General features: G+C 38.4%; 1 protein-coding gene across 2 annotated transcripts; it reads left to right on the top strand.

Moving 5' to 3' along the window:
• Positions 1-38,907: 38,907 nt before the first annotated feature.
• On the top strand, positions 38,908-84,227 carry NDFIP2 (Nedd4 family interacting protein 2). Of its 2 annotated transcripts, XM_058850988.1 has the most exons (9): positions 38,908-39,093; positions 57,341-57,497; positions 58,902-59,029; positions 62,780-62,839; positions 65,603-65,690; positions 74,130-74,254; positions 77,238-77,304; positions 80,658-80,763; positions 82,682-84,227. In XM_058850988.1, the coding sequence occupies exons 1-8, from the start codon at positions 39,061-39,063 to the stop codon at positions 80,759-80,761; spliced, it is 762 nt and encodes a 253-aa protein (XP_058706971.1). In that variant the 5' UTR covers positions 38,908-39,060; the 3' UTR covers positions 80,762-80,763; positions 82,682-84,227. The 2 variants fall into 2 exon arrangements, with proteins under 2 accessions (XP_058706971.1, XP_058706979.1); XM_058850996.1 differs by lacking the exon at positions 62,780-62,839.
• Positions 84,228-132,312: the final 48,085 nt, after the last annotated feature.

Genomic DNA, 132,312 nt, shown 5'->3' with positions numbered 1-132,312 from the left:
AGGAAGTTCTTCCTCATAATCAAGTGGAACTTTCTGTGCATCAGTTTCTGCCCATTTCTTCTTGTCCTGTGAGCACCATTGAGCAGAAGTTGGCTCCGTGCTCTTGATGCTTTCTCTTAAGATATTGATGAGATCCTCTATCAGTTGTCTCTTCTTGAGACTGCACAGGCCCAGCTCCCTCAACCTTCCCTTGTAAGACAAGTACTCCAGCCCCTTAATCATCTCCATAGCACCTGGACTTGCTCCAGGAGCTCCATGTTTCTCTTGTGCTGAGGAGCCCAGAAATAGACACAGCACTTCAGACACACTCAGGGCTGAGCAGAGGGGCAAAATCATCTCCCACAACCTACTGGCAATGCTTTTCCTGATGCACCCCAAAATACCATTGGCCTTCTTGGCCACCAGGGCACACTGCTGGCTCATGGAGAGTTTGTTGTCCACCAGGACCTCCAGGTCCTCCTCAGCAGAGCTGCTTTCCAGCAGGTCACCCTCAATGTGTACTGGTGCTCAGGGTTATTCATTGTAATAAGCCCACAACCTGACACAGTTGCCTCGTGTCCCCGGCCTCCCACCAGCGGAGAGCAGCCCCGCAATTTCCTGGGAAGCTGGGAGTTGCTGCAATAAGGAGCCGCACTCTGGACAATCAGGGAGGCACAGCTGGTACTCCCTTGGCTCCCCACACACAAACTGCCATAAATGTTTGCAACTGGCAGGGAAAGGAAAAGCATCAGAATTTTATTATTTTTTTTTTAAAGAAGAGGTGGAACCAAAAGAAATGTGTTTGAAAACATGGGAGTTGGCAGCAAAGTTCCATGAGGGAAACCAGCTTCTCAGGGTGCTGCTGGCAGGGGAGCCCAGCCCACGCTGCTGCTTGGACATCCCCATGGACAGCGGTGGTGGGAGCACATAGGACTGCCCCCTGCACACCTGTGCCCACCGGTGTGGCACCTTCCCATGAAGAGTTACATATGTGCTGCTTTCTCTGGTACCTGGGGTTAAGCAAGCATTGGAAGAAAATGTCCCCACTCAATGTCCCTCAGTCAGCTTGATCTGTGCTTCTGGAAGATCTGCACCCCACCTGAGCTCCTTAGCTAGGCATTCTGCACAGGCAGTGCACAAAGGCAGGTGTTTCATGGAAATCATTCACTCTGCCTTTCTCAAGCTGGTTCCTGAGCTGCCTGCCTGGTGTTCTCAGAGGGAGAGGAACTTCAGGTTATTCACTGTCACTGAGATAGCTAAATGCGAGCTGGAGGAGGCTAGGGCTGCCTATACACAATTATTTGTGACTTGATTATCAGCCTTGAAAGTTTGTTGAAGACTGGAGAAACATGGAGACATGGCAAGTGTGGCAAACCAGCCAAATAAGCTGTCAGTTTAGTAGGTACTTTGGTGAGGACTTCCCAATTACAAGATACACTTCAGTTTCCCTGCATAGTTGAGAATGAACGGTGCATCCTGTCAGTAAACAGAAAATCACCAGAGCCTGAAATTTTCTGGAGACTGTTCTGTAAACATGTAAAAAGTCCTCAATTCACAGTTACCAACTTGTAGGTTAACTCTCTGTGAACATGTGAAAAAGGTCACTAACCCTGGGATTCTGATAGGTCTCTGGAGGGACAGGCATATAGAGATTAAACATTGTGACAAGAATCTTAATTTGATTTTGGATCCGTCCCTCAATCCTTTGCAAAAGCCAGTGTCCAGTGAAAATAATTTAGGCAAGCACTGCATTCAGATAAGCACTGCAACTACCTTTGATCCTTGGATATAACACAGCCTCTAAGGCTTCCCCACATAAATGTATGGATATAATCACAGTAGCAACTTTACTGATATTTCATTTTCTAAACTGCTTTTTAAGCCATTTGGAAGCACAATACTGTAAGTAAATTAAATTAGTGATCACCAAAAGGTTTTCACAAATACATTCTATGCACTGGATAAGACTTGCATGTGGCAATTTCTGAACATTTCTGTGTTTATAGAAGAGTGCTGTTATTACACTTCTGTGGTGATATTCAGAAAAATTGTAATAAATAAATAAATAAATGATGACATTCCTTGTTCTAGAGTTTGCAGACTTGAAATATTAAAAGCTTTATAAATATTTCCATCCCGCATCTTCAAAAGTGACTGCAATGTTTTGTAGCACCTTTTGGGCAATGTTAATTTCATTTCACAGCTGGAATTACAGGAGTGCAAAATAAAATTATTAATTAGATCTCGGAAATAATTTCCTCTGAAATATAAAGTGTCTTCTATATATAAGATGGTTTCTATTTAAGATGCAATACCTTTAGGTTCTTAATAGAAATTTTTAAAACACACACACAAAAAAGGAATAGTTTTTACTTAACTCAAACTTCATTCACATGTGAAATCAGTACTTTAACCAAAACTAAAATCATAAAGATCATGTTTCATTTAAGGCAACATAAGAACCTGTACAAAGGGTCAAAGTAATAATTAACTTCTACAATGTCATAATTCTGTAAGACAAATAAGTTTTAATTTCTCCTGTAGCTGTTCAATATAAAATTCGCAAACTGTTAAAGGGATAAAACTGCATAAATTTCATACCTATATGTGCAAAAAAAGCCTTGAAGGGGATAACAAGGAAAAAAGAACACATTGAACAGCTGTCCTTAGGTTTCAACAATTTAACATTTTCATTTAAGAAATCATTTACATCTGATACATGATAGTGATAGTCCATATCATGTATATGACCTTTGGGTACCAAATATTTAATAGGAACTGACAAAATAATAATTTCAAAACTTTGAAAATTGACATATCTATTGTGTGGATTAATATAAATGTTGCATTTTAACATTAATAAACTCAAAATATAAATAAACTGTTATGAAAATTAAGTAATAGAAATCTAATTCTCTTACTTATTCTTGCATCACAGACTCCTAACAGCCCTTTTGGCCTATGAAACTTTTGTTAAGTTCTTTAGAGTAGTTATGTTTTCATGTATAATAACTTCCAAAGTTCATAAGTTTGGTGTGCACTTAGTTTGCAGTAGTCTTATCTAACACAATGTAGTGACCTTTGATGTCTAAAAACAATGGGTTGCATTTACTCACCTTTTTATTGGATCACCTGCTAACGTGAGAGCTGAATGTGGGCAGTGAAGTTGAGAGATCAATCCTTCCTGACATTTCTTGAGATTTTGTTTTCACTCACTCCTCTCCAAAGCCATTGAACTTGTGCTCATAAGCAATCTTTGTCAATGCGTAAAGCTGCAATTTTTAAGTGTTAATGATTTTTCTTTGAAAGCTGACATTTTCTTAACTGTCCATAGATGTCTTTTAAAGTCAGATTTGTCCCCCCTTTTTTTTTTTTTTTAAATACAAAAAGTCACTGTAGAAGAGAATAGCTTTTAGGCACATCATCCATCTTTTTGCCAAACCTATACTACCTTCATTAGTCTCTGTTTCTGTCATACGGGAAGAAAAAAAAAACAAAAACAACCTAAGTCTTCTTTTTTATTTGCTTGTCTGTGGTTTGGTTGTTTTGGTTTGGCTTGGGTTTTTTTTTTTTTTGTTTTTTTAATTGAGTTTAATTTTATTTTGAAGACAAGCCAGTCTGGTCTATGTCATTAAAAAATTATCCAGTCTATGCTTCTAACACTTCACCTTTTTATTTAGGAAAATGCAAGGGCATTTGCAATTGTATTTAAACATTCATCTGTGACTGGAAGTTTTCTTCTAGTATTAAATATGATTCTGGTTTTGCATAGCGGGTATAACACACCAGGCTCCTAGTGTCTCCCAGAAAAAGCATTTCAGCATTATAGACCTCAGGTATATCATCAGACTGGGTGACCTAGAGATCAAGCGTTCCATGTCCTGCAGTTTATCGCAGCTTTGGCCTCAACACACAGGCTAAAAAAGCAGGGCTGCTGAAACTGGATGGCATCAAGATGGATTGATGGAACTAAACCATGTTGTATGTTGTTTAGTTTAGTTTGTACTGTCATTGAGTTCTGGGGTTTGCCTTTACTCTGAGTAAAAGGGTCAAATGATATTCCTCCTGATGCTCCTTGTCTATGGCGAGTTTCATCTCAGGAGGCATCAATATGAGTTTTGAGAATCATATCACAGAATTGATCCAGACCTGAATACTGCCCCTTCCATCCTTCACAAGTAGGAAATGTTTATCAGTTCTTGAGCATCTGAAAGCTGAGGCACTTTTGCCTTTCCCTGTGAGTACACCTAGTAGGGTTTCCACAGGTATAACAAAGCAGGTCAGCTTTGCAATACTCTTATTTGATTGGTCCAAAAAGATCAATGTTTATAGGAATGTTTTGTCCTTTACTTTTTTTACTGTTGACTCCTGCATAGTGAATTTAACCAAACAGAGCCATTGCTACTTAAAAAGCAGGGCCTGTAGAAGCTCTCAGAGCAGATGGTCTGTAATATGTAAATGTCTTCCTCTAACCTTGAAATCAAAAATTTAATTATTAGATAAGCTCTGGACATTAGACAACTTCCTTGCCCATAGTCTTTCCATACAACAGCCCTAAATTTTGGGATTAAATATCTGTCCCACTTTCTCTTGCTGCAGGAAGCAGATTAGGTGACATAGCTGGAGAAAAGGGATCTACATGGCCCTATTGAGCAGGGGAAGACTCCAGAAGTGCCTTCCAACCTAAACCACCCTACAATGCTATGAAAAGCCTTTGTGCAGAGGGTCCTAAAGCCACTCTTCTTTGAAGTATTTGTAGCCGGTGCATGTATCATTTAGCTTGAGATTGCAAGTTTTAGAATAGAGTGTTGCTTTTTTTTTTGAACTAACTGTTGTGCAACAGGTTTTCTTGAAAGCCAAGTTTGCAACAAATTGCTATAGTCAGAAGCCAAACCTACAAATTCTATGGGTTTAATTATTGTTCAAATACAGAGACCAGAAGTGGGATATTTGGTTGATATTTAGCAGAATACATCACACTTCCAAGGTCACACTATGCTAAGTGTGTACATCTATCTCTAAATGGCCTTGTGTTTTGCAAAGTAGGAAGTGTTGGTTTTGTAAGTCAAGACGCTGGTGTTTTGGAATCTCATTAGTTTGTACTGACGCAGGGACAGCTTGTTGTGGACTTGCTTGTTAACTGGTAACAGCACAGATGCAGGATTGCTCCGCTTTGCCAGTGGCAGCAAAATTAAGTTTAGCAGCTGCTTGTGCCTATGGGAAGGATAACTGAAAAAGAGGGTGGGATGTAATACCTCCTTCCTTTTCTTACCAAGCTGCAGAGTAGCAGGAAAGGAAATACATAGCTCATAACTCTGCCCCTATGACACCAACCAGTAGAACTTCTTCTTCCAGAAATCTTAATGGATTCTCAAGCTACTGTGTCACTCTGGTTTGCACAAGCAGGCAGAGCCACACCTGAATTTATGCCTGTGTGTGGGGTAAGACACTGCCCACATTCCCCAGTTCCCTCGGGCAAACTGCTGTGAAGGAGGGGTTGAGGCTGGAGGGAACTGTGATGCTGCTGATGGTGCTGCGGTCTCTTCACGTCATGAAGAGCATATGCTGTGGTTGAGATTTACTGGTAGAGAGGCTGCCTCCCTAGTAATTAACTTGGTCCATCCCGGATGTTATTTTCAAAGTCCTGTCTACAGTGTGTCTTAGACACCACTTAATGTTGTGCCCCAGTTTTGAGTGACACTACACAGTATGTGGACAGTTGATTCCTGGAGTGGCAGATCTTTGCTTAGAGCTATCTAGTGTACTTTGCTTTGTAATTTTGGGGGGAAAATAGTACAAAAAATGTAGGAGGAAGCAAGCAGGATCATTTTTTTTGTACTTCCTGCTACTCCTCATGCCCAGCTCACCTTCCTATTAAATTGAACAAGAGTAGAGGAAAATAATTGTTCTGAGTTTTTGTGTAGGGTACACCATGCTGGAGAGAAGGCATTCCTGAGTCACAGTATGAACCTCATTGCCTCTGAGATGGCTCACCTATCTAAGATCATAATAAAAGTGGAATAAATGAAAAAGTAATTTCAAGTGCCACAATGTACTTTATCCATTTATTGTGAAACCACTAATTTATTTTTAATTATAAATAAATATATTTTCTTAGTTAAGACTGAAATAAGCAGCCATTATTAAAGACTGCTGAGAAGCCACATGACTAATCCAGCAAGGATGGCTTCATTTTACAGATGTAAGAGTTCTGTGTTGAATGTAGTAGAACCACTGCAAAGAATTTAAAAGGATACCTCCTGTCATATTTGAGGTGGAAGTTGTATTGTTCACGCCACCTGTTCTTCTTCATAGTAGACTATACATAATCATGTATGGTGATAAAATAAAGTCTTGGTTCTGAGTTATTCCTATAGAAATATACAAATTAATTGCTCCTGAGAGGATGAAGCTGTTTACTTTTTATTTCTGGTACTGTTTGGTTTTGGGGAGCTACTGGGCTTACAATTACACAATTGAAAAGGATTTAATTTTAGCATTTAAAAGGTTATTTAAATCTTCTTAATGAATAATTTATTCGTTAAACTATTATTTTATTTTTATCTTTAATATTTTATTTTAATATTTTATTTTATTTTGATTTTTAAAATTTCAGATTGCCCACCATGGAGATCAGGATGTCTGTAACTAACTATTCTTTAAAATTACCATCAGTATTACAAATATTGAGAAAACTACTGTTGTCCCTTGTGCAAGGCATTTTAATATTTTTTAACTCTCAGATCTTGGAAAAAACTTTCAAAAAGCTTGGAAATAAAATATTTTTTAAATCATTTTCATTTTCATTTGAATCAACTTTTAGTTTTTCTCACTGAGGAAGCTGAAACAATGCTTCACATTTTTGTTCTTTCTGTTGAGGACAAGCTTCAGCCCTGATGTTATCCTGGTTAGGATTTGCCCAGGTCAATGTTGCTGCAGAGCCAGAAGAGGGAGCACAGACATTGCCGCTTCTTGATCATGCTTTTAGAGGCAACTTGAAATATTTCCAGAGGAAAAATCACTAAACTTGTTTTAAGAGTAAGCATTGTGGAATCCTCTTTTTCTGATATTTTTTTTTCTCCCAAGTTTTTGAATAATATTTAATTAGGGGAAATTAATTCTGGATTTTTTCATCCTAGAAAGAAAAAAAAGTCTGTAAAGGAAAAAAACAAAACAAAACAAAAAGAAACGGAAAAAAAACCCCAAAACAAACAAACAAAAAAAAGACCCCTGCATTTTTATGAATGGCTGGTATAACATTTTAACATTTTAGAAACTTATAAGAAGTATTTTTGCATTTTCTTCTGCATAAACTGAGGAAGGTGAAGTTTACCAGAATCCAAATATAGGAGAAAAACTTGATTCACTGCATTCTAATATTAGAAAGTGTCTTTCAGTATGTTTTCATAGTTTTAGTCCAAGTTCAGGTCATATGTTTACTCAGTAATTTTCAGGTATTAAAAACATTATTTTAAAGATACAAAGGGTACATAAATTCTCTCCAACTTTTTAATAGAAATTGTTAGAACTTCCCATATCTCACTTCTGTCATAATTCTCTTGATTTCTCAGTTATAGTTTCTCATACCTCTTAGATATTCTTGACTTTAGAGAGAAAACCATCTGAAAGTGCCTTGTTTCACCCTGATAATAATTTCTACTATTTAATCAATTGATATAGGAGAGTTGCACTGCTTTCCTGTATCAGGACTTGGGTGAAGCTTTCATAAGAATTCCCCAAATAAGATAAAAATATATGATCTGTGAGATGGCTTTGTAGTACTGAAAAAATATTCACTCATGTCTTTGTTTTGAGATCTGTGTCCAAAGAGCGTTGACAGCATTACAAGGATGGCATCTTACAAGTCAGGCAATGTCCGAGTGAAGGCTACCGGTTGTCCTGATGGCCAGCTCTGTCATTCGGGGCCACAGACTCTCTATCCCAGGTGCTCAGGGAATAGGAGGCTGGCTTCTCACTCAGACGGCATGAGGCAACATGTCAGGTCATTTCATAGCTCTTTGTGTCTCCAAATGGCTCCTTATATACTCAACAGATAAGACCTTATCACCTCTCATCTGTGTGTAGAGGACTCAGGAGAAATTATGGTACGTGTAGTAATACAAATGATAATCACCTGGCCACACTGATCACTAAATGGTGGAGTTTAAAATTTGCAGTTAATGAGAAAAAAGGTCAGTGAGGTCACTACCCTGGACTAGAAGAGAGCAAGCCTTTAGTTGCTGAGGGAGCCAGTTTACAGTGCCTTGCCTTTTGAGGATTTAGGGCTTTCTGTGAGAGCAGGCCGGTTCTGAAGAACCACCTTCTGCAAGCCCAGAAGCAGCCAATGCCATGGGATTGTAACTAAATCAAGTGGGACAGTAGACAATTGTAGCTGAACTGGGAACTCCTTTTGCCACTTGGATGGAAGAAGAAATTGTATGTTCTCTGGAAGCAAGGTCAGGTTTTGTAGGAAAGATTGTAAAGCTGTAGTTCTCATGTGTAGGGAGAAAACACAAAAGATGAAGAGTTGAAACTGGTCAGTGTTGTGTAAGGACAACAAAATGTGCTTTTTAAAGTATGTTCATAGAAGAGGTTTAAGAAAAATACTGAACCAATACCTGATGAAGCTGGCCACCTGACAAATGGTGATGAAGAAAAGGCAGAGGCATTGAATGCTTTTTTTCAGTCAGTCTTTAGTAGTACTGGTAAGCCTTGGGGTGCCAAGTCACTGAGTCACAAGGCTGCAGGAACAGTGATCCTGCATTTGTGGACATCAGAATTTTGAGGGACCATCTGTAACAGCAGAGTGTTCACAAGTCTGTGGGGCTTGATGGGATTCATCCCAGAGTTCTGAAGGTTCTGGCAGATGTTATGGCAGGACCTCTCTTGACCATCTGCTAAAGGTCTTGGATGTCTGGGGAGGTCCCAATTGATTGGAAATTGGCCAGTGTTATTTCTATCCACAAAAAGAACAAGGGAAAACACAGGAAATAAAAGACTAATTGTATTAGTATAAATAAGAGAATAATTTTATTCTAGCCTCAGTTTCTGTAAAAAAAACACTGTAGAAGATTATGCTGGGTACTACTGAAAGGCATTTGAAGAGTAATGTAATCATCAGTCACAATCTACATGGGCTCACAAAGAGAATTTAACTATAATTTGATATTGTTCTATGACAAGGTCATCCACCTCATGTATGAAGAGAATGCAGTGGATGTAGAGTTCTAGATTTTAGTACGGCTTTGGGTAGTTCCCTCACAGAATCCTTCCGAGCAAGTTGTGCAATTGTGGGATGAGCAGTACATGGTACACTGGGTGAAGGATTGGCTGAATGACAGGGCTCAAAACGTTATAGTGAATGCATGGTGTAGCAATACAAAGTAAATGAAGGTTTCCCATTTTTAACACTTTTTCCAGAGTATGTTTACATTTTCTTCTGCAGCCTCTGAGGAAAGTAAAGCTTATCAAAACGGATGCTTATCAGAAGTGACAAATCATAGTGGATGAAGGGCAGACAGTTATGTTAAATGCTGATATGACAAGAACACAGGATTTTCTCAGGAGCGAATCTGAAACTGGACTACGTCCTAGAATAATCATATATAATATAGCCAAAGTATACAAGGATTTTCTACCTGTTGTTTATGCAAAGTTCTGAAGGATTTTCAGATATATTTTTATATGAAAGATGCAGCACTTCTGATATAAGAAATCTAGTTTTGTATGGATTTTTTTGTTGGTTTTGTTTGGGTTTTTTTTTCCTTTTAGGAGAAGCAGAAGATAACAATCGCTATTTATGCAGTTCCGTAGCACTCTGACCTGGTCCACAATGGTTTTTTTCCTGCATCTAACTTCTGATTCTTAGCTAAATCCCTTTTTTTCTTACCTTTCCCCATATTGTAGCATCGACCCATCGTGTGTATCTGTGGTGTGTGGTGTGACAGAAAAACACCTCTTCCAAAAACTCTGCTCTTTTCCCGCTAGAGGGAGGGCTCTCCCAAAATACTCATAGGAGACTGTTCCCCTGACTGAGACTCTTCAACTCTAAACAAACCTTTCTGGGAATGTTTTCATCTAATGGCAAGGACTATTCTGCAATGAAATTATATGTAATGAAAAGTAATGAAATTAAATTTCTGTCAGGTTTTGAAAAAAAGTAAGAACTGGATGTTGGTATTTGCTCTTCTTTTTTTTCTTTCTTTTTTTTTTTTTTTTTTTTTTTTAAGGTAGGTATGTTATATAGGTATGTATTTGCTGGGGTTTAATTTAAAAAAGCCAACCAATCCTATGCACATTCTGAGGAGTGAAGCTTACAGAATTTTAAATATATAATTCTTGGAAATGTAAGAATAAACAGAATTTGTACACAGGTATTTTTATCTTCATTATCAGCCATATTAATATGTCCACAAAATTTTTGGCTCAATAAACCTTGAAGCCAAGCACTTGCACCAGCTCATAGTAAATATGTTGTTCAACTAAAAATAGTAATTACTGTCACCAGCAAAGGGTATTCATGTGGGAATGATATATACTATAAATATACTAAGATACATGTGGATTAGTTTAATCTAATGAAGTATATGTAAACAAAACAATGGACAGAGCTTTGAATGGAGAAAGTAGGATGAAAAGAAAAAGAAGTTCAAGGGAAACTGCTAGTTAAACTCCATAATATTATGCCTTGAGTAAAAATAAAAAAGCAACAAAAACTTTGTTTGTTGACCAACTATTACATTAAGAGCTTGTACACTACTGTCCCTACATAAGTCAATCAGTTTCAGGAAGAATTTGAACAGTAACGGGATTTCTTCTATATTTATCTTACATCTAAACAAATCAAATATCGGCCTGTGGTTTCAAATTTTTAAATTTTCCATCTGTGATACTTGAAAGAGGACAGATATTCAGAGTGTGATTGCTTAGTTTTCTAAATGTGGCATTTTATCTAAACCAGGCCCATTTATAATTCAGGTGAGGTTCCCAAAAACCCATTCAAAATAACTGATGGAATTTTAGACCATAGAGATATGAGAACATTTTATAAAGAATAATTTATTTGTTTTCTATATTCTTTTTATGTTTCCATGTTGATCTGTAAACAGGAAATCGTGGTTAGAAGTCACTTTGATATTCATGGTGAGGAAATCATTCAGTGCTGGTAGGTCACGGTGCAGCTGCAGTTTGAGGTGCAGGTTGAGCTCTGGGTGTTGGAGCCCCAGCCAAGGCTGTGAGCTGCTGACCCTTTGCAGAACAGAGGGCACAGGGGCCTGTGGCCCAGCCAGGTGACCGGGCACTCAGGGACACGGCAGGAGCTGAGAACTCAGCTGGAGGACCCCAGACTTTACCATGCACAGACTGAGGGTTTGAAAGCCCAGGGAGTTCTTTGTTCAGGGTCTATCCTCAGAGGCACCAGTTTGGTCTGTTACTCTGTGACTGCACCATGATTAAATTATTTTAGGGATCTAGATGTCTGTGATTCTGCTATGGAAATCCAAGGGTTGAGTCAGTATGGAAATCTAGTCTGGCTGTGTGAGAATGGGGTGTACAGGGTGCCAAGATGGGCAGCTGTCATCTCTTTGAAACTGCCCTCTGTGAAGGGACTTTGGTCCCAGTCAGGTGGTGGGAGTGTGACTGCCAGAGTGTGGATGGTCAGACAGGGAAGTTTCCTTAATATTCAAATAGACAAAATTCACACATAAAATGATATCAGAAGTTTTAAAAATATTGAAAATAATGCAATCACAGATTACAACAGAACTTCTACAGAAATAATTACCTCAAATTTATTTGCAATGAAACATAGACACAGACACACAGAAGGATATCTTTCAGCTCCAGAATCTGACTCCTGTCAACATTTATTACAATCTTGTTGGTCTAAAAAACAGTGCTCCTCACTATTTGTTCAGGAGGCTGTTGAAAGTCTGTGGATAGATACCATGTCAAATTAGGAGAAAGTAAGAGGAAGACCCAGCTCTGCTGACTGAGGAGGTCTCAGCTAAGCCATGCAAGGAAAATACCAGCTGGCTTTGAAGTCCAGCCGGATTTAAGTGGGTTAAATTAATTCATGTATGACCCCATTAAAATCAGTTTTTCTATGGAGTCAGAGGGCAGTTTCAGCTAAGTGCATGAAATGACTTTGAAAGAGATAATCTAATTTTACTTTGGCAAAAGTTATAAACTTAATAAACTATAACTTAAGTGGAGTATAGTTAATCTCCCCACACATACACACACACAAAAACTATTTTAATAAGTGAAATTAAAGAAGTAAAGTCTTAGCATTAAAAAAAAACCCTGCAGATATTTCCTATTTATTTTCTCAAGGTTATAGCCCAAGATTATTTGGGCTATATATAGCCCAATGTCTATGTAACCAAAATAATCCAATATATACTGGATAATTGTTCTACTACAGGATAATGAACAGGAAGGAAAGACAAAGTTTCCAAAAGTTTCATATAGTTAGACAATAAAAAAGTTGTTGCCCAGATACTCTGTCTACACTTGGCCTTTTTACGCTAAGATTCTGGCATCTTCTAGTTGGTAGAGATCATATTTCTCTGTTATTTATTGATTCTCAAATGCATGTTTGTGTTTGTGCAAATACATAGAAAGTAGCTGTGTCAATGCCTAAACATTATCCACAACATTAGCTACTAATACTTTGAGGAATACACAAAGCAGTAAAGTACAAGGCCATCGTGGGGGAAGAGAGACTGAGTGCTATAAGGAGAGAGTTGGATGAGGAAGAAGGGTTATTTTGTTCATAACATTGCAAGCATTTCTATGAATATCAGTAGTACAACCTGTAATAAAATTATCCGTCTGCATCTCCTGGTGCTCAATATACGGCTGTGTCTGCTGCCTGCTTTACAGCTAGGCTCTGTCAGGAAGCAGCAAGGCTGGCATACAAGGCCAGTGGGGCTGGCAGTTGGGAGGGAGGGAGGGATGGAGTGGCTGGCAGGACAGCAATTTCCATCACCCAAACAAGAGGAAAAGGGAAGAGGAGTTGATGGGAACCAGGTCGGCCAGCAATCCGGGCAACTAGACATGTCCATGGGGATGAGGCAGGTCTGGGGTCAAGGGAAATCAGATCAGTGTGTGGGGATTGTGTCTGTGATAAGCTATCAAGGTCAGCCACCATCCAGTAATGTCCAGGCAAGTCTGTAGAGGTGAGGCAAATCTAAGGTCATGGTTCTGGTATAATGGACAAGTATAATGAACTGATATACTGCTTGGTTGTTTTTTTTTTTGCTTTAGTCAGCATGTCATCTCGAATATTGAAACACTGTTGTTGCCAGCAACATGGCCAAATGCTACGTTGCTGTTTTGTACTTGACTGTTTCTGTATTTTGAAATACCTACAAATTACAGTTGATGCTGAGAAGTCAGAATGTCAATGCTTAGCAAAAGATTGCAGTAGAAAAGTTTAAAAGCTGAACAGAAAATAGCAATATTAGCTCCATTTTCTAAGTGAGAAGGAGCAATTGGCCAAAGTTACACAAGAAGACCTAAACTGTAACCCTAAACTGTTTCACAATTTCTGTGCAAGACAAGTCTTCTCTCCGTCATTTGGCTGATGAGTGGTCCAGGTTCCCTGGTTATGACTAGCAGTTGTGTATTCCTAGCTGGAAGTGGCCATGACACAGAAATGGAGTCAGTACTAGGGGATTTCTCCTCTCTGACCAAACTGGATGAACCATTTTCACTACCTGAGCAGTGTGTGAACACAACACTAATGTTTGCATTATCAAACCCAGGAATATTCTAAAGTTTCTCAGGGAAGATGCACAGCCAGCTTCAAGGCACAGGCAGATCGTGGCATCAATTTATAATTCACTTATGAGGGCAAGAAAGAGGTACTGAGACTAGACAAAAAGCAGACACCCACAGTGCCTCCGTGTCTGTTCTGTCTGGGACTCAAGGCTGCACATGACCTCAGCAGGTCAGGCTAGACATAGACACAGAAAATTACATGGCTGCTTGGGTCTTATCCTAAGCAGAAACACGTTTTGATTTGAGGCTTTTTGTGCCACCATTTAATCCATGTTTTTCCCTATGTTTAGCCCCTTCTTGCTGCACACACTGATTGGTGGGCTACACAGAGAATTTTTGATGCCAAATTCCCAGAAAAGTTCGAAGCCAGGCTTGATGGGGCTTTGAGCAACATGATCAGTGAAAGGTGTCCCTGCCCACAGCAGGGGGAGTTGATCCAGATGGTCTTTGAAGGTCCCTTCCAGCTCAAAACTTCTATGGTTGTGTAAATACTGCATTTAGTTTTAGACTCCTTAGTACAGGAAATTGAGGTGAGTTTAATGTAAAACCATCAGAGTGGCTGGGGCCTGTGAGAAGATACTACAGGCAAGAGCTTTTTGAGCCTGAAGAAGTCATGGATTTCAGGACACCTAACAGAAACCCTCACCTAACAGTGCCTGTGGGGAGGTGAGCAAAGCAATGAAGCCTTGCTCTTTCCAGTGGTGCATGGTGAGGTGAGATGACAAGCATAGAGTGAGACAGACTGGACATAAGAAATAGTTTTTTCCACATGAGGGCAGTCAGACAGGGAAGCAGGCTGGCCAGGGAGGTTTTGCCGTCTTTGAAGGTTGTCATGACTTGACTGGACACAACACTGAGCAACCTGGTCTGACTTCAGTGAGCAGGAGGTTGGACTGGAGACTTCCTGAGGTCCTTTGCAGACTGGATTATGCTATGTGTTTATGATCTGTGTCTCCGTTAGTCACCTTAGTCTCCCTTTATAATTAACAACATTTCCAAGAAATGATTACTTGGAACTATTTACTATGAGTATTTATTTTAACTGAGAGGAATGGTACCATACAACTGTTTCTTCACTATGAAGACAGTTCAGACAGCTAACTCAGATCTAATTGTCAAGATGTTAAGTGTCCAAAGCTAGGCCAGGTGGATCCCATCTGGGTGTGTATGCTCCCTGAAGGGCCCAGTTAGATTCCAGGGAGGGAAGGAAGGAGTTATTTATGTGCAGCATTACAGCAGTTAAAACACTTTCTCCAAAAGAAAGATATCTGAAATCTGGACTGCATTCCTCAAATCCTTATATTTTGATCCAACACCTCTTTGCTACCAAACTAATAAATGTGTAGAGCATGGAATTTTCTATCTCTCTGTTAATTCTGTCTGATTTTTTTTTCTTTTCCATCTCTGGCCCCTTACACCTTGTACAAAGCTGTGCTTTTAGCTCCTCTCTTCTGTGGATGCATGGCTTCTTCCTGAACCAACCACAGGGCCGGCTCTGTTCCTCAGGGAATGGTATGGCTGATGCTAAACCTAGCTTCTGCTGGCACCAGAAAAATTATAAATAGCTTATTTAGGTGCTTCTGCTGGGACTTTGATTTATAACAAAGGGACATAGTCTGATTTTTAAATTGAATTATTTAAAATTATCTTTCTTCATGTAATTTGTCAATGGGCTAAAGAAATTACATTCATGCTACCACAGTATCTTGTCCTTTTTACCAGTGTAATACTAACTCAGCATGAACACTTTAATACATTTTGTAGGTTTATATATAGACATAAGAAACAGTGGAATGTTTATTTATGTTGCTAGTAATGTGTTGGCAACAAATGATACAATTAAGAACATCAACAAATTATCAGAGGGATAAAACTGTTGATTTTTCCCCCGAAAACTCTATTCAGGTTATTTGTATGACAAAGGTCAGTAGTTTTCCATCCATTTCAATGTATGGATCTACTATACAGAAGAAAAATATCCTAAAGTTTAGCTTGCTAGAAGTACCCTTGCCATTCTTGCCTATTTTTATAACAAAGAGTCCCATGAAGTGTCAATACCACTCTGATTTCCAGGCTTGCCTTCTTAATGTTCTGTGCTTTATGACCTCTGATTTTTCATGTATATTCATTATACCAAGGCACTTTATTTACCAAGGCACTTGCTTTTCTTCTATCACTTTGCATGTTATTACCGTTTTCCTTTATGATCCAAGCAACATCATCTTTGCTGGTAATAATTCAAAGCAAGACTGTGATACTGCATTTGAAAATGTACATCTTCCTGACACACCTCCTCCTTCTACGTGGTATATTTTGTCTTCAAACATTAGCACCCTGAGGCACATGTGTGGCTGAACCTTGGGAATGTGTACTTCCTTTTGAAGTTTGTTTGCATTGCTAATTCACAACAGGGTGCAAGTCAGGATTCCAGAGCACAGAAATAAGGACTGGCTACCATTCTTTTATTTTGGCATCTCACTCACAGACATGTACATTTTGTTTCCATAATTATTGCAAACTCTAGACTTCACACATCTGAATAGATTTATTTTGTACTAGTCTATTATAGAAAACTCTAACTTAACATAATCTTCTCTATTATTGTTACTTGACAACATTAATGCTGTTGAAAGGTGTTCGTTGGAACATCTGCTGTACACAGGAATCTTTCTTTGCTAACATGCTTCAGTTATTTGCCTGAAGGCAACTGCAGAAAGGTCACATTTGCTCTTTAGGAGCTGTAGTTATCACTCGGTAAAATTTGTTACCATTATGTCACCACAATTTTTCTTTCAAATATTGGCTCTTGACCATGAGTGGCCTAGGACAGATCTAGCCTAGGTTTACTTTTTTCATGCTGGTGTTGTTATGATTATCCATAATGTTGTTATGATATCCATATTTAGGATTAAAAGACTTCTCTTCCTCCTTTGTATTTTTCTTATAACTGTGGTAGGTTAAATGACTGAATGTATTTCCAGACATTTGCAGAAAAAAAAGTCAAGACTTACAGGTTATCATTGTGTTGTCTTTATTCATGATTTTTACTGAACTCAGTCCAATTATTTTTTTTGAACAGTCTCTAGATGTGGAACTCTGCAGTTTCTCTTTCCGTAAAATTGAACCAGTCAGTATATTTTTGTGAATTTATGCTGAACAGTCACCTACTTGAATGGCAGAAATTAAAATAAATGTTATTAAATTGTGCTTTCATGCAAGCCTTCTACGTTTTTTATTAAAGGCCTGATATGCCTATGCCTCACATGTAAAAAATATTATATATTAAAATAGAAAGTGACCTTTGATTGAGACACTGTCACTTAAATGCCTGTGACTATTTCAGAGAGAGAAGATGTTTAGAAACACAGTTTTTAGACTTGTTAAAAACTTGATAAACAGTAAGCTGGAGTAATTAGCTTGTTTTTTTGTGTGTCCATGAAGAATAAAAAAAACCCCATGCTAGATTCTTGCTTGTTTCATTTTTTAGAAAAACAAATGCTAGTGACTGTGTTTGCCACTTACTATTGCATTTTGTGTTTTGATGAGTAAATAAAAAAAAAAAAGTATTATGACTATATGAGAATATGTAACCACTTTACACCCTATTCCTAATGCCTTTCTACTTTGCTAGGTAATTTTTCTGTAATTATGTTCCTGCTGTCAGTAACAGTAATATGCATTTTAAGTATTACATACTTTTTCAAATGGAATTTGAAGTCTCAAAATCCATATACAGTCCTTTGCACAGCCTGAACATAAAGATGAAAAAGTGAGAATAAAGGTTTCTGTAGCTATTATTGCATGAAATATCTTTAGTCAGATTGACAACAGTATCATCTATAAAGAAGTTTTCAGTATAATAAATATAATTTATATCACATATATAAATTACATATTTATATGCTTTGGGAGAAATAATTTCTGGTTCAATTCTGCTTGTTTCTCTGGCATAATGAAAGGATGAATTTTATCACCTGAATTATTACCTGAATGTCATCTCAGGGCAAAAAGGCAAAAAAAAAAAGAGAAAAGAGAATAAAGGAAAAGAAAGGAAAAGAAAGGAAGAGACAAGAAGAGAAAGGAAGAGAAGGGAAGAGGAGGGAAGAGGAGGGAAAAGACGGAAAGGAAAGGAAAAAGGAAAGGAAAAAGGAAAAAGGAAAGGAAAAAGGAAAGGAAAAAGGAAAGGAAAAAGGGAAAAAGGAAAGGGAAAAAGGAAAGGGAAAAAGGAAAGGGAAAACGGAAAGGGAAAACGGAAAGGGAAAACGGAAAGGGAAAACGGAAAGGGAAAACGGAAAGGGAAAACGGAAAGGGAAGGGAAGGGAAGGAAAGGAAAGGAAAGGAAAGGAAAGGAAAGGAAAGGAAAGGAAAGGAAAGGAAAGGAAAGGAAAGGAAAGGAAAGGAAAGGAAAGGAAAGGAAAGGAAAGGAAAGGAAAGGAAAGGAAAGGAAAGGAAAGGAAAGGAAAGGAAAGGAAAGGAAAGGAAAGGAAAGGAAAGGAAAGGAAAGGAAAGGAAAGGAAAGGAAAGGAAAGGAAAGGAAAGGAAAGGAAAGGAAAGGAAAACCAAAATCCTCTCTGAAGAATGGAGAAAAAATATAGTAAATATTTTCCAGCTCCTTTTCTATCTGTGTTTGTACAGCTAATATATTGAGGCAACTCAACTGGAGATGTTAGCACAATAGACAGCCACTCTAATAATTGTGCCAGATGCTTAAAAGCTTCTCCTCAAAGTTTTGTTAAGATTTTTTTTTTCCTTTCTCTGAGAGATCCTAAGGCTTTCTCAATAGGAAGTAGTGCCTTTTTACTTACTTATGGAGGAAATTGATGCCTTAATTTTAGCATTTGTTACTATTTAGCTACACTCTTTTACAGTAGAACCCCAAAACAGTTTCAGCATCTCATGTGTAGATAATTCTCTCTTCAAATCGTACCAGAAGTAGACATTTTAGACAAAATACATTTTTTTAATATCAAACCAGGAGGAATAACAGCTCATTTTATGAATCCTTGTAGTTTTCATTCAAATAGAAGATAAGAAATATCCTTAATTAAATTTTGATTCAAAATTATTTAATTCAGTTTGAATCAGCTTTCAGACTGTAGTTTTCAGCTATGACATAATTAGTCATGTCCTCATTGCCACTTTATGCAATTAAACAATCAGAGCTCTGAAAGAATATTGCTTTCTTAAAACATGTGATTAGACTCTGAAACAACACTTTAATGCCCATTGGATAATGGAACTCCTGTCTGTAAATTTCCTTTCATATAATTCCAATGGCAGTTGTCTTCTGGTTAGTCCTTCTGTCCTTCCATGGCACAACCCCCATCAGTACCTTTCATGCCACCCACTCATGCTGGGCAGTGCCTGGAGATATTTGAGGAACTAAGCAAATATTTCTACTTTACAGTGAAACAGAGCAATTCACTAAGGTAACTTTGTAAGACTTCTCTTTGAAAAGTTCATGATGTTTTGCCTTTCAAACCAAATAACTACTTTTTTTTTTTTCTTCCTAGGAAGCTGAAACAAGCACGAAGAGATGCAAATACTTGTCTAATCTTTCTTCCTTTTTAAATACCTTTGGTTTTACAATGAGCATCTTCAATTTTTTTACTTTTAAACCAGCATCACAATTTGTTTTTCCTTTTCTTTATTGACTTACTATCTTGTGAAAGCTCCAAGTCTCAACTGCTCTGTGTGACAGAGATCAGAAAAAAATCACAAACCCATGGAAAATAAGGTGGGAACTGACTCCTAAGAACGACACATACCAGTGGTTTTTACCATTCTTATTTATTTCCAGAAGAGGTAATCACACTGATGCCAGTGGACTACTCAGAGTAAGATATTTTTTAATACAATCAAGAGGATCATAGTCTGCCTGCCTAAAAAATACAGTGCAAGGAACGAGAAATCCACAAAGGACTGCGCATCAAAGTCTAACTTTCACAGGTTGATGTGTTATCACCATATCTGAGAGAGTGAGGTGCTGAGAAACTGTAAAGAATATCCTAGTCTAGTGGGAAAGATATTGTGGGAAGGATATAATGGGAAGGTCTTTTCTCACTCACATTAGTATAAATGAACAAAGTGGATTAGGCTTATCTTTAGCAAACAGGAACAGTGAAATGGTAAAAAAACTGAGCCAAATGAGAGGCTCTGTTTCCAGAAATCCTGAGCATCTAGGAGTGCTTACTAGCCATGACTGTGCTAGTAATTTCAAAATACTGGAGAGAATCCTCATGTTCTTTACTGCTTTGTATCATTAAACTGCAAGTGTGATCCCTAGGAGAAGTCTGGGCTTTTCCAGCTTTCTAACAGTTCCTAGGCATGGTTTAGGTAACAGCATGGGTGAGGGACCTTTCCCAACAGGCAATTCAGGCCACCCTGTTCAAGACAGCCTACTCACATAGCTGTGGGGGTGAGGGCTGCTCCATGCCAATTGCCTTTAGTGCCAGCAAACAGTCCTTGGTACATTTGATTTCTTAATATAGCCCTGCTAGCAGATGTGGAAATTTCCAGGTGCCCGATAATTTAGGAAGTTCAATTGCTTAAGTTGAATGTATGAATTTAGGGCCTAATTATAGACCTATTTTGAAAAATACATTGGCCTGAATAACTGAATGAGTACAGGGCAAAGAGTTCTTCCTTAATGTGGGAGGAAACTTGATGGCTAGGAGACATGCCAGATGCCACTTGCCAGCTGGATCACTCCTTCTGAGCACTGTATTGGCTTTCCCCTCTGGCTGCTCAGTAAATGCCCAGAAATGCTTGTTCCATTGCCCATTTATTATAATTTAGGCACACAAAAAGTCTTAGGTTATCATCAGCAAATAGCTGTGAATAAAACAGCAATACTAATGACTTGACTTGGTTTGCTTATATTCCTTTACCTTCTTTACTACAGCAATGCATCTTCCAAGAAGTCATGTCTAAAAACTAATTGATAAACTAACGTCCCTCTGGCTGCAAATATGTAAAATATATCCACATGTCAAACGCTCCAAGTTGGAAAAAAAAATACACTGCACAGACACTTCACTCTTTGAAGTGCACAGCTTCTTTTGGCTTCAATGAACCATGAAAATATCAAAGAGATAACTTAAAACTCAGTATTTTGATGTTCATCAGTCCTCAGATTGCTTTACTAAGAAAAACAGTGGCATCAGTATTGTACAGCAATGCATTACACACTTCAACTTTCTTCTTTCTCTTGTTATGACTGACACAAATAATTAGTTCTGTTAAAAAACAGAATCTTCAGTAGTCCTTCAGAGGTGATAATCCTTTAAAACTCAAAGTAGAAAAATTTTCAGGGGAAAGTGAAAAAATCAACTTATTTGATATGAAAATGTCACTTGAGTGTATCCTTCCTTTTGAACTTATTTATTCTTTCAAGGTATTCTCAAAGAAGGGGTGGAAAATGTAATGGAAAATTATGTTCTGTAAATTTATGAAAAATGAAATTCACTGATCCAAATATAAATTGTTACTTAATTTTATAATATATTGAATTGCCTTTCTTACTCAAATATTCCATCTGTAAAAACAAAACAAAACAAAACAAAAACAACTTATAAAAATCTTTTATATGAGAAAGTATTTCACAATGAATTTTTGGAACTGAAATTATCTGAAGAAAAATTATAAGCATTCCATATTTGCCCCCAGACCTTAATTTACTCTGTCCCCAAATAATTCTCAGTTAATGCTTTTAGTAATTTCAAGTGTTTTAACTTACTAATATTTATGTTTACAGGCTGGTGGCTAATATAATTTATCAGCTTACAATAATAAGTTTAATTTTGTTGCGGTTGTTGATCTCAAATTCTATTGTCCAAATCCAATAACACCTTTTTTCCCCCACAACCTACATAACTAATTTCGTAACCAAATTGTTAGCATATCTAAAGAGATGGCAGAACTCTTCTGTAGCTGTGATATTCTGAAAATTTTGTCTTCTTATGAAACCATTTTTTCAGTAGTGATTTTGAAGACGCTACTATATATCCTGGAACACTCCTAAACTGATATACTGAAGAGATTTCCTTCTTTATCTATATAGTACCTTTTTCAGTTTCCAGTACCTAATTTTATCATTCAAGTATTTTGAGATTCCTAATTTTTCATCAAAATTCAAGGCTATTTTACAGAATGTCACAATATGCCTTCCCCCCCTCAATTTTATAAAATCAATATATTTAACAGTATTTTTCTTTTTTTTCTTGAGTAGCTGACAAATATAAAACATTTGATCCCCTAGGAGTAGCTGTATTTTAAATCTCCTATTGATGTTGCTTCTCATTTTCTTTGATTTTGGGATTGTGTAATGAAGATGGCATTAATAACAGAGATGCCAAGATAGTCTTTCAAATTAATCTAATCATACTTTCTCCAAAGTTGTTATGTCTAACTGTTCATCTGTTCCACTGAGAAATCTTCCAGCTACTAAACCTAGCTTGTTAAGTCTTTTTGTTATGTTTTACATTTTATAATTAATCAAGAGATTTACCAGTATTCATTTTGCAGTTCCCAAGTAGCATGATTTCCTCTTGTTCATTTAAAAAAAAATATTTCTGCCATATTTGTTTCCAGAAAAAGCTGCATGCTTAAGAGATAATTAAGAAGCTGATTCAAACATTCTCTCAATTTTTCTGTAACTATATTCTTTGAAATAAAAAGACATGCATTTTCATTCTCCATCAGATCTTCTCCACCTCATTGGTAGTATCTTTCATATTTCCCTCTGCCCCATTCCATCTCCTTCAGAGCTATACATCCAGTGCTTCTACCACCAGCTCCTCACTAACCTGGAGGTCCAAAAAAGAGAAGGAAGCAGTCTACATAAACAGGGTGAAGTGTATGGATCAACTGCTAATTATCTTTTAGAAAAAAAAAAATAAAAAAATTAGGGGCATAAAATAAAATTGATGAGGGTCAGATTAAAAAAAGGAAAAAAAACAAACAGAAGAGGAAATACTTCTTCACACAATGTAGAAGCTTTGGCTATGTGGCACTGGAATATTAAAATGTCACGAGAGATTGAAAAGCAATGAACAAATATATTGAAGGAAATTCTGTGGGGACTGTTAGATACAAAGACAGTGCATACACTTTGCAGACGACAGGCTGGGCAATTATTCTGTGATGTGACATTATGTGCTTGTCTTGTTCTTACTCCTGTCTCTGAGCATCTGGCAGATCTTGGGAGCCAGATCGAGGCAGTCAACTTCTCTTATTAGTATTCTGACAGACAGAAGCTAAGTGGCCACCAGCTAACATCATAATTTTTTTAAGCATCTTATGAACTCATAATTTTGAATATGTAAAGCATATCTATAAATTCTACATATCTGATACAGAAAAAAAATATGAGTAATGCAAGCTACAGATATCCCGCAAATATTAAATGCTTGCGAGGTAGCGGCTATTAGGCTAGTGTAATTACTATCCATGGTTTTTACTTCTTATCAATACTTAATTGCAATGCAGTCAGATTCCAGGAAGGAATATTATAGAACCAAATGCAAGATTATTATACATCAAGCGCAAGGTGCTGCACCTGGCGCTGGGGCAATCCCTGGTATCAGCCCAGGCTGGGGATGAACTGGTGAAGAGCAGCTCTGCGGAGAAGGGCTTGGGGGTGCTGTGCTGAGAGGCTGGACATGACCCAGCCGTGGGCACTCCCAGCCCAGAGAGCCAAAGGTGTCCTGGGCTGCATCCAGAGCAGCGTGGGCAGCAGGGACAGGGAGGGGATTCTGCCCCTCTGCTCTGCTCTGCTGAGACCCCACCTGGAACCCTGCATCCAGCTCTGGGGTGCCAGCACAGGAACGACATGGATCTGTTGGAGCAAGTCCAGAGGAGAGACACTAAAATGATCAGAGGGCTGAATGAAGCAGCTCTCCTGTGAGGAAAGGCTGAGAGAGTTTGGATTGTTCAGCCTGGAGAAGAGAAGGCCCCAGTGAGCCCTTAAGGCAGCCTTACAGTGCCTACAGCGGGCCTAAAAGAAGGCTGGAGAGAGTCTTTTTAAAAGGACATGCAGTGACAGGATAAGGGAGAATGGCTTCAAAATTAAAGAGGAAAGGTTTAGGTTAGGTATTATTTAGGTTAGGTATTTATAAACCATATCTTCCATTGGGAAGAAATGGTTTAGTGTGAGGGTGGAGAGACACTGGAACATGTTTGCAGAGAAGCTGCGGGCACCCCATCTGTGGAAGTGTTCAAGGCCAAGTTGGATGGAGCTCTGAGCAAGTTGGTCTTGTGGAAGGTGTCCCTGCCTAGGGCAGATGGGTTGGAACCATGTTATCTTTAAGGTCCCTTCAACCAAAACCATTCTATGTTTCTATGGTATTTTATTACCAAAAAAAAAAAAAAAATCCAGGAAAAACCTATTTTCCAACAAAGTCAGATAATGGCTGGAAAAGAAACTGATAGGTCAAGTCCTGGCTATTCTCTGTATTCTTGATCTCTTGTTCTGCCTTCTCTAGAGTTTACTGTTTATTTCATTTGTAAAATATGTGTGGAAATGGTATTAAGATTTTCATGACAGTCCATCCAAGAACAGAAATGAGGCAAGACCTATGGGAGAATGATGTTAATAACTAACTGCTAGATCTGAGTAAAAGGCAGGCATAATTGGTTTTTTTTTCAGGATATTCTTTCTCTCTACACACTTTCCATGCTTTATCTAATAGCTGCATAATTTAAAATCCCTGTTATTTTTCTGGGCATTTTTCTTATAATAATAGCACATTGTTAATTGACATAGTGGATCTATACAGTATTTTACTCATCTGCTGTGCCTTTGTTGTCAGCATGTTTCTGTTTCACTTACTAATGATTTGTTTCTCTGAAAATTTAAACCACTCTGTTTTTAAACTTTGAGAAGTTAAAAAATTTATTTCAGAAAGATAATGTTATCAATTAAAATAATAAATTAATTGCTACTGTGAAAATCTTCATTTCTTATGAGGCTGCTGTGTGGGTTTAATGAGCAGAGTGGGAAGAAAGAAAATAATCAGACAGAAAAAGTACTGAAATGTTGGTTCAGTTGCTTCAACTTTCAGCTGCTATTTCAAAGGCCATCTGGTTTCTGAGGTAGATGCCTTCAGACAGACACCTCAAAAAGCTGAGGTATCTCCTAGGTTTCAGCCAGGCCTGTATGGATGTCTTGATTATCCCAGGGAATTTCAGATGAACCTCAGCTAGAGCCTCAAATGATGGGAAAAGGGTGGGAGTCCTTGTTTGCTTGTTTGTTTGTCTGTTTTTAATCTAGCATTTCCAGTTGATTTGGTAACTTGTGTAGCACAACTAAGCACAGGCAGACAATGAAGGGAAATAATTGCTGTCATCCAGCCTTACTTTCCCAGGAACTGGGGCAAATCTAATCACTGCCACAAGTTATTTCACGGCATTGCTTTTTTAAAATCCAGTAGTCTGTGTTCTGTTCCATGGGAAAGCAACTCTATTCCAGAAAATAATATTTTTTTAAAAAAAGTTTTGGAGCAATGTAACAGTTTGATGACACCTGAGTTTGTTTCATTGGGATTCATGAATCCTGTTTTTAAAGCTACTTCCTTACTTTGAGCATATGAAAGCAGTTAAGGACATGGAAAGTATCTGGCCCTCACAGTTCAAAGATGTTTAGTTTAGGCTTGCTTATTTTAAACATAGGAAGTTCTACTATTGTGGTACTGTTAGTGCAAAAGGCAGTATTATTTTATTCTAGACTTATTTTAAAATAAATTGTAATGACTCACTGAATCAATTATTCATACTTTGCTGAAGTGACAACATGTTATTGTACTAATATACAGGAAAATATAAAACTGTATTTGTTCCTTAGCTTTGGACACAATGGCATTTTTAAAAGATCAAATACTAATGTGTACTTTGGCACAACATCTTCAGCATTTGTGCCTCCCTCTGATAAAGTGAAATGCAAGACCTTTCATCCAACCTCTGTACAGAAAAGGACACTGCTTCAGGGGAATGCCAGACAATGTAGTAGTTCTCTGAGGTGGCCAGGGAAAACATAATTTCCCTTACAGTTAGCTGCTAGAGTAACCTTGTTTATCATCTTTCCTTTAAAAGTAACCAGTTTTGCTCTCATTCAGGCAAATGAGTGTTTTTTCAGGAAAACTGCTTTTGTTCCATAGAAATTTACAGGAAGGAAGTGGTCCTTCAGCAAGAGTTCATTCCTGTGCATTTATGAATCTACAGCAAGGTTTACAGCAACAACAATTTCACTACATTTACCTGCAATTCAAATAACCTTAAACTCTCGTTACTGTCAACTACATGTGTTTGTCTTTAAATCATGACAGACATTTAAGATCCTCCTGTGGCCTCAGTAAACTAACTCTATGTGTTTTCATAAAACACCAAGCAAATTTATGTATTTTCGTATCCATTGCCATCCTCTTGAGGAGATAACTAGTGCTGAGGGCTGCAGCATGGTGCTTGTTTTGCTCTCATAATGGGAAATCAGTTAGTTTGTATCATTGACTATGACTTTGAAAGAAAATTAGATTGCACCTTGAAGTAGAAAGAAGAGGAAATTGTGGCAGATTTTAGCCTTTACAAGAGATACTAAACCATAAAGAAACTATTCAAAAGTCACAACTGCAGCTTTTCCTGGTTATTGTGGGCATAAATACATCATTTGTTTGGAGGCAGGTACTCCAAATCTTGAACTCTGCATGACATTCAATACGAAGTCAACATATTTATCCTTCTGAAGAACCAAGTTGGAGCACTTGTCTATGAGTATTCCAGCTGTAGTGTACATAGTGCACCTATTTAAGACATATTCTAGTTAGCAATGTCATGGGGACTGTGTTTGTGTCCTAAGCATTGACAGACTTCTGTACTGAAAATGCAAAGAATGAAGGAAGCCTAATCACCACACAGTGGTTTGGTTTTTCCCCTACTCATGCTGTTGGGAAGTAAGCCAGTCACTAACTGCTAGGGCCATCCATGGACTGACTCATTGCCGTTTTTGTCTGAGTCATCTGTTTCTGTACAAACAGTATTTTTTTCCTGATAGTGGTATTTCATCTAAGTTTTTCAGATTTATGAGCTCTTACAGCCAGGCTGTGAGATGATGATCACATAAACCAATTCTAATGGGGTTTGCAAATAGAGGCACTAAATATAATTATGCACTTTTAATGGCAACAATACTACTAGTGAAATGAATTAGCAACTTGATCTGTTTGATATATTAATTTGCCAGCCAGATCTGGACAAAATAGCCTCTTTATCTTGAAAAATAGAGGATACTGGCACTGATTTCCTGAATTGCTTCACTATTATTCTGTCTGACATATGAATCACTATACTCTTTCAGTAACATACGTCAGGTATAATGTTTACATACAGCAGAATAACAAGTTACAACAAAGATCCATACTTACATACATACATACATACCAAGGACAAAAAGATATGTCCTTTTTTAAATCTGAACCCTGGTGATAAGCAGTCTTCTCAGAACTAATAGAGGTTAATTATGTGACAGATCCCTAAAGTCTCAAGAAAAAAAAAAAAAAAAATCCTATTTAAGCAGTACCTTTCTTTCTGGAGGGAAAAAAAAGTAGAAAAAATCCTGAAAAGCAGTATTTTTTTCCCTCTTAGCTCTGGTCTTATGGACATCTGCTTCAGATGGAATTAAGGGTCTTCTAGCTCATTCAGACATCTGGTGCTAAAAATATTCATGCCTTGGTATGATTCCAAATTTCTTTGTGTCTTTTGGCTTCTTTTGCTAAAAATATATGAGGAGTTTATATGAGAGGAACTTTCCTCCGAGTGCTTGCTCAGAGTAATGACTGTGTCTCCAAAAATTGCTGAAGAAGGAAGAAAATTGAGGTGGTATAAAAACATTATAACTAGACTGAGTCAGACCAAAAAAAAAAACCAAAACCAAACCGCAAAATTTAGGCCAGCATCCTCTCCGTGACACCAATCCACAATTATACATTTGACTGTAATTTTACATTGAGTTCCTTAGTGTTTCATTAATACTTATCTAAAGTTAGCAGAGAAGCCCTTCTTATAGCCAAATGAGAAAACAGAATTAACATTTTACAGCTGAAAGAGATTCTCCATCCTGGGAGATAGCCAAAATTTGGATATCAGGTTGCTAGGTGAGGCCTGAGCAACCTAGCCTTACTGGGCCTGCTTTGTGCAGAATTGGCCTAGCTGACCTTCATATGTCCCATATAAGCTACATGACTCTGTGACTGTTGTATTTAGCCTCCATGAATTGACTGCTAGCACCTGGCATCTCTTCAGTTGTACAATGAGAATGTTAAAACACACAGGCAGTATCTTTTTGAAGGCACATGGGATATAGCTAGATGCCTATATATCAGCTTGACAACCCACCTCCCATTACAGTCTGTGGAAATCAAATCAACAGAGTTGGTAGCTACATCAAGTTTTAAGAATCTAGGCCCACAAATTAGGTTCTCCACAAACTTCTTACTGATTTGTTGCATTTAAATTACAGCTTAGGTCACCCCTGCCAATTTGGTGCAATATAACTTACGCAGTTTATGTGGGTCACTTACATTTTATGCAGAACTGGGAATTTACTGCTAGTCTAATTCATGTCTTGATAGTCTAATCAAAGAATTTTTATTAGTCTGAACCTAATGATACTATCAATTTTAATTCCAATTATCCAAACATTACGCCTCATCCCTATAATCACAGGGTAAAAATCAAAATACTCAAACTTTATAGTAATTGTCTCTTTCTCTGGTATTAAGCTCACCCTTCCAGTGTCACTCTGGTGACACAGAGATCATGTCCTAAAGTTGATAGCTTCTGTCTGGGAGGTCTGGGTGTCATGGCAAGACATCCATGGAAGATATGTGATGTGGAGGGTTTCTTATTTCTCTTTACTGAAAATATGATGTTGGTATTGATGGTTTCCTCCTCCTCACTCTTGGGTCTTCTTAGTGTCATTATTATATACTTCTAACACAATTTGCTTGCTCCTTACTCAATGGTTCACAATTCCATATTACAGCAAAATCTACTATGTACAGCCTGTTTTAACATATATCAGATACCTGTTTTTTCCTCTCTTTGTCACCCATAAATTGTTTTACCCATCTGCCAAAGCAGTATTCCTTTGGCAGCCAATAACTGGCTGGTCCCAAGTTGTTTACTACCAGAGGTCTCTGTTACCAACCTGTGTCTCCACTGTTAAGGCTCCAGTTATCATCCGATGCCTGTACATTTCTACCCTAATTTTTATTGTAGCATCATCATAGCTCACTAGAGAAAGAAAAATTACATGTTGTATTTACTACTTATAAAAATATATACTGCAATAAGCCTGATACCATTCAGCTGTACAAAGTTAAACAAGGGCTGAAACAAATCAAGTTACTGTCAGCTGGTTATCAGTCAACAGCTGTTACAACTAAACAAACTAACCTCAACCTTCAGGCAGGTCAAGGTGAGTCCAGTTGAATCCTGGTATGTCTTAGTAATTGTGTAATCAACTTAAAACATACAGAGCCCACAGCCTGCTACTCATAATGGTACTGTATGAGCTGGGCTGTAAGGCTGAAGAATCTGGACAGACAGCTCACTCTGTAGCAGATGACTCCATTTGAAACACCCAGTCCTGCCTACAATGTCCCGAAAAGGTGTTGAATCCTGGTGACACATTCCTTGATCTTCAAGGAGAGTGAATTATTAACATGTACTTTATCTAATTCTAACAGTGCTAAGATAAAATAGTTTCTCAAAGTCATCCTGAAAGGCACATGCTTGGCAAAACTTTTGATATGCAAATACCATGGTCTTATCTCAGATGCTTTACCTCAGCAAGAGCTGACATCAGAACAACTAGTATATGCCACATTTGGAACCAAGTTTTCTATCACTCATAAGTCTGATATCCCAATGAGCCAAACAAATGCCACACTTCCTTCATGACTGGGATATCTGTAGTAGAGTGAAAGTAGTTGAGACCAGCACATCCTGCCAACTGGATGTTTGTGTGCTGAGTTGAACAACATTCTGTGTTAATTGTTGATACCTGAGTTGAAGCCCTCTTCCTGTAACACTTCCCGAGTTCTAACTACAGCTGCTACATGCAGAATCACTATTGCTGGGATTCTGGCACAAGTCCAGTTGGAAATACCAGAAAAAGATGCTGTAAAACATTGTCAGTCCCATTCAGCTCACTGAATGTCCTGGCTTTATTTCTATTGAAACATCGTATGTCAAATAACAAAGGCTAGGGAATTTGGTATAATGCATGCCTGAGTATGTCCCTCAGATGGAGCTGGGATATGGTCAAGAGAAACCGGACCTAGGAAAGCAGTCCTAGATCTCTAAGTATTGGGAGCAAAAGACTATTTCTTAGTCCTAGCCAAACTCTCTCAAAGTATCAGCCAGCATCTTAGGCAATATGGTTTCTCCCATTTGCTGGTTTCCAAGTTTTCAAAGGTTTTTGAAAACAATTTTTCACCTGTTTCTCCTTGTCTGGTGCCTGCTCTTTTTTCTGAGACTTAATATTGCCTGCGGATTTTACAGAGGCTTCCATTTTCAGTTCCCACCATCTTAATAGCAGTATTGTCAGCACATGACCCAGCACTTCTGGAAGATCTCACTGAAGAGCTTTCCAAATCACATGGAAATAAGCTCACTTAATTGTTACTCAGTGTACTTATAGACTTATGGCTGGAACATGCCATGGTCCTGATCTGCAGTGACTCATTCTCTTTTCTGTGATATGTACCTGGTTTGGGGTTGTTTTTTTGTTTGTGTTTTTTTAATTTCTGCTTTGGCCACATTTCAGAACTAGCATGGTGGTTGATGCCCACAAGGTTTTCACCTCCAAGAGAATATGGCTGGCATGTGAACACATTTCCAGAAGCACAGGAGACTTATCTCCTGTTCAAATTCTTGAATATCCTTTCCCTCTTTCATCTTTCCTTCCTTATTTTGTGGTGAAAAAATTAGCCCTTAAATATCCTTTCCCTCAACTTTCCAGGTAGAAAGGGCTAATCAAATGAGACATTTGAATGATATGAGAAAATAACGTAAAATAAAATAAAATAAAATAGCTCCAACAATGAGATAAAGTACCTTCTGCTATATTTTTCAGAAACATACCCTTATTAAAGATACATTATGCACACTTCGTGGGTAACCTTTCATTTCCCTCATCTCATGCACTTCTTTTTTATATCTGAATTAGTTTAGGAGCTTCATGTTCATCCATGTAGGATTCCTGCTGCCTTTGTTTGATCTCTTGCTAGTTGGGATGGAGCTGTCTTAAGCTTGAAGGAGGTGATATTGGAATATAAACCAACTCTCCTGGAAACTTCTTGTATCTAGGGTCAACAGTCATATCCTATGGGACTATTCTAAGAAGTTCTCTGAAGAAGTTGGAGTCTGAGCTCCCAAAATGTAGGCTTGTGGTCCTCACTTTTGCCCTGCTTCCTCCTATCTGGATATTCTTCCCCCTGTATCCTTCTGGATACTGTTATCCCAGTGGTCACATGGCCAATGCAGCCAAGGCTGCTCCAACTTTCATATCCCTGACCAACTATTCCTTGTTTGTAACTATCAAGCCCAGGAAAGCACCTCTCATTGTTGGCTGAGAGACTTGGGCATGTGGAAGAAATGGCTGAGGGGAATCCCATCCATGTGTATAAATACCTTCAGGGAGGGAATGAAGAAAAGGTGGCCATACATTTCTCAGAGGTGCCCAGTGAGAAGACCAGGAGCATGTATCTTAGAATGAGATCAATTGCATCATGAAAGTGCCTTTTTTCTCCACTCACTATAAAAAATACACAGATATCTGGATCCAGTGCAGACATCTGTGACAGAAACGTCTAAATTTAGGTGAGCTAACTGCTCTGTAGTAAAAAAAATTGGGGCAACTCAGCTGACAAATATTTCAAGATAAGTGTTCTTCCTTTCAAATAGCTGAACTCACATTTGAGCTTGTGAAGCTCAAACTCTTACTGAACTACTTGGTTTAGAGCCCTTCTGCATACTACCAACAACATTTAAGACTTTCAAGCATAGTGCTGCTTTCTTTGCCTCCAAACTGACAGGAATGCTGAAATATCAGGCCTGACACTACCTACACATACCACACAATGGAACAAAAGCTAGCTTCAGTGGGAATCTCCACTGAAGATTATTTCTCAACATTTATTTTTCCTTCCTACCACTGCAGCCCTGGGTCAGATCAGATGTTGATGGACACTTCCACTCAGATTCACCGAAGGAGGCATTTTTTCCAGAGAGCTACATACTTTTCAAAACATGAGGATGCAACAGACCTGAGAAACTTTCATGTGTTTGCATATTACTAGCTCCTGAGCAGTGACTGGATAAAATTTAGGCAACTGCCTCTATCTGAAATAGCAGAGTGTATTCTAACAATGGGACACAATGTTATTTGACTGTTAGCATGCTGGACCAGTGAAAAAGAACATTTTTCTCCATGTTTAAGAAATCATCTGTTGAGGTAAGAGATCATATTCACATGCTACCTAATCTTACATGGCTAGCTAATAGATAAAATCTGTGAACATCAGAAATCCTCTGGAAGTCAATTGAAGAGTCATTCGAACCAAGAAACAGAATGCTTACTCAGCAGGAAACTCGAGGCATGGGGCCTTAGCCAGAATTTAGGCTGAGTTAGCTCTGCAGCTGGCTAGGTCATGTTGACAATCTGGTGGTTAACAACATTTCTGTTATATTCTGCTCTATTTCTGTTTGTATTCTGCCTTATGTTCAAGGGAGACTAAGCTGGCATTACAAGGAGCCACTTTAACAGCTCAACAGCTCTGTAACCACTATGTGGTTTTTAATGCAGTTGCATTACAAACACAGGATAAAAGGGGAGGTTCGTAATAAAAGAGGCTTATAATTTATGCAGAGCTTTGTTTTATGTAGAAATAAATCAATTTGGGCATAAAGCCTGTTCAAGAGCTGTATATATGGGGAACATATACAATGATGAACAGACTGAAAGTTATTTAGAAAAAACCCACTAACAGTACTGTGCAGGGCAGTGTCACAGCACATCTGATTTGAATGATCAACATCATTTGGATAACTGAAAAGACAATTTTCATTTTATTGCTTTTTCAAATAGATTTTTATATTGCATTATAAGTATTAGGAGAAATTCCAGCACTTCAGACTTACTGATCTAGCAGTAAATTATTGTGAATATATATCCAGCTTCCTTCTGTTCCTTTAGGACAGAGACTGTGCTTTGCAGTTAATACTTACAGCAACATTGGCACTACAAGAACATGGAGTTACTTGTGTATCTATTGTTTGCTCTTTCCTCTTCTAGTTGAATAAGAAAATCATTTTCAGATAACATCAAGGCCTGAACTGATTAGATTTTGTTTTGCATACAGCCAATTTAATATCGAAGTAGCTTTCAAATAAATGGATTAACAAATATTTGAATAATTTTTTCCTAAGGAATATATGCTAAAACTGTTTTCTACTTAATCATGCCTTATTGATATTACAAAAATGACAAATATTGCCAAGATCAGAATAGAAATATCTGGTCCAAATAAGACTTCATAACAGCATTAGATTTCTTCTTGTAGCATGCATCTTTATTGACTTCTGATGCACTAAGCCTACAGATGTCTGTATTTTCTACCATTTCCTCCATTTTTTCTCCCAAAAGATTTCAAAGGTTTGAGGATTGTTTTGCTCTTCATTGTTTTTCAGCTGAAGGTATTTTCTCACATATTTCCCACATTCCTTCACAGTTTGGTGTGCATTTACATTCTTTATTCTGTATTTCAAATTTACTGTCTCTGATTTTATTGACTCTGACTTTTGCACATTCCATTCAATCTCAATTGTTAAATGAAAACTTCAAAGCCAGAGGGGCATTTTTTTTTATTTGTTAAACATTGTGCATTTACATAACAGCACATGTTTGCAACTGTCAACATCAGGTTTTTAACATCAGATCTGTAGCTGAAAACACACTGAAAAGCTAGGCCATATGAATTGTAGAAAATTTTGTTTGTTTCTCGGATTTTGACATTTATGGTGTGTTCAGGTAGTGTCCACCATCAGTGTTCATAACACAAAAGTATTTAAAGTATTATATTTTATTACCAGGGATTAAAAAAAATAGTTACAAACTCACAGATTTTTAAGAAATAATCTAATTTTAAAATTAACAACTTTGAACTGGTACACACGTGTCTATTCCTGTGATTCTTCTTTAAACTAACTTCTCTCAAGTACACATACATGTACCAAAGAGGTGGGACTTGGCAGATCCTTTTTACTCAAGTGTTAGACCCTCCTCTGTTACCTGTGTGAAACACCAGCAGCCTTTGCATTCATTCTTCATTCTCAATGCATCACATCATATGGAAATGAGACTTTTAAGAAGAATCTACTCGGAGAGACAAGCACACACTGCCTCAGCCTTTATTTATGGACTCTGTACCATTTGCTCTAGGCTCAGAGCTTACTGCACAGAAGTGGCTAAGCAATCACCTCACAGTGGCAGCTCATTATGCTCTTTTTTCTCCTTGCAAAGCCATTGAGCTGTACTGAAGAAGCTGTACTACTGCTAATGTGAGCATTGGCTCCTTGAACTTGTCTGAAGCCTTTTTGAAAGATGATGTTCCTTCACTTCTGTGGTGTCCTGCTTTAACTGTGCTTGTAGTCAGCAAAGGTAATTAATGTAGGTTATAAGGGAGACAACAGAGATGTAGGGATCTAACCCTGCTATGAGCTTAGACAAAGTACAACTGTGCCATGCACAACTGTGAGGAGCTTTTCAGAATATATCTGAGCTAGTTCAGAACTGTCTTCATGACTTAGCAGGAAATAGCTGCAGCAGAAAAGAGATCCTTGCAGGCTGCAAAATCTGTCCTAGACCAAGACAAATATTTGAGATATTTCCCAGTCTGAGTTCTATGTCGCAGTAGTGACTTTTAAACCTGGTTCAGACACACCTGCATGGTATTTGGACATATCCAAAGGCCAGGTTTGCAAAACTGTACACGTGTATATGCACACTGAACCCAGATGATGACAGTGTAATTGAAAATCTACATTTGGCTACAAAATCTTAAAAGTAGCCCCGTGTTCCTACTAATGATGGCTGTGGCATTGCCTGTGTTGCCTAAAAAAAGAAGAAAAGATGAAGAAAACCAAGCCAAAGTTCTGCTGTTTCCTTCTAAGAAATTCAGTCCCCGTGATTTGTTTAAGGCAACTTACTGCTTAAAGTAACTATCTAAGCCCATACAGAGATTGGAAATTTTGTGCAGTTTACATAAAAAGGAATACAGAATTAAAACCAAATAGTTTATAAAAGGAGTTTTAAAATACAGAGGAAAATAGATACAGTCAATAAATTCACAGCCTGCTTTAGGATTGGTCCATGAGTAAATTAAGTACTTTAATTTAATTAGATTTACATTTGGAAAAAAAAAATATTTCTCACTGACATTATCTATATTAGACATTTAATAACACATGCTTAAGGTGTAAAACAAAGCTATAAAACCTGAAATTTTACTTTGTTTCCCAGGTTTTGATAGGAATGTACAGCTTTTAATTTTTAAATTCTTTATATGGTATAGCAAGTAAAATAGTAACTGCTATATTTACTTAAAATAGTACAAAATTATGTACTATAAATGTAATATAAATATTTGTATTTTAACCAATATAAGAATTTGGTTTATTACGATAAAATTAACTTAGTTCTGAAATCTACCTACTCTGTAAGTTCCATAAGAAACCTTAAAAATTTGAATAGGTTTATACTGGTGAAGAAATGTAAAGATAAATGCTGTGCTTTCTTATTTGCTGGCCATTGACTGAATAATGCATGAAAAACAATATTAAAATTGCTAACAGTCCTGGACTGCTTGCCTTCATGCAATTAAGTTCAGACTTGTCTGAACTCAAATGCCATCCTTCAAGACAACTTTTCACAGAACTGGGCTTGCAAGAGCTGTTGTTACCAAGAAAAATATTTTCTTGGCCTATTTTCATGGTGGAATAAAGTTTAAACTGTTGTAAGTTTGCTGACTAACAGCAATTAAGTTTCTTTTTTCCTAAAAAAGGTCTGAAGCAATACTTCCTTTTAAGTGTAAATTTGAAAATATTTTGATTACATGCCATTTAGAGCACTATTTCTGTCTCTTTAAATACATTTCTTTGACAAAATAATATTCTGCAGGATCCAGAAAATAGTCCTAACCATTACTCTTGTTCTAGGCCCTTAAGGTTTAAGAATGTCAAAATGAAAAAGTAAATCTTAAAACTAGCATTCAAGTGTTTTAGTCTACAGGACAGTCCACGCAATTTGTTCACCTAAGTAATAAAGCCCTAGCATTTCTGAAAGACACATTTCCTACATTCAGTATATATTCTGTACAAGAGAGTACAGGAGAAATATGAACTCATGGGAGGGAGTCCAGCAGAGACCCATCAGGGCGACAAAGAGACTGGAGCATCTTTTCTGTGAAGAAAGCCTTCGAGATCTGGGGCCCTTCTCTGAGCCTGCATCAGAAATGGCTCAGAGGGGATCCCATCAATGTATATAAATACCTGAAGAGCAGGTGCATAGCGGATGGAGCCAGGTTCTTCTCAGTAGTGCTCAGTGACAAATCTATGGGCCCACACAGAAACACTGGAGGCTCCCTCTGGACATTGGAATTTTTATTTTTTTTTTACTGTGAGAGTGACCAAGAACTGACTTAAGTTTCCCCAAGAACTTGTGGAGACTCCATTCTCGGAGATATTCAAAAACTCTCTGATCCTGGACAGCCTGCTCTAGGTATCCCTGCTTGAGCAGGGGGTGGGCCAGATGGCCTCCAGTGGTCCCTTCCAACCTTAACCATTCTGTGGTTCTGTGATTTTAAGGAACCTTAGTGCTTGCAAATTGCTTTGCATTATAGGTTAATATTATGTCATGGTCAAAACATCTGGAATCAGACAGTTAAATTAAAATATACAGATAATACTATTTTGAAAATACAAAGATCTGAAAGAAATGTGTGATCTCCCTTTTTTTTAATATTTTGATGTTCCAGAAAGAATAAGAATCAAAAGAAGGGCATATTTAAAGCCTAAATTAGTCACATGGCCTGCTTTGGTATAAGTCCCATAACTACACTTGTATTCCCAAAGTAAGTTTGGTCTCTGTATGTAAGCTAAACCATCCATCCAAAATTTATCCCTAAATATGAAGCTCCCTCTCCACACACAACTCTATTATCTCTACTGAATCTGCTCTTGCCTCTACTGAGTCTTTTCCCAAGCACTGCAGAATATTTTCCAATTTTCCTATTAAATACACTTTGGTTCTTGCTTATTGTCTTTTCTTCCTTTAAAAGACATGAATTGCATGAGTTCAAAACTGAACATTACATCTTAATAAATGCTTACTCAATTGTATTCCAACGCTTGCAGTCTCAAATTCCATTCGGCAGCTCTTAACTAGTTGGAGTTTCTAGGACAGTGTACTGCAGAGCTGAGACACAACACTTAAAAAGCCATGGAGATCAGGTGACAACTTCCTGAGCTGAGATGTCACATGCAACACTTCAGAAAAAGTTTACTTTGGAGATAATTGTTGCTAAGGATACAGAAGATGTCAAACTGATTCCACGAATGGTCCAATTTCCATGTCCCGTGAAATCTGGAAATATAATTAAGAGGTTTTGGAAACTGAGACACACTGCAATACTCTACAAACTTTCTTAAACTCAAGATGACCTTTATTAATAACCGCTCCTTTTAGGACAGAATAATTAAATATTCAATATGTATAGTGAAGAAAAAGGAGAAAATTCTGTTAGGAAAATAGTATTAATCTGTTCCTAGCCTATATTTCTCTGCCAACTTTGTTTCCTAACTGCCGAGGCTTTTGATGTGCAAGAGTTGTACAAGAAACAAAACAAATGCAACGAAGAGAACACGCCGGAACTTTCCAAACATGTTTTTCTTTTCATTTGGATAGCTTTAGTATCTGCTACATGAGCCAGGTAAGGGCTGCAAGCAAGGTCCCAGACACACAGGCACTAAGTCTGACGCTTCCACCTCCTCCTCCCTTATAATCCTGCCTATCTTCATTCCCACCCCCATCAAGAAACCTAACTCAAATAATGGAGCTGGCTCTCCACTTCTCTGCCCGCCCACGCGCGCGTACTGCCGCTTCACCCCACTGCCGCAGGTCCTCACCCAGCTCACCAGTGATCACCGCCTGCACAAAAACACTGCCCCTGCTGCTCAGGTCAGCCAGCAGCTACGGAAAGGCGATGGCCTCAGCTGCAGGAAAAAGTTCTGCGTGCCGGCCATTAGTGATAGCGGGAAGCCACTTTTGTGAGAGCACTTGCCTTGCAGATCAGCTACACGCGAACACTCCTCTCCACTGCAGCCAAGAGATGCATCTACGGCTGTTTGAAATTGTTGCGTGCCACAGCTACACATCTGGCACTTTGGGAACCTAGAAATGAGTCAGCCTCGTCCGATACACCTTTATGGGCGCAGGCGTTTTTAACCGGTCTTACGCCAGGAGGTCATAAACATCTGAACATTTAGTTGTAGGAGGAAGAGAGAAGAGGAAAATCTCATTTCCTTGCCATGGAACGGTGCTTTGCCTTCCCAGGAACAGCAGGCAAACGGGCTCAGGATTCTTAATCACTTTAGGTAGATGCCTATTCAAAATCGCTCTCCGGGTCCCCAAGATGTCTTCTGTGCCATACTGTATTTCTCACTGCCCCAGGGTGATCAATAGTGATAAATATCTAGGCAAGGCCTGGGCTTGGGACGTAACAGCCCCACAGAACAGCGCTGCCGAGAGGAGAGGGGAAGGACGAAGCAGCCCCGATCCCGGCAGAGCGGCCCCGAGCTGAGAGCGGCCCCGAGCTGAGAGCGGCCCCGAGCTGAGAGCGGCCCCGAGCTGAGAGCGGCCCCGAGCTGAGAGCGGCCCCGAGCTGAGAGCGGCCCCGAGCTGAGAGCGGCCAGGCCCGGAGGCCGCTCACGCCCAGCCCCGGCAGAGCCAACGCGGCTCCCGGCGGGGCGGGGCCTGTCCCGGCTCCGCCGCCGCGGGGGCGGGCGGGGGGCGGCCTCAGCGGGGCAGGGCAGGGCCGGGCCGGGCGGCGGCGGCGCCGGGCGAACGGGCAAGGGGGAGGAAGGAAGGAAGAAGGAAAGAAGGAAAGGAAGGACGGACCGAGCGACGCGGCGCCAGGTCGGAGGAGCTGCGGCCGCGCCCGTGCGTGTCGGCGGGTGGCCAGGATGGACCACCAGCCCGTCAGCCGCTACCAAGTGGTGAGTGCGGCGTCCCCGGCGAGGCCCCGCTCGCCTCCCCCCGCCCCTCGGGCCGGCGCGGCGGGGCACGGTGCGACCGGGGCGCCCTGCCCCCGCCTCTACGTGCGGGGGTCTGGCAAGGACCGGGACCGGGGCTAAGCGCGGCCCGTCCCACGGAGGGGCTCCTACAGCCGGGCCTTGGTCGGGCGGCGGGGGCTGCCCCCCTCGGCCCCCCGGCTGCCCCGGCCTCGGAGGGGGCTGTTTGTCGGCCGGTTCGGAAAGCCACCTTTGTCCGTCCCACTCTCTGCTCCCGCGACGGCCGGTCCCGGGCCGGGCTCGGCGGGTTTTCCCGGGCGCCTCCCCCTGCCGGGAGTGCGGCCGAGGAGGAGAGCGGGGCGCGCCGCGGCAGTGCGGAGCAGCCGGGGGAGGAAGGGGCAGGGGTCCTTGGCTCCGCTAAGAACGTGCCGCTTTCAGAGCCAACCTCTGAAAGCTTGGGATTTCTAGAAGCTAGTAGCTGTCTGGCACAGGGATAGAGTGCAAGGCCTGTGTGAAGATTAGAGGGAGGGAAGTGTGAAATGCAGGGAGGAGACTGACCTTCAGTGTGTGTGTATGTGTGTATGCATATGCACCGGCACACTTCTCAAGAGCGGTCTGCAGCTTTGTGGGTCACTGAGACCAATTTTTCTTTGGTTCCTGAACTTAAGCACAGAAGCAATCACTTAGGATACAAAGATTTTCATCCTGCCCGAATTGATTGTCCTGTTTGTTTCTCGCAGTCATGAGTTTAATGTCAGTTACATAAATCTTTCAGTCACTAGCTTAAGGTCAATTATACTCAAAATATATAAGCTTTTCTGATTATTGGGTGTAAAAATGACTTGGGTGCAGTCAGTCACCTCAAAAGTTTAAATTTTATCCCTAAGTTCCTTGTACTTTATATCTTTGCTATGAATGTAAAGATAAGAAAGTCTGAAATCTTTTTTACTCTCTGTGATTCAAATTTCTACTGCAATCTTCTAGCTAAGTCCTGAATTATTTATCTTAGTGTTTGTGTTTTACAGAGTAGTGAAAAAAATGTCCACAGAAGTAATCACACTTAATGTCTGTGCATATGTAAATACTGGTATTTATATTCAGATTGTTCCCAGGTTATGTTTTAAGAAAAAATAATAGGAAACACTTTTATTGTATTTGGAATATTTATTGTGATAGTCTTAGAGGATTTAAATTTCTGTCTGCTTTTGGGCACTTAGGTACGGGGATTGTCATAGGGGTGATGAACACACCATGCACCCTGTGACATATGCCTTTTAGGATGGTAGTTGGTCACCAACTGCTTTATGGGTCAGTGATTTCTAGCACACTTCTTTTCTGGCACTGTGCTTCCATGACTTGAAATCAGTAGAAGTCCTAAAGTCATTCCTTCTTCTCTGCGACAGAGAAGGAAAATGCTGGGAGAGCATTTTCTTGAGAGCCTACAAACACTGTCTTCCTTGAGGCCTGAGGTGACCTGGGCATGTTTTAAAAGGCCTTGAATACATGTTCTTAGAGGTCAGGCAGGTAGAAGGGAGACTTTAATTTAGTTACTCAAAGGAGTACAAAAAAACCACATGAAGAACTAATTTGTCTCTGTAATGTTTTTATCTTATGCTTATTAAGAACTTCCAGTGATGCTGCTGATGCCCATCTTTGGATAAACATTCTTTGGTGTGGCCTCCCAAAAGTGCTTATCTTAATGTTTGACTCCATGAGTTGGCCTCCTCAGTTTGTTATGTATATTAAATTGTGTAGTCATTTTTTGTAAATCAGTCTGCTGTGCTCCAGAGTTTAAAATACAGCCTTACTGATTACTGCCCCACAGGAAGGAGTGTATTGTTTTAGTTTCTTTGTTATATCTGACTGCTGAAGACTGAGATTTTTGTAATGTTGTTTACTTACTGTTTTGGGTCAGAGAAAGGAAGGAACAAGGCAATTGCAGATATACTTAATTAGCAGCTGATTATTCAAGCATGTGATCTTAAGTGTTGTGATGTATTTGCTTACATAATGGCTGTGATAGGTACTGAGCAATAGATCATCGCAGATTTTATGGTAGTGTCCTAGCTTTTGAAGACAAAATGTAGGAAAAAAATTACTTAATATGGCTAATACCACATTTTATAAATGTTTTATGAATTTAGTTTATGAAATCTGGCCAGTTCTGCTGTGTTCACTGTATTGGTTTGTTTTTTTTTTCTTTCTCCCATGATTAATAATAAATACCTTTTGGCCCTGTTTGTACCCATTCTGCCTTTACTTCTGGCTGATCTGTTGGACTCTATTCAGGTCAAGTTCTCTTGTAAATAGAAAGATTTCTAGGTGTGTATTATTATCGAAATAATTACTGACTTGTGTTTCTGTTCCTGGCAGTAGCACTTCAGTGAAGTTGAAGGAGCTTTCTCTTTTTATTTGTGGTTTCTTCTAAGTAAGTTAAACTAAAAGGCTTTAGACTGGCAGGCAATTTAGTTTAGAGTTTTAGCAAAAAAAGCCAGTTCTATGACTTCTTATGAAAAAGAAAATGTCTCATCATAAAGCTAATCCTCAGCGTTTCTTATTTTTATCTCTGTTGGAAATATCTCTTAAGCTTCATTCTGTATCTTGTTCTTCTTTGTGTGTCTGCATTTTATTTACAAAGCAGTTTAAAAGTGTTCAAAACCGGGCAGCTGTTAAAAGCTTGTACTTGGAATTGCAGCAAAGTAAGTGTTGTGAGCAAAGAGCAGGCAGTACGTCAGCATTACGTAACTATCTGCCGCGGGCATGTGTCATTTGTATTGCTTTCTGGCACTCCTGTTTTGTCTCTCTTCGTAGGGCAAAAAGACAAATAATTGATGGGTAAGAATTTGTCATGCTTCCCTGCAGGAGTATGACATTAGAAGAAAATTAGCCAACCTTTGTTGTCTTGCTTTACTTCCTTTTGTCTTTTCCTTAGTCACTTGAATGACTGCATTCCTGTTGGTAAATGTGTCTTAATGTGTACATTTGATAATTCTTGCAGTTATAAGTCAGTTCAGCTGTATCATTTACTTATTGCTGTATTTTTTCTTTCTTCCCCTATTCTGCTCTTTGTTGGATAAGGCATCAAGTTTAGGAAAATTATAATAAATATTCTTCAGTAATCATTCTTCTGATTGTTTTTACCTTCTAGTTCTTTGTCATCTGACCTTAATAGCATTACTATCTTGTCTGAAATGTCTGCTTCTAGTCCAGCTTGTTTGCAGAAAAAGTGATTGCTTTGTGAGTCTGTACTGAAACAAAGAGGAGGAAATGCAGCTGTTTTCTGCAGCACATAAAACTGAGAAAGCAACTAAGCATTAAAGCTCGAGATTGCCTTTTTTTACTTGGAAGCGTCGCTTTCCAGATAACTGAGTCATGAGGGAAGACTTCACGTGCATCTGAGTGATTTAGGCACAGAAATTGTACTGAAGGCTGTAGGACTTACAAGCTGTACTGCTCATGAATTATAATAACCAGTCTTTCTTGATTAAAGTTTTGGGTAAGCAGTTTGAGGTCAGGTCGTCTTGAGTCTTTGACTTAGGGTTTGGTCAGAGCTAAATTGGTAAATGGTAAAATGGGAAGGTAACAAACCAATCTGGGTGGAGCCAAAGGCAGCTCTCCACAGGGATTTCAGTTCAGCTGTTACTGAACTTGCCATGCCACTATAGCACTTGGTTTTGGTGGGGTTTGTCAGTGATGGTTGAGGCAGGACTGATGGCAGCCTACTGTTGTACAGCACTATCAATGAATCGTCTTTTTTAAAGGGATGTTAGTCTTGTATAAGTGTAAGTTGTGTGTGCTTATAGAAATGGGGCTAAGGGATGAAAATTCTACACTATAGCAAAACACAAACTCGGATAAGGCTTTATTTTCTGTATCTGTTACCTCCATTGTTGCTGACTCTTTACTCTCCCAATGTTACTTGGCTAAAAACCTTGATCAAAGTCAAGTTGTCTTTGTAACTCTCATGAAAGTCAACCTACACAGGAAATGAGAACAAAGAAAAATCTCCTCCTCCTTTCTTTTCTGGGGACTGAGCCTAATAGTGATTGGCAAATAAACTCTCAAATGTAGGTAATTCTATGGCTTTGATGTAAGACTGCTAGCTTATATCTATATATCTACTGTATTTTCTATGGTATTTATTGTCTTATGAAAACTCTTATGTAATTGGTGTTACTGAGCAGCTCAAGCTAGCTTAGGGAAATTCTGTTGCTTTCCACAAATATGGGGTGATGTTGTAACTGGAAGATAAAATTCTGCATCTGGAGGACTAAGTTTATAATACTGAAAAGTACTGAGAAAAGGTGCATTACCTAATAAGTGTTACAGTTGTTTGCCTGTGACAGTTGCACAGATATTTTCAGTGGAAAGAACCTCAATCATAAGAAGACACAATTTTTTATTACACTGACTTTTTACACATGAAACACCCAGTTTAGACTTTTAATGGCTTAGAAAAGCAAATGAGGATCTCCTGAAATTGGGTAAAAAATGCTTTCAGACAATGATCTGTCATTGCATCTTAGTTGTTTTTTGGACTTAGTTGTTGTTTTTAATATTAGCCATTTAAAATTTCTGTTTTTGTAGCACTTAACCTGTTGCAATTTTCTCTATTAAACAGTAGTTTCTCTCTTGAAGGAATAGCTTTAATATTTTTGTAAACATTTTTTTTGCTATTTTTAATGAAGAATCCTGCGACAAACAAGAAAATTTTTAAATGAGACATTTGCAGATATGGTAGGGATGCAGTTAATACTTAAAGGACTACATTTTACGTTTTTTTTTTTTTGTTTCTTTTTTCTTACCTTTTGGTTAAATATATAAGTACTTTCTCATTTTATACAAACAAGAAAATAAACTTCAAATCTCACTGGATGTTGCTTCTACGTAAAGGTGCTGAGGTACAAGACATGTACAATATTTTTTGTATAAATTTAAAGCAAGGTTGTTTAACTGTGTATTACCATTACTCCTTGATTTTTGAATCTCTTGGAGGGCCACAGGCGTAACACCCTGTTCTGCAGCTGATTCAATGGAGGAAACCCTGGCTTACTGCTACACCAGGAATATCAGTGGTTACAGTAACTTTCTGGGTTTTTATATAGGCAGTTTCCTTTCTTTTTGGTGTGGGCACAGAATGACCTAAGCAGTTTTGCATGTGAATTTGCATAGTTTCATAAGCTTTACCATATTGAGGGAGGGGGGGAAAAAAAAAAAAGTAAAACCAGCAAAATGTACCTGGGTTGCTCCACTCAGGTTTTTCACCAAAGGTGAAGATTCTGGTAGGCCAGAATCTAAGGTTTGATCTGTGCAAAGGTAGTGCAGGAGGAGAGGTTGGCAACAGGACTGACCTTTCTAGTGGCAGCGAGATCTTGGTGTGGCTGAGCCCCCCTCAACTGTGAAACTGGGGGATTTTTAAAAGATGTTTGAAGCCCGAAGAAAGAGGTACCTGATCTGTGCAGTGACGTGAAGTCACGTAATATAAAAAGGCAGCTTCAGGCTGTGGCATGCATGTCACATGTAGTAAGTGTTCTAATCCTATTAGGAAAGTTCAGTAACATGAATTAAATGACTTCAAATAGCAGAGTTCTGAGCAGGATTCAGCTGTGTTATGGCCAAACTAGATGTTCTTTCCTTGGTACTTAAAAAAAGAGAAATTAAGCCTTCTCTCAGCTCATTTGTGTCTAAAAAATGTGGTAGGGACTACATCAAAATCTCAGAAATCAAGCACTGCATTAATACAAAATGCGAGTAGTGGTCTTCCAGATGGGGAAAACGAGTTACTTTTGACAAATGGCTAATTACAGGCATATTTTGAAACTTTCCTCCCTGTGAGAGTGTTGACAAAACATGGAAGATGTGGCAACTGGTAATGTCGTCACACCTAACTTTGTGAGAACTCGGTTTCAGAGGTTTCAGTATTTTCTAAATAGCCTCAAATCTCCTAGATTTCTAGCTGTTTTGAAAAGGGGAATGAACATATACCAGTACACTCAAATCAGGGAAGCCATTTTCAAATGAAGAAGAAAAGAAATCTGAAGAGATTGAGTTAAAAAAGAATGAAAAAATTGGCAACTTGTTAAGTTGGAGAGGCACTGCCAACTTTTCCTACTGAAACTGAACTAATGCAGAGCCAAGACTGTGGGTTTGAGCTGCCTCAGGCTTAGGTCTCCCACTTCCTGGGCAAGTACTGTCACAAGTAACTGATTTTAGTAAATTGGGCACCCCCTTCACCAGCTGTGTTTTTAAATGAGAATGACTAACTTTTTCTGGTTTGTGCTTAAGTCTTGTCAGGCACAGCCTGCACTCAGAGCATGTCTGATTTACAGTGAAAGTGAAAAATATATTTCCATTTTAACATTTAACTGTTTATTCCACTTAAGTATTGTTTCCATTATCATAGGCTAAGATTAGCCTAAAACTGAGATAGTCTAATTTATTCCTTAACCACTCCATAGCTAAAACATTGGATATTATGTCCCCCAACCTCATCCATGGTTGTGCCTCTAGCTGTGTTTGGAATACACAGAACAATTAAAAAAAAATCCACCAGACTCTGAGTGGTGTAGACACAATAATATCTGCAATAAGCTGCATATTGGTTTATTTTTCTTTGTAAACCCATCTTTCTTTTTCTTTTGTTGCTAGATGCTTGGCGAAGATTTGTCACCTTCTTACTTGTAAAATGTGGGCTTCCTGTAAAAAAATGGAGAAAAAGTTGGTGTCCCTACTATTGCAGGGTAACTCAACATATTCACAAACGTGGTTTGTCCATTTTAGCTTTGAACACTATTTGAACACTGTTGAAAGTAATCCTATAAATGTTTACTGATTGATCTTGTAGGGGAGGTCAGAATCATGTCCTTGGTAAAGATGTATACGTAGCTTGAGATATTGAACATGCTTTTGCTTTTCCCTGGTTGATCTGAAAAGGTTATGTAGAGCAGCCTTGAGGAAAGGTTATTGAAAAGAGGATACTTATAGTAGCAGTTGTTTCCTTCCTGCAGGAAAGAAGTTTAGGGTTATTTTGAAGTGGTGCAAACTCGTGGTTAAACATTGCTTTGGTAATGGTTAGTGTAATTAACATATATTTTTGAGGAATAAGTGATACCTTTGGTAAAACATGAAACAATTGGGATAGGGGTCTTGGGTGATACTGAGGCAAATTGTCCATTTTGATCATGGTATTTATGAATCAATTGTCATATCTTGAAATTTAACAGTCCTTAAGGTATTTTTAAAGGAATGTACTGAAGCATTAAGGCTCTTAACTGAATCTCCAGAGTTGTGGTCATAAAATTGACTTGCATCAAATACATGGAATAAATGGTTAGGAAAAGGACTTGCACAAGCTGTTTGCTCTTTAAAATCTGTTCCAGGTTATAGAATGAGTGCATAAGTCAAATAGAGGAGCTGGCCACTAAAACCCTGCAGGGCTAGGCCACAGCTGATGTTGAGCAGTGTAGTTATCTTGCTTTCTTGTGTGCCTCAATATTTACTTTTATTTATTGTTTTGTTTGTTTTGTTTTTTTTTCCTTTCCTCCTGAAAATACTTTCTATGGTTTAGAAAGCACTGATCTTGTCATGTTCTGATGTCTTCCAAAGAGGTGAACTTCTTGGACTGCTGCTTTTTGATTTTGTTTAGCTGCCTTACAATTACCCAACCTGCTGGAAAGTGCCTGCTTTCAGCTGTGTACATCATCTTGCTGGCAATTGAGATGTCCAGAGCATTGTCCCTTGTGCCACATACTTCGTAGGATTGCTTTAAAATGCTCAGTCAGGACTCTAAGAGTAGTGCTGAAAAAATTCCCAATTACCTGTTGAGAGCTAAACATGCTTTTTTTTTAAAGGCAGGACCTTGAATGTTTGTAAGGGTTGTACAAGTTGCAAATCAAAATGGAAATCTTTTCAGTAGGGCCTGTTCTTGCAATTCACAAGTAGGTGTGTTCAGCTGGTGTTGTGTGTTTTTTTTAAGCTGTTGAAATTTGTCTGTATTATCTCTGTAAGTTGAGGAGCTCAACTACTCTGTTTCCAGTTACTAAGAAGATGGGTTATACTGGAAAAGTCAAGCATAACTGACCTGCTAATAAGAATAGAGTTTGCTCTTATTGATTAATAGTATCCTCTGAATTAAATTTTATTTAATTAATGATTTCATTCTGGGCTACTGAGTCATATTTTTGAGTCGGAAACTGTTCTGCTGAGCTGACTTTATTTAAGTACACATGCAATAAAATTCCTGGGTTGTCAATAGACTTAAGAGTTTTAAAGCTTTTCATATTTTTTTCAGAAGAATTTTCAATGACGCTTATGCATGATACGGAGACACAAACAGGTCCTTTTTTTCTTACTTCTTTCAAATCAGGGGCTTGAGGTGAAACTATGCTGCTTCTGCAGTTCAATTTCCATAATACATTTCCAGGAAGAAGCTCTTCTTCATCTTTGTTACTTGCTTGTAAAGTTTATCATGTCAGCGTTCTCCTGCATTGTATTCGAGAAGTTTTTGTGCTTGGGCTTTCCCATTGCACTTTAACTGAATGAAACTGAATGAAACTATAACATTTAGAGTAATATTCAGCTTTTTCAGTCAACATTGAATTTTGCAGCCCAAGTGAATGGCTGCAATGCATAGGCTAAAATAGAAACTGGAACTAATTGTTGAATATCGAGTCTGCTCTTGGTCACGTTTCCTAATTTTACAGGCTTTCCTCTTCCCTCTACTTTTACAGTTTATGTGTTGTGTATTTTCTGTGTGACTTAAGAACGACCAGGATCTACTTTCTGTACTGACTCTATAAAGCTGCTGCTGAGTAAAAACGTATAACCACCTGAGACTGGTGGTTTGTGCTGGTTTGGTTAGTGGCAGCTGCAAACAAATCCTGATGCAATGCTGTCCATCTTTAGGGAATATAGGGAGAATGAACAGCAAGTATCATTGTATGAAACACAGGACCTGCCTGTATGTTGGATGCTGTCTGCAGTTTTGGGTGGTACAAGGGGAGCTACAGAAAGGAAGGGGAAGCGGACTTCTTAAAAGTGGTATGAAATAGATGGTGGGAATTGGAAGTGACCGGCACTTACAGAGTCACCAAGGCAGTGGGTAAAGCAGTTGTGGAGCTGTTATTCACCAAATTGTGTAATATTAAGATTGCAGAGTGCTCACAGAGTTTTGATTTAGAAAAGAAAGTCCACAAGGAGAAGCAAACATGCAGTTTGTTGATACACAGGATTACACAGGCAGATTATATACAGCAGATTCAAGAAAACAAACTCACGTGCACCAAATCCCTAACAGATGCAAGTGGAATAGGCAGAGATGTGCACTTTACCAGCTGTAATGGAACTGCTGTGCATATTGAGGAGTCTGAGGAAAATGGATGTCAAAGAAGTGATTAACGCTTCTGTGCTGATGATTGTGTTGAGACAGAACGTGCCCTTAGACTCACCTCTGGTCTCGGCAACATGCCTCTGTTTTGTTACTGAGTTTCTTCTATCTAGAAAGTGTTCAGGGAGGAAAATCTCATATTATACTTTGTTTATAGAATTTAAACCAGTTCCTCAAGCAGTTCTCAAGTTACTATTTGACAAACAGAAGGCTACATGGTAGGTGATAATGTTTTTAGTAACTTCTACGTTCTGGGGTAGATCAGAGTTGCAATACCTCATCGTGTTCAAGCTTTAGAGTAAGCTTTTATCAATTCTTTTCTTCTAGAATTTTTTTTTCTACATTTTTTTATACACATATATTATACTATATATATGTGTGTGTGTGTGAAGATTTGAAAATCCCAGCCATTGTTGTTATCACTATATAGAGACATCAAGTTTTTGATGGCAAATTTCTCTATTCCTATAACTATGCAATAGGAAGAATCCTAGGAAACTTCCCAATTTATAATTTTACAATAAATATGAAGCATGTATCTGTTTGAATCATAACATAATTCCAGTGTTCAAAATTATTGTGGAATAATTCTCTTGTAGAATTTTTTTTCAAAAAGTGGAGACAAATGGATATATTTTAAACAATAAGACCATATTTGTAGTATAGTTAGTCTTAGAACATTTACTTTTCCAGAAGACTTCACACATTTACACCAAGTATGATCTCATATTCACTAATGGCTCTACTTTTACTGTTAATGGGAGGGATTGAAAGGAATATATCTCAATAGAAGCCACAGGGAATGAATGCAGATGTGTATGTCATGCTATTAAATGTGTAATTAATTGGTTAAATCTAAATCGCAATCCGTGTAAAATGAACGAGCATGTAAAATATTATATGTGAGGTACTCATTGGGATGGACAGAGAAACACATCTATATAGATCTATCTACACACACATTATAATGTTTTTCATTTCCTTCACAAAGTCCTGATTGCCGTTGTTTTACTTGGTTTGTGGGGGTTTTTTTTAAGCAGATTTATAACATTCTTTTAAAAAACCTTGAAAAAATTAATAGCCAAAAGATCCCTAGTTAAAAGAGAGCTAAAATAATTTAAAACTGAAAAGAAAGTGTGGAACACTTTCACTTGCTACAGATTATTTTTGTGCAAAGAAATTCGCTGTGGTAGAAAAGCCATTCTTTTGGCACTCATTTTTCAACAACATTCAGTATAAATCTCTAGATTCCTTTCAGTCAAAGTTTGCCTCCAGAGGTTCTGGGTTTCCATGGTATCTAATCCCTGTTTAACAGACACACTTGGTATTTCTATCCAGCTGTGGAATGGCAGAAGTGGACTTCAGTTAGTTTTTTTTCTTCTAGTGCTGATTTTACACCTTTGACCTTCTGACATATTAACTACTCTTGGAAACTTTCTGCAGAGATGTCTCATGAAAAAAAAAAAACAAACAAAAAACCAAACCAACCCACTTCATTATCATGAAGGGATATTGCTAGATCTGGGTGTTAGAGAGTTGATGCTTGCCAAGTGATGGGATGGTGAGGAAAAGAAAATTATGTGCATCTGTTCTGTGCAGTCAGGAATTCTAGTCAGATTTGATCACTTAGTTTTGAATACATAAAAGCAAAAAGTAGCTAAAATTTTCTACACTGCTGCATTTTACTGAAGTGCCTTATAAGCTTAATTGCTTAGTAGTGCAGTGTTTATTAATCTGAAGTTTCACCAGTCATTAGAGGATGGTGTTTCTCTGGAGTGCTGTGGCCAGGATTATATTGCAGCAGAACACGCATTTGGTAGAGAACTGGAAATAGTTACTTTCCTGCTAGTTGGTCTGCATGGGTTCATGGGAGATTGCTGTTAAAATACACATTTGAAGAAAAAGACATGTTGTAAACTACCTTATTTGTGCAGGATAAAAAACTGATATTGAGGAGAAAGCTAGCAAGTTAAAATATGAGGTGGTTTGTTTGGCGTATTTTCTCAAGAATCCTTGTATTCTAGAAAATTGTGAAATATTTCTTTCAAAAAGCTGTTGTGGATATGTTTTTTTCCAAATGAGCAATAAAATGAAAACACTTATTTTGAAGAAAGATTTATTTAGCTCTTCTGCTCTTAAAATTATTCTCTAAGTGTAATTACAGATTATTGGTTTTAGTTTCGATTTTTCAGTGGCTGCTAGTGACCTAAATCAGAGCTGATTGATCTTAGCACTTGCCCTCAGCAAGTTTGCAGATGACACCAAGCTGTGTGGTGTGGCTGACATGCTGGAGGGAAGGGACGCCACCCAGAAGGACCTTGACAGGCTTGAGAGGTGGGTGTATGCAAACATCATGAATTTCAACAAGGTCCAGTGTATAAGGTCCTGAGCCTGGGCTGGGGCAATCCCAAGCACAAAATTCTCAGCCATGGGCACTCCCAGCCCAGAGAGCCAAAGGTGTCCTGGGCTGCATCCAGAGCAGCGTGGGCAGCAGGGCCAGGGAGGGGATTCTGTCCCTCTGCTCTGCTCTGCTGAGACCCCACCTGGAACCCTGCATCCAGCTCTGGGGTGCCAGCACAGGGAGGACATGGACCTGTTGGAGTGAGTCCAGAGGAGAGACACCAAAATGATCAGAGGGCTGAATGAAGCAGCTCTCCTGTGAGGAAAGGCTGAGAGAGTTTGGATTGCTCAGCCTGAAGAAGAGAATGCCTCAAGTGAGCCCTTATGGCAGCCTTACAGTGCCTAAAGGGGCTGTGCAAGAAAGCCAGAGAGGGCCTTCTTACAAGGATGTGCAGTGATAGGACATGGGAGAATGGCTTCAAACTGTAGGGAGGGTAAGTTTGTATTATATATTATCTTGTATTATATATAGGAAGAAATTGTTTCCTGTGAAGGGTATGAGGCACTGGAACATGTTGTGCAGAGAAGTTGTGAGCCCCCCATCTGAGGAAGTGTTCAAGGCTAGGCTGGAGGGAGCTTTGAGCAACCTGGTCTAGTGGAAGGTGTCTTTGTCCATGATAGGGGGATTGGTACCCTGTTGTCTTAGGGCTCCCTTCTAACACAGACCATTCTATGATTCTATTCATGGTGATTGTGGTTTAATGAGATAGGTTTTATGTGTTTTTCTAAAAATAATAGCAGATGATAGTATGACCTGTTGATACTATTAGGTGGCATTCTGAAGAAAGAAACATGATGTTTTTCTAATGGGTTCAGAATCAAATTTTAAGATCTTTTTTTTTTCTTTGAAAATCCCAAGATTAAGGTTTTGCTCTTTACAGATAAATAAATCTTACTAGATTTAGACTAGTAAAGCTGAAAAATGCAGTATTTGGTTACAGAACAAGCATTAAATTTGCAGCTTGTATTTGTTGAAGTGGTGTGAGCTTTATGCAGCAAGAGATCTCTGCTTTCATGCCTCATTTGTAGAGAGGAGTTCATTGCAGGCTTACAAATCACTACCAGTAGGCAAGTATAGAAGGACTTGAATTTTTCAGCAAATTAAAGCATCAGGTGAAACACAGATGTGAAAAGCTCCCAGTTAGCTTTTGAAAGAGGATAGCGCTTTTTTTAACACACTGTTTGTTGCACCTATCATATTTATAATCTTATGATTTCTGTGGAGTAAATACATGTGTACCAGTAGTCATTAATCTAATGCAGAAATTTCCGAGTTTTTTGTACACTGCTCTGGCAATCTTGAGTCTGTCATGCCTTTCCCTCCAATGCTAGAAGCTGCAAGTGGATATTTTTGATTGACCTTTTGTCATGATCTGAAAAATTGATAATAGAGGACCAAAGTAACTTCTACCAAGTGAAGAAGATAAATCTCAGTTGCTGAGAGTGTTGCTCTGGGTGAAGGAATCAATGTATCAATGGACTGTTTTGCATACAAAGGTTGAACTTGCATGATTTACTTGGTTGTCTCCACAGTTTTACTTGAAGCAAAGTATTAGGCCCAACAATGTGTATTGTATTAGTTTTAATACAGTTTGGAGGAACCTATGAACTCGTCAGTGTAAGCTCAAAGCTTCTTCAAAAATGTAACTTCATTTGAAAGGTAGAAAGAAGGACATGTTAAAAGTGCTTTGTAATTTATGATTGCTAATGAGAATTTTGGGTAGCTCTCTGGTGCCCCAGACAGAGCCATCACAGCTAAAATTTACCCTAAAGTCACGTTTTGACAAGATGAGCTGGTAATAAAGGTATTAAAAGAAGTAGGAAAAGAAAGCTGGCTAGTTCTTTGGGGTTTTGTTATTTTTTTAATTTGTATGGCAGTATCCCCTGCATAATTTTGTGCTACACTCAAGAAATTATGTAAGCAGCATGAAAAAAACATGTTTATAAAAAAAGGATTTTTAAAATGTGAGCAATATGCTGTTAATATGCTGAAGTTAATTGTGTTGCAATAATTTTATAATGTACTGGTTTCCATGAATCATATTTTATGAAAGGAGTAAAGAGCAGCTTTTGAAATGTGAAATCAGGTAACAGAAATTGAGTGGTGTTTGTACACTATGACTAGAATTAGCATGCGATACTTCAATACACTATCAGAAAGCATCATTCTAATCTTGTGTATTTTTGGTACCAGTGATAACAGACATCTTATTATATCCTTCTCCCCTGATTTTTTTTTTTTTAAATGGCATAATTGAATACCTTGCTTATATTGCCACTCTTTTACACTCAGTTCATCAGAAATGAAGCAAACTGTTTAGCCCAGAAAGCAAACATCTGTAGGTGAGAGACAGTTTACTATCTGCAGATAGATAAAAAGTGTTAAGTAGGGAATGAGTTCTTCCACTTTTAGTTTTTATTTTGATAAGCCTAAACATTTAAAGTGTCTGCATCTGTCCCCTCAGTAAAAGCTTCTGTTCTAAGCACTTTCTCGTGGGTCATGTTTCTTTGTAAGCTGTCAGCTGATTTCAGACACTGCATCTGATTACTTTGGAAATAATTATACAAAATAACAGACTCAAGTAAATAAATTGTAGAAGGAATAACTGTGTACATTGTATAAAAATAATTTATTTTTAAAAGAAATTATTAATGTAGAAGTAGTAAATAAAGCTAGCTGTATTTTTTACGGTATTTTGGTGCTGAAAGGTCTGGCATTGATTTTAGCTTCTTCTGAAATGAAATAGTGAATCACTGTTTTTTAGATCTTTTCTGGGAAGGAAACTAAAGATAATATAGGGTAAAAATCATATGAAGGAAACTGTTATATTTTCCTGTGCTCTTCACCCTTTTGTAGGTACCATGAGACTGAGTCATTGTCGGCAGAACAGGCATTGCTGCTCAATTGATCTTTGAATTTTACATGTTCTATCATAGATAGTTTTTGAGAATATGAGCCTGTAATGTACTGTCGTTTGAGGGCTGCAAAAGCAGGGATTGGAATACTGGCATTAACAGTTTAAGAGTAATGTGTTTAATAGCAAAGTACTCACTTTTTATAGTGAAGCTCCATATAGTCAGCCAGATACCCCAAGTACAGAGTAAAACATGAAGGTAAAAAATTTCAGTGTCACCCACTTTTAAAGTGTGAGAGAGGGAATAGGGGAAGGTACTAATTTACAGCTGTCTGTTGGTAGTTGTTTTGACCATAATCTTGACAAAAGCAGCTATGTTGCCTGCTACCAAATAATTGTTCATTGGAGGCTTGGGATGATGAACTGTGACTTTTCCTTAGTCCTTCAATTAAAAATTAGGTGAAAGATTCTTAATATTGGACAAAGAAGATCTTGGATACTATTTATATACTTTCAATGTTAAATGCCGCTTCAGGTGACATTTAAGTGCATAGCATAAGTAAGGCCTTGAAACAGACATTTTCTGTTCCTTTCTGGGTGTTTTTAGCTTGGTTTCTATGGCAATGAAGCCTATGAAGGGTGTCAGGCCTCTTCTTCCCTTGTCTCCAAAAATAACTTCTAAATTTACCGCCAGTAGAAGCCAAAATTAAACGTGAAGGGGGAGGCTCAAAGATAGTCGGATTCCTACTGGTTTCAAGCAAGCTGGTGACTCCAGAGAGGAGAGTCAGTGTTCTGTGAAGACAAGGCAGAGTTGCTAAAAGACAAAATGATATAACCACTGCTGTCTACCCTGCTGGTGCAGGCAAAATTTCCACTTCACTGGGGCTAGGTTCTGCTGCAGCTGGGGGGTTTTGTTTTGGTGTTTTTTAACCCAGCAAAGTAGTGCTCTGAAAGGAGCTGAAGGTACTGCCTTGAGGAGAGAGTAGGATACACAGGACACTTGAGCAAGAACTAACAAAAGCTAATTTGTGTTCATGGAACTACTTGTGTTTATTATTCTAGCTGTAAACACTCAAGCTACTTAATCAAATTATTGTGGGCGATTTTTGGTGTTGCTTTTTTTTTTGTTTTTTTTTAAATAAAAGGGGTGAAGATTTTTCTTTAAGTCCTGCATTAGGATAACCTTGGTGCTTTTCAGAATTTCTGAGAGTCTTCTGTAATAGAAGAGAAGATAAATAGAAATACTTAGTTCCTAAATATAAGCCTTACAAAATGAAGGCACTTTGAGTGGCACTGAAGGGTTTAACAGGTCTCTATTGTAAGGAAACCTTAGGATGGAATTTTTCCATTTCCAAATTGCAGTTGCTGTAACCATTGAATGACTCATTAACTTTGTCTTTGAAGGCAAGAAGTCTCATGTACATGTTCTTCTCTGATCTTCATGTTAACTCCATCATCTACTAAATTACTTTGCTATTAGTATATTAGAGATAATTTGGAATAAAACAAGTTTCAAGAAAGCATGTAGAAGGTGTAAAATTAAACTTCTGGGGAATGGCTAAGTTTTTAGGCATAATATACTCTGACCAATGATGTATTTGTGGATCTCTCTATCTTCAGAATAGTGACAGCATTTACTGTGGTGTGGTAGGGGAAAATTGCAGTGATGGAAGAAGACGAGGGCAGGAGAGGAAGAATAGAAGTAACAGAGGTCCATTTAAGTTCGCTTTATTTTTTCTCCTGCTCAAAGACCAGATTGTTTTAGTGGGGTACTCAGAACTCTACACACATGCCCAGTGAGGGTCAGTGTACCAGCCATTAGTTTAAGAACTATGCCAGTAGTATTTTTGTTCTTTTTACCTTACTTAATCAAATTATTTTTAAGAATGGGCTTATTTTTTCTGTATCCATTACAGTACTAGATTTTTCTTGTGAACTATTGTATTTCATTTAGAGCCATAACATTTTTAGCTCTCAGCTTGCTTTACTGATCTGATTGACCTTTTTAGAGTTGAGTGGTTTGTATTCTCACTTGCTTTCTGTATTCCAGAACATATTAGATTATTTTGAAGTGCTTTTGTTTTCTTTGGCTTTAACTACTCAAAATGGCTAAAAATATTTCTCATATTACTGCTACTTCTGGATCACTGATTAGGCGTTAACTGACCTGATTGCACAGGGCCCAGAAACCCTCAAAAATACCTATCATTTATATTGAAGGTGACCTCTGAGCATCAGGAAACATTTTTTTATTTTTTTCTTTTCCTTATTTTTAGTAATATGAAGGTGACTGAGAACTGAAACAGGTTTTCCGCATAGCCTGTGTAGTCTCTATCCTTGAAGGTATTCAAAAGGTGTTTGGATGTGGTCTCATACATCCAGTTTCATACATGGCACTTCTCCTTGAGCAGGATTTGAGAGGTTGAAGTAGATGGGCTCAGAGGTCCCTTTCAACCTCGACCATTCTGTGGATTTTGATATAATCTGCATATTAAAACAATTTTGATGTGTTATACTGCTTAATAAGAAATACAGCGTTCTTCTCAGAAGGCACTTTTCCCGATAATCTGATTATACTTTACCTAATAGGAAATAATTGTAGTTATATTATTAACATTTGTTACTGAAATAATATTTTGCTCTAGGGTGTTTGTAAAAAAAGTACCAATTTGAGGTTATACAGTTCCTCTTTTAGATATGTTTAACTTAATCTTGTTTTTTGGTCCGGGTTTTACATGTGCTTCAGTTCTTGCCTTCTAGGCATCTTATCTTGTAATTCACACTGCTGGGAACTGGCACTTTTTAAATTCTAGTACTCTTTCTTTTTAAAAGCTTGATACATTCTAAGAACTATCAAGTTAGCTAAAATAATCAAAAATGTCTTCTCTAAAAAAAGATGCTGGATCTGAATTCCACAGTTCTTATCAATATTCTTCCTTATCTGAATTCTTATTTCTGTATATGCTTTACTGTACATGTGTTTTAAAAACTGCATCTTAATCAAGAAAGAAAAAACAAACCAGCAACTTGAAGTTTTATAGGGAAAGGATTGTTTCCGTAGTGTTAAGAAAAGCAGAATATTTTGAGAAGTCTTAGAATTTGCATGGGGAAGCTCTTTGACAAGATGCAAGAGAACGAAAGTCCCAGTTACAGAAGTATAAATGTTTTAGTTGTTTTTCTTCTAGATAAATACAATAAACAGTATTTCTCATCTGATGGGTTTTAAAATAGGTTAATACATTTTATGACTGTACATAGGAACAAAAATATAATAGTATTAAAATATTCATATAATAGTATTTTTCCATGTAGTAAACATGGAAAACTCCAGATTTTTAAGACTCCCTGAAAATCACTGAGAAGAAAACCATTCGTAGGAAGAAAAAAAGGCATGGCAGTTAAGATAATATTTAGCTGATTGCTTAAAAGACTTTAGCTGGTCTACTTGAAGTGGTCATGTGCTGTTTTGTAAATAATTTGTTTTGTTGATGAGAGTAATCCTGTCTCTCTTTGAACATGTCTCTGCAAGTATTAGGTTGTCATGGGAAGTATTCCCTGAATGCCTCTGAAATGTGTGTGTTTTTCTCCTAAGCTCCACAATGAGGATGACCCCCCAGAGTCTTCAGCAGCTGAGCAGCCTTCGACGTCTGCAGAGACTCCGCAGCCTCCGCAGACAGCAGCCTTACCTGAGGCAGATACTTCCCCTCCTCCTTACTGTAGCATAGCTGTGGAAGCAGCTGCAACCTCAGGTATTTTTTTCTCAGCAGCTTGTCAGGGATGAGCCTGTGTGAATCAGCCCTTGGTTCAAACTGGTCTGATGCTGCCATGTATTTTTTTCTCCACACACACAATTGCAGTAAAAAACTGTCCTCTGATGTGCTGCCCTTTGGTTTGTTCAAAAGAAACACTCTTGTAAATTACTCTGATTATTCCAAATTGCTACACTAAATGGATGTTCATTAATTAGTTTAATAGGTTGTCTGCTTATAGTTAATTTCCATTCTTAATCTACATCTTTGAGTAGTGCTCCATTATTAGACCTCATTAGCAATTTTCATTGCCTCTTTATAGAAAACTCTTCAGACTTCTTTAGTGTTTGATGTGGTTTGGTGAAAATATTGCCATGAAAAGGTTAATTTTGCTTTAAAGGTTCTTGATAAAACTTCTCATGAAAAGTGAGTAATGGGTCTCTTTATCCATTTATTCACTGCTCCCTTTCTTAGGAGATTTTGACTTTTCTTGTGGATATGGGAGTTTCTGTTTAAATAAAGTTGCATGAATTTATCTCCCATATGCCAAGTAAATATTTTAGGAGTAACTGCCAACCTAATTTTTTTAAAGGTTTGTTAAAAGAACAGTTTCCTGTTCCTGATCTTTGAGACAGTGTTTGCAAGTGTAATACATAGCTGTGTGGAATTATCCCTATATATAACATCCTTGTGTTGGTGTGCTGACAAATCTGTTGACCATGTGACCTGTGCTGACAAGTCTTTACCACGTAAACAGCCTTCTAACAAGCTACTGCTTGCTGTAGGAGGAAACTCAAGGAATATTTTAAGTACTTTTAGTTAATATTGTTAATCATTCTATTCTGTATGTGATGTCTTAGTGTTACAACACAGAAGAATGAAGTCTGTGATCCATTTTGACGGAATGAACAATTTTTAAAAGAATGTGTTGAAATTGAAATCTTGGAAAAACTGATTTTTAGAGAGCAACTGGAATTGGCAACAAAGCCACACTAATAACAATACAGCATGACTACTACCAGACTGAAGTAACAGACTGATACTAATATTTAAAAGCTTTTTTTCTTTGAAAGATTACTGTGTATATATATCTTTTGTATGACTGGATAAAAAGCATTTGCTGGGAATGCCTAGGGATATAACTAACCAAATATGATTCTTTTCTTCATAAATCTATTGACTCCTTGCCAGCATCTATGTTAAGGTTTCTGCCTTGGGTAGCAGCTCAAAGTACCATCAAGCTGTTAAAAGTTTTTCTTTCAAAAATATTTTTAAGAACTTAAAATCCAAATATCCTCTGTAAAAAGAAATATACTTTAAAGGTAAATAATTATGTGCATGTGAAAGCTAATATTCTTGACATCTTTCTGGTTTAAAAATAAATAACTTCTTTATTTTGAACAGACTCACACAATGAGTTTTATCCTGTACCACCTCCATACAGTGTAGCTACCTCTCTTCCTACATACGATGAAGCAGAGAAGGCCAAAGCTGCAGCCATGGCAGCTGCTGCAGCTGAAGTTGCCCAGCGAGTAAGTGATATAGTTCTGCCATATTTCAGTTTTGTGAAATGTGTTAGGTTAATTATTTACAACAATTGGGCCCATGTTATGATTCATTACTATAATAATGGTGCACTGATGATTTAAGTATTTTGGATGTTTCGGTTTATCTAGATAGTTTAAGCTGTGAATACTATAAAAAGCATGTCATGTTCAGTCTTTTAAAAGACATAGCTGTCAAAACAGCTTTAAAAGCCAATTTTTGCCCTGCTTTAATAGTTTAACCAGTATTTTGTCAATTTTTAATTACATATCCCTTACTAATGTTATTTTGTGGAGATATCACTAAAGTGTATTGTTTTGATGGTAAAACCAAAAAAATTTCTAAAGACCTTTAGAAAGGAAGGGAGAATTTCAACAGTCTGGAAGGGTCATCATCCCAAATCATGTAGACAGTTTTTAAAAGGAAAAGTTCCCATTTGATCTATGGAAACTTAAATACTGAATTTCAAAGAAGTGTTGAACTGAAAATGAAGTTCAAAGAATTTAAGTTAGTACTTAAAAAAGCCCCTACATGAGTTGCGGTAAACAATTAATAGGCCTATATTCACTGTGTCTGATTTTGTAAGAATTAACCTTATGAAGTATAGAGTCTTCAAAACAGATGATTGGTATCTGCAGTTAGTGGTAAATGTTAGTTTTGTAAGCAAGTTTCTTCTTTTCTCTGAAGGTTTGGAATGTGGAAATTCTCCTACCTGGTAGTATTGACCATAATATACTATACCCAAAAAAGGCTTCCAGTGCTTTCACTAAAAATCTCCTCCTTGAGATCAAATAGATTTTGAATCATATAGATTTAAAATCTTGCTGGCTGCAGTCTGCTTGTGACTGGAAAAAAACCCTTTACTCACCCAGCAGGAAGCAGGTCCTTCCTTGACTGCTGCAGAGTGCTCACAGCGCACAAATGCATAGCTAATGTTAAAATGGGTTTGTGTCACATCACCAGTGACGGTGTCACACAAATCTGTTTGACTGAATTCGGTAGGAAACTATGGAGATTTGACTTGCCAAATTTCAGCAGTGAGGGGATGATCTTCATTGTCACATTTTATCTGCCCTAACAGGAGCATGGATTCTTTGTAGTCTGTCCTTACTGCTTGTCACATAAGTAAAACTTTCGCTGAAATACTGGTCTGAGTGAAACCCTTATTCTGAAATTACAAATTTGGAGCATTAGCCACCTGAACCCTAACTTGTGGAGTACCTGTGACACTGCAGACAGGATGTGCAGCTCTTGCAAGATTCATGTTCTTACATCTAGAACCCTATGAAATGCAAATTTCAGCAATTTCAATCAGTCTCCTTTGACAGCTCAGACTGAGGTTCGGCCAATTTCCAGAATAAAGCTAAGTGAAACAAACAAACAAAACTCCAAAACATAACAAGTATTTTTTTTGTCTTGTCATATTAAACTTTTATTTACTCTTTCTTACAAGTTCAGGTCACTGTGACAGAAACCTATTTTTCCCTTCCTTCAAAGTCTACTTGGTTTTGGTCAAACCACAACTTTTTGAAAAATGAGTTTGCTCAGTTGATACATACAGTGTTTAAATTTTTTAAATGCGTGGAGAGATGGTCTTGTATGAAAATATTTAGGCTGGCTATAGTTCTGAAGGGGATGGCACTTCAGATGTTCTGCTCCCAGAGAACATTCGCAAATGTTCTGTATCAGAGTAGAATTACAGAATTAAAAGTAGAATGCAACCTTATGGCTGCTCTTGACTGCTTTTGGTGAAAACCTTGGACCTGAGAAAGAGCAATTTCTGGTGTGCCCTGAGGAGTTTTATTCTTAGCCTTCAGTTAGAAGGGAAGGGGAAGGCCACTGGATTCAGCTCTCTTCAGTGGTGGGGGGAGGAAAGAAGGACAATGGCTGAGCCTCTGAACCTTACATATTGTGGGAAGAGAAGTCTGGTTTTGATTGAGCAGAGAGGTAACTGCCTCTAGCTGGGATCAGAGAGGATGTGTCTAAGTCAAAATAAGAAAAGGCAAAGATGAATGGAGGGCAATTGTATGGGCAGAGTAGAAAGACTTAAATGAGAAATGGAAGGGAAAAGGATTAACTGAGATTGGTGGAAAAGGGAACCCAAGTGGGAACAAAATGTAGTAGTGGGAAAGGGACTGAAGCTGGTGTGTGAGAAAAGAAGACCAGAGAGGGAAAAGGAATATGGAGGTAAGAGGCAAGAGAATTGGATACAGTGATTGAGTGATAAACTCTTTCACAGTCTGCTTCGCTAGAACATACAGGAGAGCTTGAAATTCAAGAACTACATGCTGACACCACAAGAATTTCACTTATGAAAAATCGTTTAGGAGTGTGCTATCATTCCCCCAAAGCAGAGATTGACTGAAAGATTCTAGACTTATGGCAGTACTAAGTTAGTATCAGAAGCGTATCTGAAAGTCACATGCTTGCTGAATGCTGAAGAGCTCAAGTTTGACAGTAATTCTGGTCAGTTTGCTTCTGTTTTTAGTTTTTATTTTTATTTTTTTTTAAACAAATGTGTGCACACACACAAGCCATGTTAGAGAAACAGCATTAAGGTTGCAAAGTTGGGCTTTGGGGCAAAAGTAAGAAATGCTGAAGCTGAGTTTCAGTTTTGTAGATGATATTAAAATTACGTGCCAGTGCAGTTGTAATTACTGCTGTTTTAATTATCTTACCACGTGATGCTGCCACAAAATCCCTACCTTATTTAATACCTCTGGTCTTACACTGAGATAGACTAAGACTGTGTAGTAAGACTGTCTTAATGTGGCAGGTGGCTGGAATAAGAAAGAAAGCTTTTGTTACAGTTTGAGTGGTGGTTTGCCATCTTTAGGGGGAGGGTTTAGCTTTGAATACACATGGAAGAACAGATAAGTAACTTAATTATGTAACAGTAGTGCAAAGTTCAATTGTTTTTCACTTTCACGAGTGACAGCTGCAGATATTATCTGACCTGCATGTTACACACTTTGCAAAGCATAGACAAATGATGTAGACATGTAGATTTTTTGCTTTTTATTTTCAGCCTTATGGAGTCAGTGCTCTGACAAATGTGAACTCTGCTGTGTTCTAAGCTTCTGGTTTCTTCCTTATAAACAAGGATATATTGCCTCTACTGCGATGATGTGAACAGTTGGAAGAAGTTAAATGTCCTTATGGTACCTTGAGCGATGTATGAAGCTGATAATTTTCATGGTGTACTCCAAAGTGTGCAGTGAAGGTTCAAATCTACTCATTAAGCAAAAGAGAGGAAAATGACATGGAAGGGCAGCACACTTATTATGCGGCTTTCATTTTTTTCCCCCAAATCATGTACATCACTAAAAAAGATCCTTAATGTGATCATATTAAATACTTCATCATAGGCCCTGTCTTAACAGATAATATGAACAATCTAAACTTAACATTTAATGAAGCTTTCAATAATTTTATAATTCTTTGTGTAGCTCATCTTACAGGAATAGATTGTATATGAACATGTATTCCTTTCAAATGCTCCCAGATATCTCATTTATCGAAGAAATTGTACTAGCCCTGTGTCATCAGTACTGATAGCATTAGTTATCTTGGCTTTTTCTTTTCAAATTCTCAAGGTCAGTTTTGAAAGGGCAATTTAAATGGACAAAAATACTGCTGACAGTTTAATTACTTTGTTTGTATGTTGCAATGAATGGCTTTTACTTAATGCTTTTCAGTTGCATTTGTCTTATGTTTTTCTGTTTTTACATGCTTAGCACGCCCAGTTTAGGGAATCTAGGAGTCTGTTTGATGAAATATTCCTCAGTCGTCCAGAGGTATGGTATAGTTCTCTCTAGTTTAGACTTTGCTATGAATTTTCCTGCTGGGAAACAAAATGCTTCTAGGGTTAATTGTGCCTTTTTCCCCCACTATTAATTTCTCCCTCTTGGTTTGTATGCTGAAGGTATATTTTATGGAGTTTATTAAGTAATTTAACCCTTTCCTCAGAACTTTTTCTCTATTATCACTGCGATGGGGAGAGTTATATCAGTTTAGGAGTTCTTTACTTGATTAAGGTGGTTGTCTTCCTATATGCTATATTTCAGTTTGAAAAAAAAGCTAAAAAACATTGAGGAGAACAAACAGTCCTCTTGCAGAATACTACAGAGAGCACTATAGTTTATGGGGATTTAATAGATTCAACTTCAGTAGATGTTGTGTACCATTTGATATTTTTTTTTTTTTAGAGAAATTACTCTGTGTGACATTTATGTTGATAATATAATTTTTTCTTCAGATGTTTCTCTGGTCATAGGAGCAGTGAGTTTTCTGTTCCTACAGATGTCAGTTTATTTAGAAAGCAGGAAATGCTGCCTGTCTTCCTTAACTTGGCTAAATTTGTCAAAAATCAATGACATACTGAAAGTGTTGCATATCTTACAGATTTGTGTGTGTTGTGTTACATTCTTCTCATTTATAAGAAAAGTATACCATATTGATAAAAATGTCATTATCTAACAGAAGTATTTTGTGAATATATGTTTAAGCATCAGTGTAGAGGACAGTTGTTCTTCGTTGCCCATTTTCACTCTGCAGTGCATGGTGGCAAACAATTATATTTTGAAGAAAGACTAGGGCAATTGACACTAACCAGATTAAATGAGAGCACTGAAAGCAATATTAGTGGGACTTGAGCAGTGGTCAATTAGTGTTTTCTGTCTGCAGGACTGCTCATAAAACCTCATCATCCTAAATGATGTGGATATAGGCTGATCTAATTTCTTAGTATTCTGAGTACTTAATTTCTTAAACACTCAATTTTTGTATGCTGTTTTTTGGAGACAGTAAAGAGAAATCAGTTTCATCCTTTTTGACATGGAGTGTGATAAATTAATACTTGTTCATACTTAATTCAATTAAATTTTCATTTTTCTGAGGCAACTTTTACATAGAGTGTAATTCACTAATTGTTTCACACTGTAAATGCCAGTGTGAAGTACAGTTGCTAGCAGACAGTTTTTAAAATGTCCAAATTGCAGCTCTTTTTAAAATGCCTTTTCAGCCCTTCCTTCCCTCCCATTCCTCTCCTCTCCCTCAGTCTTGTAGCTGCAGCAAAGTCGAGCTAAACAAACAGATGCTTTCTTAGTCACTTAAGATGACCATTTAGGAGCACCCGAAATTATGTGGAGTTGATTTATAGCCCCTTAGGATTGTTGTTTAACTGGCATTTTGTGCTTCTATTGGAATTGTCTGTGTGGATGGCAGTGTTTTTTAAGTAAGTTATCTGATATCGTGTCTTGGTTAATTAATTTGAAGTACAGTGCACAGCTGGAATTTCATGGCTGTATTACTAAGGGTGAAGCTGACTGCTCTGAGTTGGTAGAGCAGTCGTTTGAGCACATTTTTAACCTAATTGCCATACCCTGGTAAATTATTTTGCTCTATTGACAAAGTGGAACATGTGACAGAGCTTTAGATCTCTGTGCTTGTTTAATGCCCTTTTAGTCATTATTTCTGTACTAAATACTTGTGGGTGAAACAGCCAAGTAAATTTCACTTTATCTCTTTGGATTTCATGTTTTTATAGGTGTATTTTTATGTCAGTTCCAATACACTACGGTAATAACAGGAGGAATTAGGAGAAGAATGTTACCTGTGCTTCTATTAAGACCATTTTACTGCTGCTACTGACAGCATTATTTAACTTGTGTCATCCTGCATTGTCTTGATGTTACTCATTTAAGTATAAAAATGGTGTTTAATTGGTCTTAGTTTTCATCAGGCTCTTTAGGAAGTGTTGTCATTGTGAAAACTTTTGTGTTTGCCAGTCTACAGCTGGAGCAATGTTTCACCTGTGCATAGAACTTCATATATAATATCTGCTAAGTTCTGTTGAAAATCTGCTGAGAAAAAAAGCAACTCTCACTTTCAGTATTTTAAGGTCCAGCGTTTTGACACAATGGGAGAAATATTTGGATCATTTTGACTTATGTCTCTGTTTGCTGTGCTTTTTGAGTTGAGGCCCTTTAGATACTTCTAATGTGCTTGCGCCCTCTAGTGACCCTGGAGGTGTTCTTTGCTTATGTTTTGCTGTGGGTTATAAAATTGCTTAGTGCAATGCTGTTGCATCAGCACTTGATTTTAAGATACCAGCCTTATTCTGTAACTTTTATTTTATATGAAGGAAATTATTAGGAGACCTTTCCAGCAGGAAAAGTATAGAGCATACTGTGTGATGACTTTTCAAAAAAATATTTAATAGTTTGGCTACATAGCAAGATAGTTACAGTAACAAAAAGAAGTATGTTGTTTTCGATTGTCAAAGTACTAATCTGAAATAATTCTAGCTTATTTTAAGATGAATAGACAGTATGTACGCATCTTCTACAGAAACTTTTACAGAAAATTTGGGCTCTGTCAATATAAGCAACAAATAAGATTTGTTTTATAGTTATAAATTATTTTTTTAAAACTTCCTTTATGTGGACATGTTACAGAAATGTCAATTTTCTTCTAGCTTTAGAAACGTGATTAATAATTTATCCTATAGATAGTTATTCTAAACTTTTCACTAAATTATCACTAACCTGTAAATCCAGGAAGAAGAGTATCCACCACGGGATGATTTCAGTGATGCAGATCAGCTTAGAGTGGGCAATGATGGCATCTTCATGTTGGCATTTTTCAGTAAGTTATCTTGTATCCCAGACCTACTGAGGTATATCTTAATTGTACCTTTTTCCTATGGAATATAGAAGAGAGCTGTAATAATAATAAATTGCATTAATGTACTGTAATGAACAGATTTTTCTGCCTGTGCACAGATATAATGGACACTTCCTGTTCCAGATACAGCAAATATGTTGCCTTTTTTTTGGTGGCATCTGTCACAGATAAGGGGACAAAGCAAAATCATAGTAAATGCTTGAAAGTCTATTTCTATACTGGAAATACTGTCATCTTCTAGTTGGACCACCAACTTCAGTTCAAGGTCAGATCACAGGAATCTGGCAATTGATTTTTAACTAAAAAAAAAATTAAGAGACAATGTGCTGTATAAAAGTTGCTGATGTGAGTGTAGTGAATTAAACAGCTGCGGGTTGATTTTTGGAACAAATCCAACCATACTCATTTTCAGGTTGAACTAACCACTGTCATATAAAAATGTATTGTCTTCAGGTAACCTGATTTCAGCCTTCCCTTCAACCAGCCCTTCTGCAGCTCTTTGTCACGTACTGTATGTACACTGTGCATGTCTTATAACTTGTGTACTGCATTAAGCAAAGTTAGATTTAGCAACTAGAAGCTGTTTCTATGAGGAAGCTGTGTTAGTTTTACAAATTACTTATTTATTTCTAATTTCTGAGGGTTTTTTCCCTTTCTGAAAGAAATGTGTTTGGCAACCTGGATGGAAGATTGATGTTGTGGATATAGCTGTTCTGCTGAGAATTCATCAGGATTAAAGCTGATTGATTATCCACTGAAGTCTCCATTATGTCTTTCCACCTACGTTTCCTAGTAGTTCTTTCTTCTGTAATCTTTTTTTCAATATCTTTAACTGTTGCAGATGCAGGTTGCAATACTTTCACAGAAGCTTTTTTTCGTGTATGATGTGGTGTTTTCACCTTGGGATAAAAATATGTGTCTGCCTCACAAAGCTATAAAGACGTTTATAGAGTAGATATTGTAGTCTGACCTCTTTTTGTAGTTGGAGCCTAGAAAGAGTATGTTCTTGGGGGCAAAGGGAGGTGTGACTTAATTTTTCTTTTTTGCTTTATTTTCCTCTCCCTTTTATATGTTCTATAACTCTTTGTATTTAACCTATTTAGATCCTTTATTGTGTGAACTTGTTCTTCCTTTTAAATTGTGGTTCAGGCCTTCATTAGCAGTGCACTTCGAGGCCAAGGAGATCATTGGCTTTAATATGTCTTAAGTCCTTTAAGTCACAGATGTCCAAAATTGCAATCCCAGAACCTTGTGTCCACCTTCAAGAATACAAGTATGTACTTGGATAAACTGGCAGCCTTCTCTTCAAATAGGTATTTAGCCAAGTCTGATTGCACAGAGCAGCTCTTAGACACTGGAAAAAATACTCTGTAGAACATAATTTTTCATAATTGTTCTGAGACTATTTTTTTGCAAACTTTGCTTACCTATGAAAGAAATGCATAAAATGAGTACTTACACATTGTAAGGTATTTATGCAAGTGTTTGTTTAATTGGAATGTGTGGGTTATTATAAATACTGGTTACATAGGGAAATTGATAAACTTTACTTGCTGTTTGTGCTCATAGTATGAGGAATTCATGAAAACACAGTTATGGATATTAATAGAAGTGTAATGTTAGGTTTTAGAAGTTTTTCTTAGGAAATTGGAGAATTAAATGAAAAATGAGCTTAACATAATACAAGTATATTTTATATGTGGGTTGTGTATTCATGTTTGTCCGATAAGGAGAACAAAAGTCTCCAGAAAGTTGATGTATGTAGATATAGGAGAGCAGCAATTAAAATGAAATTTACAGTAAGGATATCTTTTGGGTTTTTTCCCAAGAGTGGGAAATGCTGCAAGGAGCGGTGGCAGATCACAGAAAGCCTCAAATTCCCTCACATAGTTAAAATATAAGAGAACTGTATCAAGAATTGTTCTCTAGTGAAATAAGAGTGAACAAATGGCTTGTTAGATGTGTTCTCCCACCTCTTCCCCGACTATCAAGTACAGCTTTGGAAGACCTTGGGGATGGAAAAGGGGGCAGATAGCTTTGTTTTTATAACAGTAAGTTAACATTCTTTAATTTCATTTTATTCAACTGAAATGTAGAAAAATAAACTTTTTACTGGGCTTACCTGCATATTGCAGTCACTTAGTGATATGTAGCCTCCATCTAGTGGTCGCTGCCCATGTTGCAGAAAATTGCCGTCTCCGGGCCATCTAGTGGCCAGATCTGTTTGTTGGGGGGTGTTGGTTGTTTTAGGAGCCTGGTGCATGTCAGTTACAGACCTGTTTCTTATCTAAGCTATAAAGTGTTGCTCTGTGTAGCAGAACAAAACAGAGTAAGCCAGTGCACACTAAAAAAGTGAAGTCCTTTGGCTGAAGAAGTGGATTTTATTGCTTGATCCGGAAACTTGGTGAAAAAATTTGGAAAACAATCCACTTTATTTCTAATATATGGTAAAATTGTGTTTCAGGAAATTCATGTTGCCCTTAGTCTGTGATTATGTTGGTGAGCTAAGAATCTGATCTCTAATGGTCAGGACTGATGTCTGTGAGCTTCTTATTTTGAAGGAAATGTATATATATGGGTATATTCATTTTGCTCTGAATGCAAAGTGGGAGAAAAAAAATTATCAGACCACTTCATGTATTTTTTTCTGTTTTGTATTTTTAAGTCAGCTCTGCCTTTTACAGCATAGTAGAAATTTTCTAGAATGCCAGAGGAAGTTAGTAGGTGAGTTTCTCAGAGTATTTTTTTGTATGCACAACAAAAGGGAGGAATTTCTGAGCTGTATCTTTCCCTTTTGAACACAGCTGTAATTGTGATAGAGCAAGTAAGTGTCATGAACAAATGGTTTGGTTTTCATGCTTCATCTGCCTGTAGTGGAAGTCTTTTGAATTATGTCTGGTAAACTCATACTCATACATTATGTGAAGGAGGTCCTTTTGGACATTATTAAAAGGCTTATATGGTTTTCCTTTATATTAAAGGAATGCTTTAGAACCAACCTTTTTTCCTGTGGACCCCAAGAGGAATTGTGGAGCTTATCTGAATTCTTTGAAACCATGTAAGGGAGTTTTGGGTTGTCCCTACAATACAGGGAAAATGTATTCTAACTTCACAGATAGGTTAATAAAAAGATAAAATGGAGAAAAGTGTCCAGTAGTACAACCAAAACTTAAATTCTCATGCAGAAATCTGTCCTTTTTTTAACATCTAGGCTATTTAAGCACTGTATACAACTCACAGCAATAAAATCTTGTTTTACAGGGAAGTAGAAATGTACATGGTGTCCTAGATACCATATTGAAACAGAAAATAACTGTACCAAAGTTTTATAAATGAATGTTCATATAGTTTTCAAAACCGTTAAGTGCCTCAAACAGTCAATAAAGCACACACAAGCTGGGATACCTACTTTGGGAGTTTCTAGGAGCCCAAGTTGGAAGGCAGAGTTGTAGCGCAAGCTCAGGGTGAGCAAGTGTCCTGGTGTGTGCTTCCTGAGAACTGGTAAGCATGATTGAATTTCCCATGGGAGGCTTCCTCTGTGTAACTTTAGGAAACCTGACTTGTATATGTCTATATCACAAATGTTATGCAGGTTTCCCTTAGTCATGCCAGAGAAGCTGAAGGGAAGTCACTTAATTAAAATTTTAAATATTGGGAGATAGAGGAACTGTTTTGAGTTCTTATTTCTCTCTGGTCATTATGGATGGACTGACTGACCTTCATACACAATCACCTAACTTCTTTCTTACTGTAGAAACAATTTGATTTACATAGTTTTTTCTCTATGCCTTAGATATAATACAAAGCAGTTGGAATGAGGAAGCTTTGAATTTGGTAGTAAGAAAAACAGCAACAAAAAGTAGGAACAAAATGCTAAAGAATTTTTCTGAACATTAATCACTAAGAAAAAAAATTATTGGTTTTCTGTGGAAGCTGATAGCCGACACTTCTAGTGATCATCATCAGTCTGTAACTGAACCTTCAGGATGGAGCAAAGGTGTATCCCTGTTAAAGAGTGAAACAAATTGTACACAGGAATGGGAAGAACAATTCCTAATGATGCATGAAGATCTGGAGAGGATTATTTATTACTGCAGTATGCTTAGTAAGTCTAGGCCAGGTAGAAAACATTAAGTTCTTGTGTGTTTGCTAAATATTAAAATAGTAAGTAAATGAACAAACAAATTGTGGAATAAAGGCTTTAACTGAGCATAAGTTGCTTTTTGTGTATGTAGTTGCCATGATAATCTCAATACAGGCTTGAGCCATGGCTAAAATTTGGAACATAAGGCTTCAGATCAGTTTTACTCTCTTCTTTCCATGATACTGAATATAAACTTAAAACAAGTGATTAATGCGTAGTTGTGGAAGGCTAAGTAAAAAAGATCAGCAGGTGAAGTGCTGGAGCAACTGGGGAAAAATCACAGTGTAATGCACTTGTCATTATTGTTTCATCTGGTGTATTTCAATATGTACAACTCAAAAGTCCTGAACTTTGTATTTTGGCTGGGATTATTTTACTGAAAACCTGAAGGAGAAATACAGCATAAATGTAGGGACTGCATTGGATCACCAATACTGTTTATTAAAAAAGACCTTTAGTTCAACCCTCCTCCTCCCAAAATACCAATTTCTTATGTGTTTCATTATGAGTTTTGTTGTCATGAGGAGATAATGCTAATGTTTACATTCTTTTAATGTGAATTACATTTATATAGAGTTACTCTCTCCTCATCACTTCAGGAGTTACAAAATTCAAAAATCATACTTTTATCAGTCCCACTTCTCTGAATGGTGCTAGAGTATCAAAAGTAGAAACTGAAATCATGATGCCAGTGCAGTCAGCATGAGTTCCCCTAAATATCTGAAACTTATTAAAGGAAAGTTGACAGTAGTTGAACATTGGGCTTAAGTAGGAATGCGATTACTTTTGGGATACAAAACAATTCTTATTGCACAGTGGTTTGATTTGTAGTGGAGGTCTACAGGATGCACACAGAACCCGGCTACATGAAGAGAATAGACAAGTAGAAATTAGAAATTATTTTTAGTTAGAATCATAATGTGGTTGAAGCAGATCATTAAATATTTTTCCTCCTCAATTTTAGGACTGGCTTTCCTTATGATAGTATGTTATTGCTGTCACAGCAGCTCCATTGTCTGTGTGAGAATGTCATGGAAGCTGATGTGGTATGAAGGATGGGGTCACCTCTTGAACAGCTGAGCCGTGTCACTGAGCACTCACAAAATGAGTGGATGCAGAAAAGTAATGGAGGATAGGATTTGTCACAGCAAGGAACTTGTACAACAACTTAGTTGTCTCTACTAGATAGAGAAGGAAGTTGGTAATTCTAGAGAAATTAGTAAATAATTCCTTTTACTGTTCACTCCTCTCACTGGTCTATTTTCTGCCTCCATCCTTGATGGGGGAGCTTGTGCTGTGGCTTCTCTGTGGCAACATAGGGATGAAAATTATGAATAACTGTCATTGCAATAATAAGTTGAGACAGGAATATTAACTGCAGTAACTCTAATGTAGTGTAAGTTGTAAAGATCAGAGCTTGCATGGCTGACAGAAGATACACAAGGATGCATATGATGAAAAATGCAAATGAGGCTGATCTTGATGTAAGAAAGGCAATTGGAAGGAACTGTAGTCTGCTCAGAAGCTGGAGATGCAATTTTGAAAGCAAATATTTTTTTGTAACCAGTGAGACAAGGAGAATGATTTTCAAAGTAGTAGTAGGACATGGGATGTAAGAGAGAAGTAATGGGAAAGATGGAAAACATGCAGACAGTATTGTTGCCCTTCTTAAGTTTGTTAAAATGATGGAACACCAAGGCAGTGTTGGGAGAATCTCCCTAATTACCTGAGTAATGTAATTACCTGACTAATCTCCTAACATTACCTGAGTTTTAGAGAAATGGAAGTAACATGTCCCTTCTGCTGCTGAAGACACAGATGTTTGATTAGGTCCTCACTGTACAAGTTTTCTAGCAAATGGTTAACAATAAAGACTTAAATAAGGAGATTTTTCTTTTGTATGTACTTCAGTTTTATTGGAATGCCTGAACTTGCATAATTTACAGCTTTAATAAGGTTTATGTATTTTCTGCTTGCATTAGCTGCTTATGTAACTTGATGTAACAGCAGACTGATTAGACAGAAGAAAACCCTTGCTATGAACAAGACTGGAACATGCTGATGCCTTTAATTTCAAGAGCTGGGCAAATACCTTGATGTTAAATATCCATCAAATACTCATGCAGTGACAGTGGTTTCAATTTTGAATATTCCCTTAGAGTTGAAAGTAGGGTAAAATTGTTAGTGCTCCTCTTTAATTATAAAAAATAATTTTTTCCCCTCCTGTATTTATGATTGGGAAATCTCTTATTTTTCTAATGTATTTAAAAACGAGTTGAGGTATTTTAAAAAAAAATATTTCTATTAAAATTGTACATATTCTGAGAATTTCTCTAGTCCTCATAGACCATTAGAAACATGTGAATCCTGTGTCCTTTTTAAGATACCTGTCATTAGGTATACCTAACCATAATCAAAGTCACTCTCTGCAGCTTGAATACTGGGGTGAAGAGCAGTGAGTTCTTATGCTGAGACAGGATCAGAGAATACATTGAATAAGGAGCTTTTGAAATCTGTTACTGTTAAAAGATGGTGGGTTTGTAGAGCTTGCTTAAAATAGGGAAATCAAAACAGTTTATCTAGGCTCTCCTAAATGTAAATGTGGCTTGGAAAGATAGGTAAATGTTAGGGTCACAATGTTGTTCTGTAGGGCTTTTTTTTAGTGGGGGTTGGATTGGTTTAGTTTGTTTCCTCTGCAAATGCCAGTTTGGATCAACATCTGTTCAAAGATTTTTTTTTTTAAATTTTGTTTTGATTTATTTTTTGGGTTCTTTTTAGATTAGTAATTTGTATAAAAGTAAGATTTTGTGTTACCCTGTTACCCATGTTACCTTTTACCCATGCCTCTGACCAATGCAAGGTGCTTTCTCACTTGTACTAAATGACTGTCTTGATGTGAAGCCTTCCAAAACTTCTCTTGGAACTTCAGTTTATTTAAAGTTCATGGAATCCCACTGCAGTTTTACAGATTAATTTTGCATTTGTGAGCATATCGTTGCATCTTCATGTGGATTATTGGAAGAATTGTAAGAAGGTTTTAAAGTATACAAACAGTGGGAATTTTATAGATAGTATTTAAAAATGCTTCAATTAAATAAAACATTTGAGGAATTTTCTGTTCCTAGTTGTGTGTTCAAACTTGAATGGAAGAGACAGACTTATTTTTCCTCTGACGGTTTAATATCTGAATTTTATGTAGCTAAGTTTGGGATTTTAAACTTTAAGAATTTGTGGACAGGGGTTTTGTTGCCTTCTGCCCCTTTTCCTTTCCTCTTTCCCTCCTCTGTAATTCTTTTGTTTACTGTGGAGTTCCCTAGTGTTTTCAATTTTACACTGTCACGTTCTCTCCAGAATTCCTGAGTTGCCTCCTTCTACCAGTTCCTCCAGCTCTTCTGTTTGGTGGTTTTGTTTTTGGATGCCCTCACTGATTCCCCATCTGGGCCATTCCCCTAACTGTGAATTCTCACACTCTGATGTAATGCATGCAACCTGAAGTCAATACAGATGATGATGATGCTGATTGCTAAGTACATATGCAGATATGAAACTTTAAGTTGTTGAATTGGGGGTTGTGTAAAAGTGTTAATTGAAGCAATAGTGGTAGTTATGCTTAATGTCCTTTTTGTTCATTGATTTCTTAAACTTCTGTGTAAAGCTTACAAGGCTTCTTATGTCTTGTGAATATAGATCTAAAAGAGAAGATATGAATATGGATCTAAAAGAGACCCATAAAACATTGGCTTCTCAACTTACCTTAATTTCTACACTGAGTTTTTGGAGCAAGATTGGATACCTTTATTCTGTTCGATCCAAACTGGATAAAGCTGAATATGCAGCCTTGATGCATGCACAAATGTGTGCATATGACTATAATTTTGGTTATAAAAGTCTAGCAAGGTTTTTCTTCTTTGTTTTAATCCAAATCTTGTATGTTATAGTCCTTTTTGTGAATTTACTTTTCATGTCCAGTATAATCTTGTTAGGTGTCTATTGCAGTGTAACACTTCCTTTTATGTTGGAATTTTCTCTTGTGTAAAATAGTAGGTTCCAGCCTGTTTACCATTTGCTTTGTCATTAAGTGACTATACCATGGGGAATGTCTGGGTTCAAAGTCAATCTCTGAAAGCCTGAATTACCGGAAGGGAATTAACTGACTGTGTAAGCATGTCCTTAGTAGTTTAAAAGTGAAATTACTGTTAAGTCTGTTTGCTTAGCTATACAGATTAACAGAAGCTACTGTTTCTTTTATTTTATAGTGGCATTTATTTTCAACTGGATTGGATTTTGTTTATCCTTCTGTATAACAAATACCATAGCTGGAAGGTATGGTGCAATCTGTGGATTTGGTCTCTCCCTGATCAAATGGATTCTCATTGTACGGGTATGTTTCTTGATTCACACTTTTCAGACTCTGTAGAACAAACCCACAACAATTTATTCAAGGGTCTAATAAGGGAATTGAGAACCAGTATTTTTTCTTTTTTTACCTGATATAGCATTTGATGCTCACATTTTCACTAAAATAAATGCAGAATGACTCATTCCTTGTACAAGTACTTAAAAGTCTACAGGAGAAATGGAGCAAGTACCTAAAATATCACTGGTATTATAGTGTCATGTGTAAAAGATTTATAAGTGTCTTGGCTTGTTGAGAAGGGAATATAAGAAAGCATTTCTTCCTTGTGTTTTATTATTTAATTCCTTGTAATATACATATGGATCAGGTCCAACTTAAATATGAAGTTAGCCACATTTTTACAATCTTAAAATGCTTGATTCTTGATGTTTTCACTGCAAAACTAGATACTTTTCCAAAAGGCACATTAGCCAAATGCAAGTTACTTAGTTAAGTGGATGCCAGGTGAAATGTAACGCTGCTTTCTGAACGTGAATTCTACGTATCTGTGAGACACAGCATTTAAAATCCTGTCCCTTTTAACAAAGAAAAAGATCTTGGATAACTTACATATCTTTCATATTCTGCCATCAATGACTGTTTTAATTTTTTTTTTTTCCTGTGTGTGTGTTAGTAACTTGATTTAGTCTTAGCATGGTAGTAAAAAAATGGTTGAAAGATTGCATGGCCCTTCTTGGACATGATCTACATCCTTCTTAGGGCTTTTTTTTTTTTTTTTTTCTTAATTTCCTTTTTGCTCATTCAGAGCAGGGAAATGCTGCTGGACTAGATGTGATTCTGGTGTATTTGTTGGAATTCAGGTGCTGAGAAGGAATTTATCTTAAGGGGTTTGGGATATTTTCAGCTTCCCTTAAGGCATACTAAACAGAGGGCAGAACTTGTTCATCATGTCAGTTTTATTATTCCTCTCTCCTGGAAAATGTGCCCAAACCAAATATAAAAATTAATATATGTCAAACTTCCTTGTAGAATTACCGTGTTCTAGACTATAATTAAATTATTGTATATAATGCATTACTAATTCAGAAATATTATAGCTGGCCAATTCCAAGACCTCAAGGTGGGTTTTTTTTCATAATGAAGATCATCATGTTCCTCTGTTGTCTCCCTTCCTAGAGACAAGAGCAGAAAGCTTATGAGGTGTTTTGTTGACAGTCATTTTAATGGTGACACACCAGTAGGCCTGTGTACACCAAATTGTTCTGTTCCTTTCTTTCAAGATCTTCCAAAGGCTTGTGTCACTCTTTTTCACTCTGGGTCAGTAGTACAAAACTTTTTAGTGTCTAAAGAACCTGAATTCGCATATGCTTGATCTATATCGATTTTTACTGGGGAGAAGGAAGAGCAGGGGGAACAAAAGCACAATTTTACTATAGGGGAAATTCTGCTGCCATGGCTGATTCTACCCAAGGAGAGTATGGGAGGAGAGTAATGCACACGGGCAAATATTTGATTGTTGGTTTTAGTAAATCTTCTTTCCAATTAAATGAAATTATAACTATTGGAAAGGATATTGATATGTTTGTGTGTGTGTATTTATATGCACACACATATAATGTTTAGACAATTGAAAATACTGACTAACAAGTGAGATGGGATCAATGTCAATGTGTTGTCAAAATCCTTGGAATTGAGTATTTATATTGGGATAATGTAAATACCAATTCTTTAGCTGAACTTGGCAGTTCTGTTTCTTGCTATTTTTTCTTTGATGATAGAAATGAATAGAGTACATAAGATTAAACCCTCAAAAGGGTTCATATGACTTGACCTTATTCTGGAGAAAATATGTGGATTAATTGAAGAAAAAAGCCAGCTTTTTCTAGAGTTCTTTAAATGTCTTAGATTTTCATCTGTTTGCATATATGCCCCAGTATCTTTTGGCTGATAGGTTTTAGTTAGTTTTGTTTCATTGGGGTTTTTTTGTTTTGTTGTTTTTGTGGGGGTTCTTTTATTTGTTCAGGGTTTTTTTGTTTCCCCTCTTGTTGATATACTTGGTTGATATACTGAAATGTCCTAGAAAGGGCACATGAGAAGCACTGTCAGGATGCAGTAAACATAATGAATGATAGCAGGGTAAAAGTGTATGGAAAGTGTACAGAGCTGCTAAGTAGGTTATTTTATTCCTTCTGGCAACTCTTCACTCATCTCCCCATTTCTACTTTTTGTGTGGGTTTTGGAGACATTTGATTAGCCTTTTTATCAGTGAAGCATAAAGTCTGGAGTCTGGTAAAGGCACAGATACCTGTCTCCAGTGTGATCACACCCTGCCCTCCAGCTGCCTCCCACTTCACAGGGAGGACAAAACTGTCTGCCATGGTCACTCGAAGGAGCAGTTGAAATGGCACTTCAAGGTTCATTTAGTTGCGTTCAGCTCACTGCTGGGAACTGAATGCTGGTTTGAAAATGAAAAGACTTTAATGAGTTGGGGGTCTTTATGGGGCTGGTATTTGTGGCAGCGATTAACAGTAGGGGGTATACAGAAGGTCAAAAGCTCTTCTTTTGTGGGGTCAGCAGAACATCCCTGTCTGATAAGATTAAACTAATGTGGCTTTTCGTGTTAATATCTAAAGCAGCAGGCTGCTGTAATGTGTTTGGGATGGCAGGCACTGGGGGGAAAAAGGGAAAATCAACAAGTGGTGATTCATTACAATAAAAACCTCAGATTACTGGCAAGTAATACAAGGATGTTTTTCATATATATATATTTATATGGCTGCACATATTTTTTAGAGATTTTTACTTAATTTGCTGCAAACCAACTGACACTAGAATTGTGTTAGTCGTGTATTAAACTGCTGTGCAAATACTAGTTTTGCGTTTTAGTAGGATACAGTTATTTTATTTTAACTTGCTTTGTCCTCCATGCTTTCTCTATTTGCATACTGCATTAAATATGTGTTAGTCATCTATCTTACTGCAGCTAAGCCTCATGTATGAATTTCAGTTTTCAGATTATTTTACTGGATATTTCAATGGACAGTACTGGCTTTGGTGGATATTTCTTGTACTTGGTAAGTGGCAGTTTAATTAATTTCTGTTTTGATGTGGAAGTACTCAAAGATGAATCATATAATTGTAAATTAGAGTTTAGTAACATGTTTAGCTATGTGCTTTTCCTTACCTGCTAATAGTTTTGTATGTTGTTTTAATTTTCCTAGTATTCATGAGGTTATTGGTTAAATAGTGGTGTTATTGTGTGAACTGTGGACTATTCAAATACTCTTCAGCTCAGAAAATTTTGTTCTGCATGTGAGATTGTGTAAAACAGACTTGTAATTTATGCTTTTGAAGCTGCTTCTACTGATCTAGGAGCGCAGTACCGTGTAGTGAAACTTTGGCTTTGTGTAGAGAATGTATTGAAAAGTCAGTGATAAGTAGTATTTACATGTAGAAACCTATGTGTCAAGTATTAAATTTTAAGAAATGTGACTGAACCCAGGAAGCTGAAATCTGCTGTCTTGTGCACAGGTCACAAAATGTCCTTTCTGAGTCCTTTGAAATGCAAACTGCATCAGCAGTTGCTCGGTAGGATGAGAATGGCTTCATGCTTGCTGATCACAGTGGTCCCATGATGTCAGCTTTCTCTTAAGAGTCTGCCTGCTCATGTTCAAAGTCTTATGCACATCAAATTCTGCTCTTCTGTTTCTTTTTAATGAGGATGTACCAAACTCCAACCACTATAACTTTTCTCCAACTATAATCCGTAATGATTTTGTAATACAAATATGGAATCTGGAATGGTTTTCTTTTACAGAAGTGAATGCTGTTATGCATTTTAATTTCTGTTTCCAGCTTTGGAAGCACGGTAAACTGTTGCTGGTTCAGTAGGTGGCACTCTTCCCTTTGAGTCAATTGATTTAAGTGGCTAAGAGCAGATGTTAGAATGAAATGTTGAGTAAGTTAAGAAAAAACACCAACTCAGATCTTCACTGTTGGTGACTCGCTATTTATCTTGCAAGAAATGCCAAAAGTCTTAAACAACATTATCTAAAAATTTCTCTCTCTGCCTTTTAGTGGTGTTCAAGGGCATTCATCAGACTTTCTAATGCCCACCTTGCTCTGCTGTTGTGCATTTTGTTGCTTGGAATACATAAAAGCTGCAAATGTTTAACACATCAGAGCGTCGGTCCCTTGAATATTTTCATGTTGTTTGAGGTTATTGTATTGAAGTAGGTGAAATGACTCTTTGCAGGGACAAACAGACATTGAAGTGAAATGACTCTTTGCAGGCACAAACATCTCCAAATAAGTTTTTAATTAAAACCAAGTCCTGTGGTGCCTGAGATTGAGGTTTGACACCCTTTTTCACTAGGATGAAAATAGTATTCTTCTCCTAGAACTCTCCCCATCCCTGCATGTCTTTGGAAAAAGCTGTAGTTTTTCTTTTTACTGGTCTTTTGCACATGTTCAGGAAGTAGCTCACTTTAATTTGAGAAAGCCTTATTTTTGGTCTGAAGTGTTTGAGAATTTATTTTTTTTTCTTTGAATCACCAGGTTTATAATATGCTTTGGAATAAAAAGCACTGAGGCATACGGTGTGTGTCTGGCAATCAGCATTCCCTTGTTTTATGTATGTTTTGCATGAAATATGCCAACAATTTTTTTCAAGTGATAAACTGGCTATATGGTATTGCTAGAACACCATGGAAGAATTCTACCTAAAAAAACTACTTAGCAAGACATGGAGGAGTATTATCATGTCATGGGAACACTACCAACGAGATCTGAGTTTTGTTGTTTTGGATAACCTTTTGTTAGAGCACACAAAATAGTATGTCCAGTATCTCTCCAGAAGGGAATGAGTCTGAGTCTTTCTTTTCCATAGCCCTTTGACATCCTTCAGCCCACCTACTGCCATCTCCTCTCATCTGGTATTCACCGATCTGTTTCTGCTTGCCTTCCTTCTTTCAACATCTGGAAAAATTGCTTATGTGTCATGGAAAATGAAAGTGGTCTACTTCCAAAGAGCAATTGTGTACAGTAAAAAAATTGGAGAGAGACAATTCTAAATTTTAAATTTAAATGTTAGCCAATGTTTCTTATTGAGGAACACAATGGAAAGTTGTTTTTCTTTCTTCCCTGAACAGAGAAATGTAAAATATGGGTTGAGCTTGGACTGGTTTTCCAACACGTATAATGCAAAAAATGTCACCAAGCACCTAAAGAGCTACCTGCGGTCATTTTGCTCTTTCAGCTTCTTTTCAGTTGAAAGGGAGGCTATGTCTGGTGGCCTTTGGGTAGCAGGTTTTGTTGTAGACTTGCAGTCAATATCTTACTGCTTTCTTCTCTATGTTGAATTTGCCTTAATCACAGGAATGTGTCTGGCTTAGGTGAAGTTCTACTGGTTGGCAGAGCATTCTCTGTTGTCTTTTATTTAATTTATTTTTTTTTTTGCTTGCATGCATGTTCTAATGAAGCTTTGGTTTAAAAAAGCAAAAGGAAAGTTAAAACATCACAAACAAAAATAATTTAGAGAATAAGTGATCATTGGAAAAAATCAGGGGCTCATCCAGGACAGAAGGAAGAAAAAGTGCATCATGTAGGAAAGAAAACAATTAAATCCTTTGCTGAACTTGTAAAACCTCAGTTTAGAGTTTCATTGATCTTTTGGAGTTTTAATGCACGTGTATATTCACATAAGCATATATCTTCAAGGTATCATTATTGCCAATGTGACTTCTCTGTGACTATTGTGTACATATTTTTCTTCTTAGCTGAAATATTCTTTCAAATGCAGGGAAACATAGATAATTTAAAAGATGTTGAAATTTGGAGTTGACAAAAACTGTGATATTGTGAGTAATATGTTGAGTAATTTCCTTTGGCAATTGTTCTTCCTCTACTTGGACAGGTGTTTTTTCATCGATGGTTAAATCCCAAGTCACAAGCTACTCTAATTCATTATTGACTTCTCACTAGAGCAAGCCTTACTTTGTCTTTTTTTTTTTTTTTTTTCCTCCTTTAACTTACAATACATTTATTTTGCACATTGTTAAAGGCGCATTTTGTAAACCAGGTACTCTTCTAACACATTGGTAATTTATTTTGAGAATTCTACTTGAAAATAATTTGCAAATCAGATTATTTTACTTTTCAGGATTTTTTTATTCTTTGTAAGTATTTTCATGCAGTCTTTTTCACAGATGACGCTTCAACTGAAAATCACTAAAATTTGTGAAAAACCTTTCATAAAATTGAATCCTTGTATCACACGATGAAAGCTAGCTTGGTTGTTGAATTTGTGAATGATAAAGACTTCAATTTACTTTGTAGGCTAGATTTTTAAAATTGTTAATAAGAATAATGTGGTATAGTATATATTTATGTTAATAGAATTAATTTTGTGCATTTACTACACTTTCAGGACTCCTCCTGTTCTTTCGAGGCTTTGTTAATTATCTTAAAGTCAGAAATATGTCTGAAAGCATGGCAGCTGCTCACAGAACAAGATTTTTTTTCTTGTACTGAAGGTAAGCCATTTTTTAGTGCTGAGGTTATTTTTCCCAGGAAAACAGAGAAGAAAGAAATACTAAAACATAAATAATCAAACTTCTGTCACAATGTAGAAGTTGCATAATTTTTGAACATCTGTCATGAATATTGAACATGTATTCTTCATGGGCTTGGAGATGTGTGAAGTCTCCTACTTGAAAACAAGTAATGCATCCTCTTTGCCTCCAGTCTTCCCTGGAACTAATGTTCAGTAACAAAAATTAGGAGGAACATGTTGTTTTTCCTGAGAAATGGTATCTGCTGCTGTCACGATACTGTCCTTTGTGCTGGAAAACTGACTTTAGTAGTCAACCTGTTGTCAGCAAGTTAGGAAGCACTAATCTGCCTGCATATTAAATCTGATTGACATGGGTCTGAACATGCAAACAATAGTTGAGTATTGTCTCTCTTTACATGACTGGATTAAGACAGTCATGTACAAGTATGATTATTGTGTATGCAACAATGTGCTTTATGTATCCTTCAGGTAGCTGACTAATCATTCTGGCACATATCCACTCTTTTTTTTTTTTAATGCTATTTATCCGTTAAGTGGATTTATTGGACTTCACTATGTAACTTAAACCAGGGGTCTTTATTTGCATTCAACTTTTTTTCATTTAAATTGCATAACAATATAAATTTTAGCCTAGAAATAAGTATTGCAGCATTTTCATTTCTCTGCATTTCACTAAAAATGCTTAAAGACTATATTATGATATATCTGAGAAGCTATGTTTGCTTTAAAAAAAAGTCTTTTATAAATTTTCTCCAGGATTGATCACAGGATCAATTTTAATTAACCTGAAACACATTTTTGAAGCCTGAAAATGGAGACAGTATTTGACTGAAAAAAAACCTGTGGTTGTTTTTATATAAGATGGCAATAAATATTTAAAAACAGCTAATGCTGACTGTGCTATACAATATGCACTTGATTATGAAAAAAATCTGTTAACGTAATTGTGACATAATATTTCTTTTAAATGTCATTTTTTTTCCAAATTATGCAGTATGTTAATTAACTGAGGTGTATATTTCCTTTTAGCAACCAATCAAAATTGGCAACTACATGGCGGCATTGCCTTTTTGCAATAGTTAGATATGGCTTCTTTTCTTAGTGTTGTGGTAACCTCTTCAGAGTACTGGAATTTGTAGACATGTGACTGAAAATATCTGTTAGCTTTCAGTACATTAAAGCTTGAAAATACTTTTAATATTAATTAAAGTAAATTAAATACTTTTAATATTAATATTTAATACTTAATATTTTAAAAAGACTTGTTAGGACTAAATGGTATTTGAGAACAGTAGTTTGAAGAGAATAGTGAAAGTATTTGATAATCCAGTCTGAGATTCCTTGCTCTTCTGCAATTAACATTCTGCATTGGGACAAAACACTGTTTAACCCAGGACTTACTGAAGTTAATGAGCTGTTCTGTCAGAGTTCAGTGGCTTTGAATTTTTTCTTTTTGTGTAAGCACCACTGAGAGATATGCAGGCTGCAGGCTCATAATGTCTATGAGGTGTTTAGAAAGACGAACACGTAAATATTATGTTTTTGAAGCATCTTAATTACTGAAACAAGAAGTTCAAATTAATTGTTATCACATTTAAATGTCCTTGTTCTTGTGTAGACAGGTAAGCTCTCTAGTGTGTCTCCTCTACACTGATTGTTAATTTTAATAAATAAGAACACCCCTACAGCTGGAAATAGGTGTTCTTTTGAAATCATAAGAAAATAACAGTAAATCTTTGTGTTTTTTCTGCCATCCTGACACGGGGGATGGGGAGGCTGCTGTTTTGCTTGCAGTTCAGGTTTGCTGGTCACTTAGCAACGCTGCTTCTGGTGAGTCACGGCGATGAACTGAAGCGCAACTTTTTCTTTATCTCCAGACTGCATCGAACAGACATTCCTTTCCTATGCTGGTGTGAAACTTCCAGACGATCTGTAACCCTCCAAGTTAATAAGATAGAAGACTACTAAAACCAGAAGACAAATTAATGAAAATATGGCTTCAAAAATGAATGACAGGATGGTTTATGATCAAGTACCAGTTCTGGTCATTCTAGTAAATATTTATAGTTGCTGCCTTTTGTTTTAGCACATTTGGATATGTGCTCGTTAGAAAGATGGTGTTGAAGTAAAAACAAACTATCTGTAAGTATAGATTAGGTACAGACAGACTCAGTTAATCTGTGCTTGTTGTATCTGAAAGATTTGAGTGGTATCTTTTTTCACAACTTGTAGGTACCGCTGACTTGGTGATCTGAATTTCTGAGTACAATGAAATGCATTAAATGATTCAGATTAAGCAGTTCAGATAGTTTTCTTTTATATGATTTAGATTCATCTAATGACTGTATAGAACATTTTTAAGTTTACTAAACCCCAAAGCTCTTTGTCACAAACTTAGATTTGCCAATATTGAATTCAAACCAGTATACTGGTTTGTGCTAAAACTGATACACTTTGAGTCCCCTGTAAATAACTCTGCATAAATGACTGTTTTAATTGCTTCTTAGGAAATATGTCAAAATATATTTTGTAACAGCATATTCTCTAAATTTTGTTTAATCTTAGAGCTATATACATATTTTTTGTTAATTGGCTATTAAAAGTTTAGTTAGTAGTAGATGTAATTTTGGAGGTTTGCATTCTTGAGGTCACTATAAATACAACATCCACATTGAGTGCTTCTCAAATAAAAATCATACAACTACTTTGTAATGCTTGTTTAGAATAAATACTACTTTCATAAGAACAAACTAGTTTAAATGCAAGGTAATTTGGGAAGTAATCGATGAAGGAAAAAGATTTTTTTAAAGCTCTGAAAGTAGAAAATGTGTTTTACCTCGCCCTTAATTCATTTAAGGTATACCATTTTGTTCTTATAAATATCATCTCTTTAAGGGGTACTGTCTACAGTTCATGCACATGTAGTTTCTTTTAAAGTTTGTGAAATTTATGCTTCTTCTTTAAACAGGAGAAGACATCTCTCAGTCCTTTGTACAACTGGAATCTCAGTTGCAAAAATACATTGGCTGTTGTTTGCACCTTTGAGGAAAAAAAGTACAAATAGTTTCCTCCATTTTTATTTTTAATTAGAATTCTGCTTTTTTACTAACATTAAAACCAGTGAGGTTTATGTTGTGTTAAGCTAGTGCTGTATTGAGTTTTGTATCTATAATGAATGTTTGAAATATACATATGTAAACATTTTCATTTTCCTAATCTTTCAGAGATAACTGATAGTGACTAAAACTTTAGGGGCACCTCTACTTCTTAGCTTTTTATGGAGAGAAGAAAGTTAAGTACTATGTTCAATATCCTATTGGGATTTCCTTCTAAACTTCTATTTGTTTCTGTGTTCTTTTGCATTCATTGTCCAGATGAAAAAGAAGCGAATAATAAAGCATTGCTTTGTTTTGCTAATTAAGACTTAATGCTTTTTGGGGTTTTTTTTGTACTTCATGATGAAAAATGCACACTTCAGTATTTGTATCGACATGGAATTACAGACAAATTACCTCATAAAATAGGTACTAACCTACCCTCCCTTTTTCATCTCATGTTTTATAACAAACTGTGAGGACATTTCTTTTAAGGAGTTAATGCAACCGTGCAAAGCAGGCAATATTGCTTCCTTTTCTATGCTTACCAAATTCAAGTAGACTATTTTTCAACTATATCAATTTTCCCATATTAAGTAGCAACTTTTGGTGGAATTACTTCTGTTTGGTCCATGCATTTTATAGGAAGCTTCATACACGTGCTTTGTGTACTGCATTGGAAAAAATTCTCATTTGGTTGGAAAGAATAGGCAGGGTTAAAAATGCACACGTTATCCAGTCCTCTATAGTTGATGCATCAGTTTGGAAGCCTGAAATCTCATCAGCAAGAGGAAGGGAACTGGGACAGTATTTTCAAAGGCTCTGCAATCTATTCCAGATGTGTCAAATGCTGCATATTTTCCTTGCTATTTCCTGTGGGCTTGGTTTGGAGCAGCTGGCTCTGTGGTTTAGAGACACCTGGCCAGCTTTACTTTGTGTCTTGGGGGTGTAGGGGGAGAAGCTCCAGTATCACAGTGAAGTTGACTGTAAACAGATTTTGTATGGATGCAAATAAGGCTTTGAAGCTTGGGACTAAAACAGCTGAAGAGGGGAGGTGAGGAGGGAAAATTCTGGTTTATTTGAACAGATGGCATTGAAATTTTTCTAGTTTTGTCATGTACTTCTATTGATGTAGACACCATAGGAAGATCGACATTTTGAATGTGATTCAGGTAGCCTGTGGGACTCTATTAACACATTTCAGAAATGATCTGTCAATCACACTTTCAGTCCCCTTACAGGGCAGAGGTTGTCTCCAAGCTTCCACTTTGCTGTCTCACCTAAGCTATGGACACAGTCCTCATCCTGCAACACTTTTTAACCTGATCTTCCAGTATCTGCTTCCCTCCCTTTGATGATGACAACAGGTGAGGAAAAGTGGCTTTATTCATGTGTTATTGTAACATCAGAAAGCTTTTATTCTCTCTTCCACCTTTTGAGAATGTTTTCCCATAATACTCTGTATTAGTTCCTCCTGTGTGGTTGCTAACGTGGTTCACTTGAGCAGAAAACATTCATCTTATAAAATGAAATAGATAGCTTCCTGGACTTTTGAAGAGAAGATGAATAATCTCTGATATGGAAGTAAATATCCCTCAATAAGGCAAAAAATGTATTTCTAATCATTCTAGAACATGATTAATGTGTGCACAGCTACCCAGAAACAGCAGAGTCCAGGTTATTGTTTCTCCATTTGTATGTTCTTTTCTGCCATCCAGAGATCCTTATCTTTTTTTCTTTATAATTCTGAGTATACTTTTACCATCTATATGTTCTCTACTTAGCATTTGCTTTCCAGTTCCCCATCCCTTCAGCTTTCTCTGTGCACTGCCTAGGCTCCCTGCAAGGGTAGGCAGAAGGCTTTCTCTACTTCATGTTGGCTGCAGTTAATAAACAGAGCACCTAGAAATTCTGAAAGGTAATTTTTTATTTCTTAAAATGATGGTTTATATCCCCATAGTTCATTATTTCAATATTTTCCCATATTTTTTTATTATTTCTATAATCCATCCATATTTTATTATTATTTGTGATATGTGGTTGTCTTTCCCACTCAACCCTTTTTAAATGAAATAAAGTAAGCTTTCTTGGATTTTTACCTGTGGTATATTTTCTACTTGAAGTAGCTGGAATGCAATGAGGCTTAAAACAGCATTGGATCTCCAGCCCTCGTTCCTTTTTTAGGAACAGGAATAGTGTCTGTTCAAAAAAAGTCAAAAATGTTTTGCTTCTTTTATGCTAAGGGATGGACACAGTTATGCCTATGTTTTTAATTCTTTTCTTCTAGTCTTCAATCCTAATCTTTCTTGTGGTCAAAGAAACACTGTGTGGGGATCTACTTAGTATGAGAAATTCTTTATTGATTCTTCATTATACACAGCTGCTCATGCCCATCCTTCTTGATTTTCTAGGGTGGTATAGTCCTGTGACTTCCAAATGCCCAGTTGCACATGGAACATGGGTTCCTGCTGCTTTTGTTTTTAAGTTAAATAACTATGAAGCATGCTTCACTCAGATGCATTCATTAACTGAGTCTGATAATTTATTATAATTGCAGTGGTGTTGCTGCTTCTGTTGTACACAGCTTACTCCTGAAGTCTGAAGTCTTAGGTGTATCTTGTCCAGATGTTTGAGCACAGCTTGCTGGTTGTACTGCTGGAAGTGTTACTGGGATGAAGCCAGTGCTGATCATCATGTAATTGGTAGCATGAGCACCTGTGGTACCGTTTTTGATATCAAGCAGCCCTACAGGAGAGCTGGATGGGTACCTTATATGGGGGCTGTGGGGATAATGGCTTCATACTGAAAGAGAGAGCATGTTTCATTAAGATATTAGGAAGAAATTCTTTACTGTGAGGGTGGTGAGGTACTGGAACAGGTTGCCCAGAGAAGCTGTGGATGCCCCATCTCTGGGAGTGTTCAAGGCTGGGTTGGATGGGGCTTTGACCAACCTGATCTAGGAGAAGGTATCCCTGCACACATCAAGGGGGTTGGAATTAGATGATCTTTAAGGTCCCCTCCAACCCAAAACATTTTGATTCTAAAATTATTCTTTGATTCTTTGACTTCTAATTAATTAATTTGACACACAATCTTGTGCTGTTTTTGTAGAAAGTCTTTATAGGGATTTTTATTTTAGAGAAATAAAAGCTGGTTTTGATGGGTCAAATTTACCTCTACCTCTAGAAACAAGGAACTTCTGAAGACACCACTATTGGGTCACTCTTCTGTTTACTGAATGATGGAAATAATATCTGCAGATTAAATCAATACGCCATCTCTACCTGAAATGCAAATCAGATCCAAACTTAAAAACTGTTACTTTGAGAACAGTATGATGCTGTGGTTAAGCAAAAAAGGGAATTTCTGTTGTAAATAGTTATTGTCAGTCAGTTGTAGTGTTACTGTGCTTTGGATTCTCAGGAGCTGCTATTTTTCTCCTTGAAAGTCAGTTTTTGGAGTTTGTTTTTCTGTTTTGTTTGATGGTTTTATGGTGGTTTGGTTTTTTTTTGGTAGTAAACTTGCATCCATTAAGTGCAAGAAGCACTAATCCTGTGGTTATAATACTAAGTTTATGTATTCAGGAGTTAAATGTTCCTGAATTCTGACTGAAAGCTGACATCGCATGTTGGACTCAGCAGGTTACATATGAATGGGCTCAGGTCTCCAACTAATTCTTCATTCATAGTGATGGTGAGTGCTGCTACACATTATGCTCTGGATATGTCACAGACTCAACACTTTCAACACATTAATGAAGAAATCAGTATTTTCAACTTTATATTTTGTCACAAGTCTAATGGTGCTGGCGCCTTCCTTACCCTTTTGCTTAGTGTGGTACCTACACAAGTTTAGTGTTGAAAAAGGTGTGTTCCCTCCCTGAATGCTCTTGAAAATCTCAGAGGTGGATGCGATTCATTCATTAACACTTGTTCCTGATCTTGGCAGGACCTCTCTACAACTGCCTGGTGCAAAGAGTCAGTACATTTTGTGACAGGCTACTTAGGAATTAGCATTTTAGTCATAAAACTTGCACTTTATAAAAGGAAGCTGCTGCTTACTAGAAATGTTAGCTTTTCAGTACCAGCAACAGCTGTATGGGGAAGATAGATCAGAACAATAACACTTCTTACTAATCATATCTAATATAATACATTCTTTAGTGTGTGAAAAATTTTGAGTACCATGTTAAATTATTTATGTTGAACAGTTATTATACTTCTAACTTTGATTTTAACATTTAATGTGAATAGAAGATGAACACATCTAAATGGTGAATGTTACAGTTCTCAGAGGCTGAGTCACTTTGTTCTTAGAGGGTCATGAATCTTTGAGGTGTGAATCTGAAAGTTTCAAGAGCAATGAATTACCAAGAATTTAAGAATCAAGTTGATCAAGGAGGTATATCTAAGAAATACAGCAAAAGTCATTGTGTGTTGTTCTTTCCACTCCCCCAAATAAGTAAGTCTGTCAGTTTTTTTACTTTTTGCCATTGCTGGTTGTGAAAAAGTATCTTCAGTTATGCAATATCTTGCCTTGCACGTCATTGGCCTTAATAAGAACTCAGCAGAAGAAAATGGCCTTCCAATTATGCCCTTACAGTTGAATTGGTACTTGGGGTCTTCCCACACTGAGCACACATAAAATTCATGATATAAAAATTCAATGAAATTTTTGAATGAAAACTAATGATTTTGTAAGTTGAGAAGGTATCTCTTCTATGATACTAATTAACTTGAAATTTTGTGCACTTGCTGTTAGTTCTAAGGAATGTCTGGGATTGTTTTGTTGGGATTTTCTTTTTACCTCCATGATCAGACTCTTCATTGAGGTGTCATGGAGCCAGTACAATTCTTAAAGCTGGCTATAGATGTTAAATCTGACAAGTGTCTGTGATGCAAGACAGTGACATGATTCTTGCCTTCCTCAATTCTCTTAAAGGTGTATAATGCAAGAAGATCCTGCAGCTTTGTTAATTCTGTAATTAAATTTTATAATTTAATTACATATTTGATATTATAAATTATATTTATATTAAATATACATATTTAATTACATATTTTATAAGTATAAAAATTTATAACTTGGCAGTATGGCAAGATACATTATTCTTTATTTGCTTTTTGCTTTCAAAAAGTCAAATACCTAAAAGGTCCTGTACCTGGGTTAGGGCAACCCTTGGTGTCAGCCCTGCTGAGAAGAGCTTGGGGGTGCAGGTGTCTGAGAGGCTGGACATGTCCCAGCCATGGGCACTCCCAGCCCAGAGAGCCAAAGGTGTCCTGGGCTGCATCCAGAGCAGCGTGGGCAGCAGGGCCAGGGAGGGGATTCTGCCCCTCTGCTCTGCTCTGCTGAGACCCCACCTGGAACCCTGCATCCAGCTCTGGGGTGCCAGCACAGGAAGGACATGGATCTGTTGGAGTGAGTCCACAGGAGAGACACCAAAATGATCAGAGAGATGGAGCACCAATCCAATGAGGAAAGGCTGAGAGAATTTGGATTGTTCAGCCTGGAGAAAAGCAGGTTCTGGGAAGCCCTTATGGTAGCCTTCCAGTGCCTAAAGGGGGCCTACAGGAAAGATGGGATATAACTATTTTAACAATGTCAGTAGTGATAGGACAAGGGGTAATGGTTTTAAATTGAAAGATATTAGATTTAGACTAGTTCTAAGGAAGAAATTTTTTATTATGAGGATGGTGAACCACTGGCAAGGTTGCCTGGGGAGGTGGTAAATATGTCATATATGGAAACATTCAAGGCCAGGTTGGAGGATGTTCCTTATTGCAGAGTGGTTGGACTAAATGACCTTTAAAGTTTTCTTACAACTAACTTTGTAAATGCCATCACAGCATTTCTGATGTTTCTTGTTATTTCCCTGTGGCTTTTGTTAAGACTTACTCATGGTATTTGGGCTATATAAGTACTATATATAGAATTTGGTCTCTGCCTATGGTCCCTGGTTATAAAGTGACCTATTGTATTTTATGTATGTACAATACACATTTAAGTTATCAAGACAAAAGATGGTGTGTGGGTTTTTTAAAATAAAAAGTCTGGTGAAGTTGGCTTTTATTTTGCTTTAGAAGTTTCAGCAGAATGTTTATTACTTCTGCATCTCAGCCCTAAACTGTTAATTGTAGTGGTAATGGTGATTTTTGCATACTTAATTCCTTGGATTTTTTCTTGGTCTTTTTTGATTCCTGTGTTCATGCTTGTGCAAGTGTTTAGCTCAGTCCCTTTTCCCATCTTTTTCAGAGCTTCTAATTACAGGACATCTGTGTTACAAAAGTGATTAAACAGCTCACGTTACAAATCATGTGTGTGATTTAATCCAGATTTGGGGCTTGTGAAATGCGTAGAATTCAGTCCAGTATTATTTGTAGTCCTAATTAGTACAAAGTTGTTTTGCACTTCAAATGATAGATACGGTACTATTAACTCTCAGCTATCCAGAGGCTTTTCTCCAGGGTAAATCCAATGGACTGACTCCTGTCCTGGTCTTGTTTGGCACCCAAGTCTGGGCTTGGATCTGTTTAGTCACAGCAACAATGGTAAGAGCTTTGATTTAGATTTGAGTTTGGAAAAGTTACCACAGCCACCCTATGTCCCTGATCCTGAGCTAATAAGTCCTTTGCAACTGATCTAGCTGCATCCAGAGCTATCTTTAATTTCCTAGACTGTGACTAGTATCATCAGGACTACTGGGAATTATGGTGCAGAAATTTAGATGTGGAGCCAGCTTAGGTTTGACATGGCTGGTTGTAACGCAAGTAGAACAGATTTGGTGAGGCTGAAGCACTTGCCTTTGGGGCAGGTTGGGCATAAACATCACACTCTTCAGCACATTATGACTATCCATATTAATCAGTTATTTTTGAATGATAGGGAGAAGTGAGGATCAGACTGTTGTATATTACATTTAAGTTCCTTTATGAAGCCAGATTTAGGTGTATTGCTTGATTGTACAATGGATTGTCCTGAATTCCTGCTTCCAGGATTATTTCTACATTTAGGATAAATAATAGTAACCTTTCCCAAGACTCCCAACTCCTGAATCCTATGGCTAATTTACAGGGTTAGGCAGCTTCTTACCTGCTTTCTTTTGGACCAGTAGTTTCTACTCTCCGCACAATCAGTCATTCAGGTTAGAGGGGACCACAGGAGGTTATCTGGTGTGAGCTCCTGTTAAAATCAGGGCTGGTGCTGAAATCAGACTACATTTCTTAAAGACTTTGTCAGATGGATTTTAAAAACTCCAGAGCACAAAGATTTTCCACACACCGTGGGTGACTTGTCCTAGTGCTCAATTATCCTCATGTTGTCATCACTGACCAAGTATTAATGAGGGATGTACTCTGTGCCTCCTTCCACAGCACCCTGGAGCTCTGAGCCTTCTCTTGACAGGGGAACCCTGCCATGAGGAGAAATGTAACCCAGGTCTCTGGGCTACTGAGCAGCCCTGAAAACTGCTCTGCTGTCAAGTGACAAAGGGCAGAAGGCATTTGGAGGGAAAGAATGCCCAAACTCTAATGAATTGCTCACATTTCCAACACTGAAAAAAGGATTATGGGTCTCCTACTATTTTCTACCAGCTTGTTTAAGCATTGTAGCACTCAGGGCACTGGAAGCTGTGAATACTCTTAATTGTTCCTGAAATGATCTCCCTCATGAGGCCTCTTCCTCAATACACAGCATCTGGGTGTTCTCCTGTGATTGCTGTTTCCTGCTAACTAGGTTTAAGTGCCTGGATCACTTGCCACAGGACTCATGTAATCTAATTTCATTTACCTAAAAGTTTGCATTCGTTTGCCATTCATTAAGCTAGTTACTCTGATGCCAGATCAAGAAATGCAATTTCAAATTATGTTTTTTTCCACCCAAAGCCATATGTCCAAACTGGAGTCAATGGAACCAGCGTTTAAAATATTGGGACTGTAAAGTGTACCTTTCAAAAAACATGCCTTTCAAAAATTGTGCCTAAGAAAATGATAGCATTTGGTCTCACTGGAACTTGCTGGAGAGTTCCTCAATTATACGAAAATTGCTTTTCTTTCTGTGAAATTCAGTTGTGCAATTTTCCACAGTTTCCAGTGTTCCTGCCCTTCGGGAACATCTGTCCTGTGGCTGAGGATACCACAACTTCCAGAGTTGCCAGTCCCCTGGGTTCCTCCCGGATCTTGCCTTGTATTTGGCAATAGACTTCACTCTGTGGTGTTTCGAATGGAATGGCTTGGGCTTTGTGAAATCCTGTTTTCCTACAGACTTTGTTTCATAAGCAAATAAGGATCAGCTGTTTGCTCCCTTCTGATCCAAGAATTGTCAGGACATAATGAAGCAAGTATATAGATAGAAAATTTTTTTCACAAAACATACTATTGAGCTGTGGGACTCCTTCCCCCAGAATTTTAGTATTTGTAGTGATTAAAGTGGCTGAGTTCTCTACAATGACCAAAGAAACCAGTTGGCCAGGCTACTTTTTGTTATGGCTTGCGAGGACTGTATGTTTCCATGATAGAGCTGGCAAAGTGTTTTAAGAGTTCCACACAGCAAGCTGCTGATCAAAAGCATCATCTTTTTAGATGTTATTTTTGCTTCAGTAATTTTGAGAGTTTGAGGGGTTACCTACATGCTTCAAGACCTACAGCTCCATTTGATCCTTGAATCCTTCCTCTGTAACAGTGAGAGCTCTCCCAGTTCTGAGTTTTACTTGGACACTTGGCACAAAGAGGAACAATCCTGCTGCAGGAGAGCTGCTCAGCCTCTAGCCAGCACTTTCCAGATGGGGCTTAGGGACTTGCACTGACATGGATTAAACTGATTTTCAGAGGCAGCCTGGGACACTCAGTACAGTGTAGCTGCAGAAAGGGATCCTTGACTCCCAGGCCAGTGGTGCAGAACAGCTTGCATTTGTGCAGATACAGCAGACTGACTGTGTCCATGCTGCATATATATATATATATATAAATATATATATAAAAATAAATATAAAAAATATATATAATGCTCAATTGTCCTAGGACTTCTGAGATTATGTTTGGAGGACTGAGACAGTAGAAGAGGAGAGTCAAACCTGGTGCAGTCTTAGTCACTACTGCCTGTTGGGAGCCTTCTCTAGAATAATTTCATGCCTGAACTGCATCCAAGTCCAGTCAATGAGGAGAGAACTTACTTGGGCAGTCCAAAATAGGACCAGACAATGACCTAACAACTCCTCTGTGTAGAAGACTGGGGCTCTGGTGCTTCCTTTAGATGCATGACTCCTTCACTGAGCAATGTGCGCATAACCTTAAAACTTATTTTCGTGACACCACAAATTTACTTTGCTGCAAGCTTAATCAGGTAAAGCCTGAGAAAAACATATTGTTCAAGAAGTAGTGGAGACTCCTGTCAGCTCTGGAAAAATGAGTCAGTTGCTCCAAAATAAGCAAGATTCTCTTGTGATTTGGAAGATTAATCCTGAATGTTGTAATCTGTTACATGAAATGAGAAGTGATCCAAAATGGGGAATGGGAGGGTCTAACACTACTTATAAGCTCAAACTTACCCTCAACACCACCATACAAGTTAAAATGTTGTGACTGGGTGACTTCCAGGCAGGTAGCAGAAGGAGCATGTTAATATTTAATTTTCATTCTGTGTGACATAGTCCACAGAATGGAAGTACCTGCTCCACGTCCCATCTTCTGGCAGGGTAGTTTCCACAAAAGAAGGATGTTTTAGAGAGCTCTGAAAATATCTTTGGGTCCAAACAACCATGAAAGGAAGGTGTGCTACTGAATACACTCACCCTGCCCAGGAAGGGAGACCACCCTTTGGGTAGTTTCACAAGCTGTAGGGCCTCAAATCCCACCGATGTTAGCACATAATCTTTACTTTGCATTTGTAAGTGGGCCCCTTGCTCTTGAAGAGTGGGGGAGTTTAGAAGAGACTCTTTGCTTTGTGGAACTGAAGTTTTCTCTGATTTTTTTAAAGCCTCAATCAATGTTTTTGGTTAAGGAACAAACACAGGAAATGTGAATTGTTCAATATTTTAGTCATATTTTTTCTCCTTTTCTGTAATGGGATATGGAAAGGATAGCAGAGCTGTTGGCACAAGCATAAAGGATAATTGGTTGCTCTCTGAGGGGCTGGATGGGTATCTGGGAGGTTATGCTTTACCTGAGCTTTGTCTTCATCCCTGGTGGTTGTGCCCACCCAGAAGGCTCAATAAAAACCTGTTTTGTTGGTTTTTCTTCCTTTCGCTATTGTTCTAGTGAGAGGAGGCTTCCTGAATTCAGCTATATAAAGTTTTAATGAGTGACCTATTTGTGAGGCTCCTTTCCACATTGGCAAACAGTGTGGATGGGAGGCAGCTTCTCGTGCTCTCTGCCCCGCAGCCATCCCCTCCTCCCCATCCCCTCTCCATGGGGCCCAACTGAGGCAGCGAGAGCTTGACCCAAACCCAGCTGAGAAATTCAGCAGCTGAACACGGCGTTTCTGCACCTTGCTGTATCGACACCAAAACAAACAGGGGCCTTGTGGTGAAACTGGTGGTGTGTGCTGTCTGCTCCCTCCGATGAGAAACTTCTCAGGTCCAATGCAAACATCTCTTGCTGAATGCTGGGGCCCACACTGTTGTTGACATAGCGATAAAATCGTGTTTGCATCGTACAGCGTCCTTTCTTTCACTGCTTGCGAAAGGTGAGGTGCATCCGAGCACTGAAAAAGCTGTGAGTTGGGGTCTGGTGTGTCATGCTTTGCAAGGAGAGATCCCAGCATCTGTCTGGATGGGGCATAACATGTGCTGCTTCCTCCTCCTTTACCTGCTGCTCTCAGGTTTGGGGCTTTTTCTCCAAACATAAGCTCTGGATTAATTTCTCCAAACAAAGAAAAGACAGTTCCTGGAAATGCTGCCTTTTGTGTGCTGATATTATTTAGTCATAATGCATTCCTGAAAATAGGGTTAACATCTAGAACTGGGGGAGAGGCCTGAAAGTTAAAGCAAAATAATTAATAAGAGTGATTGTGCAAAGTTGCATCTTCACTTTTTCATTCTTTGAAATCCAGATGAGTTCATAGTATGCAAGACAATATGAGTTTATAATAAATAATCCAGTTCATCATATGTTATTCCAGTAAATACTGAAAAAAATAATAGCTATTGCTCAAAGTTATGAGGCCAGGTATTTTTTATGAAAATAGTGCTGACATAACTTCCACAGGCAACTCTGGTCAGATATGTTCCACAGACAGTTAGCAAAGATTTTTTAAAGAAAATGCCACCAGTTGACTTTAAATACTTAACTTTAAACAGGAAAAAGTTCATAGGATGTCCCGATGACAGCTTCGTCCTCCATCTCTGACAGACTTGAAAGACATTCATACTGCTACAGTGAAGATGAAAAACGTACATTACATATGTTGTGAAGAGACAGGATACATACAGAGGAGAATAAGCAGGCATCAATTAACATCTGGTTTCACCTGAGGCAGATGTGGGTTTTATGTCTTGTATTTGGTTCCATTTCACTGTTCATATACAGGCTTTGTGAGAGACCAGATGCATAGGTTGATTGCAAGCAGAGTCCATCTTTTATGTCTATGTACCTCAAAATGCAACATTTAATGCAATATGCAAGGAGAAGGACAAAACCATCTATGTTTGTCTTGAAGTTGTACTTGGAAAGTGAAAGAAAAATGCCCATTTCAAGTCTGCAGTGTTGCTCCCTTTACCATTCTGTAAGCCCATTTGCAGCTCTGTAGAAAATTGTCATTACAGTTTGCATCCCCAGTATTTCATCTGCTATTTCTCCACAGTAAGTAATAAAACCTACAAAGAGTGATATCCAGTGTCCTTGAAATGCCCAAATTTGGTTGCAACAGTTCAAGGTTTGTGTAAATATCTTCATCCTGGAACTTGAATTCAAACATTGGTTTATTCAGCATGTTGGATAGTTTATTTGTATGCATCTCAAAACCACTGCATTGTTTGGCATGGGAAGGGAACAGCAGCCAACTGGTGTGTCAGGAATGAGGGCAGCTGGCAAAATGGTGAGGAAGCTGGCACAATACCTGCCTGCCACTGGTTTTGCTCCAGCTGATAGTAATGTCCCATGCCATCAGGAGATCCGAAGTCATCCACAAGTCAAGCAAATTAAATGTAGACATTTATGTAACACTGTAAACATGAATCAGTTTCGTTAATGGAATGTGCTTTATCAAAGGAAATGGGAATCTGGATTTGGGGGAGACTGGTGGGAGATGGGCTGTTTCTGGGGGTGGGGTGAAGAGAAGAGTGAAATTCTTTCCTCTGGAAGGTCCCCACCAGGTGTTTTGGTGAAGTCCTATGGAGGAATGTGCAGTAATGAAATATTGAGATTCAGTGAACAAACCAGGAGGCAAGGGTAGATTTATGTCCTTAGCAGCTCAGGCCAGTCTCCATTTGCTGTTAACATTAGATGGGGAGAGAAATTAGCTATATCATACATTATTGCACAGCTTATGTTAAGCCTCTCCTGTTTACAAACAATTTAATACAAATGGGAAAGATAAAATGAGAGTTCTTCTCAAGTGAGAACAGATGGCAAAGTTTTCAGGCTCTGGAAGTCAGAGGGAGACTTCTCCATGGCCAGAAAAGAAGTGGGACAAGGAGTTCTCCTCAGGGCACCGTGTCATCATTTTCTGCAGCAGAAGTGTCAAAATCCTCCAACAACGTGCATTGTGCCATATTAGCTTACCTTTGGAGCTAGCCATCCTCCTTTTTTTTTTGCAGTGGCTTGAAGCTGGAAATATTGTGGGCATAAAGTTCTGTGACAGACATGTTCATTGTTCCTGATGACATTTGATTCATTAAGCTGCATTTGCCAGTTCCTGCTTCAGCAAGATTTGAGAAGTATGGTGTGGCACTGTTGAGCATCTTGGTCATCTTCCTTTCTTATATCTCAGGAAATGTAGGAGCATATTATTAATTTTTGTGGTGTTTAAGTTGCTCCAAGACCATGTCTGTCTCCACCTCTTCCTGGGCTGCAGTGCCATTAAGCAAAGGATCTGTGACAGACATTGGTGGGGCCCAGAATCCAGAGCCTCCAAATAAAGCAGGAAGGATGCATTTAAAACAATGAGTTCAGGAGCTCTGCAGTTTATTTAATTTATTAAAGATATGGTCTGACTTGAGCTCCTTAAAAGCCTTAGTTGCTGTTCTCTTCTTTTAAGATGCAATTCTTTTCAAGGCTCTGAAACAAACTCTACTTCCTATTTTATCCAAAAATTGTGTCACTAAAACACCTGCCAGGGTAAGCTGCAATTCTCATTTTACCTGCAGGGGATTTTTTTAACCCGTATCCATTCAAAACATGATAGTTGTGCCTTGCCAAAACAGCACCCCCAAATGACAAGGTGTCTGGGGGCTATTTTCCAGTCTGTGATGATGACTTTTTTTCTTACCCAATAAAAATTTATTAGGCCTCTGAAATAGCAACATCATTAATGAATTATTTACTGGTTTGCTTTACCTCCCAGCAGAGTGCCCTAACTGATAGGCCTTAAAGTAATTTCCCTCTCTCTTTGTTCAATGTATATTTAAGTAATTACTTTATACAAAGGAGTGGAACAGCTCCAGAAGCAGAGCTTGGCAGAATAGGGCTGCTTTGTCAGGGCAGGCAGGATCTTCTCCCATGAGATGACTGCTAAGGATTCCACATCCTGAACCAGTATCTCCCAAATCCAGCGTGCTAGCTGTTGAATAAAAGCACTACTGCCTTCATTTTGCAGATAATGCTGAAGCACAGCTGCTTGAGCATTTTATGTGCCCCAAAACAGTTTGGTTTCAATGTCATTAGGGACACTGCTCTTCAAGTCCCATTCTGCTCTGGAAAAATGCCTTTTAATTTCTTTCAGTGGTTTATTTTCAAAACTTAAATAAAATGAAAAAAAACAAGGAATTTATTGACACATCTATAGCTTGCTGGGCCTTGCAGAGAAAAGGCAGCGAAGGAAGTGCAGCTGCAGGTTGATCCCTGCAGGGCAAGGAGATAACTTTTCATTTTCTGTCTGACACAAGATGATGAATTTCAGTTCATCTGGAAAATAGTCATGGCTGTAGGATCTCGGTTCAGCTTTGACCTTCTGCGCGATTCCCATCATCGCAGAGCCCGGGGGTTTCGTTGGGTTTGTAGTCACTTTTGCACTGCCTTATGCTCAGTAAACATTTTGAAAGCTGACTGCAGCTCTAACTACTAGAGACTTTATTTTCCAGTGTAATCTGAGATCTGAGGCATGTTTTGCAGAAGGGTTGAGCTGTGGGCACTCATGAAATATACAGCAGAGGCTGCCATCGCTCATGCCTGTGTTCCTAATTGCTGTCAAACATGGCAGCAACTAAATCACTTTATAGCCTCTGCAAATAAGAGCAACTGAAATACCAGGCCAGCCAAATGTGGTATGACTGCAAATAAACTTCAGTGTCTGGGTGATTTTGGGGTGGATTATCTGACTGATCACAATTTGTAAGGTGTAGTCTACAGTACAGAATCTGAATTTCTCGGCAGCAAGTCATCAAAAAAACAGAATGATTGGCCAGGAAGTTAATTGTTTACACTAAAACAGCTTTCTTTCAAGACTTTGGGTGTGGATGAAGCATAATATTTATTTAAAGATGGAGATAAAACTTTACCATTCTCACATAATCTTGTATGTACATCTCTGATGTAAATACCTTCTTATCCCTAATGCCTCTGACTGCTCTAATTGTGTATTGCACTATTTATACAACCAGGAAGAGACGAGTGAAAAAGAAAAACCTGTATATCTTTTAGGGGTGCACAAAAGCATCCAAATCAGGGAATCAGAACCTTTCTTTTCATATGGATTTTGTAGGTTTTAGCAAAGACAAAGGCTTCTAAATAAACGTATTTTCTTCTAGCCACATAGTTTCTAGCAGTTGCAGTGTACTTTATGCCTAGCGAAGATCAGTCTAGACTTTTGTCCCATCTTTGTAATAACAGCATTAACAGAGTAAATGTACAGCAGAGGGTTTTGGGTTTGGTGCTCCATCTTTCACCTCTTCGAGCTGCAGCAGCCCTGTGAGCAATGAATGGCACAGGGATTGCCGCAGCGAGGAGGTGCTTAGCAGGCCAGTCCCAACACGGCCTATTTCTCCCTTACCAAGGATTCCAAACTTGTTGACTGGGAAAACCCTACTTGCCAGAACAAGATCTTTTTACACACAGCGAGAACAATCTCCTATTGTCTCCGGGGATAAAGTGGTGCCAATAAAAGATAAAAACCCCATGCCAACACGGTGATGCATAAAACTATGTTAACTGCTTCACCACTATATTTAACTATGAGGTAAAAGCCTCTGAGAGAGGTGTTTTTTGGTCTAACAAATCCAAACAAATGGAATGTAATAATTACATTGAAAACCCCCAAATGTTTTATTCACAACTCTGTAACTATGCAACTATGAATATTACCACTTTTTTGTTTATTCTTGTGCCCTGGCTGGATGTCTGTATGGTGGGGCAGGAGCAAATGTTCAGCTGTCCCCTGCTGCCTTCCCAGCTTTGTGTCAGAAGTGAAGCATTCATATTTTTGTTGTCCACATCTGGAAGGAAGATGCTGTGACACACTTCAATTTTTCATGGGAATGTGCCATTTCTTGTGCCTCCTCTCATGGTGCTTCTTCCCTCTACAGAAACAGAGACTGCTTTAGTTTCCCCTTACTAGACCAGCCCAGCCCTGTATGAGCAGTAGCTCCCTGAGGGTACCTGTTTGGTGTAGCTAGGTACTTTTAGGATATGGAAGGAGTCTGGGGATGGGTCTTATCAAAGACATGCAGTGACCCAAAAATTGTGGAAGCCGGTCTGATATTTCTGATTCCCTCTTCTCAGCTTTATGAGCCTGAAGAATATAGAGTTTTTTCTGCCCCCTTCTCCTCCTTCAACTCACACTCTTGATGGCCTGTCCTGCCAGGTAAGGTACCCAAGGAGAAGGGCAAGGTACTTCCAGTGGCAAGGTACTTCTTTTAACCATGGGCTCTTTATGTAAGCTTTGTAGGTAAAGCCTGAATCACTTTTTCCAGAGACATTCACAGAATCACAGAATGAATATTCTGTGTTGCAAGTGTCCCACAGGGATCATTGAGACCAGCTCTTCAGTGCATGGCCCACACAGGGATTGAACCCATAACCTTAGCATTATTAGCAGCATTCTCTGACCAGCTGAACTAAAGTGGTGCACAAAGTGCACCAGAAGTATGCTCAGAGGGCACCCTGGATGTAGCAAGCACCTCTTTCAAGATGGAGAGCATTTTAATAGCCCAGGTCTGTTATATTCTGTAGTAGAGGTAACATCTGCAGGATGTGAAGCAGCAGAGCTGTGTGTGGAAGATGGGTGCCTCTGCATGGAGAGGATTGTGCTCAGGGCAAGGGATTCTGGAAGCTCCCAGGCTCACCAGAGAGACTCTAAGGGACTGTACAATCTTCAGGCTTTGGTGCTGCTGTCCAGTACAGGCTTTCAGGATCCTTTGGCTACTCGGATATAGGAAGCCACGAGGAGAGTTTGGTGGTCTAAATCTTCACTGAACCTTGTCTTCACCTGATTTTCCCTACACAAAATGATAATTTTGCTCACAGTTTTGAAACCCATCTGCTGCTTATCCTTTGATCTTCCATTATTCTTCTTGTCCTGCTTGAGCCCATTTTGTAAATTAGCTGGATCATAGTACTGGCATTGCCTTTGAGCAGTCTTCAGATGTTTCCTGAGGGGCCATTTACCTTGAGCCATTCCAGCCCTTACTTCCCTTTCTTTTCCCTTCCTCCTCTCCTTCAGCTTTGCTTCCCTAAGCTCAAACAGTGTACCTCCTAAAGATCAGGTAGAGAAGCATTGTGTACTGTATGAATATACATATATGTACAGTGCACATATAAATGCATGGGTAATGCATATGTACACACAGAGCATGTATGCATATATGTATGTATATATATGCATATATAGAGTGTTGCAGAAGAGCTCCAAATGCACTGCAGCCTCTAGATGCTACTGCATACAAGCAGCCAGCCCCCCTTTTAAAATCTCTTTTTTTTAAATTTGGATCTGCTCATTGTGGAGAGCTGGCCCCATTACGGAGCTTGCCCTTTTCCATTGATTACATGGCACCAAAATGTAGAATTGAATGCAAGTCTAGGTTCATGCTGAGAAAACCCTGCTAACCTCAGTGAGAAAGAACTAGTCAGTTTTGGAATTTTAATTTGGTCCCAACTGTATTTCAGCTTTATTTCAGAAATCTGAAAGCATAACAATCAGGAAAAACATGCTACATTGATCCACGCCATTGAGTTAAAATATTTATTTGGAATAAATAAATGGAAGTGCAAACCGCTGCAAACAATCTGGTTGCAGATTGTTGTAAAAATTATATATACACATGTATACATTTTCATTTCCTTCCTTCCCAAGACAAATTATTCTTTAAGTTTCTCCTGCAGAACACATGTGTTTCTGGAATTCCAGGGGACTAAAATGTGTGGAAATGCAACATGTGAAATCAGAATTACATCTGGTTATGTACTTTTTTGACTCCAGTATGGCTCAGTCCCTTGCTTCCCAACGATGTTTAGATTAAGCCCTCCAAGACGAAAATTGATTTTCTTTGTGCCTCTGAATTTGCAGCCATGAGAAATAAAAAGAACAAAAAAATAAAGGCAAGGAAGACTTTTTCTGGTGTAGCATTTTCCTATACTGCTCTATGTTTTTGACTTTTCTTTAATTGGTAAAATCAGCTGTTATGACAGAGGCAGCATAATAAATAATAAGCAGCAAGCTGTCCAAGCAAGAGCTTCTTTCTCACGCTATTTCCTGCAGAGTCAGATTGTATGAATGCCTGCAAATATCTAAACTTGGGGCAGTATTTGAACATCCCTATTACCTTTCTGAGCTTTAGATCCAGCTCTTTGATTTGTTCTCTCAAGCTCCTTAAAGCTCCTTCTCTGCCAGTTTGGATGATGTGTAGGAGTCTGTAATGAATACGCTCATTATCTAATACAAAGTGGCATAAAACACTCATGCCATGAACTCCGCCACACAGCTATACCCTGCTGCAATTCTCTGATTCATGCTGTACGAGATTAATAGCATTTATGTTATTCATATATCTTGGTTGACCTTGATCTGTTAGAAACTCCCTCCTTTTTATCTCTGTCCCATACTGGGGAGGTTTTGTCCCACATTAACAATGGAACTTTTGTACTTCAAAGCACATTCCCCCCACGCCCAACATCCTGAGTTTTAATTTTCCTTACATATATAATATCTCTTCCCTTCTCTTTCCCTCTCATATTCTTACCTATGTTTAATGGGCTGATACTATCTCAGGAGCTGTAAGTTTTTATTTTTTTACATATCATAGTAAGTTAACCCTTTGAAATCTAATTGCAAAAACCCATTTAAATTCTACCAGAAGAAACAAAAACATGCCCCAGGAATAAACAGTATTTGTAGCTTTTCTCCATGGCATTTGTAGGGCAAATGCTATCATTTCAGCTGTGACAGCACATAAGACGTGTATGGGGAAATATGATACAGAGGCTTGAATAAGGAAAGACAGGGTCCATAGTTATAGATGTGAGTTTTCAGAATGATTTGAGTTAGGCATTTTGCAAAACTGAGGCATGTTCCTGCCTCTTGCATTGCTCCTGCACTCAGAGAAATGAATTGGCCCCAGTGATCCCCTGCTTCTGCTTCCCACTGCAGCACACTGCTCCCTGCTCATGGTGATGTGAGAGAGACTCTTTATCTGTGAGAAAATCTGGGCTGTGTGGAAGAAAGATGTCCCATGGAAAGTAGGTGTCTGTGGTCTAATATGTCTCAGTCAGCAGGTGTCCCTTTGCTGGTTGCAGCCTCTCGCCACTCCTGATGGTGCACAGGAGGTAGAGGGGAGCAGGAGCTGGGGCTGGGAGGAGCCGTCCCCTGCAGGTGAGAATCCTTCCCTGTCCCCTGGCACAGCAGCAGTGCTGTGAGGACAGTTTGCTGCCATGGTGGTGGGGAAGGAGTTCTGGATGGGCCTAAAGCTCTTGTCCAGAGCTGGAGCAAGAGCTAACAAGGCTCTGGGGTGGATGTGCTGAGGAGGAGACAAAGGGACAAGAGTGGAGCTGGGCAGGGGCTTCTGGCAGTGCATCAGAGCAGGGAGGTGCAGAGGAGCACACAAGCAGAGAGAAGGCAAGATGATCAAAAGTGGGATATGGTGACAAGCATGAATGACACTCTAGTGAAAATAAGAACAGAGCCCCTACATGTGGTGCAAGGAGAGTTGCTGCCTGAAGTGCTGGGGCCAGACTCACACCATGAGTCAAGGCTCTGCTCTGCACTGGACATCCTATGTCCTTGCTGTCCTTCTTGGCATCTTGCACCATAGCTGGAAGTGGGATTCAGTTCTGTCTGCATTCCAGTCTGTCAATTGCTGTGACACCATGACAGGCAAGCTGGGAACTCCAGCTACCACCTCCCTCCTTTTTCTTTTCCTCAGCACACGCCAAGGCTGAGAGGTTTCAAAACAGGTGTACGCCTGAGTCCAAGCACTGCAACTGGCAAGGACCATGTGGTTTGTAGGCTTATAACAACTTTCCAGTCTATTTATTTATTTACATCTCCCTCCAACTTGTGATTGGTGGTTTCTTAATTTTTATTTTCCCATCAGCTTTCTGGAAGGCTGGATTAAAAATGTAATAGCAAAAAGCACTGATCTGGAAATACTTAAGAAACAAGAACTGCAGGGAGAGGCAATGTCTTTTATTTAGACACTGAAACCACTGGAAAAATAGGCAACTTCCAGATATAATGGCTCAGCTTTAGGTCATGAAATCTTGTCTTTATTTTTTTCTCCAGAGGCTAGGCCTAATAAAAGATATGACGTCTTCTTCCAGATCCTTCCTTGCCTATGTTCCTAAACCATCATCACTCCAGCCGCACTTATCAGTAAATATTTGTGGCCGGAGCTGTGCTGCTTGGAGCAATTTCTCCCTCCAACTTCCTGCCTCCCCAGCTGTTGTCTCCTTGTGGCCCCACTGCTGCTGGCCTACAGCCCCTGCACTGGGCAGCAGCAGCCCCAGGAGCACAGAGGTGTCTGGCTCTGCTCCACATCCCTAATTCTGCACTCACTCACACGTCTGTTTGCAGGGGATTTGCTGAGAGGGAAGTAAAACAATTGCATTTAATGCAAAGTAAATAGAGCAGGTCCTACAACCTTACTCTGTGCTGTATGGTGAGTTCTGTGTATTTTTCATTCTGTTTTACAGGTTTTTTACAGTATATGAATAACCACAAATCAGAGTTTTAAAGCAGACATTGCTTGGAAACACTTATGAGTATTCTGTGTGTTGCCCAGGTCTGAAGAATGTTAAGATCCATCTATGTTACAATACATTGAATTAGCTAGGGGAGAATAAAGGAGCAACCAAGATAATTTTTTTCTAATCTTTGCTTTAGTCTTGCAAAAAAAAGTCCTAACACTCTCTAATAGAATTCCGAACTGATAACAACCTTACTGGTATTAGGCCCATGGTTAACTATACTGTACCTGTGTTAAAGGAAAGCTCTGTTGACTCTGGATTTGTGGTGGAACATATACTACTTTCATGGGATTAGAAGCCTGTATACTCTGGCCTTGTGAAATTGTTTTGCTTTCTCAGCATGTTCGAACTTCTTGAGGAAGTGAAGGACTTCCTCTATGAAGCGCTGTGCTTACTTCATTTCTTTGTGCTCCAAGTACTGAGACAGCAAGTTCCTCGGGACATCTGTTCTTTGTTCGCTTTGGGTTTATTTATGACATGCATCTGCCTGCCTTTTCCTCTCTGCATTCAGTACTAGGAAAAAAAAAAGAAAGAAAAAAAAAAGAAAGAAAGAAAGAAACTCTCGGTGCTGCTACAAAACCATATCCTCTACTCTTTATTCAGAGATAGACTGATGCTTTAGGCACACTTTCACACTAAATTAAATTGCAGGGTGCCATGCCAGGAAGTGTATCTGAACATCAGCAGGGAAAATATCCTCCCCACCACCTTCCTCTTGGGCTTGGAAAGAGCTGAACTGCTTTTTTTTTTTTTTACTATAAAAAGCAAGCCATTTACCAGTACAGCCAAACATTTTCTAACCTTATCGTCTTCACCAGGCCAGAGCCAATTAAAAAGTTTATTTTCTGGATTTTTAAGCCTGAGTTTTGTCTAAGTTTTTCCTGTAACTTAATGTGCTGCATTCCTTGTTTCCATACAGGCCATGTGAATTCCCACAAGAGCTGCAGGACTTGTTCTTGCAAAACTGTGCAAAAAGAGTGCTTAAACAGGATGGGGCCCCAACATACTTTGGGTAGGATCAGGCTGTATTGCTGATGTCCTACAGCACCACATGGGGACATGGATTGAAAAGTTGTAAAACCTTCTTATTGTGTCTCCTGAAAAACCACAAATTTATTTTCTGAAATAGACTTGTCAAAGCACGATTTGTGATCCCAGAGTTGGTTGCTAGGCTTAAAGTCTCTCACTCCAAATTAAACTCATCCTTTAAGGTTCCTCTGTGGTCAGGGGTGATGGATTCATCCCACTCAAGAGGAATGGTCTGAAATAAGGATTGTTCTTTCTCTCCAGGGATTCTTCCCTCCTTCATTCAGGGGTAGCCCAAGCAGTGTGCTTGGGCTAGCTGACTATGTGTAAGATGCTTGATACTTAGACAAGCTATATCCTACCATGAGCGAACAAAAGTTGTTCTCAGCTGAAAGTCAAGGTACCCAGACAGGTTGATACAGACACACTTGCAACAGTTCCTCAAAACATTCCACAGCACAAAACTACACCTGGGACTTCTTTAACTGTCGAATGGTGCTTCTGCCTTTAATACATGTGGCAGTTTTTACTTGCTACAACTATTTGCTGATTCTCAGCATAACATGAGAAGATGCAATGGAAGAGGGGGGAGTGATTATAGCATTTAAATTTAACCTCCAAAAGGAGGAAATTGATCTTCTTTTCAGGTCCATTGGGAAAATAGATAATTTCAATAATTTTGTTAAACTAGAGTGGAAATTATTTTGGCCAAAAGCCTTTCTGACATAAAGGGTGACTAAATGCTAAACTGGACTAGAGGCTATGGAAATGTACCACTAGAGGTTTGTGAATAAGAGGTTAAACAAACTTTGGTGTAGTTTATATAAAGAAACAAGATCAGTTGAAGAAAGATGGACTTGCTCCAAAGCTATAGAATGCATTTCCCGACACTGATCTCTGGGCACTGAGGTCTCCTTCCTACTGCTGCTGCAAAGGAGTCAAAACAGGAGTCTATCTGACAAAGAACTGGGGAGTGACTGATCTCATGACTCTGAACATGGTGGAACTTTTTGCATTGTGCTAAGAATATGTGTGAATAAGGGGTTATAACAGAAACCTGAACGGGCACTGCATTACTCAACAAGGACTGATGAAAAGCCATTCGAGTTAATGAGTTACGTGACACAAGCTTGGAAAAAGGCAGCCAAGCCCAGTCTGACCTGGATTTGTGAACTCAGTAAAACTTCTTTCAGGATGAATGTAGAATGGCTAAAAAATGGTAAGAAATTTCAGGAAATACAAGGAAAGGAAGTACCAGTCAGCATGAGAAAGAAGCAATGTTGTGTATAATGTTGTGTCTTGCTTATTTGTACATCCCTGCCACTCTATCCCCTATAACCATCTGCATTTGTTGCCTGCCTTGTTTGGGATCTGGACAGGGGCTGTATTTTTAGCTTGACTTCAAACATCGTCAGTGCTTGGCTCTGAGTTGCAGAGGCTTTAGCCTTTTCTAATATTCATTGTTTGGGACTGGGAAGCCTTATATAGCCTTGAGCTGGAAGATAATGTATTCAGATTCTACAGTCACAGGAACTACCTGATTTACATCCAGTTGATGTTAAAGATTTAGGTAAAGCATTCAAAAGCCTCTTCATGTTGTTGAGTAGAAACTGGGAAACTAACATCTTCTAACTGGTACCATATTTCACAATTTCCTTTTACCTTGTTTATTTTATAATTTTCTTTTAGAAGTGGATCCAGCCTGGCATTTGAGATAGGACTGTTGTCGTAAGGGCTGTGGCTCTGTCTGAAAATACCAATTCCTCTCTGCTTACTGTAGAGGCAGCTGAGAGGGCCAGCTTGGATTACACATTCATCTTTCTGCCTGCTGACATTGGATTAGAGGAATCTGTGTCTCTGTCAGTAGTGAAATAAAACCACGAAGAGAGAAAGTGCTGGAAAGCATAATCCACAGAAGTCAGTATAGAGTGGAAAAGCTTAGCTAGCTTTAAGGAAATACCTATGAGATAGTCTGGTTTAGGCACTACTTCAGAAAGTGAAACATCAACTTTGAGGTTCCAAAGAAACACCTACTGCTGATCAGGGTCACAGCTATGAAACAGCTCCTAGACTTGGATAAACCTTCCTGCATTTGTTCTCATAAAGGCCAAGAGAGTATTCTCTGGCCACATCAGAAATATGAGGCCATCCTTTCCTCCTTTGACTGCCACTTGTGAGAAATGGCTGGTTTAATATCAGTCATCCAAGAGACAGTTCTTGACTGTGAAATTGACATGGAGGGATGCATAGTGTTGTTCAGACTCAAAACTTGGAGCCTAAGTGCACGAGAAATCACAAGTGTCTAAGATTAAAAGCACTGCTCATTTGCTTGTGTGGACAGCAAAAAGAGCAAGAATCACCTACAGAAAGGAGGTACCTCTGCTTGTAGGTTGAGAAGGGTGTCTGGGACACCTCAGGAGTACTTGGGTGGGCACGTTATCCTGTACCACTACTACAAATGAGACTTTTGCAACAGAGTAAGTGGAAATGGATCCTTATCTTATGAACATTTATTTGCACAGAAATCAGGAGCAAAGCTGTGCTTACCTATTGCAAAAGCAATTCTCTTGTAGACAGTGTGATTTTGCACATGTTCTAGATACAGATGGTTTTGAAACTAATCAAGTGTTTTGATGAGATCTGTTTCATAAATCCTGTTGTATCATATGATACTACTACTGATCATAACTGTTTACTTTCGATTTACAATGTACTCTGTTGGCTCTGTTTATTGTATTTTATTAAAGTACATCACACTAGTTATTTTTGTGTCTTGATGTGAGAAGGATGAACTCCAACACGTGGAATAACCTAAATAAGTAAACTGAAAGTAGCTGAAAGCTTGTATACTCAGAAGTGCCTTATTTGAATTTCTTACATGGGAGCATTTGCTTGCAAAAGACAGGATACTGATGATCAAACATTCAACAGCTAATTGGAAGGGTTCTGTGTCTTTGTACTAAACAAAAGTATATTGCATAAAAGCTCAGGCAGGTTTTTTTTAACTCTTTTTTTTCCCACTCATTTAAATGTATGAATACATATCTTTTGGTATGCTTTTACTGTAAGTTGACTAAACATAGTCACACATTTGTTAAAGGAAAAAGATCAGCTTTCAATGACTTAAAAGCTCACAGAACTGCTGATATAAATTGCTTCATTTGTGCAAGCTGATCTGCCCATATGTCATTTTATACTGGTTCATTTCTATATTTTAGTCACAGGGTCATTGAAAACATCCTATCAGATCTCCTATGCAATGTAGCCAATAGGTCAGCTTGCATTTAGTGGAGTCTAAGAGTGTGTATAGGAGCTCGAAAGCATCTCAAAAGACATCTCATTCACTTATAAAAACTGATGGAAGGATATTCTGTCTTAATATTGCCACCCTGTCATGTTTCAGAAATGCTTTTAGGTTATCATCATCCCTCTGTGCCAGTCATCCAGCCTTCTAGTGCACCTGTTTCCTTTTTTTTTTTCCTTTTTTTTTTTTTTTTTCCCCATGCTCCTCACAAGTGTCTGCATTCACAGTTTTTGTGTGTCTGTTTGTATTTTACTCTGCCATCTGACACCCTGCTTCTTTGCTGGGATGTACCTCTGCAGTCCCGGCCTTCCACATTTCCTGTTCAGTTGTCATTTTTATCCTTCCCTCTACTCCCAGACACAGAGTTACCTTTGTGCTCTTGACATCTCTAGCAGATGTCTTTATCTGACCTGAGTGCTCCCCAGCACCTGTTAGCCTTGCCCCAAATCCTATTTGAAGTAATGCCTTCCCTTCGCAATTCCATCCGTTTTCTTGAGTAAATTGGCTCCACTGCACTAAGTAATCCTTTTCTTGCATGATCATTTTTGTCTTTATTCCTATATTATCCAATATTCAGGAAGAATAATCCTCCTTTTACATATCTTTTGCAAACACTGGGCTTTCCTTGCCAAATACTGCAAGGTGTAATGATGCAGAGCAGTTCAAGATGGGATTTGTGTGGCAATTTCAGCCCTAATGACTGTGAAGTCATGCTTGCATAAAGAGATGTATTCTGTGTAATGCCTTGCAAGAACAAATTGCATTACTACCTCACTGATGAATTATGAACGCATAAGGTTGAACTGGTATGTAGAACTGAAATTGCTCAAGAGAGGATTTAATAATCCAGAAGTCCAAAATTTAAACCATATTCTGATAATCAGAGTATCATGCCAGTGATCTTTTAACTCCTCAGTCATATGTGAGATATGAGATTGTGGTCACAAGCAGAGAAATGTGCATCCCTGGAAAGGTACCCTTCAATCTGGTGAGGCATTGAGTTATCCCTGGTAGGTGAGGTCTAAGGGCAGAAGACACTGAATCACAATTGCTGCCCCTGATTGGGGAAAATCTTCTTGTAGGCACACAGGTTACAAAACAAGAGTATGACTTATTGTTTATATTCCTTAGCTTTTCTAAAGCCTATACCACAGTCACCCAACTTTCTGCACCTCCTTGTGGTGTACAACCCCAATTCTGACACACAAAAAAGGGTTACCCTTTATTAGAGAGTGTCCTCATCTGCTGCTTTTCACCCATTGCCACCCCAGTGTGAATGAATGGCTCTGAACTACTTTGTTTAACTCCTTTATTTAACTGATCTGCAACCCTCACAATCTTGTGTCACATCAACAAGGCATGATTTTCTGCTCAGGAACAGGTGATGTAGGCAGCAGCTTGGCACATGGAGCAAACTATTTGCTCTGTTTAAAACTGGAGAAAACTTTTCTCTTTGAACTGTGTGGTGTGAACATTTAAGAAATGTTTTGGGGTTTTTTTTAAGGAGGAAGAGAGCACCTCATCCAGAAACCCATCAAAAAAATCTTCCCAAAATGTGCAAAATAGGGTCTCTTCTAAAATCTAGCAGGTGTAGTTGAATTTAAAGAAGATGTCAGGGTTCTCCTTTTAAAACTTTTCTTATTAATCAGCACTTCTGAAGTACTAGGTGAAAAATTTAGCATGGTGGGATCCAGAAGTTTTCTGGTCTCTTCCCCATTTTCTTTCTTTCTTTCATTCATTCATGGATCACCTTGCCCTGTCTGAGTTGTGCCATTAGGCAGTGGCTATACTTGGCTGTTGATTCTTGGTAACACATTGTATGAACAATATTTTTGTTTGCTTGCTTTACATAAGGGCAGAGACCATTTAAAACAGCGCAAAAGTACATAGGGAAATTAGGAAAACACTCAGGACAGTAGGTAAACTTGTCTCTGAACTGTGGTCATTTTCACTGCCTTCTTGGCCACCTCTCTGTATGATGGGGCAGCCTACACCACATCTGTTCAGGACCTGCAACTGCATTAACCTCGGGATTATGACATCAAGAATGGCATTTGTACAATTAAAAATGTTATCTCACAGGGCAGCCCTTGTTGCCCTCAGCCACCTTTGGGTAAATTGTGTTGTAGGAAAGGTTAAAAAAAGCTGCTGGAACTAATCCTTTTGATGAAACCTTTAACAAGTATGTCAAGCTCCTCTGATCTTGGCCCTGGCAGAGTATAGTTGTAGTTAATGTCCTCGGCTGTAACCCACCATCTAAGACCCTCTTTCCTGCCGCGTGTTTTCTTCATCAGTTTGTATTTCTGCCAGTCAGTGTCACAAAGCACTTCCTGCTTCATCCCTGCCTGACGGGGTTAAGCCACGCTGATGGTCTGCAGTTGTGTGCAGCTTCATTTTTCATAGATTCTTTCTGATAACCATAACATGAACTCTGGAGTATGTGTTAGGAACTGAAAACAGGCCAAGTGTTTTGTATTAGAGCCTGTATTCCCACATTCACCAATTCTCCAAGGGTTGAAAATGCATCAGTGACATGTATGAGAAAAAAAAGGCTGGGACTAAAATCAATTTTCTCCCCTCTTGCCTACATGAAACAAAATTAAAAGCACAATGAGCCTTATTCTTTTTTCATTTACTGCTGAAATTCCTCTGCCGTCTGTGAAGCAACTCTTGTTACACCACTGTAACTGGAAGTAAAATCAATCTCAGTATCTGCTGCAGATGTTTACACCTTAGAAAACCAGAAGCGCACACAGTTTCTCTATTTAATAATTTTTTAAAAAGCTAGTTTTATCTTTATGGATGGAGCTAGATCCCAGGGAACTGATTAAGCAAAACTTGCTCTAAACGAACAATTTGATACTCCGTTATACATGACCGCCTTTCAATATCCTGGTGCGTATTGTGACCCTAAGCTGTCAGTTTAATGCCTGTGTTAGCACAGATCAAAGGAGAACAGAAACAAAATATAAAAATACAGCAATAAATAACCTAGTGTGCTTTCTTATCTCTAGTGAACATTTTATATTAGGCTGGTTTATTTGCTTGGTATTACAGAGTCGTCTTTACTTCCGCTGAAATAAACCGGGGTGAAAAGCCACAATAATCCTTCAGATAAAATGGAAAAAGTTATTTATGCCTGTGCTATTCATAGATGCCTCTTCTTAGAAACCAGCCATTTGTGGTTTTGTTTTTTCTGCAGCATCCGCTTTTTGCCTTGAGATCTCACAACCTTTTTTATTTTTAATTAAAAAAAAAAAAAAATTAACTGTAATGCAGACCCATGTTAACAATTCTGCCATCCTGGCTGTCAAAGAGATTTCCTGTGGTCTGTTTTTGGCTGTGCACTCAGCCAGTTTCACCGTATATCAGGCATTTGTTTAAAAAGTAAACAGCTAGTCATCACTGGCATAAAAATTAACACATGACATGCGGGACTTTTCACTTTCTTAGTGTCTGTCCATGAGCCACCTGAAGACTTGTTGAAAGATGGACAGCCAAGAGGGAATGCATCTGAGGGAGGTTTGTGCCGTGAGAAAAGCAAGCCAAGTGTCATCGCCTGAATGCTAAACAGGGGTAACCATGGATTTGCTCATGTGATTTGGTCCCTTTGCGCTGCTCAGAGAAAGGGATGGAGGAAATGCTGCTGAGGCCCTTACAGCTGGGGACAGAAGGGGACAGTCCCTCCCTCCCTCCCTGCCAGCACCAGGCTGTGCAGGTCCCACATGCACCATTAAAATAGATCAGGTTCATTTTCTCAGAACAGATCAGCTATGGGTTTTTTCCTCAATATTGTTTGAAGAATAATTGTGGTTTCACAAGTTACTTTTCACAGTAACATATGAAGAAAAGGCTAAATTATTCTACTCTGTTCAGGATACAGGGGTATGTAAAAACATTTTCCAATAGTAAGTGCCTTTTGACTTAAGAACATAAATAATTTTAGTTTTATTATTTTCCCTCTGCTGCAATTTTGACTTAAGGTGCCTAGTCCTGTTTTAAACATTGGATCACTGTCTGGCTCAATCTCTCAGTTCCTAACTATTAAACATGATTTTTGATGCTTGCCAAGAATGCTACATGAGTGAGTAATGTGATTTGACTTACTGAAAGGGTTCTAATGCAACCTTAATTCAATGTAACAAACCACTTGTGGAGCAGAAATACAGCTTTCTTTAAAAGCTGGTGAGATACCATACTAGAATATTGCAACCATAAAGATTTGCAATGCATTAATTTTAGGCTGCCTATTTAAATTTGGGCAGTATAGAGATTAATCTGCATAATTATTTGCTTTAAGAATGAATCAGAATTTATATTTCCTGTGTTAGACTGTACTTCTAAAGCGAGTGTCATTGGAGATAAACACCTCTGTTTGCAGCAGCAATGTATATTGACACATCTTACAGAAACTGCCTGTTCTTTGTGATTCAGAAAACAAAATACTGATAAAATTATGTAGAGGTCCACAGGTTTTTATCAAGCTTGGAAAACCAAACAATGGGTTATATAACTAAATTCTTTACACACAAACAAATATGCCAAGGCATGTTACAGGGGTATATGGAATAGGTCTCATCTCATCTAAGTTAACTCCTCGAAGGTAAGTCTCCAGGAAGATGTGCTTCTAGTGGATTACACACCTCATCTTTAAGTTGAAGGTAAATGCTGCTCTCAGAGCAGTGGCAGTGCCTGGTTCTAGGAGGGCTTGGGAAAGCACTTAATATTGGAGGTCCTTTATGAGATGTAACATGAAATCACTTTCAAAGCTGAAACCATGTACTTCCAGTGCTGCTAATGATGCTACTGCAAGTCACTCATTTCTCATATTAAGTGGATCCATTATTTTGGCTCTCTGACCTTCCAGTTCCAGGAATGCCCTGGGTGGTTTTTTTTTTTTCCTGAAGCTGTATTTCTTTTTGTGCAGACCATGAAGTGGATTAATTTCTCTAAGGAACATGAATAAAGTTTGTTTTTCTTAAATTCCTGGCAAACAAGTTGATGAAACCCATATGGATCACAAAGTCTGAAGCTTGACTACAATGTTCCTTGGGTGAGCAAACACTTTTTTTTTAAAATAGACGACTTTTAGCTCTGGGGATTATATATATACATATTTGAGATCCGTTCTGTGAGCCATCAGCTCGACTTCAAAACCATAAGACAGGAAGCTGACTGCTTCTGAAGGTGTTTTCCTTCTTCCTCCTGTTAAGCATACATGCTTTTCAGATAAAGGTTTTTAACTCGGATTTGTCATCATACCTTATAATTAAAGAAAAAAGTTAAAAAGTGGTTTGAATTTTTCATTTTAAACCCTACTCCTTCTCAGCCAAATGGCTCACAGTTTTAACCTTATTCTTACTGTTGTGAGAACTTACACACACACACACATATATAGCATGTGTCTCCTACCTTGGCCAAGCTGCAGATGATCCAAGCTACTGGGATTTTGAATCAATGTTTTTTTTTTGATATGTTCTGTGTGCATCTCCATGCCTCAGCATGTCTCCAGCCACACCTTCTTGGCACCAGTCTATCCGAGACATCCTTGAGTGCAGACTAGGATGGGAAAGCATCTTTGGGGGCAAGTGCTGTGAAAGGCTGCAGAGAAGGTTCTTTCTTATGTGTCCCAGGCTGCTCAAAGGAAAGCTATGACCTTCCCTCCTTTGGAAAAGAAAGGGGGCAACCAGCTTAGTTAATTAAAAAATTCTTGTTTGTGAAATGAATAGCAGTGAAATGAATCATCAGTTAGCAGAGCTCTTCTGTATGTCTTTAAAATCTGTATGGTGCTTTCTTATCCCTGTCTGTACATGAAATGTAGCCACTTCAGATGCTAAACCCTACGGCTATGCCACAAGTGGGGGATCATGGTCTTCCACCTCTGTACCCCCTTTGGCTTCCCCCAAAAGCTTTCACGGGGGTTTCCACACCAGCCAGGTACTTCACAATGCACAACCTTCTCTCTTTTAAGGCAGGAAAAAATAGACATGTTTAGTTGTATTCTCTACTATCTTATCTACTCACCTCCTCAAAAGAGAAGAGAAGTAGCAACAGTCTTAAAGTTCCAGGAGAGGTGTCCATGGAGATGAAAGCACTGGTGGGAGAGTGAGCAGCATGACTGGGAGACATCAAAGCGAGATGGCTGATTTGGTGGCTTGCAAAGTGAGGATGGGTTTGGTGTACCCCTTTAAGGAGGCTGGGTAGGGCTGGGAAGTTGCCCTTGCACCTGGGAGCTGCAGGTTGCTCCTGGTCACCTGTGGTGACCCTACACAGTAGTGCACAATTATCAGTTGATCTGCAAAATAAAGCATAAGCTTTTAGTTTAAAGCCTCAGAAACCTTTAAAATTGCTTGAGAGGAGAACAAAAGCAATTATCAAAATATGTTGTTAGAACTGAGGCAGTTTCCTCTGATTTTTTCCTAAATATTTCTTTTGTAGTGGAGGGAAGAGTGTGTAGTAAAAAAAAAATTAATAATTGTGAAAAGTTTTCCTTGGCAAAAAGAAAGCATTTTGAAAGCAGCTGAAGATGAAATGTCAAGGCAGCTGCTGGATTGCAGTCTCCATGGCAATCATAACACAACACTTTGATTAGTTAGGCACATGGCAGAGCCTCTGGATAAGAGTCCGGGGGTGGTGAAGGGCAGGTTGTTGTTTTTTAACCATTTAAAAAAAAAAAAAAATTAGCATAGAGAAGGATCTGTCCTTTTTAAAGTACAGAGTGTATCAAGTTTTATATTCAAATGTATTTGTACACACATTTGGCACTTAAAAAAAAATCTTAAATTTGGTAACAGTCAGATGCTTTTTGCTAAAATAATTCTTGCAGAATAGAAGGATGATTCCCTTATTATGGGGTCCAAGTATCTTTTGTTTTTCATGAATTTATATTTTCAACACCCTGTAGAGCAAGTAAGTAATTTATTCACATATTTTCTTGTGGGGAGAAGAAACCAGAAAGGTTGTGGTGTGTATTCAGGAGAAAAGGCAGGTGTTTGGAAATTGCATCACCCCATACAGGTATATCCAAACTACTTGCCAAGTGAGCTGGGCACACCTGTGTCTCCGTTTGTGCAGAGTTTTGATAGTGACATGAACTGAACATGCCAGGAGGTAAGGCAGAGTTTCCTCTTCTTTTGTTCCTGCTCTGCTTCCCAAAAACCAGAATTGAGCCTTAAATACTGTATTATTGGTTGGAAGTGGACCGTTCTTCCAGTCCATGTCTCAAAAAGAAGGATGGAGGGTTATTCAGCTTTGAAGTAAAGGCCTGGCTTCCCAACTTCAGTAGCATGTTTAGAAGTGGTGAAATCTCCTGGTGGAGCTGAGCATGGGTGTCTGGGCGAGATTCCCATCAACATGCTGCCTCACTGCTGCCTCGCTGCAAACAAGGACATTTCAGCTCTGTAATTGTGGGTTCTCTTCAGACCTTTTGCCTATTGTGTTTATTTTGACTAGAAATGGGGAGAAGGGGTGTGTGTGTGTGTGCAGGGACACACGGGACTGGCTCCTATGACATGTATGCACAGCATGGTTGGCCTCTGAGGTGATGCTGTAAGGACACATCACCAACACAAACAGCACAAATAATGTTACATATTTCTAACTGGTGAAATATGTGAATTACATAGAATGACACCTCATCTGTTTATCATTTTTTCTTTCAAAAAACCCACCCAAATCAAGATAAATTTGCATTGGTTTTTTTTTGGTTTTTCATGGGAAAGCTTGAACAGGAAGGACAGTACCAAATTTTGTAACATGTTTCACCAAGATAGGTTTTCTTACCTCTTAGAGCTGCTGCTAATTCTGTGCAGTGATCTTCTACATTCTCACAAGTCAGGGGTTTTAAAATCAATCCCTTCATTTTGTTTGTCAATTAAAAATCTCCTCTTGCCTTTTAGAATTCAAGGGTTAATCCCTTTCCTTCACCTGGCACATTTTTCTGGGTAGGAGTTTTCCTCCACTTTCACTTGGCACCATGGCATCTCTAACACCCTCATCTTGGAGGAGCCCTTTCCCCAGAGCAATCCTTGACTGTGCAGAGACTTCTCTGGTCTGACTTCATGGATCAGCTTGCAGGGCAGAGATCTCAGCACACAGCCGGAAAGTCATAAATATATAAACCCACAGAACCTAGAAGGGAAGAAAGTCCTGTAATTGCCCTAAGCTTTGCAAATTGTGAGACCTCCAGCTCTGATAAAGGAAATTGATTTCATCAGTTGTCAGTCATCCCCCTCTTTTTCTTTTTAATGATTTAAAGTTCACCACTCCTCCAGGCAGGGCAAAGTCCTGCTTTGCTCTGTTCCTCTCTTGTCATGCCAAAAGCCTTGGCTATAGCCAACCCTTGCATGTTAGGCAGGGAATTTTCTCTCTTTCTGGTGGTTTCTCCTGCTGGGATCATGCTGAGACAAGTCCCTGTCCTGACAACATCACTTGGAAGTTTCTTGTCAAGCTTGTTCCTTCAGCCCTTCACTTATTAGCTAATTAATATATCTGACTTCTAGGGCAGAATTTGTCTGTGCTGGGTTTGAACTGGTTTCTGCTAAATACAGCTGAGCACCCTGAGAGAGTGTTATTAACTATGATGGGAAGTACAAAAATGCAGGACAATGCTGCCTGTTTCTTAGAAAAAAAGGGGCATGCTTATTTCAAATTTACATGAAACTGAATTCAAACAAGCCATATTGTGAGTGAAGTTGTTATGTTTGACAACATATCGGGGAATGTTTTTTACCACCACTCCTTCACTCTAGTGCAAAACTAACTCTTAGAAGAGCTGTTGAAAGATGGAATTTTATCAGAAAGGAGCTTGAAGTTTTGCTGGCTACGTATCCATCAGTTCTTGCTTGTTAGGGTTTCAGTTTCAGATAGATGTGTATTGACAAGCCTTGGTACTGCTCTCGGAAAAATGAGAGAGCTCTTAAAAATAATAAAAAAAATTGAAAAAGAAAACCAGAACAGGCATGTCCTCCTCCCTCTTCATTCTAAACAAATGATTCTGGCAGTGCTTTTCCAGCTGACTGGATGTGTATAGAGGAAAAAGCTGTACCAGACTTTTAAACTGTCAGCACTGAACTTTATTCTCAGTAAAAAATCATAATTTTAAAAATTGTTGAAGGAACATTGTTGGGGAAAAGAATTTTTTAGGGTCAGATGAGAGGTTTTGCTTAAATGCTGAGGGATTGTTTTTTTCCCTCTTTCTGTTTACTGTATTCAGACTTGTCCATCTAAGATTTGGACACCTGCAGTAGGGCACATGAACCCAGTCCTGAGGTCTGGTAGTGTGGCATAAAAATGCTGCATTTAATCAGTGTTTCCAGGAAGTGACTGTTCTGAAGGGACAATACAGGGGACAGCACTGAAGTTCCTGTCAGAACTGTCTTGTCCCACAGTTGCTACCTGAGCATTGCTCTTGAGGCAATGTCAGCAATGCTGGAGTCCAACTGCAATGCAGACAGAAGCCTGGGAACAGAAATGTCAGCCATTACCATTGCTGGATGACTCTGGGTTGAATTATTAATTACTGGGGTTTTCTAGATATAATTGACACAGATATAGATTGAGTTAGATGTGCTAAAAAGTAATAAGCAAAAAATTAAAAGCCACTTCCAAACTCTTTTATTTTCATATATGCTTTGGGATATGTGGCAAAATTCCATCTCTCTATAAAGTCTGTGCTGGGACATCCCTCTGTGCTGTGTATTTTAAAGGTCTTTGTTCTGTTATAAAAGCAAGTACAGTGTGTGAGTGAAGGCAGCTTGCTGTGGCTCTGCCTCTCTGGAAGTGCCACCTCTGGCAGGCGCAAAGCCTGGTGTCCGTAAGTCCTAAAGACTGTCTGCAGGGGAAAGTAGATATTTTTAGAGGCACCCTCCAGTAGTGATCCATTCATTGCCAGTTTGTCTCTACGTTTAAACAATAATCAAGCTCTTCCTGTCTCAGTTGGTGATTCACAGTAATTTTGTCCTATACAGGCTCTAGATTAGATGAAGGCAGCTGCGTACATTTGATCAGACTCTCACATCAGCTGAATTCCGACAGGCTGGCAATGTCCTGCTTTAGCACTGTCCTTCATGCATACAAATGTTCTGGCATGAAGATTTCCTAAATGACATGGCTGAGGCTGGCCAGCATGGGAACCTGCTACTGCAGAAAATGAGTAAGTGCCTTGCCCATGAGGTTTAGGCTATTTTGTTTCCCATTTAAGTTGCTGCGCTGGAAATGTGATACATGCAGTTAATCTTCAACCAGCAATCTCAGACATTATAGATCCACTTATACCTTGTGATGAATTACTTCAGTATTTGGAAAATATTAAATAACATTTTTTGTTGACATGGAAGTGTGACCTGAAGGCTGCAGCTGGTCCCAGTGTTTGGTGCTGTTTGTGTCCTGCTGTCTGGCTCTTCCTCCCTCTGTTCTCTCGCTATTTAGACTCAGCTGGTTTATGTCCATCACAATCAATGGAAGGACATTTCCAAGCTGGTAATTGCTGAGAGGATGCAGTGCTGATGGTTTCTGGAGCTGCCAGTCTGGGGAGCAGCCTTTGGCTCCTGCTGCATACAGTATGTCTGCAGTTTGACCATTTATCTCATTTTTCATACTTGAACTGAAAGAAAGTTTTGTGCAAGCACTTGCTGCTCATTCCCTGGGATGTCTTTCTGCCCCTCATCCCCTCCCTCCTGCAACAGCACCAAACTGTGTCAAATAAGGTGAATGCTGTTGTCAAGTTCAGAGGTAATGCTTCACAGTGAAGCATTCCATCCAGAGTTGGGTGGGGACTTTGAAATAATCATGGGTTCACAATCATGGGAAAAGAAACAATTATGCTGGCTACATTCTGAATGTTGAAGGCCCAGACTGTTAAACTGTAAACTGTTAAACTGATCTGTAAATACAGTTGCATAAAATCTATTTCGGCATTTTCAAATGTTTTTCTAAGCTCAAAAGTTGGTGAAGACTCTCTTAAGGAGACACAGAAGGTGGAAGAACAAATAAATCAGCCTGCTGACATAGGTGATTGAATTGCTTCATTTAAGATGTCAGAAGATAAAAATATTGAGTGGGATTCAGTCTGCAAATCCCTGCCTATGCTGCGACTTAGGTTCCTAAAGGTCACTCAGTTTCCAGTTTTGCTTAATCCTGTAGACATCTAAAATTCACCAAGCCATTAAACCTTTCTACCTATTTGAAATCTTCAGTTCCTGTTTTGATTCACCTTCAAACACTCAGACTGCCCTTGCTAGGAAATGAGTCTGTCTGTCATATAAAGCAGTTTGGGATTCAAGATGAGGAGGACAGGCACTCAAACACTGCCCAAGCCCCTTGGAGAAGAAAATGAAAAATGTGATTTCATCAAACCACTGATTACTTTTGTTTGTCACAATGACGATGCCCATGTGCTGCTGATTAGCACAGTGTCTCGCATGCTGACAGAAGGAGGGAGATGCTGGGTGGTTAGCACACTGACAGAAAATTGACAACAGAACAGAAATGCTATTTAGCATCTTTCATCCAAAGAGCCTGTGGAACCCTTAGAGCTTTTAGTGGAACCCAGCTGGACCCGGCTAACTGCAGTGTGCATCTCCTTTCTATTAGACTATCAATGGATAAACAACCAAAACTGCCTTGGGGATCAGGATAGTAGGAGTCTATCCTTTCTCCTTTAGTTCCTTTAAGTTTTTACTAAGTTAGACAAAAATTGTACTGAAGGAAGCTCCTAAAATGAAAATGTTACCCCTTCCCTTCCCTTCCCTTCCCTTCCCTTCCCTTCCCTTCCCTTCCCTTCCCTTCCCTTCCCTTCCCTTCCCTTCCCTTCCCTTCCCTTCCCTTCCCTTCCCTTCCCTTCCCTTCCCTTCCCTTCCCTTCCCTTCCCTCCCCTTCCCTCCCCTTCCCTCCCCTTCCCTCCCCTTCCCTCCCCTTCCCTCCCCTTCCCTCCCCTTCCCTCCCCTTCCCTCCCCTTCCCTCCCCTTCCCTCCCCTTCCCTCCCCTTCCCTCCCCTTCCCTCCCCTTCCCTCCCCTTCCCTCCCCTTCCCTCCCCTTCCCTCCCCTTCCCTCCCCTTCCCTTCCCTTCCCTTCCCTTCCCTTCCCTTCCCTTCCCTTCCCTTCCCTTCCCTTCCCTTCCCTTCCCTTCCCTTCCCTTCCCTTCCCTTCCCTTCCCTTCCCTTCCCTTCCCTTCCCTTCCCTTCCCTTCCCTTCCCTTCCCTTCCCTTCCCTTCCCTTCCCTTCCCTTCCCCTTCCCATCTGCAGGGAGGAATTCTGTCTTCCTGCTTTGGCATCTTTGTTTAATTCAGCTGTTGGTCATGACTGCTCACATCTGTTTGCTTCTCAGGCTCCATGGAGACTGAGTATAAATCCAGAGTGAGGTAAAGGTGTGTTTGCTTCCAGACAGATATTGAGAAATATCTCATAGGTAGCCACCAGATGACTGGAAGTAATCATCCTTCTGACTCTGTGGTATAAAGTTCACAATAATCCCTCTTGTTTCTCATCTTATGCCCTCAATGAGATATCAGCAGATAGCAAGAATTGAAGCAGTACCCCACATCCCATTTTTCTCCTCACCATTTTCATCATAGGTCTATCACATCAGTCTGTACTAGGTGCAGGATGGAGAACATCATTCTCTTCTTTACAGACGACTGAGCTCAAATAACTGTCATACTGGTCTGTGGAGAAGGCTTAGTCTATGTCAGACTCCTCTGTCTGTCTGTCTGTGTTCTGGTCCACAGACAAATAGTGTGCCATGGTATTTGGAGGAGGAAGGGAAAAGGAATATGTGGGCCTGTTCCACTCTCTTGTACTCTGTGCCTGGGTGTGCACAACTCGGCTTTGCAAGGATGGCCCCCAGAAGGAAGATCAGCTCAGTGCCACATCCAGTCTGCCTATGGAAATCCATTCCTGATTCGGTTCCCTGCACTTGGACAAAAAGAAAAGAAATGTTTTAGAATGACTTTCTGGATCAGAATTGCTCAGTCATTGAAATGCAACAAACCAATATGGAAAGTTATTGATGATTAATTTGACAAATAACAGAAATGATTGGTGGCACAACCTTTTCTAATTATTATTCAATTATATGTCTTAGGAAATCTCACCTAAAGCATATTCTTAAAGGGAAAGCTCTTCAAAGCAATGGACAGTATGTGTGTAAAGCTTTTTGTGCTGTCTTTTTAGCAGTGTCTGGCAGCTTTTTATGGCTGCAGGTGACTTCAAATAGAACATGACAGCAAATCAGCCACAGCAAGGGACCAATGACAGCTAAACTGGTAGGCAGTAAAGCACAAAAATAACTCATACTTCCCTTTTCAAAAACTAATGGAAATATTGTGCTTTATACTTATTTCTAATTGGACATGGAAGATGAGAATTCAAGGACTTTCAATATGATCTAGGACAACCTTGTTAAAGAATTTTATTGATTTTTTTATGGAAAATTTTGTTCTTTATTAGGTTTTATAGCAGTAGGTGTTTAAGTAGAGAAAATCTCACCGAGAGAGCACTTACAGTATTTCCTACCAACTAAGATTTGCCTGAAAGAGTAGAAATTTTTACCTTTATTTATAAAATATAAAAAATATAAACATAAATTTTGACAAAAAACTATTCTAGGATTTATTCACAAGAAAGGTGAATAAATAGATTTTTTTAAAAAGAAACAGGAATCAATCAAGATTGAAATACTCCTAAATTCCACAGAATTTATTGTAGCCAATACTGTCCTTAGGAAAATTATTGTGCATATGTTCTGATCCCAAACCAAACAAATCATTCACACATAAGAGTGTGATATATTTGTCTGTAGGTAAAAAGAATAAACTCCTTAAATGACAAAACATTCATAAAACTGCAATAATGACAAAGGAACTGTAGGAACTGATCTTCCCATTGTCACCAAACAGCAGCAGATGGATTAACCCATTTGAGCTCCTTGTGGAGACAAACAAAATATATAACATCTCCCCCCATAAAACTCTGCGTATCATTTTCATTTCCTGGTAAACACTGGAACTCTGTATCAAACATCAGGTGCCCATTGCCTTGCCACCTTAAGGCCTAAATCCAAATATTTGAAAGTTACATGAACACTGGGATGTGAATATGACTGGAACTTCTTTGACCTCAGTGAAAGAACACACAAGCTTAACTAGAGGACAGTCATCACACAGGACTGAAGCACATGGAGATGCTCAAAATGATAAAGGACACCTTCATAACAGACTTGAATCACTAATTCTGTGACAGATGACAAAAACAAAATACAAGTAGTAACAGATGAATGCAAAATACAGATTTGCCAAATTCAAATGACAGTAAAAATATTCCTTGTCAGTAACTTTATGTGTTAAGTAAATAGTTGATGCATTGCAAACCTTAGACATCAACATACCTATATCTGTCTGTCTACCTCTATCTATCTATCTATCTATCTATCTATCTATCTATCTATCTATCTATCTATCTATCTATCTATCATCTATCATCTATCTATCCACACATACAAAGGATAGTACTGAAGTCCTTTATCCCCGTTTTCTCTCTCCTATGAACATACAAATACACTTGCTACTTTGGCCTCTCCCTCAGGAATTTATAACCACTATTTCTGATGCAGTTGTATCTGTGATGAGGATGAGGAAGGGTAGGGTCCTTCAGGATTCCATTAGCTACTCTGTCACCCCCTGTCTCATGTCACCCTGTACTTGGGATCTATGGGGACCCCACAGTGTCTCTCTTCACAAGAAATACTGTGGGATGATCAGCTACCTGTTACTGATTTCACCACCACATCCCAAAGTATGATTCTGGGGCAACACCTGCTGTTTGATACAGTGATTCTGTGTCCTGTCACTTGACACAGATTGTGGTCCATCCACTCCTCCAGTTTCCATCACCCACCCCATTATGTTGTTCAGAAGTTAAACGTGCAGTAAATTTGGAGTTTCTTGGAGAGTTATCAATATTTATTTGACAGTGACTTCTCAGAGAAAGTTGGGTAACCACATACTGGGCAGAAAGTTGAATTATGTTCTCTACAACTTCCATATTTCTTGGGTTAGGAAATACTCTTTCTCTTCTAAACTAAACAGTACTAAATTATAAGATTCTTGGTCAAGTTCCACAAGTTTCTGCAAATAGATTTTTTGTTTTGTTTGACCTGTTCATGATTTCATCTACGTCCCAAGTACAAAGTAGCTGCCTCCCTCAATCTTGTGCTGTTCAAGAAGTTGAGCTGTTGTGGAAGGTCATTTCTGAGCCTTTACTAAGAACGGTTTGTCTTATGTACATAAGTTTCAGCATTAATTCACATTAATGGTTTCATAAACTTTATTGTCCAATGTCAAAACACTCTTTCTTGCATAAAATTTGGTCCTAATATACAACGTGTACTATGTACTTCATTGGTCTTTATCATAACTCTTTAAATTCCTCCTATACTACATGGATACATTTTTTCTTTTATGCATGCCAGAAACAGCTGAAAAAGTAATTTCTAGCCCATAAAAACAGTACTTTGAACTCCTACCCTAACTTTAAGTGCTTAGACTTGCATCTTTAAAGTGTGAGTAGAGAAAGAAAATGTTACCTGGAAGGTACATTTGGTTTTTAAAATTCTTTAAAATTCAACCAGTGAGAAAACTGATTCTCTGATAACTGCACACACTGAGTACTCTTGCACTGCACTGGGTTTTGATCTATGGTCTAAATTTTTATTAAATCAAGAAAGACAAATCCACAATTAAAATATTTTTATTGTTTCATACAAAAAACCAGAATTGAGTATTCAGAATTTCCCTTTCAACCTGTTTACTGTTCACATAAACTGTATTCTCACCTCAAACTGTGTAATGTCTGACTGTTCCCTTTATCTTTTTTCTCTTGGATTAGTAGGTGCAAGACACTAAATATTTAATTTGTTGTGCCCTGAATTATAACATCTCACCCGCTTGACTAAAATAAATCATTAACACGTGGGTTTATAAATAACTTGGAAAACATCCTATCTGAGAATATTTCTGATATAGTCTAGTCAGGTTGAATTCAAAACATTCCTATAGCTCTAAAAATAAACATACTCTTGTTTTTTTCTGTTACAGATTGGTTATTACATTTGGTACACTAAAGTCTATACCACATACGCTAACAGCTCCAACAATTTTCTAAAGCATATTTATATTCAGCTCAGTTTTATACACAGTAACATTGGTTAATAACTGCCTAGTTTTTTTGCTCTCTAAAATATTTAGAGCATTTGCTGTCCTTTGCTATGATAACTGCAAAAATAAATAGTAGTAATGTTGATTAAATCCAGTGCTGAAGGGGTTAGACTGTGCAATTCAGTAAAACCTTCATGAGTACTATTCTCTACATTTTGGAAATTTAAATCCATCTTCTGTTTTTTACTTTTCTACTGAGGACTGTTTCATCCAACTTAATTGTAGATCTATTTGTATCTTAATTGCAAATCTATTTCCAGAAAACTTCCTTCAGAGTTACAAATTTTTTTAAAAGAAATTTAGAAAAAAATCTAGTAAATTCCTTCAGAATTATAAAAGTTGCAGTTTCCATTATTTCATTCTGAAAAGAAAAATAAAACTAAAATTCATGTGAAAGTTTGTGTTGACTTTCCTCCACCCTTCCCACTCCCAGCCTCTTTGAAACATCAGAATAATTTTTTGCTTGCAAACAACATGGGCTAATAAAATCTTCCTCCATTCTTAATAAGTGTTTTCAACTTGTAAAATTAAATAACTTTACAGTGTGAGTCCTTGACTAACAAAATAACAGGTATTTTCTCATATTTTCATCAAGATAGTTCTGGTTTTCTTCTAAGAGCACTGAAAACTTTGTGATCTGAAAAAGAAAAGGAAAAAAGGGCTTGTGGATCTCTGGTCACAGGAAGAAGCCTGGGAATTTCCAATTCAGCTCCTATTAAAAAAAATCAGTCATTATGAAAGCTTTAACTGGGCGTTTAGTTGAAGAATAGCCCATATTTAAATGGCACAGTGTACTTACAGATCAATAAAATTCTGAGTCACTAAATGGAGAATAATGAACAATTTAAACTCTTTGAAAGTGAACTGGTCACTCCTACTTGAAAAGGGTTTGTAAACTGTTCCACTGACAGTGGAAATGATGAATCTGCTCTGTTATAAATAAGTTTCCTACATTCCTGCTCCTTCATAGCTATTATTCCTAATGAAATACATAAATAACAATAGCTAGTAATTATCATTGATTATTCAACAAATTTTTAAATGACCTGGGTTGTCTTTCTACATATCCCTCTGGAAGAAGAGGTAGGCTGTGGTATCTCTGATATTGGATTTTGCACACATTTGCTGGATGTATAGAAATTACAAAACAAATAGCCAGGTTAATAGAAGAATTCCATCATCCTCTATTGGGAAATACAGATGGAATATGTGTGGATAAATGAAGGGAAAGAAAGGACTAAATCCCTTGTGGACTCTTCTGAATGGGCAGGGGTGACCCAGTATTTCTGCAGCACACATCCTTTGCCTAGCATGGCTTTATCCTCATACCACCCATGTGGTAGAAAGAAAAGTAGCAGCCATAATTAAAAAGAAGGTGACCTCTCACACCACCAGGTCTTGCAAGGGAAACTTACCCAAGCAGTGATAAAGTTACTGTGAGCTCCAGTGGGTCGCATGGCACGAGCAGGAAACTTTATGGCAAACATCCATTTGCCATTTAGATGTGTGCCATGTGCTGGACAGTTGTAATTGCATTTGTTCAAGTTATGTCATGTCTGGACTTGGAGCTGTTGCCTTTAGTTACCTTTCTGGGCAATTGGCTCACTGCCATTCATGTCCTTCCTTTCTGGACTATGGAGAAAAGCTATTTGTAAAATGGCTTTGTCTGTGCTGCTATGACAAAGCAAGCTATCTCAAGCATTGAGGCCCTGTTAAACTCCTGATGGTGCACACATCACCATTAACTGCTTGCTCACTCCATCTCAGTGTTACAGGGTCACACAGTGGTTTAAGGTGGAAGGATCTTGAAATCGTTGTTGATGGAAAACTACATAAGAGTCAGCAGTGCCCTGGCAGTCAGGAGGGCCAAGTGTGTCTTGAGGTTCATCAGGCACAGCATCACCAGCCAGGCAAGGGAGGGGATTGTCCTGCTCTCCTCTGCACTGGGGTGGCCTCACCTTGAATACTGTATGCAGCGTAGGGTGGAGAAATATAAAAAAGACATTAAATTGTTAGAGAGTGCCCAAAAGATGGCCATGAGGATGGTGAAGAGCCTTGAGAGGAAGCCATATGAGGAGTGGCTGAGGTCACTTAGTCTGTTCAGCCTGGAGAAGAGGAGACTGAGGGGAGACCTTACTGCAGTGACAGCTTCCTTGTGAGGGAAAGAGGAAGGGCAGACACTGATCTCTTCTCTGTGGTGACAGGGACAGAACTTGAGCAAATGGCCTGAAGCTGTGTCCAGGGAGGTTTATGTCAGATATTAGAAAAATGTTCTTCACCCAGAGGATTGTTGGGCACTGCTACAGGCTCCCCAGGGAAGTGGTCACAGCACCAGCCTAATAAAGTTCATGAAGTATTTGGACAATGCTCTCAGGCATGTGGAGGGACTCTTGAGAATGGTGCTGTGCAGGACCAGGGGTTAAGCTCAATGATCATGACTGGTTCCTTCTAAAACAGCACATTCTAAGATTCTAAGATTTTATGATTCAATGATTCTATGATCTAGTTCAAATCTCTAGTTCAATCTCCCCGTTCAAATATGGTTGCCTAGACCAAGCTGGCCAGGAAAATGCCCAGTCAGGCATTTGAATATCTTCAAGGAAACTCCACAATCTGGACCACCTGTTCCAGTGTTTGAACAACTTCAGAGTAAAATTGACTTTTTTCTTGCTTTCAAATGGAATTACAGGTGTGTTAACCGCTGCCCATTGCTACATGTCCCATCACTGGGCACCACTGAGAAGAGTCTTTCTGTCTTTTCCTCATCAATATATCAGTGTATACTTTTATCACATTTGATAGATCCACCTCCCCCTGCGTCCAAGCTTTTTCTTCTCCAGGCTAGGGTCTCAGCTCTCTCAGACTACTCTTTTGCTCATTATCTGATTGCTAGATGCATGCTCTGGCTGCAAAAACCATTCTAGTGCAGTTTTGCTCTGTAACCTTCATTGTGTCAATGATGTTTCTAAAGGTATTCAATTTCCAAGTCATAGATGAATAATGCAATAAAAGTATTCCTCTTTGTATTCTTGGGGCTTCCATGGCAGTTTCAGCTACCTGCAACTTTATCGGGTAGAGTTATGTACATTTTTATAACAAAACACCATGAAAAATATTGTTTTTTGAATGCTTAATTTTTGGTAGGACAGTCACAAAAACCACTGTTTTGCACTTCAGACTCTCTTGATACCTGAGAACTATGGTAACACAGCCTGTGGAGTCACCTGTGGAAGAATACAGATTGAGTCTCCTCAACTAAATTTTGTTCCTGTTCAATAATTTTTTGTTGTGTCTCAATCCCAGCTCTGAAATGGAACGGTCACACTCTTATATCTGTTCCTCCTCTGTTCAGCCAGGCAAGCCATGAGGATCCTGACCTTAAGGCAGTCCATTTTCTCACCCCAAAATTCTTATTTGATGGAATTTCTATTTTGTTTATTATGAAATGTTAATTTTGTTTAGCAGGATATTGCTGTCTTCTTCCAAAACTCTTCAGTTTCACTGGTTATGGTCTGCAATTGTCTTTTCTCAGGGAAAAAAAGCCTATTTACTTAGACCTTGGCAGTTGTCTTACCATCACAATGTTTACTTTATTTTCAGTACAAAAAGCTTGTTACCAAATACAAGCCAGATGGTGGCTTATTTTTCCAAAAGATAACACGTAATACAGACAAACATGCCATGATGTCTCTGAGCATAGAAAAATATTTTACATCAATGATGTATCTCAAAAAATTTACTTTGTCGAGACCATATTATCTTTTATTATGTTTGTGAGTTGTTCTGTGTCTATACCAGGGAATACATCCATCTTTCCTCTCTACAATGGACCTTTTTTTTTGTCCTTACTTATGGTCTGATTTGAAAATAAATGAATCATCCTCTGCTTTGACACAGAGGGCACTTTGCAATGGCCAATCTAAAAATTCAGGTTTTATTATGTGCTGTTGAGAATCTAGTTTAACACTGAACAGGGGAGAGCTTTCCCTCCTAGTGTAATGAATGATATTTATCTCCAAATATATTGCTCACATCCTCTGTATAAATTTCCCTTACTGGGTAGAAACCCAGCTTTGAAAGATGTCTGACTTTTTTTCATTTCTTTAGTTTGGATATTGCTTACAGTGTTAGTGCTGTTGTCTCTGACCTTGTATTAGCCTGTGCATATATTCAGTTTTAAATTAATGATATTCCCCTGGCTTTTAAGATCTACTGATGCTCTGCTGTGACATAAGCAAATACTCCACTTAAGAGAGGTCATTTAAGGTAGTCCCTTCATTGTCATCTTTCTTGTCTAAACAATGAAAGTTTTGCTGGCATTTAGACAGTTTTGCAAAGTAATGCTCTGCATTGCAATCCTAGCTTTTCTTCAAAGTGCCAGGGATTTCCTGGGCTTATTGGTCAGCATGTGTTTCACATGTAGCATTTTGGGGGTATATGCTAACACAAGGTGCTCAGAAGTAACTTAGTGGCATATGTGAAGTGAACACGGATTCTGCAGAGAGGCTAAAGCTGAGCTGCATTGCTGGGTACACACTGCTCACAGCACTTGTGGCCTCTGGCACCTCTGGCACCAATCTCTGACAATAATGTATTTCACAGTGTTGTTTATTTATCTGCCATGTGCCCTGGGGAAAGGCTGTCAGCCTTCAGGCTCAGCTCCTCAGCAATCCATTTGGTACCCTATGAGCAAGGTGAGTGAAAGGATAGGAACAGCCAGCTTTTGGGTGCAAACTTTAGCAGTCAGCAGAAATCCATGAGTGCTTCTTCACAACTTTCTCAGTGTCATATAATTTCTGAGAAATGTTTCACTTTTGATCACCTGTCTCCTTCCAAAAAGTTCCATTAGGAGACTTGCACCAAGTCATATGTATGGTTGTAATTCAGAGTCCTACACATACAATAGGATTTTTTAAGGCAGGGTTTTCTAGAAATGCAGAGTGAAAGTCCATTTCTGTCTCACAAATATGGCAAAAGACTGCTGACACTGGAGTTTAAAACAGACTACTGTAAAGAAGATAAACAATCCCTCAATATACTGTTATAATGTTAATCTGTGGGACGAATTTATCAGGGCACTACCTATGGATTTTTGGATATATTTACAATTATATTTTAATTTTTCATTTTGAAACAATATTTTAATTTAAGCAATTACTTAAATTAAACAAATCAAAATAAAAAGATTAAAAAAGAAAGGATGTGAAATTATCTAAACTATCAATAATTTGGAATTAAAATATTTTAGATTAATCCAAAAATCTTATTTCAAAAGCTTGGTTGGTTATTTTGAAAAAAAAAAAAAAAAAAAAAAAAAAGTCTTAATTTGATTACTTATTTCTTTTGGAACTGTTCTCACTTTTCCATTCTCTGTTCTTTTTTATTATTCTACTAAACAAAAATATGAATATTCATATGGTTCTTTTCTGAGATGTTATTTCTGTGTATGCTCTAGCCCTAACCAGAAAAAGCTGTGATTGCAGCTTTCACTAGGAAAATGATAGTACTACAAAAAGTTACTAAGAACTATTTTTTAAGTCATTATTTGAAGCCATTGAAAGGAAACTGAAAGACAAAAAGGACAAAGCCAAAAACTTTTATTAAGACAAAAAATAAAAAAAATCCAGCAATTACAACCAGTTCTTCTTCTCTTTTCTGAAAATATGTTTCCCTAAGGATACCTTCATTTTCAGTACAATTCATATTGATAATTCCCTCTTTTGCTTACCGAAAGTGTTAACAGCCATATACTATCCAGTTTCAATTCCAGATGTCAAAACATTCGTTGCTTCTGTTTCCCTTAAGAAATGTTTCTATACCTAAAGACTTGTCTAGTTCTTCCACCTACATCAGTAACAGATATTAACTCTGCCTAAAATAATGCCCTTCCTGTACATTTTGGATTAATGTTACAGCAGACTACTACTTCAGAGAGACATTTTCTAGACAGTATTTCGGAGAGCCTCTCTAGTTTCCTCCACTGGTAAGGAAATGCCAAGGACACTAATCTCTTAATTTCTGCACTTCATTGTGTAATTTAAAACTCATCTGTCCAAAATATATACTTAAGTCTTGATCCTTGCTGCCTGACCAGGTAACCAGCTATTCACACAAGTCCAAAGACTTGTGCAACACATGGTGAGAATGTCAGTACAGAAAAATCTGTGCTGTAGGAGTCAGAACACAGCATTAATTTCAATCCAATATTTAGACATACAACTTTTGGATTACGGAATATCCTTCCACAGAAAGAATTACAAATACCTTTATCTAAGGGCTCCTTGTCACCAGTGGCCCTAGTGGGAGGATGCCTCAGACTCTGAGGACCTGCAGTCTCTTGCCATTGTGTTGCAGCTTCCAGGCATATGATGAAATTGGGGAATGCCATCCAAAATGCACCATGTGATTTGTCACAGTCACCAAGAAATCACTTTCTTGTGATATTTTGTGCAGACTCTCTTAAAATCCCCACTGTTTCTCCACTCCCTGAAATTTCCTCTGTGGCAATTCTGGAATACTGTGCAATCTTTCAGGGGCTCGGTGTGTTTTTTGGTTTCTCTGATGCTTGTCTGAGTGCTTTGTGAAGGCAAAGGAAACTCTAAAAGGAAAGGCTGCAGAAGTTAACAGGAAAGGTGAGACAATGGCACAGATAAGAGCATCAGGTTCTCAGCTTCAAAGGAGTTCAGATAACAATGGCTAGGACACCAAGTGATGGGAAGCATTTGCCTGTCTGGCTCCATCCTTTCTGGGATCAAAAGACATGGAAAAAACCTCAAAGACCCTTGAAAAGAGAGGGGACTCAGAAGAGTGCCCAGATTGTGTCAATGAAAAAGCACAGGTGGGCTTCCTCCTCCCACATTAGAGAGAGAGGTCTCCTTTGACAGAGAAATTGGGAGTAAAGGAGGGCTTCCTTTTGATAGAGTGGAGAAAACTTGATAAATAATGCATGTGGTTGACATAATTTAAAAAATATTTTCCCCAGTATTGCATTATTTCTGGTGAAAAAACAAATGTTTTGTTTTCCATTACAAATGTTTTCCTTATTGCGGTACAAGATATTCAGGCTCCAGGAAGAGACCTCCTAGAAAGACTAGTTATATCTGTCTCCTATTTATAGCTAAGAGAGGATAAAATGTTGGAGGATGTGTTTTGGATACTTCTCTGAGAATGGGCTCAGTGAAGCCAGTCACTTTGAGGGTGCACTCACAAATGGTCAGTAATGTCTTTATGCTTTGTATGTCACTCTGTGTATAATAATATGAAGATCAGATAGACCACATTCTAACAGAATGCTTATTTCTCCCTCAAGAGACTCCTCTGAACAAAAATATTGTGATGAGCATGTCCTCCTGTCCATCATACACAGCATTTCCTGCTTTCCCATAAATGTCTGCAGCCCATGTGCTAGCTGATTGCAAGAAAACTATTGATCACAAAAGTATATAAGCAAGAATAAAAGCATTCATATTTCCAGGAAGCTGCTGGTCTCTGTTTGGGCCTGTGGTGGCTATTACAGGAACATGCCACAGGTGTTGTGGTTTTCAAGAA

Source organism: Poecile atricapillus, chromosome 1 (genome assembly GCF_030490865.1).
Source record: "Poecile atricapillus isolate bPoeAtr1 chromosome 1, bPoeAtr1.hap1, whole genome shotgun sequence".
In the NCBI taxonomy this organism is placed as follows: domain Eukaryota; kingdom Metazoa; phylum Chordata; class Aves; order Passeriformes; family Paridae; genus Poecile; species Poecile atricapillus.
The sequence above is the reverse complement of the archived record's forward strand: the minus strand, read 5'-3'. Positions and strand labels throughout refer to the sequence as shown.

What these genes read in the sequence shown, in the direction of transcription:
- NDFIP2 (XM_058850988.1), top strand. Translation starts at nt 39,061, where the DNA reads ATGGACCACCAGCCCGTCAGCCGCTACCAAGTG. An exon ending in TATTCCTCAGTCGTCCAGAG is followed by an intron (nt 62,840 to 65,602) that starts GTATGGTATAGT and finishes CTGTAAATCCAG; the next exon opens with GAAGAAGAGTATCCACCACG. An exon ending in GTGGATATTTCTTGTACTTG is followed by an intron (nt 77,305 to 80,657) that starts GTAAGTGGCAGT and finishes CTACACTTTCAG; the next exon opens with GACTCCTCCTGTTCTTTCGA.